At 46.0% G+C, this 144,179-nt stretch overlaps 1 protein-coding gene across 3 annotated transcripts; it reads left to right on the forward strand.

The window, feature by feature from the left end:
- The first annotated feature begins 6,976 nt into the window (after nucleotides 1–6,976).
- On the forward strand, nucleotides 6,977–112,997 carry YEATS2 (YEATS domain containing 2). Of its 3 annotated transcripts, none has more exons than XM_040427885.1 (28): nucleotides 6,978–7,164; nucleotides 7,410–7,525; nucleotides 12,870–12,967; nucleotides 20,785–20,877; nucleotides 27,064–27,291; nucleotides 32,334–32,449; nucleotides 33,357–33,518; nucleotides 35,570–35,681; nucleotides 37,425–37,469; nucleotides 44,999–45,152; nucleotides 50,007–50,228; nucleotides 50,319–50,416; nucleotides 59,191–59,298; nucleotides 67,299–67,451; nucleotides 70,874–71,132; nucleotides 76,596–76,757; nucleotides 77,343–77,452; nucleotides 78,710–78,859; nucleotides 81,411–81,584; nucleotides 90,778–90,970; nucleotides 92,805–92,901; nucleotides 97,324–97,397; nucleotides 98,597–98,679; nucleotides 101,416–101,617; nucleotides 108,703–108,926; nucleotides 111,609–111,683; nucleotides 111,779–111,852; nucleotides 112,711–112,997. In XM_040427885.1, exons 2-28 carry the CDS (start codon nucleotides 7,426–7,428, stop codon nucleotides 112,832–112,834), a joined length of 3,690 nt encoding a protein of 1,229 aa, XP_040283819.1. In that variant the 5' UTR covers nucleotides 6,978–7,164; nucleotides 7,410–7,425; the 3' UTR covers nucleotides 112,835–112,997. The 3 variants fall into 3 exon arrangements, with proteins under 3 accessions (XP_040283822.1, XP_040283819.1, XP_040283821.1); XM_040427887.1 differs by having other exon boundaries at nucleotides 59,194–59,298; XM_040427888.1 differs by lacking the exon at nucleotides 81,411–81,584 and having other exon boundaries at nucleotides 6,977–7,164.
- Nucleotides 112,998–144,179: the final 31,182 nt, after the last annotated feature.

Genomic DNA, 144,179 nt, shown 5'->3' on the forward strand with positions numbered 1-144,179 from the left:
GCATTTAGGGGTATGGTCCTGGTCAAGACAATCTCCTGAACTCCAAACTGAATGTCAGAATGGGAAAGAAAGGTGATTTGAGCAATTTTGAGCGTGGCATGGTTGTTGGTGCCAGACGGGCCGGTCTGAGTATTTCACAATCTGCTCAGTTACTGGGATTTTCATGCACAATCATTTCTAGGGTTTACAAAGAATGGTGTGAAAAGGGAAAAACATCCAGTATGCGGCAGTCCTGTGGGCAAAAATGCCTTGTGGATGCTAGAGGTCAGAGGAGAATGGGCCGACTGATTCAAGCTGATAGAAGAGCAACGTTGACTGAAATAACCACTCGTTACAACCGAGGTATGCAGCAAAGCATTTGTGAAGCCACAACACGCACAACCTTGAGGCGGATGGGCTACAACAGCAGAAGACCCCACCGGGTACCACTCATCTCCACTACAAATAGGAAAAAGAGGCTACAATTTGCACGAGCTCACCAAAATTGGACTGTTGAAGACTGGAAAAATGTTGCCTGGTCTGATGAGTCTCGATTTCTGTTGAGACATTCAAATGGTAGAGTCCGAATTTGGCGTAAACAGAATGAGAACATGTATCCATCCTCTGATGGCTACTTCCAGCAGGATAATGCACCATGTCACAAAGCTCGAATCATTTCAAATTGGTTTCTTGAACATGACAATGAGTTCACTGTACTAAAATGGCCCCCACAGTCACCAGATCTCAACCCAAAAGAGCATCTTTGGGATGTGGTGGAACGGGAGCTTCGTGCCCTGGATGTGCATCCCTCAAATCTCCATCAACTGCAAGATGCTATCCTATCAATATGGGCCAACATTTCGGAAGAATGCTATCAGCACCTTGTTGAATCAATGCCACGTAGAATTAAAGCAGTTATGAAGGCAAAGGGGGTCCAACACCGTATTAGTATGGTGTTCCTAATAATTCTTTAGGTGAGTGTATATTTGGTGTAAATGTCATGCATGGTTGCTAGGAGATGATAGTGAAGAGCAACGTCGGACCACATTAAAAAACGCAACGGCCCGTTGAAGATGAGCGTTTATCCCGCTGCGAGTCTACTATGGAGCTTCCGGGCTGACCTTTCATCACTGCCGGGGTCACATTCCTTTTTTATACATTTATTATGCTCTGTTAACTCTTCTAGCTTATTCTTCGAGAACTTTGCAATGGACATTTATTGACATAATTGCGCTCTCCACCCGGTGAGTGGAATTATGTAAACAAAGGTTGTTTGTCAGCTTTTTTCAAAGAAGAAGTATGATGACGATGTTGTCTAGCTCATCAAGTGGTTGTTTTTTTTATGTATCCCCTCACTTCACATTGTAGTAAGCACTCTGTTTTAAGAATGCAATTCTTGACCCCTATAACCACGTTATAAGGTGAAAATAATAAAATAGAGCCAACATAGAAACCAAACCCCAACTCCATCAGTGAAGAAGTCTTTATTTTTGTGTCTGGCGCAAACATATAGTTTCTTAACAACGCAACTCAACGCACCTAAATAGTTTCTTAACAACGCAGTCCAAACGCACCTAAATTTCGTGGCCACTCACACGACTTACCACCACTGCACCCGGCAATCATCTGGCCCCAATCCACCAAACCAGTGTGAATCCTGCCAATCTTTAAATGACTAGTTCAAAAATATTTCAAATAATGAAAATCTACTTTTGCCTTTTGTGAGATACCACAGGGGTGCTCCACGTGCGTCCTTCCAGTTGTTGCAAACATGCAGCTCCCACCATGCACTTGTGTAGGCTGATAGATGTAGCTTGTCTGGGAATGATGTGAGTAGGACTTTAGCAACAGCTTGATGGGCGCAGGTTGAGCTGACTAGATCTACATGGACTTGAAATCAGCACTTGGTTAGCTCCACGATGTGTCAAGGCCCAGCAGGCTTTGTTTTTTCCCATTGGATATTTGCACAGTGTCCGAAGCAACAGTCCCAAAATGGTTGGTTCATGCTAGGTGTCACTCTCATTTACTCCCCCCCTCCCTTGTCACTCTCATTTACTCCCCCACCCCTCCCTTGTCACTCTCATTTACTCCCCCCCTCCCTTGTCACTCTCATTTACTCCCCCCCTTCCCTTGTCACTCTCATTTACTCCCCCCTCTTGTCACTCTCATTTACTCCCCCCTCTTGTCACTCTCATTTACTCCCCCCCTCCCTTGTCACTCTCATTCACTTCCCCCCCTTGTCACTCTCATTTACTCCCCCCTCCCTTGTCACTCTCATTTACTCCCCCCCTCCCTTGTCACTCTCATTTCCTCCCCTCCCTCCCTTGTCACTCTCATTTACTCCCCCCTTGTCACTCTCATTTACTCCCCCCCTCCCTTGTCACTCTCATTTACTCCCCCCCTCCTTGTCACTCTCATTTACCCCCACCTCTAATATAGCGTGGCCGAGCTCTATTCGGTCCGCGGTACAGGAGCATTTGTTTCCTGTACCCTGCCGGACTGGCAGGAAGTGCACACTAAGTGAGCACTTCCTGTCAGTCCGGCCGGGTACAGGAAACAAAAGCTCCTGTACCGCGGACCGAACAGAGCTCGGCCACGCTATATTAGAGGCGCTTCCCTCCTGTGACTGTGAGTCCCTCTCTTCAGGTTGCGCGGGGGAAGGCCCGCCGCCGTACTTAAAAAAAAAAACCTTGCGGCAACGCTTTTTTTTTTAAAGCGCCCCCTGCTAAATTGTGCCCTAGGCGGCTGCCTAGGTCGCCTTACAGGTGGCGCCGGCCCTGCATATTATGGACTAAGAAAGGTAACTTCCAAAAACATTAGCACATGTGTAAGACCAGGCATTTTTGCTAATATGGTCCTCATGCCAGAAGCAGTGCACATTACTGTTTGAACTATAAAAGTACTATCAGTGGCGTAGCTAGAAATGACTGGGCCCTATAGCAAATTTTTGAATGGGGCCCTGCTCCTCTAGTAATTTTTTCGCAACCCCTTCATTTCATGCTGCCCCCATTCCTGTGGCTAGTAAAGATCGCTCTCTCAGACCAGGCCCGGCAGCTGTTCCTTCCATTTTCTACACTGTCTATACTGTCACTGTATATCATTTCATTGTGTAATACTGTTGAGGGGGCCCTGACAAAATCTTTTAGTCCTCCTCCTCCTGGATGGGCCCCTTCTTGGTCAGGGCCCCAAAGCAGCCGCTTCCCCTGCTTCCCCTATAGTTACGCCCCTGAGTACTATACTGCTTACCTCAACGTGACGATGAGCCTTTCCTCAGGAGTAATGCTGCTCCTCATATTGGTGTCCATAAAGGTAAGGACAGTACGTAGAGACGACAGCAAGCGATCAAATGTAGACACTGACATCCGACAGAACGCAAAGAACTTCTCTGGATGCTGGCGAAGATCTTGGTAGAGGGTATGAAAGTGTCCTTTCCGGTAGCGTTGGGAAACAATGGGATGCACCCAAAATCGCTGCCTTCTAATCGGTTCCTCGTCCACCAAAGGGGAGAGCTGTCCCCATCGACGAGAAATAAGCCAGTGCAGTACGACCTCTTCCTCAGAGTCATCCGCCATGGTGAACCCAAGACGCAAACTGAGAAGCAAAGATCAGCAAAGCCAACAACACTCTGTAGCCTGTGAAGACTACAGAAAATGGCCGCCAAGCACTCAGATGAATAGCATTATATACCTGTATCCTGGGTGGGGATATGAAAATGATTTTTTTTTCCTTCCTTTTAAAAATGCGAATCGCGGTTAGCGATCCGCAAAAAGAACACGGAAGACACACAGAAACACAACGGAAACAAAAACGGCAACGGACAACGGAACAACTGATCACCAATTTGCGGAACAGAAACAAACAACGGTCGTGTGCATGAGGCCTTAGAAGCACATTTAAATTTTTTTCAGAAAATTTCCAAAACCCACTTTTTTTTAGGACCTTTTCAGTTTGTGGGGCTGACACAGTAGAAACCACCCATAAATGACCACATTTTAGAAATTACACCCCTAAAGTTATTCTAAACTGATTTTACAAACTTTATTAACCCTTTAGGTGTTCCACAAGAATTAAAGCAAAATGGAGGGGAAATTTTAAAATTTCATTTTTTGGGGCAGATTATTCATTTAATTCCAATTTTCCTGTAACACAGCAAGGGTTAATAGCCAAATAAACCTCAATATTTATTACCCTGATTCTGCAGGACGGCGATACAAATGTCTGTAATGCGGCAGGGCAGGGAGAGGTGTGTCCCCTCCCTGTTCCTCTGATAGGCTGCCAGCACTAGGCCGGCAGCCTATTAGACGCCGGTGCAGGCGGCACAATGACGTCATCGCGCCGCCTGGGCCAGCGAGGGACACAGGCTGGAAGAGGCCTGCATCGCATCCTGGAGGAGGTAAGTCTAATTTTTTTTTTTTATATATATGTAAAAATGACAATACTGGCACATAAGGGGGGCTGCTGGCACAGACATAAGGAGGGCTGCTGGCACATAAGGGGGGCTACTGGCACATAAGGGGGGGCTACTGGCACCTGATAGGGGGTGCACTCTGGCTACTGGCACATGATGGAGGGGGGCTCTTATTACTGGCACATGATTGGGGTAATCTATGGGGGCTCTTATTACTGGCACATGATTGGGGCACATCTTACTGGCACATGATTAGGGGGCATCTATGGGGGCACATCTTACTGGCACATGATTGGGGGGCATCTATTGGGGCACTTATTACTGGCACATTATTGGGTGGCACTATAGGGGCATCTACAGAGGCTAAAAAGAAGGGGTATTTTATATAGGGGGCTCTGTATAGGGGAATTTTATACTGGGACACATTATGGTGGGTACTATGGGGAAGGGGGGAGAGGAGCACTATGGGGTCATCTACGGGGGCACCGAGAAGGGGTATTTTATATTGGCACATTATGGGACCATTAGCTCAACTGGGGGCATTACAAAGGGGTATGTTTTGCACATTATAAGGAGAATAATTTCTACTGGGGGAGCATTATGGTGGGCTTTATTACTCCCCCATGGTATGACCCCCTAGTAGCAGCACCAGCCTCTCCCTGCTCTGCTATCCCTCTGCCCATTCGCCAAATCCTTATTATAAAATCTTTCTCATTAGGATAAAGCACATCAGCTCCGCCGAGCCCCCCAGCCAAAGTGGTGAAGTGGTGTCCGAGATCCCCAAGGGCCAAGTAATTGTAAGTTTTCATGTGGAGTATGTTTATGTTATACACATATAGCCTACACTGTGCCCCATAATATACAGTATACCTCTACACTGTGTAGGGGTTATACTGTTTATTGTACAGCATGGCACAGAGGTTATATTGTCCGGCATGGTGTAACCTCCATACATTTTATGTACAGCATACAGTAATCCGCCTTGCCATCTATGCTTTGAATCTGGTTTTATATGTTACTTGGTTTTTGTACATTTACTTGCGTGTGCTAGTTGAGACCTGCTGTGATTGGGTTTTAGTTAGTTATTAAATGCTAACATGACAGTTTTTTGGTTTTGCACATTATTGATGATTGTATTTCATGACTAGTCTTCTAAGGGTATTGCCTTCCTTTATACTGCAGTCCTCCTGTACCACTCTGCCTGCGACTTTTAACAGTTTAAGCAGTAATTTATGATTTTCTTTTGCTCTCAATAAATCTTGTGTTAAAGGGAACCTGTCACCAGGATTTTGTGTATAGCGATGAGGACATGGATTGCTAGATGACCGCTAGCACATCCGCAATACCCAGTCCCTATAGCTCTGTGTGCTTTTATTGTGTAAAAAAAACGATTTGCATACATTTAATACCTCAGATGCCATAGTCAAATGTGACCACAGCATCTGTGAGGTCAAAAACCGGGAGCGTGCACTCCTGGCCATGCACCTGTGGTAGGGCTCCATAGGAAGGCAGTAAAATTCTGATGCATTGGAGTCTAATGATTGCTTGCTATAGTTCCCTATGGGAGCTATTAAAATGTAAATATAAAAAAATCTAATATTTAAATCACCCCCCCTTTACCCAAAATGTAAATAAAAATACATAAATATAAAAAATAAACATCACCACGTACGAAAACATCCTTTGTATTAAAATATAAAAATATTTATCCCGTACAGCAAAATGAAAAAAAGTAAAAATAGCCGATTCGCCATTTTTTGGTCGCTTCACCTCCCACAAAAAATGTAATAAAAAGTGATAAAAAAGCCAGAGACACCACAAAAGGCAATCAATAAAAAGTACAAATTTCCCCACAAAAAATGAGCCCTCACAGAGCTCTGTACACATAAAAGTAAAACTGTTATGGGGTCAAAATATAACGATACAAAAAAAAATTTGTTTTTTCCAAAGTAATTTTTTTTTTCAGTATTAAAACGCAAAAAAAATATATATATATATGTGGTATCATTGTAATCCTATTGACCTGGAGAATGGAAGTAACAGTTTCACGGCATAGGAAACACTGTAAAAAACAAAACCCATAAAACTGTAGAGGAATTGTGTTTTTTTTTATATAATTCCTCGGCATTTGGATTTTTTTTTTACAGCTTCCCACTACATTGTATGCAACCGTAAATGGTGCCATTAGAAAGTACAACTTGCCCAACAACATATGGCTAGGTGAATGGAAAAATAAAAAAAAGTATGGCTTTGGGAAGGCTGGGAGTAAAAAGTGAAAATGAAAAAAATAATGGAAAATTGCCGGGTTATTGAAGGATTAACAAATATCCCCACTTTGTGTAATGTGGTTAGCAGATGATTATCCCAGATGCAGCACTGTGAGGTTTCCCCTTTTTTATAGTGGGTTGTCAAGAAAGTGCCGCCCCCAAATGGCAAACGTATATTCTATATCTACAACCGCATATCAGCACTGTAAAACTTCACATGTCCACTGCTGCCTGCCCAGCAACATCCGCCAGTAACAAATATGGCTGCCGGATGACGTAGGAATCCTGCGTCCGCTCGCTTCAATGTACCGCACACCCACGTGGTACGCTCCATCAGGGACCTACCTTACCATGATCGAATAGATCGGCAATCCTCTCCAGGGCTGCACACCGAGCGTCCAAGAGACCGCTGTAAACACAAAGCTGCGGCCGATCCCCCGGCAGGCTTACCACAGCTGCAGTCACGTGATACACCCCTTCACGCCCGTGCACGTTCCCGTTATATGCTGGGTGAGCGGCGCTGGGGCTGCAGGTTAACCCTTGCAGGGCCACCCACAGTGAAGCCCCATAGGCAGTAGTGTAGTATGGTGCCAGCCATTTAACTGCATGTGGTCAGTAGTTCTAATACACTCTAATTCTAGTTCTAGTTTTTACAGTGGGAATACGTGAGGACACACAGAGCTCATTTCCTGTGTTCTATCTCTCTGCTGTGTATGTTATGTTAATGTTCTAATGTGTTTTATTGTACCTTTTAGTAAATTAACGAGCAATATGTCCGGGGTAAAAAGAACTATGGAAGATAAGGATCCTGACTATGACGACATATCAATGGTGCGGCAGAATAAGCGGCACAAGGCGATTGAGACCTCCGGTACGTGGCACCGTTCATTATTGTAGTGAGAAATCCATTTGTGTTACATTCAGGCGTTCCTGTCAAAGTGGAAATCCAGCCGAACCGATCCTCGTAGGTGAGTGGTGGGACCTGCACATATATACAGATAACGTCACACTCCATTGACTTCCATCAAGGTTTCTGTGGTTGGTGATGCATGCTCCGTCTTTGCAGCCACACCCCAGTGACACTAGTCCATCACGGAAATCCTGAAAGGACCACCGAATGGCGTACCAGATGCAGATTTGAACATGGCCTTTCCTGAAAATGTGGCGCTATGTTCTAAGTAAAGGGCCATTTATAACAATAACGCCTCATTTCCGTGTCCGAAAAATCTGTCCATGTTTCATCCGTGAAAGATCCATGTTTTGTCCGTGTGTCCATTTTTTGCCCTCCGTGTGTCGTCTGTATTCAACGGACACTGCTCAGCTGAAAATTACATTTCCAGACCATCTAAAAGTGGTCAGTGAAAAACGGAAGTGTGAACGAGGCCTTAGAGTACATTCACACAACCCTATGTATTTTGAGGTCAGCAAAATACGGATGACGTCTATGTTTTTATTTGCATACCCATTGACTTCAGTGAGTCCACGGTCCGCATTTTGTGAACATATCCTGCGGACATAAGGGTGTGGAAAGCACATGTTTTTTTTTCTGTGAGCTTTCCGCATCCATATGTCCATTCCACAAAAGGATAGAATATGTCCTATACTTGGCTGCCAAATGCGGACCATAGACCTATCGAAGTCAATGGGTCTGCAAAGAAAAAACCATAAGCAATACGGATGTTTTCCATATTTTGTGGATCTGCATTTTGCAGACGTAAAATACATACGGGCGTGTGCTTTAGGATTAAGATCTTATGCACGCGACTGTATCTGTTATGTAGTCGGTAGTGTTGAGCAAACTTGTGTTTTAAGTTCGGCGTCTAAAGTTCGGGTTATCGAAGAATCGCGTTATGGATTCCGCTACCACGGACCATAACGGAATTTAGAATCCATAACGCGATTCTTTGATAACCCGAACTTTAGACGCCGAACTTAAAACACAAGTTCGCTCAACACTAGTAGTCGGCACTAGGGCTGAAACGATTACTCGATTGAATCGAGTAATTAGACACAAAAAAATCCTCGATGCAAATTTTTTGCATCGAGGAGTCGTTTGTGTCATGGGACCACGGAGCGGGAGTGAAGCACTTGCTATTACTCACCGCTCCGTGGTCACCCACACCGCGGTGCACTGTATCCTGACACATAGTGTGCATGTAAGTGCGCACTATGACCCGACGCTGTGTGACATCAGGAGAATATGGAGGAGCTGTGGAGCGGCGCCCCTACAGGAAAGGTAAGTACTGGTGCTGGGGACATGGCTAGGAGGGGGAGATGGTGGCACTGGGGGTCAGCTGGTTGCAAGCTGGTGGCACTGTGGGGGGCAAGCTGGTGGCACTGTGGGAAGCCTGATGGCACTAGGGAGGCAGATGATGGCAGTGGGGATGGCTGATGGCACTGGGGGGGAAGCTGATGGCTCTGGGGGGAGCCTGATGGCACTGGGGGGGGGGCAGCTGGTGGCACTGGGGAGGAAGCTGATGGCACTGGGGAGAAAAAGCTGATGGCACTGGGGGGGGGGGCAGCTGGTGGCACTGGGGGGGGGGGGGGGCAAGCTGGTGGCACTGGGGGAGCAGCTGGTGGGAGCCTGATGGCACTGGGTGGGTGCCTGATGGCACTGGGGGGGGCAGCTGGTGGCACTGGGGGGTGGTTGATGGCACTGGGGGATGGCTGGTGGCACTGAGGGGCAGCTGGTGGACCTGGGGGGCAAGCTGGTGGCACTGGGGAGGAAGCTGATGGCTCTGGGGGGAGCCTGATGGCACTGGGGGGGGGGGGGGGGGGGGGAGCTGATGGCACGGGGGGGGGGAGCTGGTGGCACTGGGGAGGAAGCTGATGGCACTGGGGAGAAAAAGCTGATGGCACTGGGGGGAAAGCTGATGGCACTGGGGGGGGGGGGCAGCTGGTGGCACTGGGGGGGCAAGCTGGTTGCACTGGGGGAGCAGCTGGTGGGAGCCTGGCACTGGGTGGGTGCCTGATGGCACTGGGGGGGCAGCTGGTGGCACTGGGGGGTGGTTGATGGCACTAGGGGGACGGCTGGTGGCACTAGGGGGATGGCTGGTGGCACTGGGGGGCAGCTGGTGGCACTGGGGGGCAAGCTGGTGGCACTGGGGAGGAAGCTGATGGCACTGGGGGACAGATGATGGCACTGGGGAGGAAGTTGATGGCACTGGGGAGGAAGTTGATGGCACTGGGGGGGGGGCTGATGAGTTTTTATAAAGAAACACTTTCTTTTAATTAGTTTTTTGTTATTAGAGTACTAGATTAATAGTTGGATTAATCGATAGAATACTCCTTTACAAAAATAGTCGATAGCTGCAGCCCTAGTCCGCACATTGCGGATCTGCCAAATACGGACGCGGTCTGTGTTGCATCCCCATTTTTTGCAAACCCATTGACTTTGTGGTCCGCATTTTGCTGCCAGGTATAGGACATGCTCTATCTTTAGCGGAACAGACATATGAATGCGGAAAGCACAAGGGTTATCCGAGAAAAGATAGACCATGTCCACAAACTGCAAAGACGAAAACAATGGGTCCGCAAATAAAATGTGGATGGCACACGGACTGCAAAACGCATATGGTCATGTGCATGAGGCCTAATGGTGTGATCAGAAGGTTGGGTCAGATTTCCAGCCACGAGGGCTGAGTACTCCATAGTGATGATCAGAAATCCAACTGCAGCAATGTGATGATCTTACCGATCTCTCTACGGGGGGCCGTACACCTTAGATAGCTGTCAGCCAAACTTGCAACCACCCTATACACATACGCCTGGCTTTTACCAAGTGTGCATGTGTTCTCAAAGGTGCTGCCAGCTATTTATGTCCGTGTTCAGCTCTGAACCTGGAAAACCCCTTTAAGTTTGCTGTCCCCTAAAATTCCTAAGTCCTCTTTTCAGTGTTTATTCTGTTTTATTCTGGTTAGAACAAGTTATTCCCAAACTCTTGTATAGGGGATAACTGTCAGATCAGTGGTGTCCAACTGCTGGGACCCCCACAATCATGAAAACAGGGGTTTGATGTCCCCCGGTTTGAATGGAGCTATAGTCAAGCATGCACACCACTGCTCCATTCAATGTCGGCGGGACTGCTGGAGATAGCGGAGTTGTCTCCGTCAGTCCCATAGAAATGAATAGAGGGTCAGTGTGCATGCTTGAGCATTGCTCCATTCAGATGGGGGCATGGGAGCCCCATTCTCTGATAGGTGGGGGTCCCAGGTGTCCAACCCTACTGATCTAACCATTATATCAAAAATAAAGATGGGCACTCTAATATCCGGAACCAACAGGTAGTGTAATCAAACTGTTTATTCAGGATAAAATCAATGGCATAAAAAGCAATTTGTAGAAATCCAGAAAAAGGCTAACACAGCCAAAAAGGCTGACACAGCCGAAACGTTGCACCCGGAATAAATTCCACCTTTTGCACCTTCTTTGGACGTGCTGTCTCCATTTTTTTATTTTTCTGGATTTCTACAAATTGCTTTACTAGGGGCTTTTTACCACCCCTCCTGGAGACGAGCACCCGACACATCACCACTTAGGAGTGCTGTCCACCCACATTTTTGCTATGGCATAAAAAGCATCAGTTTCATAAAACAAAACGATAAATCCAATGTCTAAAATCGGCCTAAATATACTATAAAATAAATAGCAATATCTAATATAAATTATATATAATAGCCGCTGAATGGTTGCGGAGTAGGTAGAGCTGGTGTTGGACTATCTGTCCAAGTCCAACCTATCTACAGATATAGGCGAGCTCCTGATGTAATAGTTGAATAAAACAAGATAGCAATCAATAAACACCTATTAGTAATAGTTATAATCTCCAAATGTTAAAGTGTTTCACATACACTAATCATGTGAAAATATAATAATCCCAGTGAAATATAATCCAGAAAAAATCCAAGGATAAAAAGAAAAAAAGAGAAAAGGGATTGTGATCAATCAGTATCTGTGCAAAAAATCCATTAAAGGTATATTGTGTTCTTGTGCTTAAAATCAATAGTGATCAGTCAATAGTTAAAATTGATGTACTGCCCGTTATTCAACGGGAGCTCTATAGTGACAATTCCGCAACTGTAGCCAGTTCCTCCATTATCCTCTCTCCAGCAGATAGGGAATAACTTATTCTAGAAGGAATACATATTAGATTAACCTCAACCAAACCTGCCGAGTTCATTGCGCCCAGCAGACCAGCTAATGTATATGGGGGTGTCCTGACTGTCCCCTTGTAGAGAGCTTTAAGTGGGCCACAGCACTAAACCAACTCTGCGGCCCCCTTCATTCTCAGGTCAATGAGGGGTCACACCCCCGTCATTCAGAAAGTGATGACCTATCCTAGCTGTGGGTGAAGTGAATAACATTGATTATCTCATGACCATGGCGCCTGTCAAGTGGTGGGGTGTATCAGGCAGTGACTGCACTGTCTGGAGGATGGAAATATGAGCAAGTGTAAGGATCTGAGCAACTTTGACAGGGCTGACATTGTGATGGCTCTACGACTGGGTCAGAGTGTCTCCAAAACTGTTCCCAGTATGTAGTTGAAGCACATAGAGCAGGGGTGCACAGCCCGCGGGCCACATACAGCCCCAACAGCCATGTTTGCGCCCCCCGTTCGTCCGCAGCGCCGCACGATGGATCATTACAGCTCCGGTCCCCATCCGCCCGCAGCGCCACACAGTGGATCATTACAGCTCTGGTCCCCATCCGCCCACAGCTCCGCAGGATAGATCATTACAGCCCCGTCCGCCCGCAGCACCGCACGATGGATCATTACAGCTCCTGCTAGACTCAAATCTGTGGCAGGCTTCAATACTATGGGGCTGAGCTGCAGTACTATGTACGGCGCTGTGCTTTGTGAGCTGCTGGGAGTCCACGGTCGGCGGTGGTGTCCTGAGGATAGGTCATCATTATCATTTCCTGGATAACCCTTTTATTGGCGCCTATGATAGGGATCAGAGCACACAGTGCATTGCAGTTTGCGGTGTAGCCTATGCTGATTCCATATCGTGCCATTGGTAATACCCCTCTAATTAATGTAACAGTGTATACTGTGACTAACGAGAAGAATTCAGTTGTATTACATGTAGGAATTGATTGAAGATTTGTCACATTTTTAGTTCAGTGTCTTTAGGTAAAAAGATAATGAGGGGTCCAGATAATAAATTAGGTTTCTGTACAATTCTGTAAGAAGACTTCTTATTTCTGTGTTCCAGCTCGTGATGCTGCCATCTCCAAGATAGAGTCCATTGTGAAAGAGCAGTTTGCTATTGAGCTGAAGAACAAGGAGCATGAGATTGAAATCATCGATCAGGTGGGTTGTGGCCTCGTCATAGGCGGACACTTATTACAGCATCAGTGCATTGGAGGGGTTTCTTTATTTGCATCAACATCCTTTAACCACCTCAGCCCCCAGTGCTTAAACACCCTGAAAGACCAGGCCACTTTTTACACTTCTGACCTACACTACTTTCACCGTTTATTGCTCGGTCATGCAACTTACCACCCAAATGAATTTTACCTCCTTTTCTTCTCACTAATAGAGCTTTCATTTGGTGGTATTTCATTGCTGCTGACATTTTTACTTTTTTTGTTATTAATCGAAATTTAACGATTTTTTTGCAAAAAAATGAAATTTTTCACTTTCAGTTGTAAAATTTTGCAAAAAAAACGAGATCCATATAGAAATTTTGCTCTAAATTTATAGTTCTACATGTCTTTGATAAAAAAAAAATGTTTGGGTAAAAAAAAAATGGTTTGGGTAAAAGTTATAGCGTTTACAAACTATGGTACAAAAATGTGAATTTCCGCTTTTTGAAGCAGCTCTGACTTTCTGAGCACCTGTCATGTTTCCTGAGGTTCTACAATGCCCAGACAGTAGAAAACCCCCACAAATGACCCCATTTCGGAAAGTACACACCCTAAGGTATTCGCTGATGGGCATAGTGAGTTCATAGAACTTTTTATTTTTTGTCACAAGTTAGCGGAAAATTATGATTTTTTTTTTTTTTTTCTTACAAAGTCTCATATTCCACTAACTTGTGACAAAAAATAAAAACTTCCATGAACTCACTATGCCCATCACGAAATACCTTGGGGTCTCTTCTTTCCAAAATGGGGTCACTTGTGGGGTAGTTATACTGCCCTGGCATTCTAGGGGCCCAAATGTGTGGTAAGGAGTTTGAAATCAAATTCTGTAAAAAATGACCTGTGAAATCCGAAAGGTGCTCTTTGGAATATGGGCCCCTTTGCCCACCTAGGCTGCAAAAAAAGTGTCACACATCTGGTATCTCCGTACTCAGGAGAAGGTGGGGAATGTGTTTTGGGGTGTCATTTTACATATACCCATGCTGGGTGAGAGAAATATCTTGGCAAAAGACAACTTTTCCCATTTTTTTATACAAAGTTGGCATTTGACCAAGATATTTATCTCACCCAGCATGGGTATATGTAAAAAGACACCCCAAAACACATTCCTCAACTTCTCCTGAATACAGAGATACCAGATGTGTGACACTTTTTTGCAGCCTAGATGGGCAAAGGGGCCCATATTCCAAAGAGCACCTTTCGGATTTCACTCGTCATTTTTTACAGAATTTGATTTCAAACTCCTTACCACACATTTGGGCCCCTAGAATGCCAGGGCAGTATACCTACCCCACAAGTGACCCCATTTTGGAAAGAAGACACCCCAAGGTATTCCGTGAGGGGCATGGCGAGTTCCTAGAATTTTTTATTTTTTGTCGCAAGTTAGTGGAAAATGATGATTTTTTTTTTTTTTTTTTTCATACAAAGTCTCATTTTCCACTAACTTGTGACAAAAAATAAAAACTTCCATGAACTCACTATGTCCATCAGCGAATACCTTGGGGTCTCTTCTTTCCAAAATGGGGTCACTTGTGGGGTAGTTATACTGCCCTGGCATTCTAGGGGCCCAAATGTGTGGTAAGGAGTTTGAAATCAAATTCTGTAAAAAATGACGAGTGAAATCCGAAAGGTGCTCTTTGGAATATGGGCCCCTTTGCCCACCTAGGCTGCAAAAAAGTGTCACACATCTGGTATCTCCGTATTCAGTAGAAGTTGGGGAATGTGTTTTGGGGTGTCATTTTACATATACCCATGCTGGGTGAGATAAATATCTTGGTCAAATGCCAACTTTGTATAAAAAAATGGGAAAAGTTGTCTTTTGCCAAGATATTTCTCTCACCCAGCATGGGTATATGTAAAATGACACCCCAAAACACATTCCCCAACTTCTCCTGAGTACGGAGATACCAGATGTGTGACACTTTTTTGCAGCCTAGGTGGGCAAAGGGGCCCATATTCCAAAGAGCACCTTTCGGATTTCACTCCTCATTTTTTACAGAATTTGATTTCAAACTCCTTACCACACATTTGGGCCCCTAGAATGCCAGGGCAGTATAACTACCCCACAAGTGACCCCATTTTGGAAAGAAGAGACCCCAAGGTATTCGCTGATGGGCATAGTGAGTTCATGGAAGTTTTTATTTTTTGTCACAAGTTAGTGGAATATGAGACTTTGTATGAAAAAAAAATCATCATTTTCCACTAACTTGTGACAAAAAATAAAAAATTCTAGGAACTCTCCATGCCCCTCACGGAATACCTTGGGGTGTCTTCTTTCCAAAATGGGGTCACTTGTGGGGTAGTTATACTGCCCTGGCATTTTCCAGGGGCCCTAATGTGTGGTAAGTAGGTAAATGACCAGTGAAATCCGAAAGGTGCTCTTTGGAATGTGGGCCCCTTTGCCCACCTAGGCTGCAAAAAAGTGTCACACATGTGGTATCGCCGTATTCAGGAGAAGTTGGGGAATGTGTTTTGGGGTGTCTTTTTACATATACCCATGCTGGGTGAGGGAAATATCTTGGCAAAAGACAACTTTTCCCATTTTTTTATACAAAGTTGGCATTTGACCAAGATATTTATCTCACCCAGCATGGGTAAATGTAAAATGACACCCCAAAACATATTCCCCAACTTCTGCTGAATACGGAGATACCAGATGTGTGACACTTTTTTGCAGCCTAGGTGGGCAAAGGGGCCCAAATTCCTTTTAGGAGGGCATTTTTAGACATTTGGATACCAGACTTCTTCTCACGCTTTGGGGCCCCTAGAATGCCAGGGCAGTATAAATACCCCACATGTGACCCCATTTTGGAAAGAAGACACCCCAAGGTATTCAATGAGGGGCATGGCGAGTTCATAGAAATTTTTTTTTTTTTGGCACAAGTTAGCGGAAATTGATATTTTTTATTTTTTTCTCACAAAGTCTCCCGTTCCGCTAACTTGGGACAAAAATTTCAATCTTTCATGGACTCAATATGCCCCTCACGGAATACCTGGGGGTGTCTTCTTTCCGAAATGGGGTCACATGTGGGGTATTTATACTGCCCTGGCATTCTAGGGGCCCTAAAGCGTGAGAAGAAGTCTGGAATATAAATGTCTAAAAAATTTTACGCATTTGGATTCCGTGAGGGGTATGGTGAGTTCATGTGAGATTTTATTTTTTGTCACAAGTTAGTGGAATATGAGACTTTGTAAGAAAAAAAAAAAATAATTCCGCTAACTTGGGCCAAAAAAATGTCTGAATGGAGCCTTACAGGGGGGTGATCAATGACAGGGGGGTGATCAATGACAGGGGGGTGATCAATGACAGGGGGGTGATCAATGACAGGGGGGGTGATCAATGACAGGGGGGGTGATCAATGACAGGGGGGGTGATCAATGACAGGGGGGGTGATCAATGACAGGGGGGTGATCAATGACAGGGGGGTGATCAATGACAGGGGGGTGATCAGGGAGTCTATATGGGGTGATCACCACAGTCATTGATCACGCCCCTGTAAGGCTTCATTCAGACGTCCGTATGCGTTTTGCGGATCCGATCCATCTATCAGTGGATCCGTAAAATCATGCGGACGTCTGAATGGAGCTTTACAGGGGGGTGATCAATGACAGGGGGGTAATCAATGACAGGGGGGTGATCAGGGAGTCTATATGGGGTGATCACCACAGTCATTGATCATGCCCCTGTAAGGCTTCATTCAGACGTCCGGATGCGTTTTGCGGATCCGATCCATCTATCAGTGGATCCGTAAAATCATGCGGACGTCTGAATGGAGCTTTACAGGGGGGTGATCAATGACAGGGGGGTAATCAATGACAGGGGGGTGATCAGGGAGTCTATATGGGGTGATCACCACAGTCATTGATCATGCCCCTGTAAGGCTTCATTCAGACGTCCGGATGCGTTTTGCGGATCCGATCCATCTATCAGTGGATCCGTAAAATCATGCGGACGTCTGAATGGAGCTTTACAGGGGGGTGATCAATGACAGGGGGGTAATCAATGACAGGGGGGTGATCAGGGAGTCTATATGGGGTGATCACCACAGTCATTGATCATGCCCCTGTAAGGCTTCATTCAGACGTCCGGATGCGTTTTGCGGATCCGATCCATCTATCAGTGGATCCGTAAAAATCATGCGGACGTCTGAATGGAGCTTTACAGGGGGGTGATCAATGACAGGGGGGTAATCAATGACAGGGGGGTGATCAGGGAGTCTATATGGGGTGATCACCACAGTCATTGATCATGCCCCTGTAAGGCTTCATTCAGACGTCCGGATGCGTTTTGCGGATCCGATCCATCTATCAGTGGATCCGTAAAAATCATGCGGACGTCTGAATGGAGCTTTACAGGGGGGTGATCAATGACAGGGGGGTAATCAATGACAGGGGGGTGATCAGGGAGTCTATATGGGGTGATCACCACAGTCATTGATCATGCCCCTGTAAGGCTTCATTCAGACGTCCGGATGCGTTTTGCGGATCCGATCCATCTATCAGTGCATCCGTAAAAATCATGCGGACATCTGAATGGAGCTTTACAGGGGGTGATCAGGGAGTCTATATGGGGTGATCACCACAGTCATTGATCATGCCCCTGTAAGGCTTCATTCAGACGTCCGGATGCGTTTTGCGGATCCGATCCATCTATCAGTGGATCCGTAAAAATCATGCGGACGTCTGAATGGAGCTTTACAGGGGGTTGATCAATGACAGGGGGGTGATCAATGACAGGGGGGTGATCAGGGAGTCTATATGGGGTGATCACCACAGTCATTGATCACGCCCCTGTAAGGCTTCATTCAGACGTCCGGATGCGTTTTGCGGATCCGATCCATCTATCAGTGCATCCGTAAAAATCATGCGGACGTCTGAATGGAGCTTTACAGGGGGTTGATCAATGACAGGGGGGTAATCAATGACAGGGGGGGTAATCAATGAAAGGGGGGTGATCAGGGAGTCTATATGGGGTGATCAGGGGTGATCAGGGGCTAATAAGGGGTTAATAAGTGACGGGGGGGGGGGGGTGTAGTGTAGTGTAGTGGTGCTTGGTGCTACTTTACGGAGCTACCTGTGTCCTCTGGTGGTCGATCCAAACAAATGGGACCACCAGAGGACCAGGTAGCAGGTATATTAGACGCTGTTATCAAAACAGCGTCTAATATACCTGTTAGGGGTTAAAAAAAACACATCTCCAGCCTGCCAGCGAACGATCGCCGCTGGCAGGCTGGAGATCAACTCTCTTACCTTCCGTTCCTGTGAGCGCGCGCGCCTGTGTGCGCGCGTTCACAGGAAATCCCGGCTCACGCGAGATGACGCGTATATGCGTGACTGTGCGCAGCGCTGCCACCTCCGGAACGCGGTCCGGAGGTGGTTAAAATAATCATTTATGAAGATACCTGTAATTCTGTAATGTGTTTCTTATACCTTTTATTGCTCCTATCTTCTGTTCTGGGCTGTGGTCACATGACCCTGTGCATGCAGCTCTTTCTTATTTATCTGTGATGTTAAGTCCATGGTAGTGTCAGTGATAGGGGCGTGTCTATGTAACGAGCTGGTGGGAGGAGCTATAAACTAGCTGGGTGTTGTTAGGGGCAGTGATAGGGGAGTGTCTATGTAACGAGCTGGTGGGAGGAGCTATAAACTAGCTGGGTGTTAGGGGCAGTGATAGGGGAGTGTCTATGTAAATAGATGGGTGGGAGGAGCTATAAACTAGCTGGGTGTTAGGGGCAGTGATAGGGGAGTGTCTATGTAAATAGATGGTTGGGAGGAGCTATAAACTAGCTGGGTGTTGTTAGGGGCAGTGATAGGGGAGTATAAGAAAAAAGAGAGGCTGAGCACTCTCCACCTGGACCAGACAGATACAGACACAATGGGTAGTGGTGACAATATTTATTACACCTAATACAGATTCAACAATTAAAATATGAGATACTAAAACAATGACGACTAACAGATAATAGAACCATAAATAGCACTCTGATTGGAAACAATTTAGAATAAGAAGGGCATATTAAATATATAAACATGCAGTAAAATTACATCAGGTGATATAAAAAAGGGAAGTGCTATGACAGATTCCAATGGTATATGCAACTTTAAATGGATAAAAATCGATTGATATTCGATATTCTGAAAAATCGATGGATATTCGCCAATGCAGTGTTCAGTGTTTATTCGAATAGAAATCTGGACAAAGTTCGATAAATTCTATTCGATTATTTCAATATATTCAACAAATATTCACATGAATGAGATGCAGTGATTGCACTTCTCAATAACTTTCGATTGCCGTCTGACTAGAGCACACGGTGGCGTCCCACGTGGCTAACAATGTCAGATCCGGCGGTACCTGGTAATGGTGGGTCAGCTGGAGCGGTTCAAGCAGTTTTGCAGTCCCCAATATAGATATTCTCCAGTGGTCTTCCCAACTTCTTCAGATATAGCGGATGTGTAGGTAAAAGTTTCGCATTCAGTAGGACTCGGTTGGTTTTGAGTCAAAGTATTCACTGTATACCAGAAAGTCGAAAGTTCAACATGGTAAAGAGCCAATTCCAGGATGTGGTCAAAATATTTGAAGAAGTTGGGAAGACCACTGGAGAATATCTATATTGGGGACTGCAAAACTGCTTGAACCGCTCCAGCTGACCCACCATTACCAGGTACCGCCGGATCTGACATTGTTAGCCACGTGGGACGCCACCGTGTGCTCTAGTCAGACAGCAATCGAAAGTTATTGATTAGTGCAATCACTGCATCTCATTCATGTGAATATTTGTTGAATATATTGAAATAATCGAATAGAATTTATCGAACTTTGTCCAGATTTCTATTCGAATAAACACTGAACACTGCATTGGCGAATATCCATCAATTTTTCAGAATATCGAATATCAATTGATTTTTATCCATTTAAAGTTGCATATACCATTGGAATCTGTCATAGCACTTCCCTTTTTTATATCACCTGATGTAATTTTAGTGCATGTTTATATATTTAATATGCCCTTCTTATTCTAAATTGTTTCCAATCAGAGTGCTATTTATGGTTCTATTATCTGTTAGTCGTCATTGTTTTAGTATCTCATATTTTAATTGTTGAATCTGTATTAGGTGTAATAAATATTGTCACCCCTTCCCATTGTGTCTGTATCTGTCTGGTCCAGGTGGAGAGTGCTCAGCCTCTCTATTTTCTTATACTTTCAATTTTCCTATGACTGGGTGAGTCATAAGGCTTGGGAGCACCCTTCCACAGCTATAAACGGAGTGAGCCACCATATCTTTTATTTATCTTTTATTTACAGTGATAGGGGAGTATCTGTAAATAGATGGGTGGGAGGAGCTATAAACTAGCTGGGTGTTGTTAAGGGAAGTAATAGGGGAGTGTCTATGTAACTAGTTGGTGGGAGGAGCTATAAACTAGCTGGGGGTTGTTAAGGGCAGTGATAGGGGAGTGTCTATGTAACTAGTTGGTGGGAGGAGCTATAAACGAGCTGGGGGTTGTTGGGCCGGTGATAGGGGAGTGTCTATTTAACTAGTTGGTGGGAGGAGCTATAAACTACCTGGGCGTTGTTGGGCCGGTGATAGGGGAGTGTCTATGTTACTAGTTGGGTGGGAGGAGCTAGTTGTGGCCAATGAAAGGTGCACAGATGTTGAGAGAGGGATCCCTTCAGTGATATCCATATGTCCTAATTTATTGGCTTTTTAGTGAATGACGTGATGATATTTAATCGTTATTCTTTCCTACTTTCTCTTAATCAGCGCTTGACTGAAGCGAGATGTATGATGGATAAACTTCGTGCATACATTGTGGCCAATTACTACGCCTCTGCTGGGGTCAGCAAAGCACAAGAGGTACAACAACTGTCTTCATGTTCTCACATATTTATCTGTCATATGTTGTTGTTAGCTACATTTTCAGGGTGACAGCCACTGTGTGTGAATACAGCCTGAGTTGGTGATTCTACAATGTAGCAGGCAGTCATTTCCCAGTCCACAAAATCTCCACTCTTAAACCACTATTTACTCATTGTAGGCTACTTTCACACTAGCGTTTCAATTTTCAGGTATTGAGATCTGTCATAGGGTCCTAAAACCGGAAAAAAACGCTTCCGTTTTGTCCTCATTCATTTTCAATGGGTACAAAACGTAACTGAACAGAACGGAATGCTCCAATATACATTCCATTCCGTTTGGTTGCGTTCCCTTACCGGAGAGCAAACCGCAGCATGCTGCGGTTTTCTTTCCGTCCTGGGATGCGGAGCCATTGGGGACGGATCCATTTTCTCTGACACAATAGAAAACGGATCCGTCCCCCATTGACTTTCAATGGAGTTCTTGACGATCCGTCTTGGCTATGTTAAAGATAATACAACCGGATCCGTTTATAACGGATGCAGATGGTTGTATTTTCAGTAATCGAACCCTGCCAGATCAGGCAAAAACTCTAGTGTGAAAGTAGCCTTAATATACACTACTAAAGTGGACGCTGCACACCTTGCAGGAGCGCATGGCATTATACTGATTTCTAATGCTGTTTGTCTCTGCATGACCTTACTGCTACACAATTATACTGACATAAAGCTGTCACAATGATTCTGTAGACGTAAGGTCAAGCAGAGGCACATAGCATTATAAATCAGTATAATGCCATGCGCTCCTGCAAGACGAGCAGCGTCCAGAATGGAGAATAACACTCACACAAACACACAGCATGATTTCCAGACTGCACACGCTCGTGTGAATCAGCCCTAAAGAAACCAAAGACATAGGTATACAATGAGCAGATTGTAGTGGTTCAGCGCAAACAGTTAAGGACCAGTATGTTACAGTTGCAAGAAAAAGTATGTGAACCCTTTGGAATGATATGGATTTCTGCACAAATTGGTCATGAAATGTGATCTGATCTTCATCTAAGTCACAACAATAGACAATCACAGTCTGCTTAAACTAATAACACACAAAGAATTAAATATTACCATGTTTTTATTGAACACACCATGTAAACATTCACAGTGCGGGTAGGAAAAGTATGTGAACCCTTGGATTTAATAACTGGTTGAACCTCCTTTGGCAGCAATAACTTCAACCAAACGTTTCCTGTAGTTGCAGATCAGACGTGCACAACGGTCAGGAGTAATTCTTGACCATTCCTCTTTACAGAACTGTTTCAGTTCAGCAATATTCTTGGGATGTCTGGTGTGAATCGCTTTCTTGAGGTCATGCCACAGCATCTCAATCGGGTTGAGGTCAGGACTCTGACTAGGCCACTCCAGAAGGCGTATTTTCTTCTGTTTAAGCCATTCTGTTGTTGATTTACTTCTATGCTTTGGGTCGTTGTCCTGTTGCAACACTCATCTTCTGTTGAGCTTCAGCTGGTGGACAGATGGCCTTGTTCTCCTGCAAAATGTCTTGATAAACTTGGGAATTAATTTTTCCTTCGATGATAGCAATCCGTCCAGGCCCTGACGCAGCAAAGCAGCCCCAAACCGTGATGCCCCCACCACCATACTTCACAGTTGGGATGAGGTTTTGATGTTGTTGTGCTGTGCCTTTTTTTTCTCCACACATAGTGTTGTGTGTTTATTCCAAACAACTCAACTTTGGTTTCATCTGTCCACAGAATATTTTGCCACTACTGCTGTGGAACATCCAGGTTCTCTTGTGCAAACTGAAAACGTGGAGCAATGTTTTTTTTGGACAGCAGTGGCTTCCTCTGTGGTATCCTCCCATGAAATCCATTCTTGTTTAGTGTTTTACGTATTGTAGATTCGCTAACAGGGATGTTAGCATATGCCAGAGACTTTTGTAAGTCTTTAGCTGACACTCTAGGATTCTTCTTCACCTCATTGAGCAGTCTGTGCTGTGCTCTTCCAGTCATCTTTACAGGACGGTCACTCCTAGGGAGAGTAGCAGCAGTGCTGAACTTTCTCCATTTATAGACAATTTGTCTTACCGTGGACTGATGAACAGCAAGGCTTTTGGAGATACTTTTATAACCCTTTCCAGCTTTATGCAAGTCAACAATTCTTAATCGTAGCTCTTCTGAGAGCTCTTTTGTGTGAGGCATCATTCACATCAGGCAATGCTTCTTGTGAAAAGCAAACCCAGAACTGGTGTGTGTTTTTTATAGGGCAGGGCAGCTGTAACCAACACCTCCAATCTCATCTTATTGATTGGACTCCAGTTGGCTGACACCTCACTCCAATTAGCTCTTGGAGATGTCATTAGTCTAGGGGTTCACATACTTTTTCCACCTGCACTGTGAATGTTTACATGGTGTGTTCAATAAAAAGATGCTAACATTTAATTCTTTGTGTGTTATTAGTTTAAGCAGACTGAGATTGTCTATTGTTGTGACTTAGATGAAGATCAGATCACATTTTATGACCAATTTGTGCAGAAATCCATATCATTCCAAAGGGTTCACATATTTTTTCTTGCAACTGTATAACGGAAATATAAGTTACAGGTATTACAGCCTGAAAGGATCCATAAAGATCCTTCATACCAAACCACCTAACGCATCCAACTTATCACACAAACATATCCGTTGGCACACACACATTTGGATTCATCCAGTCCTCGCTTTTCACAGCAGAAGGAAGAAGGTCAGTCTTTGAGAACCGTTCAGTGCCCCAAGTAGATCAAACATATTAGGACCTAGCGCTTTGTATAGCAGTTACTTGTATCTCCAGCCAATGGGACTCTACTTTCTTAAATTTATATGAGCATTTTCTATTCCTATACAAAGAAACATACTCGTTTCCAGGGGTTATAACCACCCTGCAATCCAGCAGCAGTGCCCATGCTTGCACATAGTAGGAAATGGAACCGGCCTATGGGCAGTCCTGGCCACAAGAGAGACAAGTGCTTTTCCTGTAGTGTGCAAGCACGGCCACTGCTGCTGGGATGCCGGGTGGTCGTAACCCCTGGATTAAAGCAGTGTATAATGTGATGGAAAAATGGATCCAGCCAGCAAAGGAGGCAATATGGACAATCGCAATACATTAGGAAGTGCATTGTTTTAACTTTCTCTACATGATAAATGCCACTTGCTGAAGTGAGACAACCCCTTTAAGATCTCGCCACAGCATTTCAATTGGTTTGAGGTCAGGAGTTTAAATGAGCCATTGCAACACCTTGATTCTTTTCTTTTTTTAGCAATTTTGTAGATTGGCTGGTGTGCTTGGGATTGTTGTCCTGTTGCGTGAATCAGTTTGGGCCAAGTTTTAGCTTTTAGATAAATGTCCTCATATTTGCTTCTTGAATACTTTTGTATATGGAAGAGTTAATGGTTGACTCAATAACGGCAAGGTGCCCAGGTCCTGTGGCTGCAAAACAAGCCCAAATCATAACACGCTTGACAGATGGTATGAGGTGTTTGGTCTTCACCACTTTGGTCTCGTCTGTCCAAAGAACATTGTTCCAGAAGTCTTGTGGTTTGTTCAGAAGCAGCTTTGCCAGCTTAAGCCATGCGGCCATGTTGTTTGTAGAAAAAGGGGCTTTCTCCTGGAAACACTTCTAAACAGGCCATACGTGTTCAGGCTTTTTCTAATTGTACTGCCATGAGATTGAACATTTAACATGCTACCAAAGTCTGTAGAGTCTCAGTCTTGTGGCTCTTGAGTTTTTTGCAATTTCTCTGACCTTGAGGTGAATTTTCTGGGATGTCCACTTCTGGGAAGGTTGCCAATTGCTTCTCTAAGATCATTTTCAATGTCTTTCCTTCTTGGCATTGTGTTAACTCATGCTTGAATTCTCCAGACCAGCAAACTGCCCAAACGTCTGCTTTGCTTAAGGTTCTCACTCCTGCTTATGATCAGTTAATCAATGGCTTTTGATTAGCAGCACATGGCTGCTACTTCCCCTATATTTCCTTGGGAGCGGTAAGGGCGTACTTATTTTTTCACACACGGCTTCTGCATTTTGGCCTAGTTTTTGGTAAGCAAAGACACTGTAATTTATATAGTAACATAGTACATAAGGCCGAAAAAAGACATTTGTCCATCCAGTTCGGCCTGTAATCTTGCAAGTTGATCCAGAGGAGGGCAAAAAAAAAACTCTGTGAGGTAGAAGCCAATTTTCCCCACTTTAGGGGAATAAAAAATTCCTTCCCGACCCCAATCAGGCAATCAGAATAACTCCCTGGATCAACGACCCCTCTCTAGTAGCTATAGCCTGTAATATTATTACACTCCAGAAATACATCCAGGCCCCTCTTGAATTCCTTTATTGTACTCACCATCACCACCTCCTCAGGCAGAGAGTTCCATAGTCTCACTGCTCTTACCATAAAGAATCCTTTTCTATGTTTGTGTACAAACCTTCTTTCCTCCAGACGCAGAGGATGTCCCCTCGTCACAGTCACAGTCCCGGGGATAAATAGCTGATGGGATAGATCTCTGTACTGACTCCTGATATATTTATACATATTAATTTGATCTCCCCTCAGTCGTCTTTTTTCTAAAGTGAATAACCCTAATTTTGATAATCTTTCAGGGTTCTGTAGTTGCCCCATTCCAGTTATTACTTTAGTTGCCCTCCTCTGGACCCTCTCCAGCTCTGCTATGTCTGCCTTGTTCACAGGAGCCCAGAACTGTACACAGTACTCCATGTGTGGTCTGACTAGCGATTTGTAAAGTGGCAGGGCTATGTTCTTATCACGGGCATCTAGGTGTATATAGGTGTATGATAGGGCAATAGGTGTATGATAAATGGGACACGCAAAAGGTGCAGTGATTGCAAGTGGGGCAGGTGAGGGTTAGACCAAAGGGGAGTTGTCAGCACTTTCAGGTAGATACTGAGCAACCGTCCACACTTGAGCCAAAAGAATGGGATTTATACCATGTAGTAGATTGTGAGGCATTTTGCGATTCACTGGTCGTAGTCACAGCACATTTGCGACACCATTCATTTCTACGTGATCACTACTACTCTGTGATGCCCCTGCGATCCTGGCTGTGACCAGTATAGCCGTACTCTACATCTAGGTATTTGACCTTGCCAATAAAAAGACCATCAAAAATTCTCAAGTAGTCAAAACGCCGTTTCTGGGATAAGGAAAGGTGAAACATGAAATACTCGCACATACTGAATTGTAGGTAGATAAATCATTTTGAATATGTTAATCTGTCCTATGAGCACCAGCAAGTGCTTCCAAAAGGTTAAGTTGCCTCTAAGGTACTTTCACACTAGGGTTTTTCTTTTCTGGCATTGAGTTCCGTCACGGGGGCTCTATACCGGAAAAGAACTGATCAGGCATATCCCCATGCATTCTGAATGGGGAGTAATCTGTTCAGGATGTCTTCAGTTCAGTCATTTTGACTGATCAGGCAAAAGATAAAACCGTAGTATGCTACGGTTTTATCTCCGGCCAAAAAAACTGAAGACTTGCCTGAATGCTGAAGATACAAGACGGATCCGTCTGTCCGCATGACAAGCGGAGAGACGGATCCGTTCTTGCAATGCATCCGGATGCGTCTCACAAATGCTTTCGGTCACATACAGATCGGCGGATCCAGCAGGCAGTTCCGATGACGGAACTGCTTGCCGGATCCCACTGCTGCAAGTGTGAAAATAGCCTTACTGCTTGTCAAGAAGTTTTAGGGCAACGTAGTGAAAACGGGGGCTAAAATTTAATCTGCTGAGGAGTTCCCATAAATATTGCCACTCGACATACTGAAAGACTTTAGAAGAGCCTAGATACACTGCAAGAGCAGCCCGGGGGTCGTCCTGCAAACCCGGATTTAGATACAGACTTTATGTATTGTGTCTTGCTTAACCTAGAATCTGTGATGCGGTGTCTGGCAGAGTTGGAAACTCATTTGGAAGCCAGTTTCCAGGGACAGCCAGCAGTCTAGGGTCAGTCTATGTCTGAGAATGAAGAAAATTTTTTTTTTTATTATTTTTATTATTGCTGTTTGATATTTATTTATTTACTCTTCTTCCTTTTTGTTCCACTGATTTATGTAGAGTTTACTTTTGAACAGTGAAAATATAATGACAATTTCATTACGAATTTGCCTCTTGTTTACCCAGACGACATCTTCTTGTGATCCTACCATTTTGAACCATCCATCGATAAAGAAGTTTATGGAATCCCCCTCTCGGGCTGCTTCTCCCGCAAACCACCGCTCCGATACACCCTCTGCCAATAATTCGGAAACTGACTCGGTCTGCACCCATAGTGAGTTGGATAAAGACAACCAAGTTCTTAGCAAAGCAATGCATAAAGGGACTTCTCCAACGGACGTCAACCTTGTGAAGGTATACTTTCTGAAGTACTATAATCAGTATGGCTAAAGGGGTTTTCCAGGTTTTCTAAATCAATGGCATATCAATATTACATCAGTTGGAAATACGACTCTTGGCTCCCCCACTGGTCAGCAGTTTTAAAGCTCCATGGCGTCCCCTTGGTTGTCAGTGACAGCTTTGTACTTTTAGTAGTAGCTGTGCTTAGCTGAGCTTTTCTGTCTACAGAATGTAAAAGATTTGTACGTTCACATGTTGTGGATACATCATGTATTTCCATGCAGTTTTGTCCTTTACCAGTGGATGAGATTTTAAGATTTCTCATAAATATGCTGCATAAAAAATCCACAGAATAAAACGACCTGTGGTGCAAAATCAGATTTCTACTGTATTATACATCCTGTGTGGGCAATACCCTAAGAAGATGCGGGGCTTGCTGGAGCAGTGTGCCCCCACTTAAACTGCTGACCGGTGGAGGTGTTGAAAGTCTGACCCCCACCGTTCTGATATTGATGGCCTATCCTAGGGAAAGAAGAACCAGAAAGCCCTTTATACTCTTTTCCATGCCTACAAAAAAGGGATTTGGTGCATTCACAACATACATACAGACATACTCATATACTAAGTGCTCACTCCAATATTAAATTAGTTTTCCAGCTGGAAAAAAATTTGTTGGCAGTGGGTTTGGAGGGAGTTAAAAAATAAAGTTGTGGATATCTATAAAATCACAGAATTAGATAAATTAAACTAGCTTCACATGTGCATAAGCAGGGAACCAGACGGTTCAAGGTTAGGTGTGCTTACTATATTTAAAGGGGTTCTGCACTTTAAACAAAGTGCAGAACCCCTTTAATACCATCGAGTGCCCAAAATGCTCCTCCTCACAGGTTTTGTACATTGGACAGATTAAGGCTAACTCACAAGAGGGTGCTATGGTACATCAGGTCAGAGGGGTCCCTAACACAGACTGAGCCAGCTGCCAGGAGTGAATACGTACTCTAATCAGAAGCAGTGGAGGGGGATTTATAAAGGACAAGCATATTAGAGAAACCTTCGTAGGACCTGCACAATACACCATTCAGCACCGTAGTAAAATCTCTATCCAGTCTATGAACATGCAGCGGCTGAGAGGCATAAAATAGCAACAAAGACTTGTTGCTGTCAAGGATCTCTGATTTTAAAAGGTTAAGTTTTATTAGTGAATTTAACCCTTTCAGGACCCTTACAAAAAAAGGGTGTCAGTCAGCACATCCCAATGCGCAGGTGCACGCTGCCATGGCTAGAGACACGAAGAAAAAAACACAGTGCAACAGCACTCTGCAAACACAAAGTACAATAATGCCATAGTTATAGAAAATATTCTGGTGCTAATGCTACGCTTATTTTGTAAAGTTGAGATTCTTGGCAAATACATCTTGTACAAAATTATTTGGGCCTTTCAGGACCCTGCCATATTTCACCTTAAGGATCTGGCCGTTTTTTTGGAAATCTGAAATGTGTCACTTTATGTGGTAATAACTTTGGAACGCTTTTACTTATCCAAGCCATTCTGAGACTGTTTTCTCGTGACACATTGTACTTCATTATTTTACTTATTATTATTTTTTTTATCTATTTACCCAAAAATTTGAAAAATTCACAACTTTCCAAATTTCAATTTCTCTGATTTTAAAACAGATAGTGATACCTCATATAATAATTATCACTTTACATTTCCCATATGTCTACTTTATGTTTGAATCATTTTGTGAATGTCATTTTATTTTTTGGGGACTTTAGAAGGCTTCGAAGTTTAGAAGCAAATCTTGAAATTTTCTGAAAATTTCCCAAACCCACTTTTTAAGGACCAGTTCAGGTCTGAAGTCACTTTCTGGGGCATACATAATAGAAACCACCCATAAATGGCCTCATGTTAGAAACTACACCCCTCAAGGTATTCAAAACTGAATTTACAAACTTTCACATTTGTGATCGTTAACTGCTGTACGGGCACACGGCAGGGCGCAGAAGGAAAGGAACGCCATGTGGTTTTTGGAGGGCAGATTTCACTGGGATAATTTTAAGTTGCCATGTCACCCCTAGAGTAGAAAATCCCAAAAAACTGACCCCATTTTGGAAACTACAAGATAAGGTGGCAGTTTTGTTGATACTATTCTAGGGTATGTATGATTTTTGTTTTCTCTATATTAGGGGTGGGCGATATAGGCGATATACAATATAAATTTGTGCCACAATATGGATTTTGCGCATATCGCCGGAACGCAATATGATCGCGCTCTCGGCGTGCACCATGGTTTCCTGAGCCGGCACAGTGGAGAAGGAGGGAGTCCCTCCCTCCCCACTGTGCGCGGCTGCCGCTGGCCACTAAGAATAGAGTAGGAGGAGGAGGGGAGGGACTGTGGCCACTGCGCCACCAATGAATGTGCCGGCCATATCCCGGCCCCTATGACTGCACGCTGTGATCCGCGCGATTAACCCCTCAGTTGAGGGGTTAATCGCGCGGATCACAGCGTCCTGCCAGAGGTCGGGTGCCGGGAATGTTTGTCTGCATTGGTGGCAGTGGGCAGTTCCGATTGGAGTCCCAGCAGTGTAATGCTGGGGCTCCGATCGGTTACCATGGCAGCCAGGAGTCACGCTACTGAAGTCCTGGCTGCAATGGTATGTTAGTGAGCAGCATTATACTCACGTGCGCCGTGGCCGCCGGTCGCTCCTTCTTCTGTCTGTGCTTATAGCATTAGCAATGCAGACCTATGAGAAGGAGCGCCCGGTGGCCACGGCGCACGTGAGTATAATGCTGCTCACTAACATACCATCGCAGCCAGGACTTCAGTAGCATCCTGGCTGCCATGGTAACCGATCGGAGGCCCAGCATTACACTGCTGGGACTCCGATCAGAACTGCCCACTGCCACCAATGATGGGGGGGGGGGGAGGGGGACCCTGTGGCCACTGCCACCAATGATTAATACTGGGGAGGGAGGGCGGGGGGGTGGGTTTATTACCAGAGGGGGCTGATAAGAGGGAGAGGCTGGGGGGCTGATCAGAGGCGGGGGGGGGGGCACATGAGAGGCTGGGGGGCTGATCAGAGGCGGGGGGGCACATGAGAGGCTGGGGGGCACATGGGGGGCTGATCAGGGGCTGGGGGGCTGATCAGAGGCTGCGGGGCACATGATAGGCTGGGGGGAACACGATAGGCTGGGGGGCACACGATAGGCTGGGGGGCACATGAGAGGCTGGCTGCCATGGTCAGCTCCCTACTGTTGTGTGCACAAAGCACAGGGCAGAAGGGAGAGTGTAAAGTCCTATTCACCCTAATAGAGCTCTATTAGGGTGAATATGACAAGGGTTCTAGCCCTTAAGGAGGCTAATAGTTATTAAATAAAAAGTAAAAAAAAAAAAAGTTTAAACACCCTCCCCCCCCCCCAAATATAGAAAACAATATATCGCGATATATATCGCATATCGCACATGCTTAAAATTATATCGCAATATAGATTTTAGGCCATATCGCCCACCCCTACTCTATATTACACTTTTTGTGAGGCAAGGTAACAAAAAAATAGCTGTTTTCGCACCATATTTATTTTTTGTTTTTACAGTGTTTATCTCACTGGTTAGATTATGTGCTATTTTTTATAGAGCAGGTTGTCACGGATGCGACAAGGTAACAAAAAAATTGCTGTTTTTACTTTTTATTTTTGTCGCACTTTGGGACTAAAACTTCTGGGGTCTGATCCTCTCTGCAATGCATTACAAAACATCCAGTATTGTAATGCATTGCTTGTCAGGTTTTATGCTGACAGCCTGCCTGTGAGACCCAGCCTAAGGGGCTGGATCTCACATGCTTCCGTAGAAGGCAGGTCCCGAATCTCCCGATGCCTATGGAAGGCTTCAGGCTGCCTTCTCTGCCATCGGGTCTCGGTCACTGCAGCCCGGGGAACCGATAGAGATGCGGAGGGCACCCGTACCACCCGTACGTGGCCACGGCATACAAGGGGTTAATACACCGGCATCTGTGTTTTCACCGATGCCAGCGCATGCAGCAGGGATGGAGGTCCTTTACGGGTTAATGATCCTGTAAAAATAAACACAACAACAGCACTCAGTAGACATAGAATATATAAACTAATGCTATATTCACTATATAAAGTAATTATGAGGTACTTAGCAAATGTATTTGGATAAAAATCATTTGTGCCCATCCACCACGGCAAGGTAACCTTATTCTGGATGGGAACCTAATATGTATCGTACCTCTCCTATGCCAACGGGTCTCAAATTAATTAAAGGAGAGCAGGATCCACAAATATACTGAATCTGCCCTATAGGATACCTCTCTGTGCCTGCAGGCATCAAGTGAATTCAGGGAGAGCAGACGCTATATACACTGCACAGCCTGTGAAAAGGGCAGTTACTCAGGAGTACACGACCAAAGTGGAGACCACGACACCTCCGAATGCATATTGCAAAAACGAACTGCAAACTTAGGGCTGTTTCACATGAGCATGTGCAGTCCAGAAATCACGTTCCGTGTTTGTGCATGATCCTCCGTTCTGGACACTGCTCGTCTTGCAGGAGCGCATGGCATTATAATGATTTATGATGCTATATGCCTCTGCATGACCATATTGCTACAGAATCATAGTGACAGTGTTATTTCAGTATGATCCTGCAGAAGGACGTTCATGCAGAGGCACACAGCATTATAATGATTTATAATCCTGTGTGCTCCTGCAAGACGAGCAGTGTCCAGAACAGAGGATCACACTCGCACGTGGAACATGATGGAACATGATGGACATGGAACATGATTTCCAGACTGCACACACTCATCTGAAAGAGTCAGCACATCCTGTAAACTGAAGTAAATGCACAAGTCTACGTTGCCAAGGCTCAGACTACAAAAGTAGAAGCAAACACAATGCAGTACGGTAGCACTCTGCAAACATAGAAAATATGGACTAATGCTATATTCACCATAAAAATGAAATCTGATCCTGCCTTGCAGCACAGTTTATTCACATTGCAATGTAGTGAAGTAATTTCTTATTTCTGTAGGATGCTGCCTCAACAGAAAATATTAATATTAACGACAAATCCACTGGGTTTGCGGGATCTGAAGATACATCTCGACGTTTTGTGAAGAAAACTATCGTAGTGGGAAATGTCTCAAAGTATGTTTTCATTACTGAAAATTAAATATTGGTCCTGTTCATGTATGCCGACTGGTTCATTCTGCAGGGTCCATGTCTTTAAATGTCACTTAAAGGGGCTGTTGGGGCATATGGACAATTTTATTTTGATTGCATGGTACTCATTTTTGTCTAAAAATAATTTTGTCAATTGGTCTTTATTAAAAATATTGAGCTGTTCTGTCACAAAGGCTTAACTGTTTTTCTATCTGTGTCACTAATACTTTCACTTTGTGCCAGTCATCTAACACTTATTTAAGCCACATTCTTATCAGTGAGATAAGAACTGAACTATAATGAGTGTTTAGAGGTCAGAGCCGTCAGCTCCTGGTGTGACGGAAAAGACATAAAATCCAAAGCTTGCTACTAGAGCATCTCAGCTCTGTATAGAAAAAGGACTCCATATTTTTAATAAAGACCAAATGTAAAAATATATTTTAAGCTCAGAATGATTACAGTGCAATAATAAAACAATTGCCCCCAGATGTGTACTTATCCTTTAAGGCTACATCCACATCTGCATTACGGAATTCTGGTAGTCTGTTCCGGCAGAATAGCAGACTACCAGAATTAAGTATCCAGCATAGCTGTGGCGCACAGGATCCGGAAGGGCCCCAGCAGTGCCAGGCAATGCCTGATGCATTAATTCTGGTAGCCTACAGCTCTGCCGGAACGGACTACCAGACTACCGTAATGCTGATGTGACCGAGCCTAACTGTTTCGAAAATGCTCAATCGGGTTAAGCTTTATAACTGATCTAGAAGTGGTGATTAAGTGATGCTGATATTAATCAACTTTGTAAAATGAAAATTATACCCAGAAATCAACTAATTGTGTGAATGCATTTGTATTATTCCAATGCTATCTTAACTCCTTCTTTTATTTTAAGGTATATTCCTCCAGACAAGCGAGAAGAAAATGATCAGTCAACTCACAAGTGGATGATTTATGTGAGGGGGTCTAGAAAGGAACCAAGCATTGATCATTTTGTGAAAAAGGTCTGGTTCTTTCTGCACCCGAGCTACAAGCCTAATGACCTTGTTGAGGTCAGGTGAGTTTTAGAACAGACATTTATTGGAATTTCCATAGATATAATGAACTAATTAAGAAGTAAGGGCAACTTATATAATATGCATGTTATTCGGGAGTATAGTATTGATGACCTATCTTCAAGATAAGTCATCAAAATCTGATTTATAGGGTTATGACCACTGAAGGGCCTGTTTCTATGCCAGTTTAATATTACCGTTCATCAGTCACATGGCCTAGTTGCAAGCTCAGTTCCATTCAAGTGAATGGACCTGGGCTGCAATACCAAGCACAGCCACTATAAAGTGTACAGCACTGTTCTTGATTTGCTATGAGTAGTCCACAGCACTCACCGGAGTGCTACGACCTCTTCAAACTGCTGATCGGTGGGGGTGCCCTCAGTCGAACAGCACTAATCAGGCAGGGGCGTAGCTATAGGGGTAGCGACTGCTTTGGGGCCCAAACTCAGAAGGGGCCCACCTAGGAGGACGACTAAAATATTTTGTCAGGGCCCCACAACTGTATTATACAATGACATTATATATAGTGACACTGTAGGAAACGAACGGCGCGGCTGCTGGGCCTCGTCTGAGAGCGCAATCTTAATTATCCTCAGGGGTGGGGGTTGCACGGGTCTTGGGAAGAAGTTGCTGGAAGTGGGTGGCCCATTCAAACATTTCCTGTGGGGCCCGGTCATTTCAAGTTACGCCACTGCATTCAGGTATTGATGAGCTATACTGAGGATAGGTCATCAAGATTGTATTCCCAGAAAACCCATTTAACAAATAAAAATGACACTTCATGACTTTTTTTATTATATAGATTTTTCTGATTGTTAGGCCTCATGCACACGACTGTGCCGTTTTTTACGGTCCGCAAATTGCGGATCCGCAAAAAACGGATGCCGCCTGTGTGTCTTCTGCAATTTGTGGAAAGGAACAGGCGGGCTATTGTAGAAATGCCTATTCTTGTCCCCAAAATGGCAAAGAATAGGACATGTTATATTATTTTTGCGGGGCTACGGAACAGAGCAACGGATGCGGACAGCACGCGGAGTACTGTCCGCGTCTTTTGCAGCCCCATTGAAGTGAATGGGTCCGCACCCGAGCCACAAAAACTGTGGCTCGGCTGCGGATCAGAACAACTGTCGTGTGCATGAGGCCTTAAAGGGTTTTTCCAGGACTTATAAACACTGATAGCCAATCCGACCCTCAGGACGCCCTCCAATCAGCAGAATGAACTGGACATTTACACTGGCAAAGCACCATGCATGCAAATGTCGGTGTCCCTGGTGCTGCAGCTCAGTCGCATTCAAGTAACTGAGCTGCATAGGGGTCCGGCAGTGAATATTTCCTACTCCTTATTGAAATAAACATGCACACTTAGCCAAGCATATTTATGGTGGATTCTCCATTGAGAACTTCACAGATTGGCTTTTCATGCATTGTGCCTTTGCACAATCCATAAAGCATATTTCAGAATCTTCTTCTAGAGAGTCTTAATTTAAACTGGATTTGGGGTAAGATTTTCAAAAAGTACTTGTGAATGGGATTTTCAGTTGTCCACCTACTTTTGGTTATGTGTTGTATATTGGGAAGTTGTTGTACAGGTGAAACTCGAAAAATTAGAATATCGTGCAAAAGTCCATTTATTTCAGTAATGCAAATTAAAAGGAATTGCATTAATGCAGCTTAAAATTTGAATATTGTGAAAAGGTTCAATATTCTAGGCTCAAAGTGTCACACTGTAGTCAGCTAATTAATTCATATCCCCTGAGCAAAGGGTACCTCAAAATTGTGACTTTGGGGTTTCATAAGCTGTAAGCCATAATCATCCAAATTATAACAAATAAAGGCTTGAAATATCTCGCTTTGCATGTAATGAGTCTATCTCATATGTTAGTTTCCCCTTTTAAGTTGCATTACTGAAATAAATGAACTTTGCACGATATTCAAATTTTTCGAGTTTCACCTGTATAAGAAGAGCAGTTAGGTTCCCTTGTTACTCCCTTTTATGCTCGTATTATGCAGTTGTGTTGATTTATGATTGTTTGTGAAACCTTTTTGTCTTTAGGGAGCCTCCTTTCCACTTAACACGCAGAGGTTGGGGTGAGTTTCCTGTAAGAGTCCAGATACACTTTAAAGACAGCCAAAATAAGAGGATCGATATCATTCATAACCTGAAGGTATTTTGGGTTTTAATTTTTTTTCTACATTTTTGGTTTTGGAGTCTTTGGTCACATCAGCTTATAAGATGCGGGCAGAGCCTGTGTGCAGTGTGAACAGCGTCTTAGTACATTAATCATTAAAATACAGCTAGATTACTCCTTTAGTTGTGTTATCCAGTTTCAGTATCTTTGCCAGTTATAAAATTACTTTCTCGGAGGAAGAGGGGGGGGGGGGGAGTAATACTGACTATAAAACACATCTTTTTTTTTGAGTTGTGGATAGGATCGATTTGAGAATAAAATAAAACATTAGCTGCCCTAGATTAATCCAAACCATGTGAATTTGACATAAAGCGCACCTGAGTTAAAAAAAAAAAAAAGTTTGCATAATGGCTGTGCTTTGTACTATCATTATTGTGAAGGAAAGGTTCTTTTGGGGGGCTTCCCTAATGTCTTTTGAGCCTAATTATTTCTTACTTCAGCTGCACAGCTAGATGCATTTCTCTCAGAAGCAGGGGATGTCTCCCTTCTGCGGAATCTGCCTGCATTGTACTTCTGTGACGTCCTTTCCCTTACTTCCCATTCCCACTGTGTTTTCATTTCTCTTGAGCTCACAGACCAGATAAGGATGGGGAGATCACACTTACAGAAAAGCAGGAAACTCATGTGACTTCAGAAGCTGTGTAGAAGCAGTTTATTTTTATTTTTATCAGGCCAAGGAGCTCAGCTACCTCTGACACGCCTGCACTTCCTCTCAGTCCTATTCTGAGTCTCTATTACTAGGGATGGATCTTTACTTTACAGCTTTTTTTTAGGTGGATGCAGGCAGAATTTGTAAATAAAGTGATTTAGAAATTAGCTATTTACATCATTCTCTTTTAAAGGGCTTCTACCACCAGAAATACTGTTCTGTAGCTGACTGACACTAGCGATGCGCTAATGTCAGCACTACATAACAGTATGTTTCTAACATGAGTCCCTGCAGCCGTTTTTGTAAAAAAAAAAGCACTTTTATTATATGCTAATGAGCCTCTAGGTGCTATGTGGGTGTAAAATCAGCACCTAGAGGCTCCGTCCACTCACCCATTATCCCGCCCAGGTCCCCTGTTCTGCCCGCCCAGCTCCTCTTGATTGATGGCACGATCCACTGCATCGTTGACGAAATCCCGCGCCGTTCACTTCTGTCTTCGGCGCAGGCGCATTAAGTGAAGGCCGCTTTCCTGATGCCGGCTTCCTCACTGCGCCTGCGCCGACCACGTCACAGTGAGGAAGCCGGCATCAGGAGAGCGGCCTTCACTCACTGCGCCTGCGCTGAAGACAGAAGTGAACGGCGCAGGCGCGGGATTTCGTCAACGGTGCGGTGGATCGTGCCATCAATCAAGAGGAGCGGGGCGGGCAGAACAGGGGACCTGGGCGGGATAATGGGTGAGTGGACGGAGCCTCTAGGTGCTGATTTTACGCCCACATAGCACCTAGAGGCTCATTAGCATATAATAAAAGTGCTTTTTTTTTTAAAAAACGGCTGCAGGGACTAATGTTAGAAACATACTGTTATGTAGTGCTGACATTAGCGCATCGCTATATCAGTCAGCTACATAACAGTATTTCTGGTGGTAGAAACCCTTTAAATGAAATGAAATTGTGTGAAAGTGCAGTGACTCTAAGATGTTTAACAGTTAAGTTATATTAAATCATAGAGGATCTTGTTATTGCATTTATCATTTTACACCATGTTGTTGTTTTTTTTTTGTTTTTTTTTAGCTGGACAGAACATACACTGGTTTGCAGACACTGGGCGCTGAAACGGTATGGTTTGTTTTAAGTCTTTCCAAATTTCTCTAACTTTCAAAGACTCTGGTTTGGTTTGTTTTCTTCGTTGTGTAAGTTTGTTCAGATGTGGCTGTTGGGTCCTTTGGAATTGGTTGTGCAAGCAGAATTCTTATATTTTGGACTTATTGACATAGTTCTACATTAAAGGGTTTCTACCACTTAGTTTTCACATAATTAGCTTTCAGACACTAGCGATCCGCTAGTGTCTGCTCTACCAAACAATCCTAATATAATAGCTTTTGGTGCAGCCGTTTCGCTAAAAAAAGAACTTATATTGATATGCTAATGAGCCTCTAGGTGCTATGGGGGCGTCATTAGCACCTAGAGGCTCTGTCTACCTTCACAAAATGCCGCCGCCCAGCGTGTCCCTCCAGCCCGCCCATCTCCTCCGGAATGCGATCCTCCCTGTGAGCCAGCGGACGAATTCTCGCGCATGCGCCATGCGCGTCTGTATTCGGCGCATGCGCAGTGAATGTCTGTCCGCTTTCTGCACAGACATCTCCACTGCGCCTGTTCCTCGGAGCACTATGACGTCATCGGCGCAGGCGCAGTGGAGATGTCTGAGCAGGGAAGCTGTCAGACATTCACTGCGCATGCGCCAAATACAGACGCGCACGGCGCATGCGCGAGAATTCGTCCGCTGGCTCACAGGGAGGATCGCATTCCGGAGGAGATGGGCGGGCTGGAGGGACGCGCTGGGCGGCGGCATTTTGTGAAGGTAGACCGAGCCTCTAGATGCTAATGACGCCCCCATAGCACCTAGAGGCTCATTAGCATATCAATATAAGTTCTTTTTTTAGTGAAACGGCTGCACCAAAACCTATTATATTAGGATTGTTTGGTAGAGCAGACACTAGCGGATCGCTAGTGTCTGAAAGCTAATTATGTGAAAACAAAGTAGTAGAAACCCTTTAATAGGCCAAGGGGGACATTTACTAAGACCGGCAATTTAGACGCCGGTCTTAGTCCATGTCTGCTGGCACTTGATGCTCCTAAGTTATGTAGAGGCGCTGGTGTAGAAAATGATAAATGAAATGCTGTTGGGATGTGATATATGATGATGAGATAGGCATGTGATATATGACTTGGGATATGAAGAATGGTGTATGCAGGGTGAGTGTATGGTGATTTACGCCGGAATCACTACCAGATCCGTGGACTTTGGACTCGATTGGTCACAAGACTCTGGGATTGGGAGGGAGGGTGGGGGAGGGGGGGGGGAGAGTAGGGGGGAGGGGGGGAGGTAGGGTTACTTTCTCGCCCAGTTTCCTTGGGGGACACAGAAGACCTTGGGTATAGCTCATCTCCATAGGAGGCGTGACACTAAGTGAAAGCTGTTAAGCCCCTCCTCCACAGCTATACCCTCAGCCTGGAGAGAGAGACTGACAGTTTTTGCTTAGTGTCCAAGGAGGCAAGACACTCCCTGCTCTGCAGGGCTGTATTCTCCTTGTTTAAATTTTAGATTTTTACTTTTTTATTTTATTTTTGTTCCAGATCATCAGGGACAACAGAGACGCACTAGACCTCTCTGTTCTCCCGGGGTTGAGCTGCGCCAGTGCCGGTCACCCGCACTGCTGCCTCCCCCACAGAAGGCAAGGTGGACCAGGGCAGCCTAGCTCCCCTGCATCCCGCCAGCCCAAGGGTCGCCCGCACGCCAAGTCCCTCTTCCAGCGTCCTGCCACTACGGTGCCAGTAGCTGAAGGGGCGACCCTGCTGGAATGGACCGAGGGTGAAGACGGCTGTGGTAAGAGAGAGGCTTCTCCAGCCCTACGTCCCCGTCCCCCCCGGTCTCCTGCGTGCCTGACCCCCATACTGGGCCTCTAGTCCCCTGCTGGATCTATGCTGGCACCTGCAGAGCGGCAATCTCCTTCTGCCTTACCCCCCCCCCTGCCTGGCTCCCATAGACATGCAGCCAGTGGCTGTCTCCACAGCCAGCTACAGAAGCGGCAACATAGTTTATTTCTACCACAGGCACCCGGTCTCTGGGTCCCCCCCCATCTCCTACCGGAGTGTTGCTCAGGGCCTGAGGCTCCTGACGGCTGTGGAGTGAGGCCTCGCCTCCGGCCGACATTGGTACTCTGGTGCGGCCGGGCGCCGCAAAAATCTTAGCCCAGGCTCCGCGGCCTGCTAGGCCGCCATTCCGGGTCCCTGACTCTTCCGGCCGGCGGGGTGGGCTCCCGCGGCCGGCAAGCCGCCATTCCGAGCCCCTGACTCTTCCGGCCGGCGGGGTGGGCTCCCGTGGCCGGCAAGCCGCCATTCCGGGCCCCTGACTCTTCCGGCCGGCGGGGTGGGCTCCCGCGGCCGGCAAGCCGCCATTCCGGGCCCCTGACTCTTCCGGCCGGCGGGGTGGGCTCCCGCAGCCGGCTTTGGGCTTGACTTCTATGCCCAGCAGGCCCCGGCCGACCGTCGGTGCCGGTCGGTGGGGCTCCGCAAATTTTGGCCCAGGCTTCGCGGCCTGCTGGGCCGCAATTCCGACCGGCCCGCGGGGTGGGCACCCGCGGCCGGTTTGATGCGCCACTCCGCCTCAGGTTCCGGCGGTACATACCGGGTGCCGCAAATTTAGACCCCGGCCTCACGGCCTGCTAGGCCGCAAAATTCCGGCCTCTGGTGGAGGGGGCGGGAACTTCTCCAGGCGCGAATTTTTCCCGCCGGGAGGTTCCTCCGCCCCCAGGGGATCGCAGCGCCGCCCTCCAGGCCGGATCCATGTTAACCCTTTTGGGTACAGGCCGGCTCCCAATGGGCCAGTATGGCTGGCCCCCCCTTTTTCCTGACTATCTGTGCCCCTATATGGTGGCCCCCTTTAGCCTCAGAGAGGCTGTGTTTTTAATAAAAAAATATATATATATATATATATATATATATATATATAATAACAGATTTCTATTGGACTGCGCAGGACGCTGCAGCCTCATCAGTAGTGCTGCATGTCTGCATGCCCTCTTTCCACAGGCGGCATAGTGTTGCGCTCCCAACCTGCGTCGGTGCTAGGGCATTTCCCCTTTTAGGCGGTTTTCCTGCCCTCTTCCAGGATACGGCGCTGGCCAAGTGCATGCGGCCCTTCCGTAGGCAGCATTCATCATCTCTCCAGTTATGGTGCCTGCCATGTGCATCCCCCCCCTCCTAGGCGGGATACTGCACTCTCCCTGGCTGCCGGCTGGCCATGTGCATGACCCCCTTTTAGGCGGAATGCTGCACCTTCACCGGATACGGTGCTGGCCATGTGCACAACCCCCTTCCATAGGCGGAATGCTGCACTCTCTATGGATTTGCTGCCGGCCATGTGCACGACCCCCTTCTCTAGGCGGAACGCTGCACTCTCACTGGATTCACTGCCGGCCATGTGCGTGACCCCCTTCCATGGGCGGAACGCAGCGCTCTCACTGGATTCGCTGTCGGCCATGTGCGTGACCCCCTTCTTAGGCGGAACGCTACACTCTCACTGGATCTGTTGCCGATCGTGTGCATGACCCCCCTTTTTAGGCGGAATACTGCACTCTCACCGGATTCGGTACTGGCTATGTGCACGACCCCCTTCCATAGGCGGAACGCTGCACTCTCTCTGATGTGCTATGATGAACTTATGTACTATGTTACTATGCTGCACTCTCACTGGTTCCGCTGCCGGCCATAGGCATGATTCAGGCAGCATACATACATCCCTCTGTCTGTGGTTGTTTTCTCGCAGGTACGTTGCTGGCCATGTGTATGTACCCCATACATGGCGGGGTGCTTGCACTCTCGCAGGATCCGCTGTCGGCCATATGCATGACCCCTCTTCCGTGGGCGGTGTACGCACTCTCGCTGGATTCGCTGCCTGCCATGGGCATGCCTTCCTTCCTCAGGTGACATACACACATTCTCACTGACTGTGTTGTCTCTCACCAGTACGTTGCTGGCCATGTGTATGACTCCCATACATGGCGGGTGCACGCACTCTCCCTGGATGAGATGCTGGCCATGTGCATTACCCCCCCTTTTTTCTGGGCGGCATGCTACACTCTCACCGGATACCTTGCTGGCCATGAGCATGGCCCTCTAACATGGGTGGAACGCTTGCACTCCCATTGGATACGGTGCTGGCCTTGTGCGTGACCACCCCTTGTTCCATGGGCAGAATTTGGCACGCTCATGAGATTCACGGCTGTCCTTGTATGGCTGTGCTGGACTTGTACATGTCCCCCTTCATTGGCAGAGTAGTAGCACTCTCGCTAAATCAGTGTTGGGTGTATTATTGCACACTCACTTAATGCTAGGATAACCCTGTGCATGTTCCCCTTTCACTAGGTGGACCTCCTGCGTTTCTGCTGGATTATAGGGTATGTCCTGCTTCTCTGAAGTAGGTACGGCCTTAGGCATCACTCCCTTTTGGGACCGGCCTTTGCACTCTTGCCGACTGCAGTTTGCCAGATACAATTTCCCCCCTTTCGGGGCGGACTGCTTGCGTTCCATCGCATGCTATACTAGGCTTGTGCATAACTCCCTTTCAGGTTGCACTTTGCAATTCCGTACATGCTGTGGCACTCTGTGGCGAGCCCCCTTTTTCGCTGAATTAACCTTTTTGCAGTGAGCGGACGTTCTTGTGCGTTGTTTGGGCCGTTTATGCCTTCTCCTCCTGTAGGTGGGTTGGCCTTCTCACTGCTTACGGGCTGCTCGTACGTATGCCTCACCTGCTTCCTGCGGCATACTTTTGTTTTCTTGGGATACGATGCTTGCCGCAAGCCTTGCACTCGTCTCTAAGGAGTTCATTCTGTCCACCTGACCCGGACGGGCTCTACTTGCTCTCTGCTGCACGGAGCTGGGTGGTACTCATTCATTTAGTTGGCCCTTCATCCCAGGGAGTGTTCGTGGTTCCTAGATGCGTGCCCATTCGTCCTTCCGCGGTATTGCTTCCCTGCGTTAGTGGTCACATGGTCGGGAGTGCTGTTGTCTGGAGCGCCCCTCGAATTCTTCGTTGGCTCTGGCAGGACTGCGGTTCCCTTGCCTGCTGCAATTTCCTCCTCTTCGGATGTAGTGTGGTATGAGTCCTTCCTCTTGGCGCCTCTACGCTTCAGTCTGATCTGCTACCAGGTGCGGGCCGCTTTTCTCGGGAAGGTCACCCAAATTCTCTTGGGTGCTCGATTACCCAGGTCCGGAGGACCTCCACCTTGGGTTCTTCAGGGTATTCGCCTTCTGCGAGGCGGTGAACCGGGCATCTCACAGTGTAGCAGGGTTCTGCTTTTGAGCTGTCCTATGGCTCCCCTGTTGCCCACTCCTCCGTTCGGTTGGAGGGTGTTATGCCGGCCTCTGTCTCGACTACCTTATCTCGCCGGCTCTGTTTGGCTCCCGCTCGGTACAGATCACTCCGATGTGGCTTCTGTCCCGCCAGACTTCAGAGGCTGTTCCTTCACTGTCCTCCCCTCTGGGGAGAGCATGGTTGTTCATGTGGATGGTTCCGGTGTTCCTCTTGGCCTCGTACTGTCTCCCTTGTTCACACTGGCTGTATTAGCTGTGCCTATTTACCGAGTCTACCGCGTTCTGTCCTCCCGCTGAGTGCAGATTGCGTGGTCCATTCTAAGTCAATGGTCCTGCTGTAGACTTACCTTCTCGGTAACTTGGGGGGACTACCTTTCGGTCCAGATTGTCCTTTGATCTCCCACACCGGGACTGTAGAACATGGCTACATCAGCATGGACTTTAGCCTGTCTTGTCCTGGCATCTGGCGGATGCTGGGCGGGCCCTTTGGTTCCTTTCAGTCTGTCCTTCTGCTCCCCCGCTAGGGTGGATACGGGACAACGTTGCTCGGGGGCCGACGGGACCAGTTTTGTCGACTTCTGCCCGTGTTACTGGTCTGCGCCTGATCACATTGGGTTTTTTCGCCCGCTTGCCAGGCGACTCCAGCGGGTTTGCTACTGTCCGCTCCTGGCTGTATTTCGTCCAGGATCTGTCGTAAGACTTATGGTTCTTTTGTCTGGGGTTCTGTGGGAAGCTGTGCATTCCCCACTCTGACCTTTTCTCTCCCCATGGTTCTGTCTTTTTTCCAGTCCGGCCTGGACCTGGGACTGGGATTCCTTTACTTGAGGTGTCAAGTGTCAGCGCTGTTCTTCCTCTTCCAGCGTTCCCCGGCCCTCTGGGCCTGTCAAGACCTTCTTACTCGAAATGGCTCTTTGGTTCCTCTGTACTGTCCTTCGGTATCGCCCTGGGAACTTCATACTGAGCTCTCGGTGCTCCAATCTTGTCCTTGGAGCCGTTACAGAAGTTCTCTCTACCCCGTCTGTCCTGTACGGTTGTGTTTCCGTATCAGTCGTGTCTCTGACGGGTGCCTGAATGGCCCCTTTTTGTTCTGAGCCTTATGTCTTTTCCCAGGACAGGGCTGTTCTACATCCCGTTCCTTCCTTCTGAAGGTGGTGTTTGCCTTTCGCTTCAACACTTCACCGATTTGGACGTTGTTTGGGCCTTGCCGGTTTTACTTGGAGATCTCCGACTCTTGTCGACGTTCGGTCTCTTGGGTTTCCTGGAGGTCCGCGCTTAGAGTTGACGGACTCAAGGGTGGTTTTCCTCCGCCTTATCAGATTGGCTATTGCTGAGGTTACCGCACCGAGGGCAGGATTCTGCCTTTGCTGTCACCGTTCATTTCACCAGAGCGATCGGTGCCTCCTGGGCCGGAGGCATTGGGCTTCGGCCATGCATTTGAGCAGGGCGGCCACAGGTCTTCCGTGCACGCTTTACAGAGTTCTACAGGGTGCATACTCTGGCTTCGGCGTATGCTGCCTTGGTCCGCCTGGGTCTGCAGGCGGCGGTTCCTTGATGCCTTCGGGTGCTTCGCCTTGGAGCTGTGGTCCCTCCCCTTTTGGACTGCTTTTGAACGTCCCAAGGTCTTCTGTGTCCCCCAAGGAAACTGGGCGAGAAAACGAGATTTTTGTATAACTTACCAGTAAAATCTCTTTCTCGCTCTTTCCTTGGGGGACACAGCACCCACCCATTCATTTTTTCTCTACACGGTTTCCGAGTTTGTGTTACCCGTTGGGTAGTTGGCTTGTTGGTTCCTTGTTGGACTTTGCCTTTTCTCACTGCTTGGACACGCAACTGGCGGTCTCTCTCTCCAGGCTGAGGGTATAGCTGTGGAGGAGGGGCTTAACAGCTTTCACTTAGTGTCACGCCTCCTATGGAGATGAGCTATACCCAAGGTCTTCTGTGTCCCCAAAGGAAAGAGCGAGAAAGAGATTTTACTGGTAAGTTATACAAAAATCTCGTTTTTGTTCTTAATATGCCTGTGAAAATCAAATAAAAATATCTGATTTAAAAAAAAAAGAAAATGATAAATGAGATGAGCCGGCCGGCCCACGCCATGCCCACTTTTTACGCCACCTCAGAAAAATTACGTGAGTGGGGAGAAGTCGCAGATTCGGCCGCATATCCTCTTTGCGACCGAATTTGCTACAAAACTTCTCCAAAAAGTGGCATACTTTGCATCATACATGACCCCCGAGTCCTTAGAGGTATTCATTCTCTTACTGGTTTGTCTGCAGGTTGTTGAAGTTGAACTTCTTAGACACTCCTTCGGAGAAGATTACCTCTATTCGCAGTCTTCTAATGAATCTAGTCAGTCTGAAGGATCTGCGCCTGGACCTACCGCCATCAAATCTTCACCGCAGAAAGCGAGTCATGAGTTAACAGAAAAAGGTGCATTTATAGTAGATAAGCAGCTTGTTATTAGACCTCCAACACTGATTGTGATAAATCTGCCTTATCTTTATACTGTCTGTACGTTTAGACTGTCTGCAGACTTCAGACGTGTTGACCGGGATGCCCCATTGAAGTGTCACACCTTCACAATCTATTTCTTAGTGGAAATGTAATGCTTAACCATCAGTCTTTTAGCAGAACATTGTTTTCAATAGATCATAGTTTTTACAGTAGATGGAGTTTTGTTTGGTAATGCCAAATCCCTGCAGAAACATAAGGTCTTCTGCACGAGTCGATAAGATGTCAAATAAGCAAATGTTCATTTGTCAGCTGATCAGATCCTTTATGGGATCATACATCTTCCCGTGTAAATCGGGGATGGGCTGCTGATATCATGTATCATCTTGTATTTGATGAAGTTATGGCCGTCGGTTGCTCCAGATTGCTTCAGATAACACTTCAGGATGAGCTGTCATACACTATGTGCACACATGAGTTAACTTTACCTGATCATTATTTGACATTACCTGATCATTATCAGACACATTTTTTAGCAGTTCTCTGCTTTCCATAATGTATTTCTAATTCTCTGTTGTATCTGGGCTGGTGGGTGGAGACTAGCAGCTTCTCATAGACTACACATGGAGACAGCAGATTCTGTTTCCTAACTGTCTTTCACTATTAAGCACCATATAGGACATTATGGAGAAGATCCGGGCAGTATACAGTGGATATAAAAAGTCTACACACCCCTGTTAGGCTACTTTCACACTAGCGTTCGGAGCGGATCCGTCTGATGTTTCATCAGACGGATCCGCTCCTATAATGCAGACGTTTGCATCCGTTCAGAACGGATCCGTCTGCATTATAACTTAGAAAATTTTCTAAGTCTGAAAGTAGCCTGAGCGGATCCGTTCAGACTTTACATTGAAAGTCAATGGGGAACGGATCCGCTTGAAGATTGAGCCATATGGTGTCATCTTCAAGCGGATCCGTCCCCATTGACTTCCATTATAAGTCTGGACGGATCCGCTCGCCTCCGCACGGCCAGGCGGACACCCGAACGCTGCAAGCAGCGTTCAGGTGTCCGCTCACGGAGCGGAGGCTGAGCGCTGGCAGGCGGATGCATTCTCAGCGGATCCGCCTCCACTGAGAATGCCTTAGAGCTGAACGGCTGCGTTCAGGGCCGCTCGTGAGCCCCTTGAAACGGAGCTCACGAGCGGACACCCGAACGCAGGTGTGAAAGTAGCCTTAAAATGTCAGGTTTCTGTGCTGTAATAAAATGAGACAAAGATAAATCATTTCAGAACTTTTTCCACCTTTAATGTGACCTATAAACTGTACAACTCAATTGAAAAACAAACTGAAATCTTTTAGGTGGAGGGAAGAAAACAAAACAAAAAACCTAAAATAATGTGGTTGCATAAGTGTGCACACCCTCTTATAACTGGGGATATAGCTGTGTTCAGAATTAAAGAGATTCTGTCAGCAGGTTTTGGGCTATAGAGATACGGACATGCACGGCTAGATCGCCGCTAGCATGTCCGCAATATATGTGTCCTATAGGGCTGTGTGGTTTTAATTTCTTTAAAAAAGCATTTTATAGATATGTAAATGAGTGTTGAATGTGTCCAAGGGGCTGCTCTAACCTTCCTTGTGCCCAGCCGTGCCCAGCCACGCCCGCCTGTGAAGGAGCCCAGCACCGCGATATGTCTCCTCCTTTCATCAACGATAGATAGCCGTAATCTCGCGATGCGGTATAGTGTTCCTTCCCTGTGCTGGCATCAGCTTCAGGGAAAGAACTGCGCATGCGCGAGCTCGCGCATCGCGAGATTAAGGCTATCGTTGATGAAAAGAGGAGACATAGGCGGTGCTGGGCTCCTTCACAGGCGGGTGTGGCTGGGCACAAGGAAGGTTAGTGCAGCCCCTTGAACACATTCAACACTCATTTACATATCTATAAAATGCTTTTTTAAAGAAATTAAAACCACACAGCCCTATAGGACACATATATTGCGGACATGCTAGCGGCGATCTAGCCGTGCATGTCCGCAGCTCTATAGCCCAAAACCTGGTGACAGAATCCCTTTAAGCAATCACATTCAAAATCATGTTAAATAGGAGTCAGCATACACCTGCCATTATTTAAAGTGCCTCTGATTAACCCCAAATAAAGTTTAGCTGCTCTAGTTGGTCTTTCCTGAAATTTTCTTAGTTGCATCCAACAGCAAAAGCCATGGTCCACAGAGAGCTTCCAAAGCATCAGTGGTATCTCATTGTTAAAAGGTATCAGTCAGGAGAAAGGTACATAAGAATTTCCAAGGCATTAGATATACCATGGAACACAGTGAAGACAGTCATCATCAAGTGGAGAAAATATGGCACAACAGTGACATTACCAAGAATTAGTGTTGGACGATATCAAAAATATTCCCACAATAACGATATTAAGAAATTTATCGCGATAGCGCTATATATCGCGATAAATGCCCATGTAGAAGAAAAAAACACTTGGGGCCACAAGGAGACATTATACTATATGGGGGCAGCCACAAGGAGACATTATACTGTATGGGGGCGGCCACAAGGAGACATTATACTGTATGGGGGCAGCCACAAGGAGACGTTACACTGTATGGGGGAAGCAACAAGGAGACGTTACACTGTATGGGGGCAGCCACAAGGAGACATTATACTGTATGGGGACAGCAAGGCAGCCACAAGGAGACGTTAATTGTTGTACTTTTATAAGTAATTTTTCACCATTTCGGGTATCTGTAACTAGTCGATTGACTTCTAGTAACAACAAAAACATCACAGGGTTAATTCTGTACCAGAACAAGTGGTTTTATAGTAATCTTGTGTATCATCTCCTACTAGAAGGTGTATTGCAGGCTTCAAGCAGAAGTGTTGGTGGCGCTCCTGTCCTGTCCTGCGCTGCGCATCCTCGTCTGTCATCTGATTCAGACGTCAGTGGGCGGAGACTGCATTATGGGAGCCTGCATGGAGGAGCCGGGGTAGCTGCTACGGGCAGCAATTGGTATGGAATCATGCTGGGGCGGGCGGCCGCGGACGCAGATTTTGAAGCGGTCAGCGCACATGACCGCTTCTATGACGTCACAAAATACAGCGGTAATTAGGAAACAGCGATATCGCCATATCGCTGTTTCCTAATACCGCGGTATACCGCCAACACCGGTATATTGCCCAACCCTACAAAGAACTGGACGTCCCTCCAAAATTGATGAAAAGACGAGAAGAAAACTGGTCTAGGAGGCTACCAAGAGGCCTACAGCAACATTAAAGGAGCTGCAGGAATATCTGGCAAGCACTGGCTGTGTGGTACATGTGACAACAATCTCCCGTATTCTTCATATGTCTGGGCTATGTGGTAGAGTGGCAAGACGAAAGCCTTTTCTTACGAAGAAAAACATCCAAGCCAGGCTGCATTTTGCAAAAACACATCTGAAGTCTCCAAAAAGCATGTGGGGAAAGGTGTTATGGCCTGATGAAACCACGGTTGAATTGTTTGGCCATAATTCCAAAAGATATGTTTGGCACAAAAACAACACTGCACATCACAAAAAGAACACCATACCCACAGTGAAGCATGGTGGTGGCAGCATCATGCCAAGGGGCTGTTTTTCTTCAGCTGGAACTGGGGCCTTAGTTAAGCTAGAGGGAATTATGAACAGTTCCAAATACCAGTCAATATTGGTACAAAACCTTCAGGCTTCTGCTAGAAAGTTGAACATGAAGAGGAACTTGATCTTTCAGCATGACAACGGCCCAAAGCATACATCCGAATCAGCAAAGGAATGGCTTCACCAGAAGAAGATTAAAGTTTTGGAATGGCCCAGCCAGAGTCCAGACCTGAATCCGATTGAAAATCTGTGGGGTGATCTGAAGAGGGCTGTGCACAGGAGATGCCCTCGCAATCTGACAGATGTGGAGTGTTTTTGCCAAGAAGAGTGGGCAAATCTTGCCAAGTCAAAATGTGCCATGCTGATAGACTTATACCCAAAAAGACTGAGTGCTGTAATAAAATCAAAAGGTGCTTCAACAAAGTATTAGTTTAAGGGTGTGCACACTTATGCAACCATATTATTTTATTTTTAGATTTTTTCATCTCTCTACCTAAAAGATTTCAGTTTGTTTTTCAATTGAGTGCTACGTTTATAGGTCACATTAAAGGTGGAAAAAGTTCTGAAATTATTTATCTTTGTCTCATTTTTTTACATCACAGAAACCTGACATTTTAACAGGGGTGTGTAGACTTTTTATATCCACTGTAGATGTGATTAAAGCACAGGGTTGGGGTGAGATTAATGCTTTTTATTAGCTGATGAACCATGTCTGTGTTGTGTGTGTCTTTGTTTCTTTCTGCACTTCCTTACTCCAACCCTCCCCTCTCCAGAGACTTCTATGGGATGATGTATTCTGACCCTTTAGTGAACAGGCAGTCCCTCTTGGAGACCACATTTTTTCAGAGAGAAAGTTAGTTTAGGAAAGGGAGGAGAAAACAGCACTTACTTTAGAACAAGGCATTTTCTCTGATACGATATATTACAAAGTTCCTGTGCCATTGATTTATGCCGAATTGTCTGAAAGTACAGGGGCCATTTAAGTATTTAGTTATGCAAGAGATTTCTAGCTCTGTATCACAATAGGTGTGATCACTATAAAGTCATATAAAAGAAATAATTAGCACAGAATCTTGATCTTGTTTAGATTTAAGAAAAATTTAAATGATGTTTTTAAAGATTGACTTTAAGCTGAAGTACATAAGTAGTGTAGATTTTGATGATCATACATATGTATTGACTAATACTGATTTTTTTTTTTAATAAGGATATGGAGCACCAGATCCCACATTTTACACTCAACCCTCATCACTTGAGCGTACACCAACAAAAATGACTCAGAGATTCACTATTGGAGCACATGGCAGCACTGCTTTTCAACCTATTACTGCCAGCTGTAAAATTGTTCCTCAGGGTCAAGCAACAAGCTTGGCTGAATCGCCTGGGAAATCTTTCCAGCCAATTACAATGAGCTGCAAAATTGTATCTGGTAAGGCATTGGTTACTGCTAAAATGAATTATTTTAACGTTATGAGTCTGTTTAATAGATCTTTAAAATGTTTTTTCTTTAAATATCCAGGTAGTCCTACAAGCAACTACTCAAACGTATCTCAAGCCGGGACACGCTCACCTTTGCCCAAGATTCAAGGCAGCAGTTTCATAACTCAAAATATAAAGGTAAAGATACATTTTTAGTTATTTAAAAGGGTTGTCCGAGATTTGAATACTGATGACCTATACTTAGGATAGGTCATCAATATCTGATTGGTTGGGGTTCGACACCCAGGACCCCCGCAGATCAGCTGTTTGAGAAGGCATCGGTGAGCACCACGGCCTTCTCTCAGCTTACCAAGCACAGTGCCGTACATTTGATAGCCACCATTTATTTCTATGGGGCTGACCTGCGCCTAGGCCATGTGACCGATGAACATGTCGTCACTGGTCTAGGAAAAGCTGCAAGAAGGCCACGGTGCTCACAGTAGCGTTGGTGTCTTCTCAAACAGCTGATCGGCAGGGGTCCAGAGTATCGGACCCCCACCAATTAGACACTGATGACCTATACTAGGTCTTCAGTATTAAAATCTCGGAAAACCACTTTAACCACCTCCCGACCGCCTAACGCACGGATGCGTCCGGAAGGTGGTTGATTCATTCCTCCTGGACGCATCCGTGCGTCATCTCGCGAGACGCGAGATTTCGGGTATTGCCGGCCCGCGCATGCGCATCGCGGGCCGGCAAAAGTTAAAGAACAATTTCGTCACCAGCCTGCCAGCAACGATCATTGGCTGGCAGGCTGGCGATTTTCAAAAAATCCAATCACAAGCCATATAACAGATCATATTAGTAAATATGATCTGTTATATGGCTTGTCTGCTCCTGTGCTGGTCCTTTTCGTCGGTTGGATCCAGCACAGGAGCAGACTGAACTGTGAGTACACCAAACACTACACCTTAGCCCCAGATCACCCCCCTGCACCCCAATTAACCCTTTGATCACCCCTTTGATCGCCCCTGTCAATCACTAGTGAAAGGAAAAAAAGTGATCAGTGTAAACTGTCACTTTTTTTTTTCCACTAGTATTGGCTGTTAGGTTTTAGGGATAGTTTAGGCCCCTTGGTTAGGTAGTTAGCGTCAGTTAGCGCCCAGCCCACTGCACCGCAGTCACTTTTATTCGCTGATTAGCGTATCGCTAATCAGCATTTGTACTTTTATAGTATCTGTAAGTGATCAAAACTGATCACTGTCAGATCTATACTTGTATTAGTGTCACCTTAGCTCGCCCTCCACCCAAAACGCAGTGTTTGCCCGATCAGGCCTGATCGGTCGCCCACACGTGCGTTCACCCACGCCCGCCCCGCCGCAGTGACAAAAAATTTTTTGTTTTTTGATCACTGCACATTCACTGTACACGCACTGCGGCGATAAAAAAATCAGTTTTGATATTTTTTATCAACCGCAGCGGCCTCCGGTACTTCGCTAGCCTCCCCTTTGTAAGACAGGTTTGCTTTTTTTCTTGGGTAGTCTCAGGGAATACCCCTAAATTTAGTAGTCCAAAATGTCAAACAGGGGGTATTCTTCTGAAGAGGCCTACAGGATTCTGACCCAGTCGGATGAGGAGTGGGAACCCTCATCTGACGAATCTAGCGGGTCAGAATATGAACCTGTGGAAAGCAGTGGCTCTCTGACCCAAAGTTCGGACGAGGAGGCTGAGGTCCCTGATAGCACCAGGCGTACCCGGCCCCGTGTCGCTAGACCACAGGTTACGCAGGATCCGCTTCAAGAGCAGCAGAGTGGGGCTGTCGCTGCCGGATCACGTGGTGAGGCATACACCAGCAGCGCAGCCCTTCCTGGACCTAGTACCAGCACTGCCGTACAACATGGTGAAGTAGCGAGCACCAGAAGGGCAGTTGAAGCTGGTACGGTGGCACGTGCAGTAGTTACCCCGTCGCAGCCACCGCACAGACAGGCCCGTAGAGCCCCTAGAGTCCCTGAGGTGCTGGCAAACCCTGATTGGCAGTCACCAACTTCAGCCGCACCTGTAGTTCCCCCTTTCACCGCCCAGTCTGGAGTTCGGGTTGAGACGGCTCAAATCGGTTCGGCCCTGGGATTTTTTGAGCTGTTCTTGACTGCGGAGCTCTTGGACTTAGTCGTGGCAGAGACAAACCGGTATGCCACACAATTTATAACCGCAAACCCGGGAAGCTTTTATGCCCAGCCTTTCCGGTGGAAACCAGTCCAAGTTTCCGAAATTAAAATTTTTCTGGGCCTTCTCCTCAACATGGGTCTAACTAAAAAGCATGAATTGCGGTCATATTGGTCCACGAACCCAATTCATCACATGCCCATGTTCTCTGCTGCTATGTCCAGGACACGATTTGAGACCATCCTCCGTTTTCTGCATTTTAGCGACAACACCACCTCCCGTCCCAGAGGCCACCCAGCTTTTGACCGGCTCCACAAAATTCGGCCCCTCATAGACCATTTCAACCAGAAATTTGCAGATTTGTATACCCCCGAGCAAAACATCTGCATAGACGAGTCCCTAATACATTTTACCGGGCGCCTTGGCTTCAAACAATACATCCCAAGCAAGCGTGCCCGGTATGGGGTCAAATTGTATAAGCTCTGTGAAAGGGCCACAGGCTATACCCACAAATTTCGTGTCTATGAGGGAAAAGATCAGACCCTGGAGCCGGTCGGTTGCCCTGACTACCTGGGGAGCAGTGGGAAGACAGTCTGGGACTTGGTGTCACCCTTATTCGGCAAGGGGTACCATCTTTATGTGGACAATTTCTACACAAGTGTGGCCCTCTTTAGGCATTTGTTTCTAGAACGGATTTGCGCCTGTGGCACCGTGCGACCTAGTCGCCGGGGCTTCCCCCAACGGCTTGTTACCACCCGTCTTGCAAGGGGGGAGAGGGCTGCCTTGTGTAATGAAGAACTGCTCGCGGTGAAATGGAGAGACAAGCGTGACGTTTACATGCTCTCCTCCATTCACGCAGACACGACAATCCAAATTGAGCGAGCAACCCGTGTCATTGAAAAGCCCCTCTCAGTCCACGACTATAATTTGCTCATGGGAGGGGTGGACTTCAATGACCAGATGTTGTCTCCGTATTTAGTTTCCCGCAGAACCAGACGCTGGTATAAGAAGGTGTCTGTATATTTGATTCAATTGGCGCTGTATAATAGTTTTGTTCTCTACAGTAAGGCTGGGAGAACACGATCCTTCCTCAAATTCCAGGAAGAGATCATCGAGAACCTCCTGTATCCAGAAGGTTCCGTGGCCCCATCCACCAGTGTAGTTAGCCGTCTACACGAGCGACATTTCCCCAATGTCGTTGCTGGTACCTCAATCCAACCGTCACCCCGAAAAAGATGTCGTGTCTGTAGCAGGAGTGGAATAAGGCGTGACACCCGCTATTTCTGTCCTGACTGCCCTGACCACCCTGCCCTATGCTTAGGAGAGTGTTTCCGGAAGTACCACACACAGGTACACCTAGCATAGGGATCACATCTCACCAGGACAGGCACACAGGGCTATTAGGGCCCATTCACTCACAGCTGCTGCAAACGTCTCCTTTCACATGGGACAAAGTGCATAACGTACTTCGCCACATCTTTGGGCGATTTGCGCTTTGCACATTGACCCATGGGGAAGGAGAGGTTTGTTCTATAAAGGTAAAAAAAAAACAAAAAAAAAAAAAACACCAGTAAGCAAAAAGGTTAATGTTCAGTTCAAAAAGTTAAAGTTTCTATGTTCTCTTCCAAAGTTAATAAAATTATTGTGTTGCGGCCTGGTTTTTTCTCTTTTTTTTTTTTTTTTTTACCTTCCAGGTGGACCAACCGATCGACTAGCTGCAGCACTGATGTGCATTCGGACAGAAGCATTGCGCTGCTGTCAGATTACACGCAAGTCGGTGTATGCGGCGCTGCAAGACGAGATTTCTCCTCTGCAGTAAAAGATACGTTTGCCGAGGCATATGAGCTGAGGAGGTGGCGGTGTTCATATACTTTGGCAAACACTTTGTATATATAAAAAAAAAAATCCCGGCAATGATTTATTCATCCACATCGATTGATGTGAATGGAGAAATCGGGTTTGCCAGGGCATACGAGCTAAGTGGGCATGGATGTTGGGCGGAGCTCCTATGTCCTGGCAGACGCCTTTCCCCTCCTTTTTCTTTTTTTGGCAGAGATTTTTTCATCCACATTGATCGATGCGAATGAAGAAATCTGTGCTGTTCATTTTTTTCTTTCAGCCCAGCGGCTGAACGGAAAAAAAAAATCTCATTACCTGTATGCTCAATATAAGGAGAATAGCAGAAACTCCTAATGCTGGGCATACATGTAATGATTGCGGAGACCCTCAAATGCCAGGGCAGTACAAACACCCCACAAATAACACCATTTTGGAAAGAAGACACCCCAAGGTATTCGCTGAGGGGCATATTGAGTCCATGAAAGATTGAAATTTTTGTCCCAAGTTAGCGGAAAGGGAGACTTTGTGAGAACAAAATCCAAAAAATCAATTTCCGCTAACTTGTGCCAAAATTTTTTTTTTTCAATGAACTCGCCATGCCCCTCATTGAATACCTTGGGGTGTCTTCTTTCCAAAATGGGGTCACATGTGGGGTATTTATACTGCCCTGGCATTTTAGGGGCCCCAAAGCGTGAGAAGAAGTCTGGTATCCAAATGTCTAAAAATGCCCTCCTAAAAGGAATTTGGGCCCCTTTGCCCACCTAGGCTGCAAAAAAGTGTCACACATATGGTATCTCCGTATTCAGCAGAAGTTGGGGAATATGTTTTGGGGTGTCATTTTACATATACACATGCTGGGTGAGATAAATATCTTGGTCAAATGCCAACTTTGTATAAAAAAAATGGGAAAAGTTGTCTTTTGCCAAGATATTTCTCTCACCCAGCATGGGTATATGTAAAATGACACCCCAAAACACATTCCCCACCTTCTCCTGAGTACGGAGATACCAGATGTGTGACACTTTTTTGCAGCCTAGGTGGGCAAAGGGGCCCACATTCCAAAGAGCACCTTTCAGATTTCACAGGTCATTTACCTACTTACCAGACATTAGGGCCCCTGGAAAATGCCAGGGCAGTATAACTACCCCACAAGTGACCCCATTTTGGAAAGAAGACACCCCAAGGTATTCCGTGAGGGGCATGGCAAGTTCCTAGAATTTTTTATTTTTTGTCACAAGTTAGTGGAAAATGATGATTTTTTTTTTTTTTTTTTTTTTCATACAAAGTCTCCTATTCCACTAACTTGTGACAAAAAAAAAAAAATTCCATGAACTCACTATGCCCATCAGCGAATACCTTGGGGTCTCTTCTTTCCAAAATGGGGTCACTTGTGGGGTAGTTATACTGCCCTGGCATTCTAGGGGCCCAAATGTGTGGTAAGGAGTTTGAAATCAAATTCTGTAAAAAATGACGAGTGAAATCCGAAAGGTGCTCTTTGGAATATGGGCCCCTTTGCCCACCTAGGCTGCAAAAAAGTGTCACACATCTGGTATCTCCGTACTCAGGAGAAGGTGGGGAATGTGTTTTGGGGTGTCATTTTATATATACCCATGCTGGGTGAGAGAAATATCTTGGCAAAAGACAACTTTTCCCATTTTTTTATACAAAGTTGTCATTTGACCAAGATATTTATCTCACCCAGCATGGGTATATGTAAAATGACACCCCAAAACACATTCCTCAACTTCTCCTGAGTACGGGGATACCAGATGTGTGACACTTTTTTGCAGCCTAGGTGGGCAAAGGGGCCCATATTCCAAAGAGCACCTTTCGGATTTCACAGGTCATTTTTCACTGAATTTGATTTCAAACTCCTTACCACACATTTGGGCCCCTAGAATGCCAGGGCAGTATAACTACCCCACAAGTGACCCCATTTTGGAAAGAAGAGACCCCAAGGTATTCGCTGATGGGCATAGTGAGTTCATGGAAGTTTTTATTTTTTGTCACAAGTTAGTGGAATATGAGACTTTGTATGAAAAAAAAAAAAAAAAAAAAAATCATCATTTTCCACTAACTTGTGACAAAAAATAAAAAATTCTAGGAACTCGCCATGCCCCTCACGGAATACCTTGGGGTGTCTTCTTTCCAAAATGGGGTCACTTGTGGGGTAGTTATACTGCCCTGGCATTCTAGGGGCCCAAATGTGTGGTAAGGAGTTTGAAATCAAATTCAGTAAAAAATGACGAGTGAAATCCGAAAGGTGCTCTTTGGAATATGGGCCCCTTTGCCCACCTAGGCTGCAAAAAAGTGTCACACATCTGGTATCTCCGTACTCAGGAGAAGGTGGGGAATGTGTTTTGGGGTGTCATTTTATATATACCCATGCTGGGTGAGAGAAATATCTTGGCAAAAGACAACTTTTCCCATTTTTTTATACAAAGTTGTCATTTGACCAAGATATTTATCTCACCCAGCATGGGTATATGTAAAATGACACCCCAAAACACATTCCTCAACTTCTCCTGAGTACGGGGATACCAGATGTGTGACACTTTTTTGCAGCCTAGGTGGGCAAAGGGGCCCATATTCCAAAGAGCACCTTTCGGATTTCACAGGTCATTTTTCACTGAATTTGATTTCAAACTCCTTACCACACATTTGGGCCCCTAGAATGCCAGGGCAGTATAACTACCCCACAAGTGACCCCATTTTGGAAAGAAGAGACCCCAAGGTATTCGCTGATGGGCATAGTGAGTTCATGGAAGTTTTTATTTTTTGTCACAAGTTAGTGGAATATGAGACTTTGTATGAAAAAAAAAAAAAAAAAAAAAAATCATCATTTTCCACTAACTTGTGACAAAAAATAAAAAATTCTAGGAACTCGCCATGCCCCTCACGGAATACCTTGGGGTGTCTTCTTTCCAAAATGGGGTCACTTGTGGGGTAGTTATACTGCCCTGGCATTCTAGGGGCCCAAATGTGTGGTAAGGAGTTTGAAATCAAATTCAGTAAAAAATGACGAGTGAAATCCGAAAGGTGCTCTTTGGAATATGGGCCCCTTTGCCCACCTAGGCTGCAAAAAAGTGTCACACATCTGGTATCTCCGTACTCAGGAGAAGGTGGGGAATGTGTTTTGGGGTGTCATTTTATATATACCCATGCTGGGTGAGAGAAATATCTTGGCAAAAGACAACTTTTCCCATTTTTTTATACAAAGTTGTCATTTGACCAAGATATTTATCTCACCCAGCATGGGTATATGTAAAATGACACCCCAAAACACATTCCTCAACTTCTCCTGAGTACGGGGATACCAGATGTGTGACACTTTTTTGCAGCCTAGGTGGGCAAAGGGGCCCATATTCCAAAGAGCACCTTTCGGATTTCACAGGTCATTTTTCACTGAATTTGATTTCAAACTCCTTACCACACATTTGGGCCCCTAGAATGCCAGGGCAGTATAACTACCCCACAAGTGACCCCATTTTGGAAAGAAGAGACCCCAAGGTATTCGCTGATGGGCATAGTGAGTTCATAGAACTTTTTATTTTTTGTCACAAGTTAGTGGAATATGAGACTTTGTAAGAAAAAAAAAAAAAAAAAAAAAATCATCATTTTCCGCTAACTTGTGACAAAAAATAAAAAGTTCTATGAACTCACTATGCCCATCAGCGAATACCTTAGGGTGTGTACTTTCCGAAATGGGGTCATTTGTGGGGTGTTTGTACTGTCTGGCCATTGTAGAACCTCAGGAAACATGACAGGTGCTCAGAAAGTCAGAGCTGCTTCAAAAAGCGGAAATTCACATTTTTGTACCATAGTTTGTAAACGCTATAACTTTTACCCAAACCATTTTTTTTCTACCCAAACATTTTTTTTTTATCAAAGACATGTAGAACTATAAATTTAGAGCAAAATTTCTATATGGATGTCGTTTTTTTTGCAAAATTTTACAACTGAAAGTGAAAAATGTCATTTTTTTGCAAAAAAATCGTTAAATTTCGATTAATAACAAAAAAAGTAAAAATGTCAGCAGCAATGAAATACCACCAAATGAAAGCTCTATTAGTGAGAAGAAAAGGAGGTAAAATTCATTTGGGTGGTAAGTTGCATGACCGAGCAATAAACGGTGAAAGTAGTGTAGGTCAGAAGTGTAAAAAGTGGCCTGGTCTTTCAGGGTGTTTAAGCACTGGGGGCTGAGGTGGTTAAGTATTTACCTGAGATTTTATTTCCATTGAGACTTGGGAATACCCCTCCATGTGACAAAAAGTGTAGCCAATTTGGGGGACTTGTGTCATCCATGTATTATTCAGACTTTGGACTTGGGACTTCTATACCAAACATACGGTGATCAGTTGATCAATGCTGAAGCTCCAATATAAGCTAGTACCGGTACCTGTTTTGCCGTGAATTCTCAGATGTGGGAATAAGATAGGCTTAAAAAGGCTTAAGCGAATAAAAAATGGTTTACTAAGCATTCATGTGTGTTTATCCAATCGATGCCATCAGTGGAGCTGAGCTCTTTGTTACATGCATCTAGCTCAGTGACTGGCCCCTACTAAAAGGTCTCTAGTGTGCAGTACGCATGTATAGTGACCTCAGCCTTTAGGAATGTGGCATAGTACCAGTTACCAGTCCTGGTAACTGTAGAACAATTGGGCTTGTATCTGCTCACTAGCTCACTACATTAAACAATTTATATCCCTAATCCACTACATTAAAGGGTAATAAAGGGAAAGGAACTTTAAATTATATCCCCACATTAAAAAGTAACCTTGCAACACAGTAGTCTATGGGGAGACTACCCATTTCTTTAACATCTTCCTTTCAGAACATGATATTGCAATAGCTAGTTAATTGTTGTTTTAGTCCATCAGCATAAACCTTAAAGAGGTTGTTGAGAGTTATTTTTTTTTCCCTGTATTTCCCATGAATAAACCACACCAACGTTTACTTTTTTTTCTTAGCAGGAGGAGTCCCTTTTTGCAGCAATGCCTCCACTTTGTCCTATTGGAAGTCATTCTAAGGCTCAGAGCCCAAAACCGGTGGCAGGAGGCTTTGGTGCTTTCACAAAGGTAAAAATTTTTATTCTCCTTAATCTATAAGAAATTACTGTACAATAATTTCTCGCCCATATTCATTGGGGGACACAGGAACCGTGGGTATAGCTATGTCCTCTAGGAGGCGTTGACACTAGATAAAGCTGTTAGCTCCTCCCCTGGCAGCTATACCCCCTCCAGCCTGGAGAGAGAGCTTCAGTTTTTTCTAGTGTCAATAGGAGGCAATACCTCCCTGCTCCGCAGGGTAGCTCCTGAAGATCTTTTATTTTAGTCTTTTTATTTTTATTTTTCTTCTTTTTCAGGCGGGAAACAGTGGTCGCCTAGCCTCCCTGTTCTCCTGGGGGAGCACGCCAGCGTTGGTCCGCCACGCTGCCTCCTCCCCCACAAGAAGACAAGGGGACCAGGGCAGCCTCGCTCCCCTGCATCCCGCCAGCAGAAGGGTAACCCGTCCAACTCCCTCTTCCAGCATCCTGCCACTACGGTGCCAGTAGCTGAAGGGGTGGCCCTGTTGGAGAAGAGGAAGGGTGAAGATGACGGCTGGACAGATAAGTGATGCCTGCTCCCGGCCGTCACCCCCCACCCCCCACTCGGCTGCACAGTTCCTCTCCTCTCTCCCATCCTCCTCCCCCATCCCTCTCTAGAAGAGGCACCCTTTGGTCTCCTGCGTGACTTGACCGGCGGGGGTGATTATCATTATGATCATTACTCACGCGCTCTTCAGTGCTTCGGGAGCACATCGGGTTTGGAGGGGGCGGGCCTATCTCGGCACTCGGAGCGGGAAGGAAGCGTCACAGGTTTAGAGGGAGGCGGCGGCTTCTATCATCCCTCCGCCAGAACGGGCGGCTGCCTGTTCCAGGCACTGCGGGGGTTACTGTCTTCCGGCATTGCGAGGGTTACTGGGAGGCGTGCGCGCGCACCACCGCGGCACTGAGCGGGAGATGCAGGACCTGAGGGGGCGGGACCTTCTCTTCCCGCCACAGTGCTCAGGCAGGTCTTCTGTGGGACATGCTCTCTGGACGGCGTCTGCTTCTGGCTCTGATAGGATCTGTTGTCTCCTCTCCAGCCTCAGGCGTGTCTTCCTGGGTACCATCATGTCTGATCCCTCTGGTGCTCTTCCTCGGCTGCCAATAGCTGTCCATTATGCCTCCTCTATGTGTCATGCAAAATTCCCTTGCGGGCGAACGGATTCTGTCTGCACTGCTTGTCAGACGCCCGGCAGGGGCCCTCCCTTCAGCCCGTACTGCTGCCTCCCCCTCTGGCATCTGAGTTACCCGATTTGGGCCAGAACTCTCTCTCAGGCGGTGAAAAACCTTTCTAAAGTCTCCCAATCCACCCTATCTATAGTGGGTCGCTTGGTTGAGAATCCGCCACCAGCGCAGGCTGCACCCTCCAGAGCTTCTTGCTCGGGTGACCCCCCCTAGGTCACTTCCCTCCGGTGATTCCGTCAGCGCACGGCATTCACAAAAGCGTCCCAGAGTAGACCACGTTTCTTCCTCTGACGCATCTCCCTCTCCACCCCGTGTACGGTCTCACTCAGGTTTTTCTTCTCCTGGGGACGTGCTGTCCGAAGGAGAGGTTGAGAATTCTGATTTGGACATGGGTACGGAGCAGCCTTCCAAGTTGGCCTCCATTGTGGATAGCCTCATTGCTGCCATCCGCGACACCTTCTGGGTGCAGGATGATCCCCCCCCCCCCACTGACCAACAGGCGGTATCCTTCTTCTGTCCAAAACAGGCCTCGAAGGTGTTTCCTCACCATAATGATTTTTCGGCGGTAGTTTCCAAGGCTTGGGATCATCTGGACATGCATTTTTCCACCCCAAAAAAGCTGGATGTCCTGTATCCTTTCCCAGCGGATTGTGTGTCCATGTGGGCATCCCCTCCTAAGGTGGACCCACCAGTAGCACGGCTCGCCGAAAATACGGCTATTCCTATAGCCGATGTATCCTCCCTCCAGTCAGCTGAAGATTGTCGGATGGAATCCTTGACGAAGTCCCTCTTTGCAGCTACAGGGTCAGCCCTTAGGCCCGTGTTCGCCTCTGCGTAGGTGGCAAAGGCGATCTCTGAGTGGGGCAGCCAGCTGGACCAGGACTTGGTGTCCGAGGTCTCTGCTCAGGATCTCCGATCCTTGGCACAGCTGATCACCCAGGCAGGGAAGTTCCTCTGCGAGGCGTCTTTGGACGCTGGCGCCCTCATTGCGCGCTCTTTGGCGCTTGCAGTCACCTTACGCCGCGAGTTTTGGCTGAAGGTGTGGGCAGCGGACGCGACTTCCAATCGTTCTTTAGTCGGACTTCCCTTCGCCAGTCTCTTTGGTTCTCGGCTGGACGCAAAAAGATCCCAAGATCGACGCAAAAAGCCGTCCTTTCGGGCACAGCCCTCCTGCCGTCCCAGGCCTCAAGCCGCTCGACCTTCTGCGGCTAAGCAGTCCTCAGCCTGAAGGTGCGCCCCCGCCCAACAGGGTGGGGGGCCGCCTCCTCCTCCTCTTCCAGGACGTCTGGCGGCCCCACGTCTCCGGCGCTTGGACACTCGAGGTTGTATCCTCGGGATACGTGATCGAGTTCCTGTCTCTTCCCCCACACAGGTTTTTTCAATCCCGTCTTCCACGGGACCCCGAGCGGGCGGCCGCCTTCTCCCAGGCCATTCAGTCCCTCCTGGACCGGGGAGTCATCTCTCCTGTTCCCCCAGCAGAGAGGTTCAAGGGGTTCTATTCAAATCTTTTTGTGGTCCCCAAAAAGGAGGGCTCGGTGCGCCCAATCCTGGACCTCAAACTGCTGAACAGGTTCCTCCGTCTCCAGCTGTTTCTGATGGAATCCCTTCGTTCCGTAATTGCTTCTCTAGAGCAGGGGGAATTCCTTTCGGCCGTAGATATCCAGGACGCATACCTTCACGTCCTCATCGCGCGGAGTCACCAGCGCTTCCTGAGGTTTGCGATAGGAGACTATCATTACCAGTTTGTCGCCCTCCCGTTCGGACTGGCAACTGAGCCTCGGGTCGTCACACAAATTCTGGCCCCTCTTCTTGCCCTGCTCCATTCCAGAGGCATCTTCCTCATGCCTTATCTGGACAACATCCTCATCAAGGCTCCCTCTTTCGCTCAGGTGTCGAGCAGCGTACGGATCACACTGGAAGCCCTTGCACGTTTCGGGTGGCTGGTCAATCTGCAGAAGTCATCTCTGACTCCCTCCAGACAACTGGTCTTTCTGGGTATGCTTCTGGACATGGAAGCGACACAAGTTCGCCTTCCTCCGGACAAGCGACTGGCCTTGCACCGTTCGGTGAGGGTTCTTCTCGATTGCAGGCTTCCGTCCATTCGCCTCTGCATGAGGATGTTAGGGAAGATGGTCACCTGTTTCGAGGCGATTCCCTTTGCCCAGTTCCACTCTCGCACTTTCCAGAGAGCGATCCTGTCCTCCTGTGACAAATCGTCCGAGAGCCTGGACTATCCCATCCGTCTCTCTCCCCAGGTGAGGTCGTCCCTTTGTTGGTGGCTGCCGGTTCCAGTTCTGGGAAGATCCTTCTTTCCGATATCCTGGACGATTGTTACCACTGACGCCAGTCTGCTGGGTTGGGGAGGAGTTTTCCCTCCCAGGACAGTCCAAGGCACATGGTCTCAGTCGGAGTCCACGCTCCCGATCAATGTCCTGGAGCTCAGGGCGATTCTTCTATCCCTCCGACACTGGACCTACCTCCTGAAGGGTCGCCCCGTCAGAGTCCAGTCGGACAATGCCACGGCGGTGGCGTACATCAACCACCAGGGGCGGTACACACAGCCTTGCTGTGATGCAGGAATCTGCCAAGATCTTGCGGTGGGCGGAGGCCCATGTACCAGCAATTTCAGCAATCTACATCCCGGGTGTGGAGAACTGGACTGCGGACTTCTTCAGCAGGACGACAATAGATCTGGGCGAGTGGTCCCTCCACCCGGAGGTATTCGAGGCGACCCGACGTGGACTTGATGGCCTCAAGGCTCAATCGGAGCAAGGGATCCTGAAGCTTGCGGCGTGGACGCCCTGATCTCCCCTTGGCGGGGGTTCTCCCACCTTTACGTGTTTCCCCCCTTCCCCCTCCTACCCAGGGTTCTACGGAAAATCAGGATGGAGGGCATTCCGACGATCCTCGTCGCCCCGGATTGGCCCCGTCGCGCGTGGTACGCCGACCTTCTAGGAGACGTCCCTTGGTCACTACCTCTCAGAGACGACCTTCTTTCGCAGGGATCGGTCTTCCATCAGCATTTAAGGCCTCTTCGTTTGACGGCGTGGCCATTGAACCGCCATTCTAACGTGCAGAGGGTTTTCAGCGGCGCACTATGATTCATGGCCAGGAAGCCTGCATCGTCCAGGATCTATTACAGGACCTGGAGGTCCTTCCTGGGTTTCTGTGAGAGCCAAAATATTCCACCACTTTGTTTTTCTCTCCCCACGGTCCTGTCCTTTCTTCAATCAGGGTTGGTCCTTGGTCTGGCCCTTAGTTCTTTGGAGGGTCAGGTGTCGGCGCTTTCTATCTTTTCCAGCGCCCTCTGGCCCCCCTGGGGCCTGTAAGTACTTTTCTTCAGGGAGTGACACATACAGTTCCTCCGTACCGTCCTCCTTTACCGCCTTGGGATCTGAATTTAGTCCTCTCAGCGCTCCAGGCTTCCCCCTTTGAGCCCTTGCGGAAGATTTCTCTCCGACTCCTGTCCTGGAAGGTAGTTTTATTTGTCGCTATTACTTCCATCAGACGGGTGTCCAAGTTGGCGGCGCTCTCTTGCAGAGAACCCTTCCTGGTTATTCATAGATACAAAGTGGTTCTCCGTCCCGTCCCTTCTTTTCTTCCGAAGGTGGTCACTGACTTCCATATTAACAAGGAAATTGTCCTTCCCTCACTGTGTCCATCTCCTTCACACCCTAAGGAAAAGGAGTTACTCCATTTAGACATTGTCAGAGCTCTGAAGATCTATTTAGCAGCCCGGGGGCTGCTAAATAGATCTTCAGAGCTCTGACAACGATCCTTTCCGCCGTACGGACTACCTTTTTGTCGTTCCGGAGGGTCTTCGCAAGGGATTGGCGGCCTCCAAGGTGGCAATTGCACGTTGGATTCGGTCTGCAATTGCTGAAGCATACCGTGCCCGGGGCAAGGTTCCACCCTTAGGTGTCACGGTTCACTCCACCAGAGCGGTGGGCGCATCTTGGGCTCGGAGGTATCGCGCTTCAGCTGCACAGTTGTGTAAGGTGGCTACTTGGTCCTCCTTACACACTTTCACAAAATTTTACCAGGTGCATACTTATGCATCGGCGGACGCTGCCTTGGGCCGCATGGTCTTGTACGCGGCAGTTTCTTTGATGCATGCAGGGATGCTTGCTTCCATGGGTCTGTGTTTTTTTCTCTCCTTGTGGGCTGCTTTTGGACGTCCCACAGTTCCAATCTCTTTGTGGTCCCCAAAAAGGAGGGGACGTTCCGTCCCGTTCTGGACCTCAAGGCACTAAACTGCTTCCTTTGGATCCGCCGCTTCCGGATGGAGTCCCTGAGATCGGTTGTTGCGTCCATGGAACCGGGGGAGTACCTGTCCTCGATAGACATCAAGGACTCTTATCTTCATGTTCCCATCTACTTCAGTCATCAAAAATGTCTCACAGTCCGCAGTGGGTCCCTTTCACTACCAGTTTGTGGCCCTCCCGTTCGGCCTGGCCACAGCTCCCAGAGTCTTTACGAAGTCATGTCTTTATCCATCTCAGCGGCTAACATTTCTGGGCATGTTACTCGACACTTTTCAGGCCAGGGTACTCTTTCCCCTAGAGAAGCTATCCACTCTCCGTCTTTAGAGTCTCCCCTTGTTGCGGCCCTGTCCTCTTCCTATTCGTCAATACATACGGGCTATGGGTCACATGGTCTCTGCCTTCGAAGCAGTTCCCTATGCTCAGTTCCATACCAGCACTCTTTAGCGAGCCATTCTAACCAATTGGGATCGTTCCCCAGCCTCCCTGGATTGGCCCATACATCTCTCTTCCCCGACCCGCTGGGCTCTCAGGTGGTAGTTGGTGTCCCCGATGCTGAAGTCGGGTCGCTTCTTTTTTTCCTCTGTTGAACGGTGCTGACAACAGACGCAAGCCTCAGGGGTTGGGGGGGAGTGTTGGGAAATCTATCCGTTCAAGGCGTGTGGTCACGCGAAGAGCGCTCCTTCCCAATCAACATTCTGGAATTGAGAGTGATTCGTCTCTCTCTGCTGCATTGGACCGACCATCTCTGGGGACGTCGATTGGCCACGAGTGTGGCAAGCATCTCTAGTCACCCTTCTCGCTGACGAACCTTGGCGTCTTCCTCTTTGGGAGGACCTTTTGTTGCAGGGACCGATCTTCCACCTGCATTTAGGGTCGCTACATTTAACGGCATGGTTGTTGAAGCCGCCGTACTAAGGGCTCAGGGTTTCTCAGATGCTGTTGTCCAGACCATGATTCGGACCAGAAAGCAGTAGTCTTCCCAAATCTACCACCGGACCTGGAAGTCCTACTTTAGTTGGTGCGTGCGTCACCAGCTGTCTCCCATTCGTTTCTCGTTGCTGCGACTCTTGTCTTTCCTGCAGTCGGGCATGGACTTGGGGCTGGCTCTCAGCTCCCTCAAAGGGCACGTTTTGTCTTTCCATTCTTTTTCAGTGGAACTTGGCTTTGTTTTCTGCGGTTCGTACCTTCCTGCAGGGGGTTGCACACGCTGCGCCCCCTTTCCGTCCTCCATTGAATCCTTGGGATTTTAATCTAGTGCTCAGCGCTCTCCAGTCTTCACCGTTTGAGCCTTTGCAGCAGGTGTCGCTTCGTTTCCTGTCGTACAAGGTGGCCTTTTTGGTGGCAGTCACTTCCATCCATAGGGTGTCTGAACTCGCGCTCTTTCATGTCGGTCGCCTTTCCTGATCCTCCATCAGGACAAAGTAGTCCTTCGTCCTGTTCAGTCCTTCCTTCCGTTGTGGTTGTGCCGTCATTCCATCTCAATGAAGAGATCATTCCCCCTTAATTTTGTCCTGACCCGTGATTTGGTACGAGCCGTTCACATCTACCTGTCCCAGACGTCATCTTTCCGGCGGACGGATTCCCTGTTCATCATTCCAGAGGGGCCTAGATGAGGGCTGGCTGCGTCTAAAACTTCCATTTCCCAATGGATTCGTTTGGCCATTGTGAAAGCGTACCGGGTCAGTGACCGGGCCCCATCCTTCCGGGTTACTGGTCATTCTGCTCGGGCAGTGGGAGCCTCTTGGGCAGTGCATCATGGGGCTTCGGCCCTTCAGGTATGCAAGGCGTGTACCTCGACGTCTTTGCATATTTTATCCAGATTTTACAGAGTACATACTTTTGCATCTTCTGACGCTTCTCTGGGACGTAGAGTTTTGCAGACAGCTGTTCTCTGATTGGCCGGGGGGGGGGGGGGGGGGGTTGTTTGTTTATGCCCACCCTTGGGACTGCTCTGTAATGTCAAGTCTGTGTCCCTCAATGATACGGATGAGAACTAGATTTTTGTACTTACCGTAAAATCTGTTTCTCTTCCGTTCATTGGGGGACACAGCTCCCATCCGTTCTCTCATTTGCAGGCCTTTTCTAGACTGCGTGGTTCTGGGTTTGTACATAGTTTTTGTTTCCTGTTTTTGTAATGCTTCTCCTACTGCTTTTGCACTAACTGGTTTAGCTTAGTCCCTGTAGGAAGGGTTTAGCTGAAGGAAGGAACTCACACCTTTGTGCTTAGTGTCCACCTCCTAGCGGCAACACCTATACCATGGTCAAGCCTGTGTCCCCCAATGAACGGAAGAGAAACAGATTTTACGGTGAGTACAAAAATCTAGTTTTCTCTGCTCGCTGTCAGAGTCTGGTTCAGTAAAAGTTTATGGGCACATCATGATTCTGTCCTCTGCAGCCAGGAGAGAGTTCCATATGCGAGCGCTTCTCTCATCTCGGTCTAGGGATCAGACCCCCACCAATTAAAACTTTTTATGTCAGATGACGTGCTAAACTTGGGAATCAACTGCATATGATAATGAACTACATGTGGTGCTTTTTTTAGGTGATCATTAAACAAGAGCCAATTGAAACTTCTCAACAGCAAGAAACTCCTTCAACTTCTCAGCCGTCTCTACCGCAAATTGTTACTGTGAAGGGAAACCAAATGATTGCTGTTTCACCCCAGAAAACCATAAATACTGTAGATGGATCTAAGGTAGGCTCTTCTGCTTTCTTTTCTTTATGTTTATAACTTTGGCAAAGTGTATATTTGTAGCTGAAGTAGCTTTCCCACCAAAGACCTTTCCATAGATGTCTGTTAAAGGGAACCTGTCACCAGTTTTATGGTGTCCTAACTAAGGGCAACATAAATAAGTGACTGATTCTCTTAGCAAAATGCTTGGTCACTTTCTTTAATTGACCCAGTCAATCTGCCAACATCTTGTATTGAAAAGCTCCAGCTGATAATGATGAGTCCTGAATATTCATGAGCTCCTGACTCTCCCCGCCCACCTGCTGCTGAATGACAGTTTTTTTTCTCCATATGAATCAGCAGCAGGTGGGCAGGGGAGTGGCTATAGCTCTGAATTAAATATACGCTGGACTCAATGACATCACGCTGGACTCAAATTAGCATACGGCATGTGGCATCTTTGTGTGTATATTATGAGGTAACCATCTGTCACACCAGTAAGTGAATACATCCAAGGTACTTTTTAGTAGTTAATGATTGTATATATTGTATATATTAACTGGCTGCGGCGCTGCCAGGTGCATTTTCCCCTTCTAGGCGGTTTCTTGCCCTCTCCCGGGATACGGCGCTGGCCAAGTGCATGCGGCCCTTTCTGTAGGCAGAATTCGTCACCCTCTCCAGTTATGGTGCCTGCCATGTGCATGACCCCCCCTCCTAGGCGGGATACTGCACTCTCCCTGGCTGCGGGCTGGCCTTGTGCATGACCCCCTTCTTAGGCGGAATACTGCACTCTCACCGGATACGGGGCTGGCCATGCGCACGACCCCCTTCCATAAGCGGAACGCTGCACTCTCACTGGATTCGCTGCCGGCCTTGTGCATGACCCCCTTCCATAGGCGGAACGCTGCACTCTCACTGGATTCGTTGCCGCCCATGTGCATGACCCCCTTCCATTGGAGGAATACTGCACTCTCACTGGATACGGTGCTGGCCATGTGCACGACCCCCCTTCCATAGGCGGAACGTTGCACTCTCACTGGATTCACTGCCGGCCATAGGCATGACCCCCTTCCTTAGGCGGTATGCTGCACTCTCATTGGATTCGCTGCCGGCCATGGGAATGCCTCCTTTCCTCAGGCGACATACACACACTCTCACTGACTGTGTTTGTTCTCTCTAGCATACGGCATGTGGCATCTTTGTGTGTATATTATGAGGTAACCATCTGTCACACCAGTAAGTGAATACATCTAAGGTACTTTTTAGTAGTTAATGATTGTATATAATTAGTAGGGGTGCACCGAAATGAAAATTCTGGTCCGAACCCGAAACCGAAAATTCAGGATGCCCTTGACCGAAAACCGAAACCGAAACTGCCTTTTTGCCCAAATACTTTTAAAATACTTTTTTTTAAATGATTTTATTAATAATTCTTTTTCATGAATGAAATTCATCTGTGGGTGGCGCTGTTATGGAGAGGGGGATCTGTGGGTGGCGCTGTTATGGAGAGGGGGATCTGTGGGTGGCGCTGTTATGGAGAGGGGGATCTGTGGGTGGCGCTGTTATGGAGAGGGGGATCTGTGGGTGGCGCTGTTATGGAGAGGAAGATCTGTGGGTGGCGCTGTTATGGAGAGGGGGATCTGTGGGTGGCGCTGTTATGGAGAGGGGGATCTGTGGGTGGCGCTGTTATGGAGAGGGGGATCTGTGCACTGTTATGGAAAGGGGATATGTGCACTGTTATGGGCATAACAGTGCACAGATCCCTTTCCCCATAACAGTGCACAGATCCCTTTCCCCATAACAGTGCACAGATCCCCCCTCCCCATAGCAGTGCCATAGACCGATCCCCCTACCCATAACAGCCCCGGCCCTGCTGCTCACAGCATCACTCACTGCATCTTTATTTTACCTTACAATCGTGACGCTCCAGTAACAACTCTGCAGGCAGAGCGGAGGGCGGCGTAACGTCACTTACTCACGTGACGCACCTGCTCCGCCCACTTTATGAATGAAGGAGGCGGAGCAGGCGCGTCACGTGAGTAAGTGACGTTACGCCGGCCTCCGCTCTGCCTGCAGAGTTGTTAGTTACTGGAGCCTCACGATTGTAAGGTAAAATAAAGATGCAGTGACAAAGTAAACCGCCCGCCCGGCGCCCGCCCGCAGATGGTGGGTGACAAATCCCACACCCCATATTTTCGGCCGATATGTAACAATATCGGCCGAAGTGGATTAGGTGCATTTTCGGCCGATATTTTCGGCTGCCGGAATTTCGGTGCACCCCTAATAATTAGTTAGATTATAATCAAATATCCACATGACAGGTTCCCTTTAAGTCAGGATCCTGGCACTGGGATCCCCATCAATCAAGAGAATGGGGATATTGGACCGTATATGTAAATCCCATAGAGTAAGAGAGCAGTGAACAATCATGGTCACCTCTCAGTCCCTAACAAGAAAAACACAAAGCCTCAAACTAATAACACTAAGTACAAGTTCATATACAGAACATAACCTATAAATATGTTCCCGAAGGGAACAAAAACACGAAGCTCAGCAACATAAATCAGAATAATATCAGTTTATTTAAACTATTTAAACTATTTAAAAAAATAAAAATACATAATTAAAAGTATGCAGGGGATAACGTCAGAAATTGGTGACAATGACCATAATGCTGTACTAAATCACTGGCCATTGGCCTTACTACCCCTGAGCAGAATGTAACATATTATTACATATATTATACATATTATAATATGTCCGAAAAAGATTTCAGGGTAGCAACATATATTCACATAAATAGCCTGTACTGAGTTATATAGTAATTCAAGAGGGGGGTGTCCACCATAATCCTCAAATAACAAAATAAGGCTAAAAAATAATAAGTCACATCAGAACTCCCACCCACAGGACCCACCTGTAGACATGATCAGGGAAATGGCCAGATTATTGCCGCATTACGGACAAGGATAGGACTGTTCTATTAGGGGCCAGCTGTTCTGTTCCCGCAAAATATGGAATGCACACAGCTCTCATCCGTATTTTTTGCGGATCCATTTTTTTGCAGACTGCAAAATACATACGGTCGTGTGCATGCGGCCTCACCTATTAGGTTGGGGTCTCAGAGGTGGGACTCTGACCCATCAGACATTTATGACATATCCCAAGGGTATGACATAAGTCTTTGGTGGGAAAACTTCTGTAATATTTATAATTTGAAAGAACTTTGGTATTGATGTAATCGCCACATCTACTACTCCGGATGTGATGTGCCAGCTTAATTCCCTCTATTTTATGTGACATAAAAACACTTGTGCAACAAGAATATTGATCTAGTAGGTCTCCATCATGTGGATTAATATCGCATGATAAACATCAGGTTTAGATTATGCCACTGATTTCCCTCAGGTATGCCGCTGGACATTTGACTTTCTCTCCTTTTCCAGGTTGTTGGCATTCCTGTTGGGTCGTCTGCCCAGGCCTCAATTAAACCTTCTGTAACGATCAGTGGTGGCCAGATACTTGTTGCCAAATCCAGCTCTTCAGCTGCCAAAGCTGTGGGAACAAAGCAGATTGTTGCTCAAGGGGTAGCAAAAGCTGTTGTAACCAGTGGAAGTGCCAATGTGTTATCCCAAGCCACACAAAACATATCTAAAACACCAGTCGCATCTGCTGTAACAACAAAAACTGGATCCCAAGGATCAGGTACAGACATAACAGGTTTTGGATAACATGTCTACTTTGTCCTATTCAGACAGTTCCCTACAAATGAAAACCTTAAAGGGGTTATCCAAGTTCTCAAGGAGCCCCCCCATGTGCTGGGCCCCTCACAGGTAATATACCCCGCTCCCGGCGACACTCCTGGTTCCCGCACTGCCGCTGCTGCTTCTCCCTGTACACGGATGTAAGTATATTACCTGTGAGGGGCCCTGCACATGGGGGGGCTCTTTGAGAACTTGGATAACCCCTTTAAATGCACATTGCATGCCTGGTATTGCAGCCAAGTCCATTCAAGTGAGCAGGTCCTTGTATTGTAATTCTAGTATGTTATTTTTCTGTCCCTTTTTCCCTTATGTATTGTTTAGCCGATGTTTAGTCTACATTAATGGAACAATCCTTTACCCAGTTTTAGCCTCCTACTGGCAGGACCAATGCTCAAACGTCCCCACATTAGCAATGTGAAAAAAGAATTTCAGCGAGTACTTCGTTTTCTTCCACCTTAAAAATATATATATATATGTAAAAATTGCTAAGATTCAGGTTTGCTGATGCAAATTTCACCATGATCTGCGAGGTGTCTCCATAGAGCCTTGTCATGATCCGAATCACCCTCGGCTACATATTACATGATCCACCTGAAGGATCATGACAGCTTTGTGCATGTGTTTCAGTATCCTTTTTGAGTACAGTCATGAAATCGCTATTATTAACCTATTGTGGTACAGGGGTGACGAAAAGGTATTAGTTGCAAGGAAACCTGACATTTCATTCATTTATTTACCATTTAAATGGTCTCTCTGATAACACCGGGGGACTAATATTCAGGACTAATATTTTAACTGATTACCAAATTTTTCATTTCTCGCCCATCTTCCTTGGGGGACACAGAAGACCATGGGTATAGCTCATCTCCATAGGAGGCGTGACACTAAGTGAAAACTGTTAAGCCCCTCCTCCAGCAGCTATACCCTCAGCCTGGAGAGAGAGACTGCCAGTTTTTGCTTAGTGTCCAAGGAGGCAAGACACTCCCTGCCCTGCAGGGTTGTTTTCTCCTATGTTTAATTTTTGATTTTTACTTTTTTCTTTTTCTTCCAGACATCAGGGAAAACAGAGACGCAATAGACCTCTCTGTTTCTCCCGGGGTTGAGCTGCGCCAGTGCCGGTCACCCGCACTGCTGCCTCCCCCACAGAAGGCAAGGAGGACCAGGTCAGCCTAGCTCCCCTGCATCCCGCCAGCGCAAGGGTCGCCCGCACGCCAAGTCCCTCTTCCAGCTTCCTGCCACTACGGTGCCAGTAGCTGAAGGGGCGACCCTGCTGGAACGGACCGAGGGTGAAGACGGCTGATGGTGAGAGAGTGGCTTCTACAGCCCTACGTCCCCCCCCCCTACCCCCGGTCTCCTGCGTGCCTGACCCCCATACTGTGCCTCTGGACCATTCCCCTGCTGGACCTAGGCTGGCCCCTGGGGTGCCGCAGGCCGGCAATCTGCTCCCTGCTCCCCCTCTCCTGGCCCCCATAGGACATGCAGCTGGCTGTCTCCCCACCACTAGCTGCAGAATGCTGCAACATAGGTTCAGCCGCATTTCCCTTCTACTGCCGATTCCTCCTCTATCCGCACGGGCACCCGGTCTCAGGGTCCCCCCATCTCCTTACCGGTGCGTTGCTCAGGGCCTGGGGCCCGCTCCTGACTGCAGTGGCGTAAGGCCTCGCCTCCGGCCCGCGGGGTGGGCACCCGCGGCCGGCATGGACATTCCGGTTGGCCGGGGCGCAGCAAAATTTGTCTCAGGCTTCGCGGCCTGCTGGGCCGCAATTCCGGCACTCCATCCGGGCCCCTGACTCTTCCGGCCTGCGGGGTGTTACTGGTCTGCGCCTGATCACATTGGGTTTTCTCCCGCTTGCCCAGGCGACTCCAGCGGGCACGCTAGTGTTCGCTCCTGGCCGTGCTTCGTCCAGGATCTGTTGTCAGACTTAGGGTTTTTACCTGGGGTTCTGTGGGAAGCTGGGAATTCCCCCACTCTGTCTTTCTCTCCCCATGGTTCTGTCTTTCTCCAGTCCGGCCTGGACCTGGGACTGGGACTCTGTTACTTGAAGGTCAAGTGTCGGCGCTGTCCTTCTTCTTCCAGCGTTCCCTGGCCCTCTGGGCCTGTCAAGACCTTCTTCCACGGAGTGGCTCTTTGGTTCCTCTGTACCGTCCTCCGGTACCGCCCTGGGAACTACATACTGAGCTCTCGGCGCTCCAATCTTTCCCTTGGAGCCGTTACAGAAGTTCTCTCTACTCCTTCTGTCCTGTACGGTTGTGTTTCTGTAGCCATCGTGTCTCTGACGGGTGTCTGAAAGGCGGCCCTTCTTGTTCCGAGCCTTCTGTCCTTCCCCAGGACAGGGCTGTTCTCCATCCCGTCTCTTCCTTCCTTCTGAAGGTGGTGTCTGCCTTTCATCTCAACAAGGCTATCGTCCTCCCCTTCCCACCCCCGGGAACGGACACTTCACCCATTTGGACGTTGTTTGGGCCTTGCAGTTTTTACTTGGAGATCTCCGACTCTTGACGACGTTCGGTCTCTTGTGTTTCCAGGAGGTCCGCGCAAAGGTTTGACGGCCTCCAGGGTGGATTTCCTCCGCTTTATCAGAATGGCTATTGCTGAGGTTACCGCACCAAGGGCAGGGTTCTGCCTTTGGTGTCACCGTTCATTTCACCAGAGTGGTCGGTGCCTCCTGGGTCGGAGGCATTGGGCTTCGGCCATGCATTTGTGCAAGGCGGCCACTGGTCTTCCTTGCACGCCTTACCGAGTTCTACAGGGTGCATACTCGGGCTTCGGCGGCTGCTGCCTTGGTGGTTCCTTGATGCCTTCGGGTGCTTCGCTTTGGTGCTGTGGTCCCTCCCCTCTTGGACTGCTCTCGAACGTCCCAAGGTCTTCTGTGTCCCCCAAGGAAAATGGGTGAGAAAACAAGATTTTTGTATAACTTACCAGTAAAATCTCTTTTTCGCTCTTCCTTGGGGGACACAGCACCCACCCATTCATTGTTTTTCTCTACACGGTTTCCGAGTTTGTTTTACCCGTTGGGTAGTTGGCTTGTTGGTTCCACTTGTTGGACTTTGCCTTTTCTCACTACTTGGACACGCAACTGGCAGTCTCTTTCTCCAGGCTGAGGGTATAGCTGATGGAGGAGGGGCTTAACAGTTTTCACTTAGTGTCACGCCTCCTAGGGAGCTGAGCTATACCCAAGGTCTTCTGTGTCCCCCAAGCAAGAGCGAGAAAGAGATTTTACTGGTAAGTTATACAAAAATCTTGTTTTTATAACACAAACCTAGGTTTTAGAGGAGGAAAATCCCAAAAATATTTTTCATCAGATGTCAGATCAGACCTCCAATCTTCATCAGACCTCAGTTCAGACCCCCAATCTTCATCAGACCCCCATATTTTAGCAGACCTCAGATCGTACCCCCAGTCCTTATCAGACTTCAGATCAGACATAAAATACATAAATGAACTCTTCCTGCACTCACTGCTCTGGTCTTCTGCCGGCCCCGCACTGCACTATGACCTGACGTTGCACAGTGTCCGGTCATAGTCCTCGCCTACGTGCACTACATTCTGACGCTTTACAGTCAGAACACGTGCAGTGCCGGGCTTGAAAGATAACCAGGTAGTGGTGAGTACAGTCAGCGCAAGCATCGCAACAGTCACTGCTCCCCGCGCCTCCTACATACTGATATACTCCATAATGAAAGCGCCCATTAGTATTCACTATAAAAGATGCACTGCCATTTTCCCCATTTGTAGGGGAAAAATACGGTAATATTCTGGGTCAGCAGTGGGGATAAGTAGTACAGACAGTTGCCTGGTCCAGAAAAATTCAACTCCTTAAACTGCAAGACGTGCCATTTGTATTTTAACCCCGTAGTGACTACAAATACGCCTTTTTACGGCGGTCACTAGGAGGCCTTAGGCTGGGATGCCGCCTTTTCACTCCAGCCTTGTCTAAGAGCTTTATGGGTCTCCCGTGCATGCAGTGCAGAATGGGGGCTCGGCTCTCGCATAAGAGCTGCTTTAACAGCCCGGACAGGCAGGAGTGCCGAATCGGACTGTTTAACCCCTTAAATGTCGCGGGCAATTGCACCCGCCGCATGTATGCAGTGACAGAGTGGACTCCCTCTGTCTTCCATCGATAACCCGCAAATTAGATCGCGGGATGCCGATGTGTGTATAAATCAAGCCTTCACACAGCTCCATAGAAAGAAAAATAAAAAGATTATGGGTCTTGGGATGAGGCAATGCAAAAAGATTTTCCTCTTTAAAAAAAAGAAAATAATAATAAAATGAAAAGGGGACACAAAAGTAGTAAAACCTAAATATATATATATATTTGGTATCGCTGTAATCGTACTGACCCAGAGAATAAATGTATCATGTTAAAAAAAAATAATAATTATTCTGTAAAAACTCAGTTGCAGTATTGCTGTTTTTTCCCCATCTCACTCCCAGAAAGAGTTAAAGGGAACCTGTCACCTGCAAAACGCATATTAAAACCGACCACAGTACCTTACAGTATCCCCCAGTGTGTTGCTAATCATATTTTTTCTTTGCTCTTTGCGTTTCTTCATACTTGTTAAAAACGTTGTTTTAATGTCGGTTGGCGCTGTCTCCGAGTCAGGCTTGAAGTCAAGGGGGCAGCGGCCTCCTTGCTTCAAGTAAAGCTAAGCCCGCCCCTTACCCCTCCTCTACAATTAGATGGACATGCTGCCGGGATCGCGCTCTTCTAGCGCATGCGCGGTACGCTGCCTGTTACAGCGTGACGGCCGGGCGCGCGCGCGCAATCAAACTGTCCGGAGCATCCGCAGTCAGCAAAATGTAGGCGGGTGAGTGAGGATCGCGCTGTAACAGGCAGCGTACCGCGCATGCGCTAGAAGAGCGCGATCCCGGCAGCATGTCCATCTAATTGTAGAGGAGGGGTAAGGGGCGGGCTTAGCTTTACTTGAAGCAAGGAGGCCGCTGCCCCCTTGACTTCAAGCCTGACTCGGAGACAGCGCCAACCGACATTAAAACAACGTTTTTAACAAGTATGAAGAAACGCAAAGAGCAAAGAAAAATTTGATTAGCAACACACTGGGGGATACTGTAAGGTACTGTGGTCGGTTTAATATGCGTTTTGCAGGTGACAGGTTCCCTTTAATAAAAGTTAATCTGAAAAATATGTGTGCCCCGAAATGGCACTATTAAAAACTACAAATTGTCCCACAAAAAACAAGCACTCATACAGCTACCTAGACGGAAAAATAAAAAATTATAGCTCTTGAAAGGAGACGATGGAAAAAAAAAAACACTTGGTCAGTAAGGCCCAAAACCTTCTGGTCATTATGGGTTAAAAGACAGTACAATCGCTTTGGCAGTTCTGCGGATAAAATTGATTGCATGGTTTTACACTAAGTATTTCCTTTCTTTCTTTTTATTCAGTTATGGCAACCTTACAGTTGCCATCAACAAATTTGGGTAATTTGGCAAATCTCCCACCGGGAACCAAACTGTACCTAACCACCAACAGCAAGAATACATCTGGTAAAGGAAAACTTCTGCTTATACCCCAAGGGGCAATTCTGAGAGCTGCTAACACTGCCAGTAAGTGACTTTGTTCCCTATACCTGTATTTACAAAGATTAGTTTTTGTATAATTCTGTAATAATCTGCAATTCTTCTACACTGACACGCAGACATCTTGTTTCCTGCATTCAGCAATCCCCGCCCATATTAATACCCATAGACCTTTGAAAATTGCCGAAGGCTCTGTTCACATATGGTCATGGCTTCCATTCCTAATGGGGTCTGTCAAAACATTCTGACTGCAAAAATAACTCTGGCTCCTCCCAGCCCACCATCAGTTAGATGGTAACACTAGGGGAAGCCATGTCTTGGCGCACATTTCCCCTGGGCCTGGTACAAGGGAAAGGTAGCATTACATGGTGACACTAGTTTCTGGAACATAGAGGGCAATACCTCACAGGACACTTCTATCTATAAGGTTTATGTGCCTTAATAGCGGGTCTGGAAAGAGGTTTTGATCCCGAACCCCCTTCCCCTATTTAAGCAATTTTTCAGGGAACAGTTTCTTGCATGCTGAGGTTCTGTTTTGTAGAACTTGCCACAGTGTAACCACTGCCCTACAATACAAGGCTCCCGCCTTCAATTTCATTACTTGTTTTCCAGATCTCCAGTCGGGCGCATCTTCAAGTGGCGGCTCAAGCACAGGAAATACTGCTTCTGGATTACCCCAGCACCTCACATACACATCCTATATTCTAAAACAGACTCCTCAGGTAGGTGTAGGACTCGGATTTGATGTAAATGTAAAGAAATCTGCAGCACTCGCCAGTATGAAAAAATCCAATAGTGGTTTTATTCCAAAAACATCAGGATAATGCAACGTTTCGACCTTCCTTGGTCTTTTTCAAGCAATCCGAGTTAAATCACAGCACTGCTCTTTCACAGTATTTGCCTGCCCAAAGACACCCCTAGCCTCTCAATGTACAGGGAACGTCATGGCCTCTTTCATTTGAATTGGGCTGTGCTGAAGTTCCCTGCACAGTGGGTGGTCGGCTGAGCTGATGTGTAGGTTGTGGAGCTTGCCATAATCAATTCTTGTTCGGCTGACAGATATTACCCCTGACCATACACATGCATGCTCCTCTTTTGCTGAATGTGCGTGATCTCAGTAGGGAGAAGGGAATAATAACACCACTGGTGGCAGATTATCTCTCTTCAGAATAAAGGATTGGCTGTAATCCTGTAATCCAGCATGCCTAAAGTTAGAACACCCCCCTACTTAGACAGAAATGAACAGATTTGGCCATTATTCATCTAATGCAGGGATCAGCAACCTCTGGCACTCCAGCTGTTCTGAAACTACAACTCCCAGAATCCTCTTTTCACTTCTGTGGGAGTTACAAGAACAGCCGAGTAAGTTTGCATGCTGGGAGTTTCTTAGAAGCTTGCTGATTCCTGATCTAATATATATGGCCACCAAAGGGCTGTGGATTGAGAATTGTTGGATATATTAAAGACCATGGAAACCTTCTACTCTTAAGCCTCATACACACGACCATATTAACTTTGTGGGCTGCATATCCGCGAAATATGGATGCAGTCCATGTGCTGTCTGCAATTATTTTTGTAGACCCATTGACTTCAATGAGTCCATGATCCACATTTTGCAGACATGCTCTTTTCTTTGGAACGGACATATGGATGCGGAGAACACACGCAACTTTGTGTGCTTTCCGCATCCGTACATCCATTCTGCAAAAAGATAGAACATGTCCTTTACTTGGCCCCAATATGCAGACCACAGACCCATTGACGGAATTAGATCCATAAAATATGTGGATGCAACATGGATAGTATCCATATTTTGTGGACCACAAAATACTTATGATTGTGTGCGGGAGGCCTTAGTGTTTTGTAGGATCCACTTTAGTCCGACTCAAAGTGGAAATGTAATAAATATATTCCTGCACCATTAATGCTAGGACATTGTGTTGAGGATTACCATACTTAGGCTGATGTCTGTTTGGCAGGGAACATTTTTAGTTGGTCAGCCATCTGCACAGATATCAGGAAAGCAGGCCACCTCCAGCGTGACAGCTCCGGGAAGTGTGGGAGCTTCAGTGCAGGGACAGCAAACTTTGAAATTAAGCTCTGGACAGAAAGGCGCCATTATTACACAGGTAAGCCGCAGCTCATTGTGCTTCTAGCTTGCCATTTTTGTGTAGGCGAGAGAAGCTAATGTATTCCTTAAAGGGTCACTAACTTCATAAAGACATACCAAAAGTTTAGGTTGGTAGCGCTGAGAGTCCTACTGATCCCTAGAACGAGGGGGGAGAAGCACGCGCTGTCTCTCCTTGCTGCTGAGGATGAAATCGAGATGGGCCATTAGCCCGTCTCCCGCAGCAAGGAGAGAGAGCTTGATATGCGTGCGCTTCTCTCCTTTTGCTCTAAGGATCATGGGGGTCTCAGCGCTCAGACCTCCACTGATTTAAACTATTGGTATGTCTCTACGATATACCTAAAGTTTTCTGAAACGTTAGTAACACTTTAAAGTGACACTTAAGTTAAAAAAAATATTAAATCACATTAACTCGGGATTGAACAAAACACTTGACTTTTGAGTTGCATATTTGTCAATTCCCATCTCCTGTCCTGCCATCCAAGATGGCTGCACCACTTGTCAGACTGCTTTCTGCTTCCCACAGTGCTGGCCGGTCCAAGAGCAAGGCTAGATAAGCAGGAAGTTTATTGGACTACCAAATAACCAGTGTGCATATGTTCATTCCCAAGGTAATGTAATTTTTTATTTTGTTTTTTGAACCACAATGCATTTGGAAATTCTTCAGACCCTTTCACTTTTCACATTTTGTTATGTTGCGGTCTTGTGCTAAAATAAACTCTGGTTTTCCCCCATTAATCTGCACTCACTACCCCACAATGCGAAAGTAAAAACAGAATGTTAAGATGTTTGCAAATTTATTATAAAGGAAAAACTAAAATTTTGCCTGGGCATAAGTATTCAGATCCTTTCCTATGACACTTGAAATTTAGCTCAGCCGAACCCCCCTCCAATTTCTCTTGATCATCTTTTGAGATGTTTCTACACCTTGATTGGAGTCCACCTGTGGTAAAGTCAGTTGATTGGACATGATTTGGAAAGACATAACCCTGTCTATATAACATCTCACAGTGGCCAGAAAGAAGCCTCTCCTCAGTAAGAGACACATGAAAGCCGCCTGGAGTTAAAATAAATAAATAAATCACTTATTGGACTCTCAGACTGTGAGAAACAAGATTCCCTGGTCTGATGAAACCAAGATTCGACTGTTTGGCCTCAATTCTAAACGTCAGGTCTGGCGGAAACCAGGCACTGGTTGTCACCTGCCCAACACCATCCCTACATTGAAGCATGGTGGTGGCAGCATCATGCTGTGAGGCTGTTTTTCAGTGGCTGGGACAGGGAGACTGGTCATATTTGAGGTAAAGCTGAATGTACAGAGATATTCTTAATGAAAACCTGATCCAGAGTGTTCTGGACCTTAGGCCAGGCCAAAGGTTCACCTTTCAACAAGACAGTGACCCTAAGCACACAGGAGTGGCTTAGGGACAACTCTGTGAATGTAGTTGAGTAGTCCAGCCAGAACCCAATTGGACATTTCTGGACAAACCTGAAAATGGCTGTCTACTGACGGTCCCCATCCAACCTGACAGAGCTCGAGAGGATCTGCAGAGAAGAATGGCAGAAAATCCCCAGATCCAGATGTACAAGCCTTGTGGCCTCATACCCAAGAAGACTGGAGGCTGTCACTGCCAAAGGGGCTTCAACTAAGTCCTGAATAAAGGGTCTGAATACTTATGGCAATGCAAGATCTTAGTTTTTCCTTTTCAAAGATTTCTAAAATCCTGTTTTTACTTTCTCATTATGGGGTACTGAGTGCAGAATGATTGGGGGGGGGGGGGACGACTAATTTTTTAGTTATTTTTGTTTATTTTAGTACAAGTCCGCAACATAAAACAAATTTAAAAAGTAGGGTCTTAAGACTTTTCAATTGCCCTGTAAATAGATTCAAAATTCTGTTTACTAAGGGGCAGATTTGTCAAAACTGTCTTAGTTCCCCCCCCCCCCAGCAACCAATCAGATTCCGCTTTAAATTTTTTAAAGAAGCTTTTAAAAGTGAAAGGTAGGATCTCATTGGTTGCTATGAGCAACTAAGTCAGTTTTCCTCTACAGCAGTTTTGATAAATCTCCCCCCCTTTTATTTTCATTATAATGATCAGATCTCCTTTTGTGTTACATTGTTCCAAATACTTTTAAAAGTAAAAGGGGTTGTTTGAGATAATTTAAAAATCTCAGACAAGCCCTATAATTGCTTAACATAAAAAATCATGGTATATTTACCCCTTTCTCCAGTGCCTTACTCTGCAGGACTGGTCTGGTCCTCCTGCCGCTGCTCCTTCACAAGCAGCAGTGGTGACGGTATATGGCATGTGACTGCTGCAGCCAATCACTGTCCTCAGGGGTGTAACGCTGAGGGCAGTGATTGGCTGCAAAGGTCACGTGCCGCACACTTGCGTCACTGTGCACATCACAGTGTTGGTAAATGTGTTTTAGTTGATTGTTTGACGTGAATCTGTTTGTGGCTGGAACTGGAATAGGAAATAAAGAGAACCGTGATATTTTACGTGTTACAGCCTTTTTGTTGCAGTCTCACTTTTTTAATCACGTTTCAGGCAAACAGTAGTACACCTGGATTGGTAAAAATATCTGAAAATGTACTAAAGTCTTTGCCAGTGACATCTCAGACACAGAAGCCTGGTACTACACTACTAAGGGTTGCAGGTGGTGTTATAACTGCAAGTACCACATCATTACCATCCGTGTCTGCAAATGGACCTGCGCAACAGGTACAGCTTAGTGACAGTCTGCAAATAGGCACCCTGTACTCTGTGTGTATGCATAGATATATAATGTCACTGTGTATGCAGGTCTCCAGAAAATGATGCGACATTTATTACAGTTATTAAACACAGAATAACTGGATTCATATCTATCCTCCCCTCTGAAATCATCACTGGAACCTCAGGGAGGCCTTCTGGATCCCTGGGAGAGTTTGCAAACCTCCAAGGCACCATACGAGGGGCTATTTTCTCCTTGAACTTTAAATGTGTATGGCGCTGGTATGCTGCATAATCACTCAGCCCCAGATGCATTAAGGAGGTGGGCAGCAGCACGAAAAAGGGTTGTGGTCGTAGAAAGGACCTGAAAAGAGATGTAGTTATGTGCTGCAAGTCAGGACCTCCAAGAAGACAGCTTATGGTGAAAGTTGGCGAGTATGCTGGAAAAGCCAGTGGGTTTTGGAACTCATATAAGCGGTCAGTTGGCGTTGACTTGTGTGACGTCAGTGTATTAGCATGTATGTATAATTGTATCTAGAGCAACTGTGCAAGGAAGCCGCTTCTGAGGAATGCCCGAGACATAGCCAGTGTTGAAGAAAAGGAACGAAGAAAAATATCATATCTCGCCTATAATTTCACAAAATGCACATGGGAAAGGGTTGTGTGATCCATTGAAAGCAAACAGGAGCTTCTAAGTCATAAGAAAATACCTCTGAACACTATTTAGTTGAATTTTTTTTATTTAGGATTGTAAAAGGTTTGTGCTGAATTTTTTTTCTCTCTAGGTCATCAATATCAGAATGGCGGGGGTCCTCCACCCCTGCCTTTCAGCTGTATAAGGGAAGGCGCACGCAGTGTGGGCGTGCCGTCTCTCTTCCTGCTCGCCATAAACATAGCAGTAGCAAGCAGGTAGAGAGACGGGAGATGGCACGTGCGCACTGCGCTTTCCTTCGCTTCATACAGCTGATGGGCGGGGGTGCCGGGTGTAGGACCTCCGCCGATCTGATATTGAGGACCTATCCTGAGGTTTGGTCATCAATATTAAAAGCCCAGAAACCCCTTTAAAGGATAGTCCATCACTAGCTGACCGGCAGGGGTCCACACCTCGCCGATCGGCTGTTCTGTGCAGCGTCTGTGCCAGAACTACACAGCACTGTGGACTACACTTGTCACTGCAGTGATGAGCGTAGTCCACTACAATGTTGACGGTACCATGTATTGTTGGTGACAAAGCTACACAGAAGAGCTGATCAGCAAGTGTGCAGTGAGTCAAACCCCTGCCTATCCGCTAGTGATGGCCTGTCCACTTAATGAAGGCTGGACAACCCCTTTAAATGGATTGTATCACCTAGATTATTTTACCGATTAGAAACAGATTCTGAAACATTTTCTTTCTTTCTAACCGGTTTTGTAGATTTATTATGGATTACAGGGTCAGCCATCTTGCCTTCTGCTTTGCGTTGTTCACAGCAGTACCGAGATTTGCTTTACAGCAGCCGAATGGATGGACTATAGGCAGTCAGGCTGGAGATGACTTATTGATTTCTATGGGGGAGAGTGAACGTGCTCTGTGCAGGGAGGAGTGGATGAGCTGTGGCCATTACCTATTGTGAATAATGGATTCTGTTTTAGCTATATACAGGTGTTATCTTTCCTTGTGATAATGCGATGACTGACTATTAGGGTTATTGGCCAGATGTGACACATGCAGGATTATAGTTTTTTTTTTCCTCGCACATTCCATTGGGGGACACAGACCATGGGTATAGCCTAGGCCATTACTAGGAGGAGACACTATGCAAATAAAAAAGAGAACTCCTGCTCCCCAGGCTATACCCCCATGCTCCACCGGGAGGACCCCAGTCTTGCTTAGTGTCGGATAAGGAGGTGACATTTTAGACTCTCTACTCCCGTTTATTTTTTTCAGCAGAGGACGCAGGGTCGCAATTTTGCTTCCCTGGTCTCTGCTCCCCCAAGAAGTTAAGTGGAACCAGGCTCGACCTGCAGCTCCGGCGGCCTACCAGATCCGGGGTCACCTATCCTGCTCTCTTACCAGATCACTGCCACTCCTTGTGCCAGCTGACTGAAGAGGTGACCCCCGCTGGTGTGGAGCAGAGGGCAAAGACTGCAGGACGCAGATAGGTATACGGCACTCCTGCAGAGCCCCCCGCCCTCCCTCTGTCTCCTGGTGCGACAATTAGGGCCGCTTAGTGGGTGAGTGAAGGGGGGAAGGATTCCTGTCTGGGGCAATCGCTCTTACAGAAGTGGCAGCTTCCTCAGCTCTCCCACAGCCGCGACTCTTATTTTTCATACTTCCTGCGCCTCTTGCCTTGCCTCTGGACAGGATCCCCCCCCCCCCCCCTCCTCCTCCTCCTCTCACTCAGCCCAGTCCTCCTTCCGCCCCGTCGGAGCCCGCGGAACCCGCTTAGGCCTCTGCCATTTCTAGGGTGGCCGCTGATTTAGCCCAAGTCTCTCGGGCCGCCATGGCCTTCATGGAATGCATGGCGTCCACGGATCCTGTGGCTAACACCAATCCACTTCCCAGTGGTTCCCACAGAGGACGCTCGGCCGCTAAGAGGCAGCGTACACAGCAGCATCCTTCCTCGGATGATTCTGCTTCCCCTCCTTGCCTGGAGGCCCGTTCAGACACTTCCCCTTCTCGCAGGGACCATAGATCGGAAGGGGAAAGATCCAGTTCTGACGAGGACACAGAGCTGGAACCCTCGCCCAAACTGTCCACTATGGTGGCAGACTTGGTGGCGGCGGTCTGGGTTACTTTTGATATCCAGGGGGAATTTCCTTCCGCTGGTAGCCAGGAATTCCCTCTTTTCCACTCTAGGAAACCACAAACGGTTGTATTCCCCATCTATGGCGAATTCAACAAGGTCCTCTCTAAGGCCTGGGACCGCCCTAATCACCGGTTTTCTGCCACGAAACACATGGATACTCTTTATCCATTTCCAGCAGAAAATGTGCAGCAGTGGTCTCCTCCTCCTAAGGTCGGCCCGCCGGTGGCCAGATTGGCTGAGAAAACGGCCATACCTGTCTTGGACGGTTCATCTCTACGGAACTCGGTTGACAGGCGTTTGGATTCTCTGTCCAAAGCCATCTTCACTCTGGCAGGCACAGGCCTGCGGCCCGCTTTCGCCTCGGCCTGGGTATCCAGAGCGCTTTCAATATGGTTGCAGCGCCACCATCAGGACCTAGCGGAGCAGGATGCCTCTGCGGACACCTTGAACTTTGTCCTCCAGATGTCTCAGGCGACGAAGTTTCTCTGTGAAGCTTCCTTTGATGTTAGCATTCTTTTTGCGCGGGATTCGGCCCTTTCGGTCACTCAGCGCAGAGAAGTCTGGTTGAAGGTTTGGGACGCTGACGCTTCCTCCAAGCGTTCCCTCACTAACCTCCCCTTTGCGGGTTCCAGGCTTTTTGGTGCTAAGCTGGACGAGATCATCTCGGACGCGACGGGGGGCAAGAGTACCAACCTGCCACAATCTAGATCCAAGCGCACCTTTGGAGCTCGGTCCTCCGGTTCTAGGAACCAGTCCTTTCGTCGCTTCTCCTCTTCAAGATCTGCGGCGGCCCCCTCCCGGGTGGCTCTCAAGACTCCCGCAAGAAGCCTGCCTTTAAGCCCCAGCCTTCCTGGTGCCCGCGGCCACAATCAGCCCACCCCGCGGCTCCGAAGCAGTCCTCCGCCATCCGGTTACAAAATAGAATTCACTTCCAGGCCTCCGGAGCGTTTCTTCCCTTCTCGGGTTCCGGGGGATCCGGTCCAGGCCTCGGCCCTTTTGCAGGCGGTCTCTTCCCTTTTGGACAAGGTAATGATTGTTCCAGTCCCCCTGGAGGATCAAGGCGCAGGTTTCTACTCCAACCTATTCGTTGTGCCAAAGAAAGAGGGATCGGTGCGTCCGGTTCTAGACCTGAAGCTGTTGAACAGGTCTCTGCTGGTCCGGAGGTTCCGGATGGAATCCCTCCGCTCCGTTATTGCTTCTCTTCTTCCAGGGGAGTTCCTCGCGTCTGTGGACATCCAAGACGCCTATCTGCATGTCCCTATAGCAGAATTTCACCACAGGTTTCTGCGCTTCGCTGTCGGCGGGCAGCATTACCAGTTTGTCGCCCTTCCCTTTGGGCTGGCTACGGCCCCTCGGGTATTCACGAAGATCTTGGCGCCGCTCTTGGCGCTTCTCCGTACCAGGGGCATATCTCTGTTGTCCTACCTGGACGACATACTGATAAAGGCTCCCTCCCTTCCCCAGGCCAAGGACGGCGTCCGAATCACTGTTCAGACTCTGGAACAGTTCGGTTGGCTGATTAATGTCCAGAAGTCCTCTCTTCACCCCTCTCAGAGGGTGACCTTCCTAGGGATGGTTCTGGACACCATGGCAGCTCGGATATTCCTTCCGGATTCCAAGTCCTCTCGGATTCAGGAGTCGGTATCTCGCCTACTGCGCTCCCGATGTCTCTCCATCCGGGAGTGCATGAAGGTTCTGGGGCTTATGGTGGCCTCCTTCGAGGCCGTCCCCTTTGCCCAGTTTCACACTCGGCCTCTGAAGCGGGCGATCCTGTCCTTTTGGGACAGGACATCGCCCGGTCTGGACTCTCGGGTCCGTCTGACTCCTCGGGTTCGTGTGGAACTCCATTGGTGGCTGTCCCCTCAAAACCTGACTTCAGGGAGGTCCTTCCTTCCGATCTCCTGGACAGTCGTCACCACCGACGCCAGCCTCCTGGGTTGGGGTGGTGTTCTCCAGGCCCGGACGGTTCAGGGGGTTTGGTCGGCGGCGGAAGCCCGCCTTCCGATCAATGTGCTGGAGCTCAGAGCAATTTTCCTCTCCCTTTCTCATTGGACTCCTCTCCTAGCAGGTCACCCGGTAAGGGTCCAGTCGGACAATGCCACAGCCGTGGCTTACGTCAACCACCAAGGTGGGACCCGCAGCCGGACGGTGAGGCAGGAGGCGGAAAGGATCCTCCAGTGGGCGGAGACTCATGTTCCAGTACTGTCGGCAGTGTACATCCCAGGGATCGACAATTGGAAGGCGGACTTTCTCAGCAGCAACACAGTGAATCAGGGAGAGTGGTCTTTAAATCCGGAGGTTTTCGAGGACGTCTGTCGCCGGTGGGGCCGCCCGGACGTCGACCTGATGGCATCCAGGCTCAACAACAAGGTTCCCACGTTCCTGGCCCGTGCTCGGGATCCGGAGGCGTACGGGGTGGACGCGCTGGTGTCTCCGTGGCAAGGCTTCCCCCTCCTTTATGTCTTTCCACCACTGCCTCTACTACCAAAGGTCCTTCGCAAGATCTCATCGAAAGGGATCCCGACCATTCTCATCGCCCCCAATTTGCCTCGCCGCGCCTGGTTCTCGGACGTCACTCGGATGCCGGCAGACGTTCCATGGCCTCTTCCTCTCAGGGAGGACCTACTGTCTCAAGGACCGCTCTTCCACCAGAATTTACGGTAACTTCGTTTAACGGCTTGGCTGTTGATACCGCCATCCTGAAGAAGAGGGGCTTCTCGGACTCTGTTGTGAAGACCATGATCAAGGCCAGAAAACCAGTTTCCTCCCGGATATACTATCGTACCTGGAAGGCCTTTTTTGCCTTTTGTGAGAAGCTAGGCGTTTTTCCCCTTCGTTTCTCTGTTCCGGCGGTCCTCTCCTTTCTCCAGTCGGGCCTTGAGATGGGAATGTCCCTGAGCTCCCTGAAAGGCCAGGTCTCGGCTCTAGCCATTTTCTTCCAGCGAATCCTGGCTCTGCTCGGTCCAGTGAGGACTTTCCTACAAGGGGTGGCGCATTCGGTCCCTCCGTATGTTCCTCCCCTGCCCCCCTGGGATCTCAATTTGGTTCTGTCTTCCCTCCAGGCGGCGGTTTCTTTGAGTCTTCTCACCTGGAAGGTGGTCTTCTTGGTGGCCATCACCTCGATCAGGAGGGTATCGGAGCTGGCCACTCTTTCCTCTAGGGAGCCCTTTTTGGTCTTCCACCAGGATAAGGCGGTGCTTCGCCCGGTCCCTTCATTTTTGCCCAAGGTGGTCTCCGCCTTTCACCTTAATGAGGATATAGTCCTGCCCTCTTTTTGTCCATCCCCGGCGAACCGCAAGGAGCGCACTCTCCATTCCCTGGACGTTGTTCGTGCTCTGCGAGTGTACCTGTCAGTTACTGCCCCTTTCCACCGTACGGATGCCCTTTTTGTGATTCCTGAAGGGCCTCGTAAGGGTCTGGCGGCTTCCAAGGTCTCGGTAGCTCGGTGGATTCGATCGGCTATTGCCACGGCCTATCGTGCCCGTGGCAGGGTTCCCCCAGCTGGGGTTACCGCGCACTCCACCAGGGCGGTGGGGGCCTCCTGGGCTAGGTGTAATCGCGCCTCAGCATCTCAAATTTGTAAGGCGGCCAACCGGGTTGTCCATACATACCTTTACAAAGTTTTACCAACTGCACTCTTTGGCATCGGCTGATGCTGTCCTTGGGCGCAAGGTATTGCAGGCGGTAGTTCCTGTTTGACCGCTGGGCGTTCCTCCTGGAGGTGCTGATCTTTTTCCCACCCCATAGACTGCTCTGGGACGTCCCAAGGTCTGTGTCCCCCAATGGAATGTGCGAGAAAAGGAGATTTTTTGTGAAACTCACCTGTAAAATCTTTTTCTCGTCTTTTCCATTGGGGGACACGGCTCCCTCCCATTCTTGCCTGTTGCAGGAGGGGTTGGTTTAGTTCTTCGGGACCTTAGGGTTATCGGTCCGATGGCGGTATTCCTTTGTTCTGTTCTCTTTAGTTTTTTTGTCTCCTTCTCCTACTGCTTATGCACGCGCTGGGGTCCTCCCGGTGGAGCATGGGGGTATAGCCTGGGGAGGAGGAGCTCTCTTTATTTGCCTCCTCCTAGTAATGACTTGTCCTAGGCTATACCCATGGTCTGTGTCCCCCAATGGAAAAGACGAGAAAAAGATTTTACAGGTGAGTTTCACAAAAAATCTCCTTTAAAAGACAGATGACTTGGAAAATGAGATATAAACATGACCAAAATGTTTAAAAAGGATGTTTAACATAAATACCTGATTTATGATATGAACAATAGATCACTTTCTATTCCCATTAAGTGCGCCTCAGAAAATACTGACATGAAGGACAGGAATAATTATGCATCCAGTTATTTTGTGTTTAATCATTATGAAGACTGTAGATCACTTTATAGGGGATTGTTTTACCTTTTCTATCCGTCAGCAGGTTTGTCGATACAGAACTGCTGACAGACTTAGGAAGAGTCCGGAGACAGGGTGTGATAGATACCTTTGTCTTTGGTTTTATTGGTTGTAGTGCTGAAAATATCAACTTACAATTCTCCCGGCTACGCTCCAGCAAATGCACCAGGGGCCACTGTCTTCAGGCTCAGTGTATGATCAACAGTGGCGGATTATAATAGGGACGTTTGGGGCGGCACCCCCATGCCAGAAATCTCTGTGGGGCCAACACTGTCCATATGTACACAATGCATTCAGTGGCGCCATCCTAAGCTGCACGGCCGCACAGCTTCTTTTGTAAGCCCGCCCGCTCTCCGCTGTGTCCTGGCTGGAAGATGAGAAGGTGAGAGGAGCATTGTGGCAAGAATGTAGTACGATAGATGTTATCTGCAGTCCTATGTAACACCCCAGATAACATAAGTTAAAGAGTTTTTTTCCAGGATTTACAGGATAGGTCCTCAATATAAGTTTGACGGGGTCCGACTCCCAGCACCCCTGCCGACCAGCTGTTTGAGGAGCCTTCTCACTTCTTACCAAGTACAGCACTGTCCATTTAATAGCGGCTGTGCTTGGTATTGCAGCTCAGCCCTATTGAGCTGTGCCTAGGCCTGTGACTGATGAATGTGATATCACATGGCCTAGGAAGAGGCTCTTCATACAGAAGAAAATAACTGTTGGATGGCACACAAAAGGGAGGATGTCAGGGGAAAATGGAGGAAGGGGGTCCAAATTTAGGTTGACAGCCTTGGGCCTGTGATGCACTTAATCCGCCCCTGATGGTCAGCTTCACAGTCCCTCATCTCTGCTGTGACAGCTGTTGTACCCAATCAGGAGACCGCTACAACTATCACTCACAGCAGAGCAGAGGGGCTGATCATCCACTGAGCCTGAAGTACTGAAGACTATGGCCCCCGGTGCACTTGCCGGAGCAGCACCAGCAGGATTTTTTTTTTTTTTTTTTATTACTATGTCCACTAAAACTAAGGTCAAAGGTATCTACCACCTCCTGTCCCCGACCCCTGTCTGTCAGTAGTTTTGTATAAACAGATTCCCTTTTAAAGAGCTTCTATTGCTTTTGATCAAAAATCAGATTCCATTTACTGTCATTTCAAAATGATTTCACAATGAAACGGAAAAGCCCATGGTAAATAAAAATGTCCCTTTAACCTAAAGCATTTTAGGGGAGATTTACTAGTCATTACTAGTGTGAACTTGTGGTTTGCAAGTTCGGTGTACAGGTTCGGGTTATCTTAGAATTCCGTAATGGATTTCGTTTACCACGGACCATAATGGAATTCTATGACGGCATGCACCACAGAAGCCTATAAGAGGCATTCCGTATTGCATTTCGTCATAATAGAAGTCTATGCTGGCCATTACGGAGTTCTTAGATAACCCGAACCCGAATCGCAAGTTCGCTCAACACTAGTCATTACCTCTTGGGTTACAGTCCATACCATGAGCAAAAAATCTTCACGAGGCAGCTGACAGATCCTGTCCACCACATGGTAGTTTGTAGAACTGAAGAGTTTTAAAGAGGACCTGTCAGCTCTGCTAACATTTCCGTATTAGTAAAAAAAATTTAGAGCTCTGCATTTCTATTTCTCTGTTATTCCTCCTGAAAATGCATGAATAGATTGCCAACTGTGTAATACCATTCATCTGGCCAAGAGGGAGAAGATGGAGCTACTTCCCTGTACAACCAAGGCTGACTACATCATCTTTTTGGCAAGGAGAATTCCCAGTTTCTAATTTTTGCACACATTACCAGGAAGAATAACAGAGGAATCACACAACGCAGAGTCGTAGAGTTTTGTCTACATTGTAGCCTTGAAAGTTGTATATTTTAAGGCATCTGTGTGTGCTAGACATGAGTTCTACACAACAGATGTCCTAAAGGTGCAAATATATTGTCCGTGGAGTGTTCTTTGATCCTTCAGGTTTCCAATAACTATGTCATTACCTAGCCACCTTGTTTTCTCCAGGTTACCGATGGTTCAAGCCCCTCTGTGCCACCTGCCGCGTCATCCAGTAAAATTCCTGTACAGCAACCCACGGCGGCACAGACCAGCAGCCTGGTGAAGCTAGTGGGGAGCAGTAAATCTGGTGCATTGCCAGTCCCAGTACTCCCATCGAGAGGCACACTTAGCCCAATCCCCAGCACTGCTCTACCAACAGGTATTCTGATCTCGTATGCACGTACAGCATCTTAGTATACATGCCTTAGAGCTATATATATCTAATATATAAAGCTGAGTGTATGTCCGCTAAAGGAATCCGCAACATCGAATTTACAATCACGAAAAACCGGAAAGGTTTTAGACCGGGTCTCAGCTCTCTAGGACATATCATTCCTGAGATATTCCCAAAAAATGCAAATATGGCACATCACATGACCTACATTAGCCAATAGAAGCCTGCAGGTCTTTCTCTTCATACAACAACTGCCATACACATGGTCACATGTCCCTTATCAGCCAATAGAAGCTTGCAGGCCCTTAGTCTCCACATACACACAGTTTTACACCAGGTTTCTATAACAACCCAGCCATTTTTATTCACTGCTGTGGAGGTCACAGTTCAGGGGCAGATAGGGTGGCCATTCAGGCCACCCTCAAAAGACGGACTTAAAGAACCCGCCCCCAGGTCCCGCTAAGCCACGCCCCTCCCACTCCTACTCCGCAGCCGACGAGGATTGAAAAAGGGAAGGTAAAAATCAACTTCTGTCAGCTGCAGGGGTGGGAGGGATGGTGACTTTCTCCCTGCAGCTCACACACAGTGCTGCTGTCTGAGAGTGAGCTGTTCAAAAGGACATCCCTGTGTCCGTCCAGGTCCTGTGCCGGACGGAGGACAGGGAGTCTGAAAGCTGGACTGTCCGGCCTAAAACCGGACCTCTGGCTACCCTAGGGGCAGGCTGCTGTGGAGGTCACAGTTAAGGGGACAGTCCACTATGGAGATCAGTGTTAAGGGGCAGATTGCTGTAGAGGCCATGGTTAATAGGGCGGGGTGTTGTGGAAATCACTGTTAAGGAGATGGGGTACTATGAAGGTCACTAATAAAGCGGTGGCTGCTGTGGAGGTCACTGTTAGGGGGGTGGGATGCTGTGGAGGTCACTGTTAAAAGGGCGGGCACTGTGGAGGTCTCTGTTAAGGCGGCAGGGAACGGTGGAGGTCACAGTTAAGGGGACGGTCTGCTATGGAGGTCAGTGTTAAGGGGCGTGGTGCTGTAGAGCTCACTGTTAAGGGGGTGGGGTGTTGTGGAAGTCACATTTTAAGGGAGTGGAGCTCTGTGGAGGTAATTGTTAAAGGGGCGGGTTATTGTGGAAATCAATGTAAATGAGACGGGATACTGTGGAGGTCGCTAATAAAGGCGCGGCTTCTGTGGAGGACACTGTTAAATGGGACGGCGCTGTGGATGTTACTGTTAAGGGGGCAGGCTGCTGTGGAGGTCACTGTTAATGGAGGAGGGGACTGTGGAAGCTACTATTAAAGGAGCAGTGGGGTACTGTGAGGTCACTGTTAAGGGAGCAGGGTACAGTGGAGGTCACTGTTAAGGGAGCGGGGTATTGTGGCAGTCACTGTTAAAGGGGCAGTCGCTGTGGAGGTCTCTGTTAAGGGGGCCGGGAATGGTGGAGATCAGTTAAGGGAACTGTAACCTATGGTCAGTGTTAAGGGGCGGGTGCTGTAGAGGTCACTGTTAAGGGGGCAGGCCGCTGTGGAGGTCACTGTTAAAGGGGCGGGGTACTGTAGATGTGACTGTTATAGTGGATACTGTCGATATATTTGAATGACACACACAAACATTAAATGAAATAGATTAAATATACCCGAGTGAAGCCGGGTCCTTCAGCTATTATATATCTAATATAGATATATAGAAATAGATATATAGATAGATCTAATCAAAGGACTCTATTCAGACAGATGACATTACATTACGGCATAATATTGATGTGACGATGCATTTGTGAATTTTATATGGTTGTTTAAAAACATTTTCTTGTTTTTTTTAGTTAAATCAGATCCAGACTCCAGTAACACATTGTATCACACTGGTTCTCCAGCAGTGAAATTAGAGGAGAACATGGAATCGGAACCCAGCTCCGTAAAGTAATTATGTTGCTTCACCTTCTCTTGTTTACCCGTTTCCCTCCTTGCCAATTAGAATGCCAGTGACATTTTGGTGATTGCAGTTCATATGATGTGAAAATGATGCAAGATTTGTGAGTATCTGTGTTGTCTTCAGTCCCCTGCCAAAAGTTAAATGGAGAAGATGTATGGTGTATAAAGAGCAATGGCTCAATTCTCATGTATTTAGAAAGGGTTTATAGGGAAAAAATTTGGGCAAACCGTGAAATACTACTACTGCCGTGGTGTCGGCCTCTCTGGCTTTGCTGCTTTACATGCTGATGCGTAACTATGACAGCCTGTCAAGGCCTCTTGCTGTGACATGCTTTCTGTAGTAATGTCAGTGCATCTGCCACAGTCCCATGACCTGTCGTTTCTATGGATTTATGTTGGCATAGTCTAGCCGTCCACAATCTCTCACCAAGAGATTCTCTACCCAAAATTAGCCTCTGAGAGCCTTTTTTTAGGGCAGAGGGGGAAGCACTTTTACACTCTTGCGCGATGTGCTCTCCATTCATTTCTATGGGAGTTCTGAAAATAGCTGAGCGAGCACACTGTGTTTTCAGAAGTCCCATGGAAGTGAATAGAGAGCACACTGCCCATGCGTGGCTACCTCTCCATTCACTGCTATGGGACTGCCAGAAATTGCTGAGCCAACTGAATGGAGGGTGGCTGTGCTTGAGCAGTGCCCTCTCCTTCACATTGGGGGGCCCATTCTAGAGATAGAGGTGGGACCCGCACCTATTTGACATTGATGGGATATCCTAATGATATGCCATCAATATCGGAGATGAGACGACCCCTTTAAAGAAGACCTGTATAAATTACAGGTTTTACTGAATATTTTCCCACAAAATATATCTGAATCTGCTTGGCTTGTCCTGCTCTATAACATGGTGTTGTCAGATTTAATTGTATTTTTTTGTGACTGATCCTTTTTTAACCCGTTCCTGTGGCTGGACTATAAGAACACTGTGTAATCCACATAGACTCCAATGCTAATGCATTGGAGTCTATGAGAAAAACAATCTAATGATTGCTTGCTATAGTTCCCTAGGGGAACTATAAAAAATTGTAAAAAAGAAAAACTAGTTTTTAAAAACTAAAAAATTCTAATCACCCCCTTTTCCCCAAATTAAAATAAAAGTACCTTAAAAAAAAAAAAAATGAACATCATAGGTATTGCTGGTTTGCGAAAACGCCCGTACTATTAAAGAGGACCTTTCATGGATCCAGACATTCTAAACGTATCAGGATACGTAGGGCATAGTGCAGAGCTCTAACTGCGCTTACTATTTTTTACGGGCGCCGCTCTGTTTGCCTGCTGTGGCACCCGTTGTATTCTCCCGCCTGGTATGCTAATTTTAGCATCGGAACAATGAGGAGGAGACTGAGTCTTTCTCCGTTGGCGTCTCCTTCTTCCTGGCTGTAGCGCTGTCCAATCGCAGCGGAGAGCGTCACAGTCAGGGAGAAGGTGAGTTTTTTCTTCTCCCTGACTGTGACGCTCTCCACTGCAATTGGACAGCGCTACAGCCAGGGAGAAGGAGACGCCCACGGAGAAAGACTCAGTCTCCTCCTCATTGTTCCAATGCTAAAATTAGCATACCAGGCGGGAGAATACAACGGGGGCCACGGCGGGCGAATGGAGCGGCACCCAGAGAAAATAGTAAGTGCAGTTAGATCCCTGCCCTACGTATCCTGATACTTAGTTTATAATGTTTGGACCCATAAAAGGTCCTCTTTAAAATGTAAAAATATTTATCCCATACGTCAAACGGCGAAACAGAAAAAAAAAGTCAAAATGGCCAATTCACCATTTTTTTGGTGGTTTCAGTTCCCACAATTTTTTTTATAAAAAGTGATCAAAAAGTCATACACATCCCAAAATGAATGGTATCAATGAAAAGTACAGATCGCCCTGCAAAAAAATTAGCCCCCACACAGCTCCGTAGACATCAAAAAGTTATGGGAATAAAAATATGGTGATGCAAAGAAAAAATTGGTTTCTTCCAAAGTTTTTATTTTTTTCCCAGTATTAAAACACAAGAAAAACTATACATGTGGGGTATTATTGTAATCATACTGACCCAGAGAAAAAATGGGAAATTTCCTGGTCATTAAAGGGTTAAGCTTCTAGGCTCTGTTCAGCTCATGTTCATGGCCAGGTTTAATATATACGCCAGGGCTGGTCTGTGAATCAGATGTGTGACTGATGCCACTGTATGGCTTCCGTCACCCAAGGGTACCATAGTAAAAGAATGTATAACTGCCAGAGATTGTCCAAACGAACACTCTTTTGTCTCCCCCTTTTGACTCTACAGTCAGGTCCATAAATATTGGGACATCAACACAATTTAAACATTTTTGGCTCTATACACCACCACAATGGATTTTAAATGAAACGAAGATGATGTGCTTTAACTGCAGACTGTCAGCTTTAATTTGAGGGTATTTACATCCAAATCAGGTGAACGGTGTAGAAATTACAACAGTTTGCATATGTGCCTCCCACTTGTTAAGGAACCAAAAGTAATGGGACAATTGGCTTCTCAGCTGTTCAATGGCCAGGTGTGTGTTATTCCCTCATTATCCCAATTACAATGAGCAGATAAAAAGGTCCAGAGTTCATTTCAAGTGTGCTATTTGTATTTGGAATCTGTTGCTGTCAACTCTCAAGATGAGATCCAAAGAGCTGTCACTATCAGTGAAGCAAGCCATCATTAGGCTGAAAAAACAAAACAAACCCATCAGAGAGATAGCAAAAACATTAGGCGTGGCCAAAACAACAGTTTGGAACATTCTTAAAAAGAAGGAACGCATCGGTGAGCTCAGCAACACCAAAAGACCTGGAAGACCACAGAAAACAACTGTGGTGGATGACCAAAGAATTATTTCCCTGGTGAAGAAAACACCCTTCACAACAGTTGGCTAGGTCAAGAACACTCTCCAGGAGGTAGGTGTATGTGTGTCAAAGTCAACAATCAAGAGAAGACTTCACCAGAGCGAATACAGAGGGTTCACCACAAGATGTAAACCATTGGTGAGCCTCAAAAATAGGAAGGCCAGATTAGAGTTTGTCAAACGACACCTAAAAAAGCCTTCACAGTTCTGGAACAACATCCTATGGACAGATGAGACCAAGATCAACTTGTAGCAGAGTGATGGGAAGAGAAGAGTATGGAGAAGGAAAGGAACTGCTCATGATCCTAAGCATGCCACCTCATCAGTGAAGCATCGTGGTGGTAGTGTCATGGCGTGGGCATGTATGGCTGCCAATGGAACTGGTTCTCTTGTATTTATTGATGATGTGAGTGCTGACAAAAGCAGCAGGATGAATTCTGAAGGGTTTCGGGCAATATTATCTGCTCATATTCAGCCAAATGCTTCAGAACTCATTAGACTGCGCTTCACAGTGCAGATAGACGATGACCCAAAGCATACTGCAAAAGCAACCAAAGAGTTTTTTAAGAGAAAGAAGTGGAATGTTATGCAATGGCCAAGTCAGTCACCTGACCTAAATCCGATTCAGCATGCATTTCACTTGCTAAAGACAAAACTGAAGGGAAAATGCCCCAAGAACAAGCAGAAACTGAAGACAGTTGCAGTAGAGGCCTGGCAGAGCATCACCAGGGATGAAACCCAGCGTCTGGTGATGTCTATGCGTTCCAGACTTCAGGCCTTAATTGACTGCAAAGGATTTGCAACCAAGTATTAAAAAGTGAAAGTTTGATTTATGATTATTATTCTGTCCCATTACTTTTGGTTCCTTAACAAGTGGGAGACACATATGCAAACTGTTGTAATTCCTACACCGTTCACTTGATTTGGATGTAAATACCCTCAAATTAAAGATGACAGTCTGCAGTTAAAGCACATCTTGTTTGTTTCATTTTATATCCATTGTGGTGGTGTATAGAGCCAAAAAAAATTGAATTGTGTCAATGTCCCAATATTTATGGACCTGACTGTATATGTCGGGAGCTGTCCCAGGGTACACACTACTGGTACATCACAAATGTTAAATGAACATATAGGTCTTTTTACTGGATGGTGCAAGATTGTGTCCGTTTTGTATTCATAAGGATTGACACTTCTTCATATGATCAGTCTTAACAGTAAAACCACTGGCAAAATAGCAGGTCTTGTTGGGTGTTGTTAATATACAGTGTTTAGTATCTACCAAAAGTGGTCCAAGGAAGGACAACCAATGAACTGGAGACAGGGTAGCGGACCCCGAAGGCTCATTGATGCGTATTGGGAGTGAAGGCTTGTCCGTCCTGTCTCACAGAAGAGCAGCTGTAGCACAGATTGCTACAGAAGTGGACAAGAATGGTGCAGTTTTAGGAAGTTAGCGGCCATGTTTTCTGATCCTGTACAACAATGCTTTCTTATAAAAAATTACAGGACAGAGCATCTTCAGAACTTCAAGCAGCTGCTGACTGCGACTGTAAAGAAGGTTCCACTTATAGGGGAAAGAGGTAGGAAATGCACTTTTTTTCTGTTATGTGTTCTTGCTGTTCCATGTCAAGTTGACGTTTCCTCACTATTAAGGGTCCATTCACACATCCGCAAAATGGGTCCGCATCCGTTCTGCAATTTTGCCGAACAGGTGCGGACCCATTCATTTTCAATGGGGCCGGAATGTGCTATCCGCATTTGCGAATCCGCACTTCCGTTCCGCAAAGAAATAGAACATGTCCTGCGGACAAGAAAAGGCATTTTCTATGAGAGTGCCGGCGATGTGCGGTCCGCAAAATGCGTGAATAACCAGGTCCTATGTGTGCAATTCCTATTAGAGGCAGGTCAGTCTGGAATTTCCAGTCATTTCAGTGCCTGCCATGATAACATTTATTGTCGCTTGTGCAGTATATTCATCGGACAGGACATGGAAAGGAATCAATGAATTTAGCACAGATAAGGTTTATCAAAACTATTGAAAAATGGAAGATTTGCCCATAACAACCAATCAGGTTGCCGCTGACTTCCCAATGTGCCCTGAAAAGAGACCTGTAATAATTGGTTTGTATGGGAAACTCTTCCACTTTATCTTTTGATAAATCTTCCCAATGTGCCTGATTCAGATAGCTGTATTATAGGGGTTATCCCTATAAGACAGGGTGACCTCTATCCAAAGGATAAGGGGATAATTGTCTGATCGGCGGGGTCCAAGATGATCATGAGAAGGGGGACCCTTGCTCCCCTGTTTGAATGGAGTGACAGTCACGCGTGAGCACTACCACTCCATTCAACTCTATGGGACTGCCGGATATAGCTGAGTGCTTGTACTCCCATGCGTGTCTGCCGCTCCGTTGGAAGGGGGAGCACGAGCCCAGCGGTCGGACCCCTGCCAACCACTTGTCCTCTTTCCTGTGGAAAGGGAATACGTTTTCTTAATGGGACAACTCCTTTAAAAGTCTCAACATATGGGCGATTTTTAAATGCGCAGTAAGGTCCTTGTGACAACATACTACATGGACTTGGCAACTCTGGAGATCATCTCCAATTGTCTCCTGGTCCATGTTTAATGAGACACTGACCAAAGTAGTGCATCGCTAGTTTGTATGGGTCCACAATGGCAGCAAATTGTGTTAAAAATATAAAATAATCGATGAAGAGGCGTCTGTATCATTCCTTCTCCTTAAGCCAAGTACACTAGTAGACTGGTTTCTTTCCACAGATGAAGATGGCAGCAATCCATTCTGTGCAAGCTCTCTGGAGCAATATTATAGTTGGCACATTGGAAAAAGGAGAGCATCGGAGGTATTTGTCTCTCTTTTTTTTATTATTTTAACTCCTTGTGACGGTGGACACTTGCACATAACCATATGTCTGCTCCGAACAACTTGTATGGAGATGTAATATGTCATAGAGGTGTAAGGGGCCCCGCTGCACCTCTGTCTGTGAGTTCTTATAGAGACTTTATGTTGGATTACATATCTATTACCTCTAGAGCAGATTACCTCCATTCTATTGGGCCATATGGAGGTGCCAGGCTGTGGCACGTGGACTACTGGCTCTGTGTATATAGCATGTTCTGTAGGAACCTTAGGGCATCTGACTACTGTTTTTTTCTGTCCATTTCTTTTACTAAAACTACAGAATGATCGGAAATGCTTCATTGTATGTGAATACGTAGAAAGCAAATAGCAGTCTGTTCCCCATCCAATTTTTTTTATGGCTTATTTTGTATGTTTTTATTTTGCAAAAATTAAAAAAATTCAGATTTGTATTTGCTTATTATACATTTTTCTCCAAATTATCCACTGCCGATTTAAAGGTTATGAACACCTTTGGGGGCATTTTTAGATTGTGCTAATTTTGGACTAAAATGCATTTTTTTCCAGTTGGTTAGCATTAAAAATGTTTTAACCGTTTGTCCTTTACAGTCTTCAGGTTTCACTGCATCTGCAGACTATTCCTTCTGATTCTTACTTAAATCCGTCAGAGAGCCAATCTGTTGCCCTTAGGCCCCTTTCACACGGGCGAGTTTTCCGCGCGGGTGCAATGCGTGAGGTGAACGCATTGCACCCGCACTGAATCCTGACCCATTAATTTCTATGGGGCTGTGCACATGAGCGGTGATTTTCACGCATCACTTATGCGTTGCGTGAAAATCGCAGCATGCTCTATATTGTGCGTTTTTCACGCAACGCAGGCCCCATAGAAGTGAATGGGGCTGCGTGAAAATCGCAAGCATCCGCAAGCAAGTGCGGATGCGGTGCGATTTTCACGCACGGTTGCTAGGAGACGATCAGGATGGAGACCCGATCATTATTATTTTCCCATTATAACATGGTTATAAGGGAAAATAATAGCATTCTTAATACAGAATGCATAGTACAATAGCGTTGGAGGGGTTAAAAAAATAAAATAAAAAATATTTAACTCACCTTAATCCACTTGCTCGCGCAGCCCGGCTTCTCTTCTGTCTTCTTCTTTGCTGTGTGCAGGAAAAGGACCTGTGTTGATGTCACTCCGGTCATCACATGATCTTTTACCATGGTAATGGATCATGTGATGGACCATGTGATGACCGGAGTGACGTCAACACAGGTCCTTTTCCTGTACACAGCAAAGAAGAAGACAGAAGAGAAGCCGGGCTGCGCGAGCAAGTGGATTAAGGTATTAAGGTGAGTTAATTTTTTTTTTTTTTAACCCCTCCAGCGCTATTGTACTATGCATTCTGTATTAAGAATGCTATTATTTTCGCTTATAACCATGTTATAAGGGAAAATAATACAATCTACCCAGCACCTAACCCAAACCTGAACTTCTGTGAAGAAGTTCGGGTTTGGGTACCAAACATGCCCATTTTTCTTACGCGAGTGCAAAACGCATTACAATGTTTTGCACTCGCGCTGAAAAATCGTGCATTTTCCCGCAATGCACCTGCACCTTTTCCCGCAACACCCGTGTGAAAGAGGCCTTAGTCTACTGTCCTCGAAGCTCAAACACTCAAAATGATTTCAACTTGCTCGTAATTTAGCTCCAGTGAGTGTTTGTGAGCTGCCAGGAGACCATAGATGAGCTCTACAGATGAAACCATCAGAGTAGTTCTCTGATGGATTTCAGTGAAAGCAGACATAACAGTTTGCAGAATCTATGAATACCAGAAGGCTGTAGAAGGCAAACAGCTGAAAAGTTTAATAAAGACCAATTGGAATAATGATTTAGCCTCAAAGGTGTCCATTGCCTTTTAAGGGGTTGCACTAAGTTTTTATTTTTATTTTTTAAATCTGCCTACACCCAACAGTGGGACCTGTTGAGAAATCCATACTCGCATGGCCCCAACACCCACTGGACTTTCTTTCTCATCTGTCAACTTCCTCATGGACCAGGTCACGTGCGCCACTGCAGCCAATGGCTGGCCTTAGTGATGATGTGTCCCCAAGCATTATGTGACATGGTCTTGGGGATATGTTACCGCTGAGGCCAGTTATTTACCTGCAGCAGCTCACGGACACACAAACAGATTAAGGGCTTAGGGTCCATTCACACGACTGCAAAATGGGTCCGCATCCGTTCCGCAATTTTGCGGAACAGGTGCGGACCAATTCATTTTCAATGGGGCCGGAATGTGCTGTCCGTATTTGTGGATCCGCACTTCCATTCCGCAAAAAAATTTAACATGTCCTATTCTTGTCAGCAATTGCGGACAAGAAAAGGCATTTTCTATGAGAGTGCCGGCGATGTGCAGTCCACAAAATGCCGAATGCACATTGCCGGTGTGCGTGTTTTGCGGATCCGCAAAACACATACAGACGCGTGAATGGACCCTAAGGGAGAGCTGAGTGCAAGGAGCCTGTACAGTGGCATCTACAGTGCCATACTGCGGAGGCACTTCTTGTGCCGTCATATGGTATCTGTATAAAGCACCTTATTCCCCCCAAAAAGCAATGCTAAATACGTCATCCAGTGAAATGTAGGAAAAAGACGTTGAGTGAATTTAGATTCTACTTTGTATAATGTATATATTTATTACCTCATTTTATTTAGTGGCAACGAGCTGTTTCCATGAAGAAGATGCTACAAGAAATCATAGAGACGCAAGCAAAATTTAGTAATTTTACTCCTTTAAAAACCAAGGAAATTGTAGATTGGTGTCGGATGCATGGTTACACGCCCCCAGATCCTGAGAATGCCAGTGATGAGCGGGAATCTTTTGAAGATGTGCTGACTCGTATAGATAATGAGGCAGGCAAGTGAGGCTTTTGTTTCGGGAAGCTGGGGTGTATGACTAAGGGTCCATTCACACGTCGGTTGTTTCTTTCCTGATCTGTTCCGTTTTTTGCGGAACAGATCTGGACCAGATCTGTACCCATTAATTTTCAATGGGTCCTGAAAAAAAATCAGACATTGAGCTGTCCGATTTTTTTCAGGACCCATTGAAAATGAATGGGTACAGATCTGGTCCAGATCTGTTCCGCAAAAAACGGAACAGATCAGGAAAGAAACAACGGACGTGTGAATGGACCCTAATTGTGATACTAGGGAGGAGTCCTTACAAAACAAAAGACCCTAGGCATACGGTATGTAAATGCACTTTAACCTGTTTATTTCCAGTTAGTCTTTTGTGACTAATTAGTTGTAACATACGTCTATTTCACTATTGATAAAACGTAACTTTTAATGCTGCCTTTATAAAATATCTCTTATGACTAAACCCAAATTAAAACTATCAGTGACACACACTTCATTTTGTCAGTCCTGTTTAAATATACAACATTGTTGTTTGCCCAATGTTACAATTACAGCAGTGGACTTGATAGACTGGTAACTGTGCGCTTGTTCCAGTCCTTCCCTTTGTCTAACTCTGTCCCTCGCTAATATCTCTGGGCATTATTATCTTTGATTCTAATGAAGTGTCATCCCCTGAGCTAAAATCTCCATCAAACACTGCCCCCCCCCCCCCCCGACATGTTTCGCCAGTTACTCTGGCGTCTTCCGGGGAACGGGCAGTGAGTGTTTGGGGGGAAGGGAGGGGGACGGATACTTTATAGCCTCCTATAGTGATATCATTAATTGAAAATCCTATGCTGTCGGCCGTTACAGCCATCCTTAAACGTATGTTAGTATCTCAGCCATCGATTGGAGTATAACCCAACTCTCCTCCTTACAAGTGACGCTCTCTTACCTCCCGCCCTGCAGCGCTTACTCAGCGCATGTCATTGAACTTAGCCTCCGCTTGTCTCTCTCTTGCTATTGCGCATGCCCAAGGAATTCCGCTTACTCATATCTCTCTTCATTCATGCGCATGCCTCGGGACTTAGACCATAAGCACCCAATTTGTGCTCATTGCGCATGAACAGGGACTTAATCTAATATTAAAGATACACACATCTTTATATCTGGGCTTATCACGCTGTACCATTTTTTATCTAGTATTATATTATTTGGTACCTGAGTAATATGTTAAGCACACCACAATTATTGGATTTTATTAGCAGAATATAAAAATTCATGATTTAAAAAATAATCAATAATCATGATTTTAGGAATAATTACTAGTGATGATTTGTGATGATCAAGAATCATGATTTCAAGATAATCAACAGTGATGAATTGTGAGAATCTACATGAATAATCGTGATTAGGAATTATAATCAACATTGATGAATTATTCCTGATCACTTCACTACATGGATTATATAGTTATTACTATGCTTTTTTCAATTAAGCGTTCATAATCAAAGGTTAGTAGACATAATTGTAATTTTTACAGTTTATTATACACTTATTACTTATATTTATAATTTTCCAATAAATCATGTTGGCCCGTTCAGATTCAATTTTTTTTAATATTTTTATTTTCATACTATTCCTTAGGACAGGGTAAGAACTAGATTACTTTGAAGTCATCGTCTGTTCTAAGAATATGCCAGTGCCTCTTTAGTATTTCTCTCACTTTTTTAGAAGTTGGATTCTCTCAATAGATTTTGCTCTTTTGTATGCTCTATGTAGAGCTTATTTCGGATAACCATATGCCAGGAATCTGTTATACAAGAGTTCACTCTCTCGCTCAAAGGCTTCATCTGTAGAGCAATTTCTTCTTGCTCGCAAGTATTGGCCCACAGGAATTCCCTTTCTGAGGGCTAATTGGTGGTAACTTTGCCAGTGTAAAAGACTATTGGTAGATGTAGCCTTCCAGAAATCCAGAAAATGTAAGCTAGTATGGTGTATCTCAGCAGTGAAACTGAGACCTACTGTATTATCGTTAAGGACAAATTGATCAAATTCATCCCACAAAATCAAAATGTCATCTATATATCAACCCCAAAACGTGACATGCTTAGTAAAATTGGTGTTATCTTCTGTAAAAACGATTCTTTCTTCCCACCACCCTAAAAAAAGATTTGCAAAATTTGGTGCACAATTCGTGCCCATTGCGGTACCAGTGGTCTGTAAATAATATTTTCCATCAAAAGTTAATAATTATGCGCTAACAGAAATTGTAACAGTGTGAACAAAATTATTGTGTTGCTGAAATTTTATATCCTTTGTGCTAAGGTAATAATTAATTGCTTCTAGTCCTAATTGATGCTGTATACTTTATATAGTGCCTCAACGTCCAAACTTGCAATCAAAGTGGTTCTGCTGACTTGTGTGCCCTGCAGCCTGACAAGAACATCCTTTGTGTCCTTAAGATATGACGTGAGGCCGGGCACAAATGGGGATATGACTTGGTTAACGTAATTACTGATGCCTTCGCATAAATTTTGATTGCCCGACACGATAGGCCTACCTGGAATCGGATGTTGTTTTTTGTGTATCTTTGGAATAGAATAAAAAGTTGCTATAGTGGGTTTTGCTTTAAATCATTTATTTATTATAATTTATAATTTTTATTTAATCCAAAACCCACTATAGTAACTTTACCACCCATTAGCCCTCAGGAAGGGAATTCCTGAGTGCCAATACTTGCGAGCAAGAAGAAATTGCTCTACAGATTAAGCCTTTGAGCGAGAGACCGAAAAAAGCTCTACATAGAGCATACAAAAGAGCAAAATCTATTGAGAGAATCCAACTTCTGCAGAATCAACAACAACAGAACGAAAACAAAATCATACGATGCATTGGTACTTATCATGTACAATATGAAAAAGTGAGACAAATACTAAAGTGGCATTGGCATATTCTTAGAACAGATGATGACCTCAAAGAAGTAATCTCCCAATATCCAACTATTACATATAGAAGAGGGATGAACTTAAAAGAAAATCTAGTACATAGTCACTTTCGATGGAATAAGAAAGAGACAAAAACAACATGGCTGTCTACTGTAGGCTCTTACCCATGTGGACATTGCAATTTTTGTAGTAAAATGATATCTACTAAAGAATTTACGAATCCTTTCGATAATAAAAAAAATACCAAAGACAATATATAAATTGCAAATCCACTGGAGTAATCTATGCCATCAGATCTAGCTGTCCAAAGATCTACATCGGAAAAACAATACAAGAATTGAGGAGATGTATTTCAAAACATTTTAGCACTGTGAATACTGAAGCTGATACCGCCCTATCGAGACATGTACTTCATGTACATAAGGGGGATATTAGCAGCCTTAGGTTCTGGGGTGTCAGTAAAATCACCCTGGGTCTTAGACAAGGTAATATCAACCAGAGATTAAGGGGGAAAAGACCAAATGGATCTATAGACTTAAATGTCTAGCCCCAAATGGTCTAAATGAGGAATTTACCTTTGCTTCTTTTCTTTAAACACTACGGTAATTCAAAAGGTGAAAGCCTATCCAGCAAAAACCAATAACAGAACAATGTTTTTTTCCAGACCAATAAGGATAAATTGACTTGAAAGAGTGATGGATATATAACCCACCCAGTCCCAACATTATATATATATATATATACAGTACAGACCAAAAGTTTGGACACACTTTCTCACTCAAAGAGTTTTCTTTATTTTCATGACAATGAAAATTGTAGATTCACACTGAAGGCATCAAAACTATGAATTAACACATGTGGAATTATATACATAAAAAACAAGTGTGAAACACCTGAAAATATGTCATATTCTAGGTTCTTCAAAGTAGCCACCTTTTGCTTTGATTACTGCTTTGCACACTCTTGGCATTCTCTTGATGAGCTTCAAGAGGTAGTCCCCTGAAATGGTTTTCACTTCACAGGTGTGCCCTGTCAGGTTTAATAAGTGGGATTTCTTGCCTTATAAATGGGGTTGGGACCATCAGTTGCGTTGAGGAGAAGTCAGGTGGATACACAGCTGATAGTCCTACTGAACAGACTGTTAGAATTTGTATTATGGCAAGAAAAAAGCAGCTAAGTAAAGAAAAACGAGTGGCCATCATTACTTTAAGAAATGAAGGTCAGTCAGTCAGCCAAAAAATTGGGAAAACTTTGAAAGTAAGGGATATTTGACCATGAAGGAGAGTGATGGGGTGCTGCGCCAGATGACCTGGCCTCCACAGTCACCGGACCTGAACCCAATCGAGATGGTTTGGGGTGAGCTGGACCGCAGAGTGAAGGCAAAAGGGCCAACAAGTGCTAAGCATCTCTGGGAACTCCTTCAAGACTGTTGGAAGACCATTTCAGGGGACTACCTCTTGAAGCTCATCAAGAGAATGCCAAGAGTGTGCAAAGCAGTAATCAAAGCAAAAGGTGGCTACTTTGAAGAACCTAGAATATGACATATTTTCAGTTGTTTCACACTTGTTTGTTATGTATATAATTCCACATGTGTTAATTCATAGGGCCAGGCAGTGTTTGAGGGAGATTTTAGCTCAGGGGATGACACTTCATTAGAATCAAAGATAATAATGCCCAGAGATATTAGAGAGGGACAGAGTTAGACAAAGGGAAGGACTGGAACAAGCGCACAGTTACCAGTCTATCAAGTCCACCTCCTTATAGCAGTCATTCTTTTGATCATTTAGTGAGCTATCACCCATTCCCTCTCCCAGGTATCATAGAAGTGCCTCCTCTCCTCTGTATATGATCCATAATCCTTAAAGGGCATCTGTCAGCAGTTTTGTACCCATGACACTGGCTGACCGGTTACATGTGCTCTTGGCAGCTGAAGGCATCTGTGTTGGTCCCATGTTCATATGTGTCCGCATTGCTGAGAAAAATTATGTTTTAATATATGCAAATCAGTCTCTAGGAGCAACGGGGGCGTTGTCGTTACACCTAGAGGCCCAGATCTCTCTGCAACTGCCTCACTCCCTGCACTTTGTCAGGGCCATTGATTATGTTTACACTGCCTGGCCCTGTCAATCAAAGTGGAGAAGTTGCGGCAGTTGCAGAGAGAGCACAGGCTCTAGGCGTAATGGCAACGCTCCCTTTGCTCCAAAAGGCTCATTCACATATATTAAAGGGGTTGTCCAATTTATTTTTATTAATGACCTATCTTCAGGATAGGTCATCAATATCAGATCGGCGGGGGTCTGACACTCGGCACCCTGCCAATCAGCTGGTTGAAGAGAAGGCGCACTCTGTGCCAGCGCTGCCTTCTCTTCATTGTTTACCTGCTCGCCATCGCTGCTGCAGTGGTGAGCAGGTGTAATTACACCTAGGCCGTCCCATTTAACTCCTATTGGAACGAGCCATCTCTTAAATTACAGTTGCGACGACAAGCAGGTAAACAATGAAGAGAAGGCAGCGGCGCCTTCTCGTCAACCGGCAGAGGTCATGAATAAAAATTACTTGGACAACCCCTTTAAAGCTTCATTTTTCTCAGCAATGCGGGCACATATGAACATGGGACCAACAAAGATGCCTTTAGCTGCCAAGTGCACATGCAACAGGTCAACCAGTTTCTTAGGTGCAAATCTGCTGATGATGCCCTTTAAGGAAACTCTGCACAAAACACTGCATTATGCCATGTGCAGGGCATGAGAAGATAGTGTATGACACAGGTATTATTCCTTGACTCCCTGTATCATGCACCACCCACTCTCATCCTCCATTAGGCACGGAGTAGCAGTTTTGTACAGAGTGTTCCTATAATGACAATGACAAACATTTTTAATGCGCTTTTCTCACAGGGACACAAAGCGCAGGGATAAATGTGTCTGGGGCGACTCCCTGGTATTTTAGTGGTTGCCATATAGGTGCTCAGCCCCAACACGCAACATATTGCATTTAGGCCTCTTTCTCACGGGGGTGTGCGCCCCGTGGTCATGCTGCGGGCCGCAATGCACGAGCACAGTCCGTGTGGCAGCCGCAGCGGTTCGCAAAAAGATAGGACATGTTCTATCTTTTTGCGGAACGGAAGTACGGGACGAAACCCTACGGAAGCACTCCGTAGTGCATCCGTAGGGTTCCGTTCCGTGCTTCCCTTCCGCACCATTCTGCATCTCCGGATTTGCGGACCCATTGAAGTGAATGGGTCCGCATCCGTGATGCGGAATGCCCACGGAACGGCACCCGTGTATTGCGGATCCGCAAATGCGGTCTGCAATACGGCAACGGGGCGAACACTCCCGTGGGAAAGAGGCCTTATATATTGCATTTCAAGTGTAAATTACTGACAAGCCATTAATTTGTATCCGCACTGTGTATTGGTTTATTTCTCTTGTTACCTTGCACCATGCATTGTGTAGACCTACTCTTCACTAGAAAACTCATATAAAATGTCACCCCATGTGTTCCTTTATATCCACAGCCTGTTCCTGTCTGATACTAAAGCTGGATTTAGACGGGCCGACTGAGCAGCCAATTGTCTGGAAGGAAGCGTTCCTTCCCGACAGTCGGCTGCTCGTTCAGTGAAGGAGACCGCACATTTACATGCAGCAATCTCCTTTACAGTATGAGGACGAGGGATCGCTATTGATTTTCCTAGTCTTCATACAGAATCATGGCTTCTGAGCAGCAGACAGACAGCACGATCTGCTGCCTAGAAGCCATGATTGGTGGTACCTGCATGAAGGACAGGCTCGGCGGCACATTGACTTGGCAAGATTGTCAGGAAGGCCGTTCGCAGGAACGGTCGTTCCCAATAATCTGCCCGATTCTTAGGATTGTAAATACACCTTTTGAGTACAATTATCCCTGTGCTTTGAGTCCCTGTGAGAAAAGCGCATTACAATTGTTTGTCATTGTCATTCAAGCCCTGACCTGTCTGTTATAGACCAGAAAGAATAACTTCTACTTTATGTAACTTTCCTTGGTTCTGTAATCTGATACAGTTGCAGTGACGCCTATGGCAAGGTGCCTATGCAGAATACAGTTAGACTTTTTTTTATTTATTTAACTTAGTTTCTGTATAATTCCAGGTATTTATTCCCTGTCTGTATTTTTGCAGCTTTACCCTCCTCCTATTCCTCCCCCGGCGCTCTCTGTCAAAAAATTGAGGAACTAGAGAAGATTCTTAAAAAGGATAGAGAAGTGGAAGAACACGTTGATATCCTCAGTATTAAAGTTGAGAGCAAACCTCAGATTAAAAAAGAAAATGAAGAAGGAGATGATGTCAAATTTTACTTGACCCCGAGCTTGCCGAGCGAGTTTATCAGAGACACCGCGCAAGAGGTAATTACATCTATTTTAAGAAGAACTGATCCATTTTAATTAGAATTATCAAAGGGGAATTCCTGTTAGTAAAGATATGCAATCACCTTATGACCAGAGGGGATCTGACCTCTGGGACGCCCCCACTAATCCTGAGAATAAAAAGGATGCTACAGCTTAGTGGTGTGTCTCCTTCCCCGCTTTTCACTTCTGCACAGAGGAGCCCAGGCCACCTACAGTGGAAAAACTTTGGAGACAATACAGCACTAAACCAGTGCTGCATCCTCTTCATTCACAGGTTCGGTAGGTGGTCCCAGAGGTCGAATCACTGATCATAAAGTGATGGCATATTCTAGCTCACTAAAACAACCCTGTATATGCGTTGTTAAAGGGAGTCTGTCAGTGACTGTGGTAAACTGCTCATAGCACTAAGTAGTGGCTGGGGAGAGCAGGATATACATACCTTTTCTTGTCAGGAGTCGGGAGAATACTAGGTTTTATTCTGCCAATTCTGCTCTTGCAAGTGCCCAGGAGGCGGAGCTTTGCAGTGAAGTGCTGTCTGCGTTGAGCTCCTTCACAACCCCTCCCCTCTGCTTTGAATGACAGGTGTAATTGTCTCCTGGTTGGATGCTACATCTGTCACTCAGAGCAGAGGGGAGGGGCTGTGAAGGAGCTCAATGCAGAGAGCACTACACTGTGAAGACCTCAATCTGGTAACTTGTAACAACAGAATTTGGCAGAAGAAAAATGTAAATTCTCACTACTATTGGTATGAAAAGCTTCACAAAAAGTATATTTGTCCTGTTCCAACCTGTTCCTATCTAGTGCTGTCAACTGTTCAGCATTGCCAAAAGTAATGACAGAGACACACTTTAAAATCGGAAAAATCTCCCAAAAATGTCCCTTTTTTATTGTAGATTTTGAATTTATGTCTGAAGTAAATAAAGTTATCGCACAACTAAGATGACTGAGATGCGTTTTGACTCCTTGGTGACATAACTAATCTTAGCCTTAACATTTCCCTCCTTTGTGTTCCAGCAGTCTTAACTTTTTTTCTGCAATTTAGCTGCATGAGAACTTGAATTTTGCGGGAAGAGTTGCAGGTTTTTTTAGGAACCATTTTGGGGTATGAAATAACTTTTATTTTGCTTTTAGAGGCAAAGGTAAAAAAAACTGCAATTTTAACATTTTGTGGGATATATTTTTGCAACGTTCAATGTGTGGTATAAATAACATACTAACTTTATTCTGTGGGTCAATACAATTATGATGAAAAACTTTTTATATACCATATATATATATACTGTATATATATTAATGTTTTTTTTTTCTTTCCTCCGGCAGGCTGTTAGCTCCCCCATTGCACTTCTTTCCTCCTCCAGGCTGAAGCGGGGGCTGCTTTAACTTTTGTTTTGGATGGCAGCTAGGGATATGGTTGTCTGGTTTTGTTTTAAAGCTGACAATCTAAGCTTTAGAAACAAGACAAATATGACAGCATTGTCTTTACTACATCGGGAGATATAGCTGTTAGAAATCAGGTTGGGAGTGAAAGCAGCTGAAAGTGAAAGCAGGTTTAAGCTGCTTTCCCTCCTGACCCGATTCTGGTTTTGTTTCAAAGCTTGGAATGGCAGCTTTCAAACAAAACCAGGCCCATATCACCAGCTGCTACCAACCTTCTGATATGAGGGAATAAAATAGCCCCTCTCCACCTCTCACTCTGCTCCTCTCTGGCTGAACTGTTAAGTCCTCTTCTCCAATTCCAAGCAGAGCTTGGGCAAAACTTAAATATCTGGTCACAATTTCTCCCAGTGATAACAGCTGCTTGCAGTGGATTTTAAAAGCAGGACCCATGCCAATCAGCTGATCGAAAAAATAGTGGCTGTCATGATAAGACAACCCCTTAAATAAGTAAATGGTTTTATGTCACCATCTTTCCTAGCCTTCTGGATAACAGCTGTTCTGCTCCTGTATTCCTGGTTGGCAGTCTACTAAGGAAACTGTAGCAGATAGCGAAGGTGCCACAGGAATCCTCATACAGATTGAGCCATGTATGTGGCGGCCATTAGCACTTACTGTGCAGCTCCATTGTCTTACACCTGAGACTGATGACCAAACAGGAGAGCGTGAATAAAGCTTGTTTCTCCGGCAGCACTTCACACTATTTATATGTATATTATATCCCTGTTATTATGTATTCTGTACTGAATGGCAGTAGTAGGAAGTGAGGGTGTTTTATGTGCATAACTTGCATAAAAATGAATCTAGGTCCACTTTTGCTTCTGCGATAATAGCAATATAGGGGCACATTTATTAAAACCGGTGTTTTAGACGCCGATCTTAATAACCCTTATACCTGACGGTGGATCTGCCAGGTTTATGAAGAGGCGCCGGCCTCTACATAACTTTGCCATATCCCCCGCCACTCCTAAATGTAAGACAGCTTCCTAGCGGTCTTAAATGTAGACCATTTTCTACACCTAAAATAGGGGTAGAAAATGGTAAATGAGACTTTTGCGCCGCAATCTGCTAATTTGGGGGGGTAATTTCTGTTTGATAAATGACCCCCATAGTGTGCTTTCATTACATGACTCGCTGGGAGGCATGAAGTATTGTGATTGCTGAATATATAGTCTATCAGTGTTATCACTTCATTATATAAATCCATGTTCAGCTGAAAATGTTTCATTTTTTATTTTATTTTAGATTGGCGTTTCATTACAGCCAGTGGAAATCCACAAAAATGTCTACGCCTCTCCAGTAGAAGAAATGATTTTAAAGGTACATTTTATTTCTTAGCCACATTTTACTGCCAGTTTTGTTATCCTTTGTTTCTTTAATTCTTCATTTTTTTTTTTGATACTCCATTTCCTTAGGCCACAGGGCAGTTTGTTAGTGACTTACTACGAGATGCTTTAGCGGTGGGATATCAGATGACCTCTAGCAAACGGTATGTTGGTAAATTTCTATGTACTGTGTATTCAAAGGGACACTTCCGTCGGAAAGGAGCATTTTTTTTTAAAACTCAGTGTTCATAAAAAGCAGTTTTTTAAAGAATTTTTTAACTATTTAACTTTTTTATTTCGGTAGTGCTATTGAAAATTAAATACTAAATACTGTCCCTCTGAAGCCGAGTTTGGTTTCAAGTTTTAAAGTGGTTTTCCACTTTAAAAATTAACTACCGAAGTTATTTAACGAATTAACGCGCAACTTCGTAAATAACTTACTCAGGCTCATCGGAGCCCATACATTCTAATACTGTGCAGAGACGAATCTCCGTACAGTATTATTCAGAAATTTTGGAACAAAGCAACTTCGGATGAAGCATCCAAAGCTTGCTTCGCTCAACACTAATTAGGATATGTGAACATTATAGAGGTGGGTCCACTGTTCACCACCTCCCTCTGAGAACCAAAGAGGTCAGTGATTACGGACTCCATCCATCCATTCATTTCTGCTCTGTCACTATGGCCTTGTGTCCCGTCTCCCTTCAGGTTTAATGACCTGAACTGAGTCTTAATATTACTGGACAAATGTACCTGTGAAACTAGCCATTTAGTTGTATGGCAGCATGTAATAATACATTTCACCTGTAGGGGACATGTATATCTGTCATGGCTGGAAGTATCCAGGCCTGCGGCAATTGCTGCCATGGCCTCTTTCTGGATAAACGTTGTCTTTTATGTATTGGGAAATATTACTGTTAATTGAAAGTGTTACCAAAGCGCTAAAAAATTATAGATTTTTTTTTTTTCCTTGCAGTTTCCTTAAGATTGATTGTGCTTTTTTCTTTCTTCCTTGTGAACAGAGCACCAAGAGAAATCAGTGTTGCCAACATTCATCAAGCAATTTGTAATATTCCTCTATTTGACTTCCTCACAAACAAGCACCTGGGGGCCTCACACGTGGATGATGCATTGCCATTAAAATAGAATAACTCCCACTAACGAGCAGTATTTTTATAGGGTAGAGGTATATGTTATTTTTTGGTTTAGTGCTTTTGTGTCACACAGGATGAAGGTGTACAACTCCCATCTATGTATATATTTGAGTGTGTCTATTCAGCAGGAAATAAACTCACTTCTCTGGTAACTCTCATGACTACTGTCAGTACTGATTGGGCTTTCCTCTAAGGGTCAGTTCACACTGAGTTTTTTGGCACTGATTTTGGAGTGTTTCCGCCTCAAGATCGGCTACCAAAAACGTCACAAAACAGTCCCATTCATTTCCATGGGAAGCACCACATGGAAAAAGAAGCAGCATGCCCTATCTTTGGGAGAATCTGTACTGAATCACCAATTGAAATGACTGGGAAGCATAAAAAAAAAAGTGTCCATGCAATATTTGTGTATTTTCTGCATGGCTCTGGCGCGGGTCCGTGCCAAAGAACACAAGCTGAAATTTTGTATAGATGTGAACACCCATTGGTTAAATAAACGTAATTTTTTTTTTTTTAAACTACATGAAAAAAAAACACGCCGGCCATGTGAATATACACTTCTTGTGTGGGTGTTTTCAAGCTAATCCATGGTTGTATTATTTGATACAGAAATAGAACTCTATTTCATTGTAGAAAACTCTTTGGTCATGAAAGAATTGGTGCGAAGAATTATTTATGGCATTATGATAACATTGTTTTTTTTAACATGTTTTTAATTTGTTTTCAGATATACAACAACAAACACTATTAGTACAGTATCAGAAGTAAATACATTTATTACGGTATACTGAAATACACCTATATTTGGCATATTACAGGCTGAAGCTTCTCCCCGCTCATGCCAGGTCTAAAATTGTGGGCGCGGTGTCGGCGTGGAAGGGTACCTGCCGGCCCTTCTCCTTCATCATTTCCTACGCCTGTTTTAGACGTAGAAAATGGTGTAAATGCAAAACAGCTCGGAAGCTGTCTTAAATTTAGAACTGGAGCTGGATGCGCCAAAGTTTTTTGTGTTGACTGTTTAAGGGTTACCTAAAAATCCAGAGTCAATTATTGTTCTGCCATTAATTATCTCATTGGGTCACTGTACTCCCCCACCACAGGAAGACGATGGGAGATCTCAAAAGGCACAAAGGGGAAGACTGGTTTAGTTGCCCCTAGCAACCAATCAGATTCCACCTTTCATTTTCCAAAGGAGCTTTGAAAACAGAAAGGTGGAATCTGATTGGTTGCTATGGACAACTCAGCCAGTTTTCCGTTACACCAGTTTTGATAAATCTCCCCCAAACCATATAAAGAGGTTCTTTAATCTAAGTAAATCTTAGAGCAGACGTAGCTGATTTCTATTGAATTTAGCAGAATTACAGTAGTTCTACACAAATGAAAAGCTGGATCTCCTTTTCCTAGAGCTCCAGTTAGAGTGGGGACCCTACGAAACAGGGCTGTGGAGTCGGTAAGTCAAAGTTCAGACTCCTGTATAATGGCCAATAATTTATTAATAGCACATTTACTAATTATATTTAGTAAGATTGTGACATCAGGCTTTTTCTCACCATCATGTAAGTAATCAGGCTACTTAGGTAGAACTCACAGCAGATTTATTAGAATACAGTTTCTGAAATGTTCTAAATCTCTGTAAGTAAATATGCCATACAATATGGATTTAATAACTGGAAAACATTGTTATACCCAATAATTATAAGAAATCTGAGAATTTGTCTTCGGAAAAAATTAGAATAGCTATATATATGTGTGGACATGCAGAGAATCATGTGCAAGTATAAATGGGAGTAGGAAAATGCTAAATTCAGTGCTACCATAAAAGTGTTGTCTGGGAATAAGTAACTTTTCACTGGTGCCCGCAGCCTTTCTCCGCTATGGAAAGATTCATACTTACCTGCTACCCGCGTCCGGTCCTGTGCAATGGCTCCCGTGTGTCTATCTTCCGGTCCACGGCTTGTTTACTTCCTCTCCGCCATGATCATCTGCTGCAGCCAGTGACTGGATTCAGCAGTGACGTGTCCATAAGAGGCACATCAGCACTGAAGCCAGTCATTGGCTGGAGAGGAGCATTTCAGACTACTGGTTGCCCCTGTGTGCCATGAACCTCATAATACTCACCTTAGCTGCTGCATAACCTCGTAATACACACCTCAGCTGATTTTCAGGTCATAATACACACCTCAACCACTGAAGGTCTTAATACATACCCCAGCTACTGCAGAACCTCATAATGCACACCTTAGCTGCCCACAGAATCCTCTACAAACACTGAAAATTTTGGATTCCTGACCCTTTTGGGGCGGCTGGACGAGACTTCTATGGCTGGGGGGGGGGGGGGGGGGGGGGGAGTTGTCACTTTATGGAAAACTATACCCTGGAAAGATTCATCCTAAGCCGGCTAAGAAACCCTGACTTTGATGCGCTGTTGTTCTTCGAGGAAAAGTCCCACAGAATAGTCCTCTTGAAGCCATGCCCCTCCTCTACAACCCCTAAAAGTTTGGAGGTTCCTAGCCACAAAGGAGGCCGCTGGATAGAACTTCCATTGGGGGGTCATTTTATTGAAATCTGTACACAGAGAAGGGGGATGCAAAGCCGGGTATCAAAGGCCGAATTTGACCCACTGCCATTCCTGGAGGGAAGATGCCTCAGAATAGCTTGAGGACTCCCCTTAAAGCCCTAGACCCCCTCTACATGCCCTGAAAGTTTGGGCTTCCTAACAGTGGCTTCTCTAGCTTTCAATTTTTTTTTATTTTTTTTGTTGGGGGGGGGGGGCACACTTGGGGCTAGGATAAAAGTAGGGGGGGGGGGCAGCTATAACAACCATACATTTACACAAGTATGTGCAACAGAGAAGAAAAGTCCTGCTGTCTGTGGTTTAAATTAAAAAAAAAACAATCACTCAGATTTCAACATGTCCTAGTTGCCTGTGGATGACACCTTTATAGGGATGGGGGTCTGTGGATGACACTGCTTTGTGGGGTATCTGTGGATGACACTGTTATGGAGGGGTATCTGTGGATGACACATAACGTATATAGCATCCTATGCTATATGTGTCATCCACAGAACCACCCCATGACAGTGTCATTCCCATTTCCCCCTCCATAACAGTGTCATCCACAGATTCCCCTCCCTATAACAGTGTCATCCTCAGATTCCCCTCCCTATAACAGTGTCATCCTCAGATCCCCCTCCCTATAACAGTGTCATCCACAGATCCCCCTCCCCGCCACTCACAGGAGTGTACATTTGACATTGCTAAACTGTAATCCATATCCTGCAGTAACTTTAACTTTAAATCAGGATCTCTACTAGTATCTTAACCTTACACCACTCGGCTAGCTTCACTAACAGGGCCAGGCTACAGCCTACAGGCACTGCCTGTTAGTTGTTACTGACCGAGCGCTGATTTCTGAAGGTCAGAGGATACGGATTACAGCTTAGAAGAAATGTACACTCCTGTTAGCGGTCCAGACCAGTGGTGGATCAGAGCCTGGTCTTGGGAGGGGCACTTCCAGATTATTTTCTGTCTGCCGCCACAAAACAATTGTGCTTATAGAACAGACTACACAGTGTAGAGGTATACTGTATATTGTGGGGCAGAGTGTAGCGGTATACTGTATATTGTGTGGCACAGTGTATGCTATATGTGTATAACAAACATATTCCACATGAAAACTTACAATTACTTGGCTTGGCTCTTGGGGATCTCGGAAACCACTTCAACACTTTGGCTGGGTGGCTTGGTTGAGCTGATGTTGCGTTTTATCCTAATGAGAAAGATTTCATAATAAGGATTTTGAGAAGGGGCAGAGGAATAGCAGAGCAGAGTGAGGCTGGTGATGCTACTAGGGGGTCGTACCATGGGGGAGTAATAAAGCACACGATTATGCCCCCCCCCCCCCCAGTAGAAATAATTCTCCTTATAATGTGACAGTGCAAAAAATACCCCCAGTTTAGCTAATGTCCCCATAGTGCCCCCATAATGTGCCAGTAAAAAATACCCCTATATAGTGCCCCCAGTAAATGCCCCTATAGTGCTCCTCTTCCCCCTTCCTCCTAGTGCCCCCCATAATGTACCAGTATAAAATGCCCCATATATCATGCCCCAGTAGATGCCCTCAGTGTCCCCCATAATTTGCAAGTATAAAATACCCCTTCTTAGTGCCCCCCGTAGATGACTCCATAGTACTCCTCTCCCCCCCCTTCCCCATACACTGCGTGCAGAATTATTAGGCAAATGAGTATTTTGACCACATCATCCTCTTTATGCATGTTGTCTTACTCCAAGCTGTATAGGCTCGAAAGCCTACTACCAATTAAGCATATTAGGTGATGTGCATCTCTGTAATGAGAAGGGGTGTGGTATAATGACATCAACACCCTATATCAGGTGTGCATAATTATTAGGCAACCTCCTTTCCTTTGGCAAAATGGGTCAAAAGAAGGACTTGACAGGCTCAGAAAAGTCAAAAATAGTGAGATATCTTGCAGAGGGATGCAGCACTCTTAAAATTGCAAAGCTTCTGAAGCGTGATCATCGAACAATCAAGCGTTTCATTCAAAATAGTCAACAGGGTCGCAAGAAGCGTGTGGAAAAACCAAGGCGCAAAATAACTGCCCATGAACTGAGAAAAGTCAAACGTGCAGCTCCCAAGATGCCACTTGCCACCAGTTTGCCCATATTTCAGAGCTGCAACATCACTGGAGTGCCCAAAAGCACAAGGTGTGCAATACTCAGAGACATGGCCAAGGTAAGAAAGGCTGAAAGACGACCACCACTGAACAAGACACACAAGCTGAAACGTCAAGACTGGGCCAAGAAATATCTCAAGACTGATTTTTCTAAGGTTTTATGGACTGATGAAATGAGAGTGAGTCTTGATGGGCCCGTGGCTGGATTGGTAAAGGGCAGAGAGCTCCAGTCCGACTCAGACGCCAGCAAGGTGGAGGTGGAGTACTGGTTTGGGCTGGTATCATCAAAGATGAGCTTGTGGGGCCTTTTCGGGTTGAGGATGGAGTCAAGCTCAACTCCCAGTCCTACTGCCAGTTTCTGGAAGACACCTTCTTCAAGCAGTGGTACAGGAAGAAGTCTGCATCCTTCAAGAAAAACATGATTTTCATGCAGGACAATGCTCCATCACACGCGTCCAAGTACTCCACAGCGTGGCTGGCAAGAAAGGGTATAAAAGAAGAAAATCTAATGACATGGCCTCCTTGTTCACCTGATCTGAACCCCATTGAGAACCTGTGGTCCATCATCAAATGTGAGATTTACAAGGAGGGAAAACAGTACACCTCTCTGAACAGTGTCTGGGAGGCTGTGGTTGCTGCTGCACGCAATGTTGATGGTGAACAGATCAAAACACTGACAGAATCCATGGATGGCAGGCTTTTGAGTGTCCGTGCAAAGAAAGGTGGCTATATTGGTCACTGATTTGTTTTTGTTTTGTTTTTGAATGTCAGAAATGTATATTTGTGAATGTTGAGATGTTATATTGGTTTCACTGGTAAAAATAAATAATTGAAATGGGTATATATTTGTTTTTTGTTAAGTTGCCTAATAATTATGCACAGTAATAGTCACCTGCACACACAGATATCCCCCTAAAATAGCTAAAACAAACTAAAAACTACTTCCAAAAATATTCAGCTTTGATATTAATGAGTTTTTTGGGTTCATTGAGAACATGGTTGTTGTTCAATAATAAAATTAATCCTCAAAAATACAACTTGCCTAATAATTCTGCACTCCCTGTAGTACCCACCGTAATGTGTCCCAGTATAAAATGCTACTGTACAGAGCCACCCAATACCCCTTCTTTGTGGCCTCAGTAGATGCCCCTATAGTGCCCACCAATAATGTGCCAGTAACAAGTGCCCCCAATAATGTGCCAGTAATAAGTGCCCCCAATCATGTGCCAGTAATAAGTCTTGCCATCACATGCCAGTAACAAGGGCCCCCATCACGTGCCAGTAATAAGAGCCCCCAATGTGCCAGTAATAAGAGCCCCCCATGTGCAATTAAGAGCCCCCCATGTGCCAGTAAGAGCCCCCCATAATGTGCCAGCCCAGTAACAAGAGCTTAGAGCCCCCCCAATGTGCCTGTAAAACTATTGTACATATAAACAATAAAAAAAAAGTATACTTACCTCCATGTCAGCGATGCGATGCAGGCCTCTTCTGGCCTGTGTCCCACTCTGTATGGCTCAGGCGGCGCAATGAAGTCATTGCGCCGCCTGCACCTGCCTCTAATAGGCTGCTGACCTAGTGCCTGCAGCCTATCAGAGGAAGGGGAAGGGACATGCCTCTCCCTCCCTTGCCCTGCTGCACTAGCACAGGCATCTGTATTGCTGTCCTGAGGACGGCGATACAGATGACTATGGAGATGACCGCAATGAAAGCGCTCATCTCCCTGTGCCCTGCGGCCACTCAGTTGGTGGGGCACATGGGGGGACACAGCGTGATGTAGGGTCGGCCGTGGCCCCCTCTGGCTTCCCCTTGGCGATGGCACTGCTTCCTAACCTTAAAGGGGGCCACTGTAGGCGACTTTCATGGAGGACGGGCACTTTGTGAAAATGTATCCAGAGCTGTGCAAGTTTGGGCTTCCTAGCCCTAAAGGCACCGATGGAAGTGACTTTCATGGAAGAGGGGCGTTTTCTGAAAATTTACCCAGGCATGGTGGATACAAAGCCGGATATTAAAGGTGACATTCATGGAAGAGGGGCACTTTGTGAAAATGTATCCAGGGATGTGGATCCAATGCTGGACACAAAAGTGTAGCCCTTGACCCCCTCTACAAGCCCTGCAAGTTTGGGCTTCCTAGCCCTAAAGGGACCGATGGAGGTGACTTTCATGGAAGAGGGGCATTTTCTGAAAATGTACCCAGGCATGGTGGATCCAAAGCAGGATACCAATGGCAGAGTTCACTCTTAGAGTTGTCGCCTACCACATGCTCGGCCTCCGGCCACACGCCACCCGGTGGCCTTCTCCGGGATATACCCAATGGCAGAGTTCACTCTTAGAGCTGTCAACTAGCCCATGCTCGGCTGATTTTCCCTATCGTGCCTCAGGATGTGCCAAGCACGGCAGCGCTTCTGAATGTTAATTTTAACCTTCTTACTAATTTTATTTTTTTTATTTTTTTCTTTATTTCCTACTAACCTCTATACTATTCCACCAATGGCAGAGTTCAATCTTAGAATTTCCGCCTACCACATGCTCGGCGTCCAGCCACACGCCACCCAGTGGCCTTCTCCGGGATATACCCAATGGCAGAGTTCACTCTTAGAGCTGTCAACTAGCCCATGCTCGGCTGATTTTCCCTATCGTGCCTCAGGATGTGCCAAGCACGGCAGCGCCTCAGAAGGCCCCTAATCTCCAGGCCTGGGACTACACAGTCCCTAATTACAAGCTGCGCCCAACTCCGCTCCCAAAGCCCGACGGACGGACACCACCTCCGAGCAAGTACGCCCTTGAGGATAAAAAGGTTTTCCCTTTAATATTTTCTGAATGTTAATTTTAACCTTCTTACTAATTTTATTTTTTTTATTTTTTTCTTTATTTCCTACTAACCTCTATACTATTCCACCAATGGCAGAGTTCAATCTTAGAATTTCCGCCTACCACATGCTCGGCGTCCAGCCACACGCCACCCAGTGGCCTTCTCTGGGATCTACCCAATGGCAGAGTTCACTCTTAGAGCTGTCAACTACCCCATGCTCGGCTGATTTTCCCTATCGTGCCTCAGGAGGTGCCAAGCACGGCAGCGCCTCAGAAGGCCCCTAATTTCCAGGCCTGGGACTACACAGTCCCTAATTACAAGTTACGTCCAACTCCGCTCCCAACGCCCGACGCACGGATATCGCTGCCGAGCAAGTATGACCTTGAAGATAAAAAGGTTTTTCCCCTTTCTTTTTTTCTCCTTTTTTATATTAACTTTCTTAATATTTTTGTTAATCTTTTTTTTCTTCTTTATTTCTTAATACCCTCTATATTATTTCACCAATGGCAGAATTCACTCTTAGAGTTGTCGCCTACCATATTCTCGGCGTCCTGCCACCCACCACCAGGTGGTCTTCTCAGTCATATACCCAGCGTCCCATCGATTTCACGCTCGATAGATTATTTTTTTCATTAGTATAACTGCGTATACGACAATCGAATTGGCAAAGACCCGACTCGGTCGGCAGACTAGACAAAAAAAAAAAAAAATAATAATAAAAAAATAATAAGATCAACTCACCGTCACAAAAATTTCTAGCTGTATAACGAATATTATATTACCTATACCCTAGATAGAGAGAGAGAGAGAGAGAGAGAGATATAAGTCCAATGTCGCTCCCAATGTAGGCTTTTTCTTTTTTTCTTTTCTTTTTTTTTACACCTTATTCCTATTTTCTTCTCTTTTCTTTTTCTTCTAATTCTTCAATTCAATTCTTTATGTCCAAATACCATTTATTCCATTCCTGTGGCTTCATCACTTGACAAATGGCAGAGTTCACTTCTTGAGTTGTCGCCTAGCACATGCTCGTCGTTCATCCACATGCCACCACCCTACCACCAAGACAGCGCCTCAGTAGGCCCCCAAATTACAGCCCAAGGGACTCCAAAGTCCATAATTACAAACTCAATAGACTTCACACGCTACCGTGCATCTCCAAGTGTATTTCTTTCCGTTGAAGGGTATATTACAATAAGTGTTAAAATACAAGTGCTCAAAGCATAATCCTATATTTTTTTTTCACACGCTACTGTGAATCTTCAAGTGTAATTCTGTCCGTAAAAGGATACCTTTCATCCAGGGCCTAAATACTAGGCCTACAATTGATATTCCCCTAAATCTGTGGTTACTGCTGTGCCTGTATTAGTGTAATACGGTACATAAATAGATAGCCAGATAGTGTTAGGTGCCTGTAAAAAAAGGCCTGAATTTTAATTCAATACATTGGGCCAAATAATTTTTTTCTTATTGTGGTGAACGGTAACAATGAGGAAAACCTCTAGTAAGGGACACAGACGCGGACATGGTCGTGGTGGTGTTAGTGGACCCTCTGGTGCTGGGAGAGGATGTGGCCGTTCTGCCACAGCCACACGTCCTAGTGTACCAACTACCTCAGGTCCCAGTAGCCACCAGAATTTACAGCGATATATGTGGGGCCCAATGCTGTTCTAAGGATGGTAAGGCCTTAGCAGGTACAGGCATTAGTCAATTGGGTGGCCGACAGTGGATCCAGCACGTTCACATTATCTCCCACCCAGTCTTCTGCAGAAAGCGCACAGGTGGCGTCTGAAAACCAAGCCCATCAGTCTGTCACATCACCCCCATGCATATCAGGGAAAATGTCTGAGCCTCAAGTTATGCAGCAGTCTCTTATGCTGTTTGAAGACTCTGCTGGCAGGGTTTCCCAAGGGCATCCACCTAGCCCTTCCCCAGTGGTGGAAGACATAGAATGCACTAACACACAACCACTTATGTTTCCTGATGATGAGGACATGGGAATACCACCTCAGCACATCTATGATGATGGCGAAACACAGGTGCCAACTGCTGCGTCTTTCTGCAGTGTGCAGACTGACCAGGAGGTCAGAGAGGAAGACTGGGTGGAAGACGATGCAGGGGACGATGAGGTCCTAGACCCCACATGGAATGAAGGTCGTGCCACTGACTTTCAGAGTTCAGAGGAAGAGGCAGTGGTGAGACCGAGCCAACAGCGTAGCAAAAGAGGGAGCAGGGGGCAAAAACAGAACACCCGCCGCCAAGAGAGTTCCCCTGCTACTGGCCACCGCCACCTGGGACCGAGCACCCCAAAGGCAGCTTCAAGGAGTTCCCTGGCATGGCAGTTCTTCAAACAATGTGCTGACGACAAGACCCGAGTGGTTTGCATGCTGTGCCATCAGAGCCTGAAGCGAGGCATTAACGTTCTGAACCTTAGCACAACTTGCATGACCAGGCATCTGCATGCAAAGCATGAACTGCAGTGGAGTAAACACCTTAAAAACAAGGAACTCACTCAGGCTCCCCCTGCTACCTCTTCTGCTGCTGCCTCGGCCTCTTCCTCCGCCTCTGGAGAAACGTTGGCACCTGCCGCCCAGCAAACAGAGGATGTACCACCAACACCACCACCTCCGTCACCAAGCATCTCCACCATGTCACACGGCAGCGTTCAGCTCTCCATCTCACAAACATTTGAGAGAAAGCGTAAATTCCCACCTAGCCACCCTCGATCCCTGGCCCTGAATGCCAGCATTTCTAAACTACTGGCTTATGAAATGCTGTCATTCAGGCTGGTGGACACAGACAGCTTCAAACAGCTCATGTCGCTTGCTGTCCCACAGTATGTTGTTCCCAGCCGTCACTACTTCTCCAAGAGAGCCGTGCCTTCCCTGCACAACCAAGTATCCGATAAAATCAAGTGTGCACTGCGCAACGCCATCTGTGGCAAGGTCCACCTAACCGCAGATACGTGGACCAGTAAGCACGGCCAAGGACGCTATATCTCCCTAACTGCACACTGGGTAAATGTAGTGGCGGCTGGGCCCCAGGCGGAAAGCTCTTTGGCGCACGTCCTTCCGCCGCCAAGGATCGCAGGGCAACATTCTTTACCTCCTGTAGCTTCCTACTCGGCTTCCTCCTCCTCTTCTTCCACCTGCTCATCCAGTCAGCCACACACCTTCACCACCAACTTCAGCACAGCCTGGGGTAAAGGTCAGCAGGCCATTCTGAAACTCAAATGTTTGGGGGACAAGCCCCACACCGCACAGGAGTTGTGGCGGGGTATTGAACAAAGGACCGACGAGTGGTTGCTGCCGGTGAGCCTCAAGCCCGGCCTGGTGGTGTACAATAATGGCCGAAATCTCGTCGCAGCTCTGGGACTAGCAAGTTTGACGCACATCCCTTGCCTGGGGCATGTGCTGAATTTGGTGGTGCAGAAGTTTATTCACAACTACCCCGACATGTCAGAGCTGCTGCATAAAGTGTGGGCCGTCTGTGCGCGCTTCCAGTGTTCCCATCCTGCTGCTGCTCGCCTGTCTGCGCTACAGCGTAACTTCAGCCTTCCCGCTCACCGCCTCATATGCGACGTGCCCACCAGGTGGAACTCCACCTTGCACATGCTGGACAGACTGTGCGAGCAGCAGCAGGCCATAGTGGAGTTTCAGCTGCAGCATGCACGGGTCAGTCGTACTGCGGAACAGCACCACTTCACCACCAATGACTGGGCCTCCATGCGAGACCTGTGTGCCCTGTTGCGCTGTTTCGAGTACTTCACCAACATGGCCAGTGGCGATGACGCCGTTATCAGCGTTACAATACCACTTCTATGTCTCCTTGAGAAAACACTTAGGGCGATGATGGAAGAGGAGGTGGCCCAGGAGGAGGAGGAAGAGGGGTCATTTTTAGCACTTTCAGGCCAGTCTCTTCGAAGTGACTCAGAGGGAGTTTTTTTGCAACAGCAGAGGCCAGGTACAAATGTGGCCAGCCAGGGCCCACTAGAGGAGGATGAGGATGAAGCATGTTCACAGCGGGGTGGCATCCAACGCAGCTCGGGCCCATCACTGGTGCGTGGCTGGGGGGAAACGCAGGGCGATGACGATACGCCTCCCACAGAGGACAGCTTGTCCTTACCTCTGGGCAGCCTGGCACACATGAGCGACTACATGCTGCAGTGCCTGCGCAACGACAGCAGAGTTGCCCACATTTTAACGTGTGCCGACTACTGGGTTGCCACCCTGCTGGATCCCCGGTAAAAAGACAATGTGCCCACCTTACTTTCTGCACTGGAGCGTGATAGGAAGATGCGCGAGTACAAGCGCACATTGGTAGACGCGCTACTGAGAGCATTCCCAAATGTCACAGGGGAACAAGTGGAAGCCCAAGGCGTAGGCAGAGGAGGAGCAAGAGGTCGCCGACGCAGCTGTGTCACGGCCAGCTCCTCTGAGGGCAGAGTTAGCATGGCAGAGATGTGGAAAAGTTTTGTCACCACGCCACAGCTAACTGCACCACCACCTGATACGGAACGTGTTAGCAGGAGGCAACATTTCACTAACATGGTGGAACAGTACGTGTGCACACCCCTCCACGTACTGACTGATAGTTAGGCCCCATTCAACTTCTGGGTCTCCAAATTGTCCACGTGGCCAGAGCTAGCCTTTTATGCCTTGGAGGTGCTGGCCTGCCCGGCGGCCAGCGTTTTGTCTGAACGTGTATTCAGCACGGCAGGGGGCGTCATTACAGACAAACGCAGCCGCCTGTCTACAGCCAATGTGGACAAGCTGACGTTCATAAAAATGAACCAAGCATGGATCCCACAGGACCTGTCCAGCCCTTGTGCAGATTAGACATTTATAACTACCTCCCCTTAACCATATATTATTGTACTCCAGGGCACTTCCTCATTCAATCCTTTTTTTATTTTCATTTTACCATTATATTGCGGGGCAACCCAAAGTTGAATGAACCTCTCCTCTGTCTGGGTGCCGGGGCTTAAAAATATCTGACAGTGGCCTGTTCCAGTGTTGGGTGACATGAAGCCTGATTCTCTGCTATGACATGAAGCCTGAATCTCTGCTATGGGACCTCTCTCCTCTGTCTGGGTCCTGGGGCTTAAAAATATCTGACAGTGGCCTGTTCCAGTGTTGGGTGACATGAAGCATGATTCTCTGCTATGACATGAAGCCTGATTCTCTGCAATGGGACCTCCTCTGTCTGGGTGCCGGGGCCTAAAAATATCTGACAATGGCCTGTTCCAGTGTTGGGTGACATGAAGCCTGATTCTCTGCTATGACTTGAAGCCTGATTCTCTGCTATGCCATGAAGCCTGATTCTCTGCTATGCCATGAAGCCTGATTCTCTGCTATGGGACCTCTCTCCTCTGTCTGGGTGCCGGGGCCTAAATATCTGACAATGGCCTGTTCCAGTGGTGGGTGATGTGAAGCCTGATTCTCTGCTATGACATGAAGCCTGAATCTCTGCTATGGGACCTCTCTCCTCTGTCTGGGTGCCGGGGCCTAAAAATATCTGACAGTGGCCTGTTCCAGTGTTGGGTGACATGAAGCATGATTCTCTGCTATGACATGAAGCCTGATTCTCTGCAATGGGACCTCCTCTGTCTGGGTGCCGGGGCCTAAAAATATCTGACAATGGCCTGTTCCAGTGTTGGGTGACATGAAGCCTGATTCTCTGCTATGACTTGAAGCCTGATTCTCTGCTATGCCATGAAGCCTGATTCTCTGCTATGGGACCTCTCTCCTCTGTCTGGGTGCTGGGGCCTAAATATCTGACAATGTCCTGTTCCAGTGGTGGGTGATGTGAAGCCTGATTCTCTGCTATGACTTGAAGCCTGATTCTCTGCTATGACATGAAGCCTGATTCTCTGCTATGGGACCTCTCTCCTCTGTCTGGGATCCTGCGGCCTAAAAATATCTAACAGTGGCCTGTTCCAGTGGTGGGTGACGTGAAGCCTGATTCTCTGCTATGCCATGAAGCCTGATTCTCTGCTATGGGACCTCTCTCCTCTGTCTGGGTGCCGGGGCCTAAATATCTGACAATGTCCTGTTCCAGTAGTGGGTGACGTGAAGCCTGATTCTCTGCTATGACATGAAGCCTGATTCTCTGCTATGACTTGAAGCCTGATTCTCTGCTATGACATGAAGCCTGATTCTCTGCTATGGGACCTCTCTCCTCTGTCTGGGTGCCGGGGCCTAAAAATATCTGACAGTGGCCTGTTCCAGTGGTGGGTGACGTGAAGCCTGATTCTCAGCTATGACATGAAGCCTGATTCTCTGCTATGACATGAAGCCTGATTCTCTGCTATGACTTGAAGCCTGATTCTCTGCTATGACATGAAGCCTGATTCTCTGCTCTGGGACCTCTCTCCTCTGTCTGGGTGCCGGGGCCTAAATATCTGACAATGTCCTGTTCCAGTGGTGTGTGACGTGAAGCCTGATTCTCTGCTATGAGACCTCTCTTCAATTGATATTGGTTAATTTTAATTTATTTTATTTTTATTTTAATTCATTTCCCTATCCACATTTGTTTGCAGGGGATTTACCTACATTTTGCTGCCTTTTGCAGCCCTCTAGCCCTATCCTGGGCTATTTTACAGCCTTTTTAGTGCCGAAAAGTTTGGGTCCCCATTGACTTCAATGGGGTTCGGGTTCGGGTCGAGTTCGGATCCCGAACCCGAACATTTCCGGGAAGTTCGGCCGAACTTCTCCAACCCGAACATCCAGGTGTTCGCTCAACTCTAGTCAGCATCCTTACACAGGACAAGTATGGATTTGCAGATGATTGCCACAATATCCTTACAGATATGGCTGAAATGTGTACTAATGGTAAATTTGTCACATGTAGAGGCACATCTATCTTTAGATGATCTTCTTGTTGTGTACACGGGTTCTTCAAGCAGCAGCCCTTTCTTTGGCACCACTTAAATGCTTGACATTATACCCGCGGTTGCTCAATCTGATCATGATGTGTTCACATTTCTTTTCAAATGCAGACTCTTCACAGGAAACTCTTCTTGCCCTTACAAATTCAAACATGTGTGGGTTTTTGTGGGTCTACAAAAGCCTCTAATATGAACACGTCACTAGACAGGCCCTTATCAATTGGGCATTTAAAAGATGACTAGCAATCGGAAGTTGGTGAGTATGTCTACAGAATTGGGATGTAATATGTATAATAATGCCCTCAGGCCTTATTAAAGGCATAAATGAATAATAGGATAATGAATGCTACACCTGGCCATTCGAGAGGCTGATGAAAAAGATCCTGGTTCTCTTTGGAATGATTGGGTGCAGTCGGAGAAAGCCTGCATGTCAGTCCACTTGGTATATCTGATGTGCCTGTAGAGCAAAAGCACCTGGGTGAGAACAACTGGCTGATGTAAATGTGGCATGGGGATGGGGAAAGGTGGATTTTGCAGAATGACAGATTTTTCTGTCATTACTGGTGAACTTCCCGGGGTGGAGATAAAACCCCAGGAAGGAAGATTGAGCTTCTGGGAGGAATATGAAGCCCGCTGTGGGGTAACTAAGCCCACCACCGAGGGCCAGGCAGAAAGTTGGGTATCTCGGCCAATGGTCTTCAAATTAATTGACATGATAAGCTTACAAAATGTTTGCAAGACCCATTTAAACACAGTTTTAAACCTCTGGCATGGGATATATGGCCCCTGCTGGGATGGATCGGCAGTCTACCGCCTGCTTTTTCCTTCTGCAAACTCTAGGAGCCAAGATCCAGGCATTGGTAAAACCTCAGTTTGGAACCCGAGGCTGCAAAACTCTTCCCTAGACACAGCGTCTGCTGATGCTCCATAAGGGTGCAATTTCAGATTTCCTCCTCCGATGGCAAATTAGAACCTTACCTCTTTGAGCTTGCTTTAAAAATCAACATGTGCCCTGCTATGAGGAGACGGTTCCCAAGCACCGCCCCCCTCCATTGTCCAATCCCCACCCATTCAGGGTCACTGGGGGGAAAAACACCACTGGTTGCCGGAGACAAGGAACTCTGGTGTGGGCTCAGCGACTGCTAGGGTACCATTACATTTCCAGGGGAAGATTACAGGGTTTGTGCAGAAGGAATATATTAATGACCTATCCTCAGGACAGGTCCTCAATATCTGATGGGCGGGGGTCTGACAACCCAGCTGATCAGCGGTTTGAAGAGGTGACGCTCCATGCGAGAGCTGCTTCCTCTTCATTACACTCAGCGGCGACTCCTTTGCAGTGGTGGCATTCAAGTGAATAGAGCGAGTACTTGTGATTACACTTCACTTCCGAGACCACTGGCAGTGGAGCACTGTCTCCTCTTCAAACAGCTGATCGGTCGGGGTGCCTGGTGTCGGAACCCCACCGCTCAGATATTGAAGACATATTCTGTGAATAGCTCATCAATGTATAGCACCTACACAAACCCTTTAAGCCCCAGGGAGGAAGATGAAGCAGTCCTCTCGGCATGACTGACCTCTATTGAGTTTGAGCTAGCATACTTTCACACCCCCAGTACCTGAGGTCCATGCAACAAGAGAATGGGAGGTCGGTACCTGGGGCCATGGAACTGTGGTCAGGACACAATGAGCGGCCATGTCCGTTCAACTACCAAGGATGAAGATTATGCACTTAGCTGGAAAATTAAGCCACAGGCTCACAGTGTCAGGCACCTTGAGAACCACAGCCACCCTCACTGCTTCAGTCACCGCTCCTATCCTCTACTCTCTCCTCACCTAGTGCCTTTTCTATGAGCCAGGGCGCTGAACATCAACTTTATCATGACACAAGTTCCTTTTTGATAAATATGTAATCTCTGAAAACTTGTCATCTCTGCTCCATCCTCTTGCTGCACAGGTTTAAAAATGCACAACTGGATATCTGGCTTTGTCGCTATGCAATATTCAATGAACGCTCACTCCGATGCAATACCACCCAAACCAAAGATTATGAAAGAAGTGCACAAAACACTTAACTTGGGTGTAAAATAGAGAGAATTTATTTAACATCAAATGACTGTATTTTTATTCAGTGCCTCAAATTTATTCTCAGACCAATCGCTATGAATAGGGCACTGAACATGGCACAACCCCGACTCACGAAGAGTCACCCCCCTGCACTCAGGAGAGGAAAACCCCCTGTGGGGGAAACCTCTAGGGAACCATGGCTGGAGGGTTGCCCTTCCCTTGGGCTTAGAAGGTTAATGCCAAAATGGAACAAGATATTTTATCAGAAGGTGTACATTTTCAATGAGACATGATAGAAATTCATTAAAGATATGACAGAAAGGACATCAAATAGTCATACATGTTAAAGAGTTAAAGAAACAGATACAATAAATAAGAGTTATTTCTTTCCTTTCACATTTTCTCCTCTTTTGATCATTTCATTATCACTCATATATGCATTTCGCATTAATTTGTTAGCTAACTATCTGTCATATCTGTCTAAAAAAGGCCCCTCAAACTGCATGTACTGCATGATGTATTTAGGTAAGCTGTATACATCATGGGATGTTAGATATCCCTTCCTGACCACCTCATAGAAGCCATTTCATCTGAACATTCCGCTTCTTTATGGGGTTATTGACAGCACTCACTTCATTATCTACCTAAAAGGATGACGACAGCCAGCCAGAGGTGCATCCCAACACAAGGACCACCCTGGAGTAATCCCCGGTGAAATCACGCTTTTAGGGCATTGACTCTTCTTGTAAGAGTGGTGCTCAAACTGCTAGGGTGCATCTGTGGGACCCTCTTTCAGAGATGATGTCCTCCACCCAACTCTCAAAACGCTGAGGGGTCTTCAGGAGAGGTGGGCAGTCGAGCTGGGCTATCAGACGGTCAACTCTGTAGCTGTGATGTCATCCTTCCTACAAAATGGACATGTCCACGCCCTTAACTAGGAATATAACATATTAATCATTTCCAGGTAATTATTGAATGTTATATCAAAAGAGGAGAAGCAGGAAAGTGGAAAGAAACCAGACATGAGCCAAAACCCTGATAATGATTGATACAAGAAATCTGAGTTATTTCTTTCCTTTCACATTTTCTCCTCTTTTGATCATTACATTATCTCTTATATATGCATTTCTCATTGATTTGTTAGCTAACTATCTGTCCTAGCTGTCTAAAAAAAGGCCCCTTAAACTGCATGTACTGCATGAAGTATTTAGGTAAGCTGTATACATCATGGGCTGTTAGATATCTCTTCCTGACCACCTCATAGAAGCCATTTCATCTGAACATTCCGCTTCTTTATGGGGTTATTGACAGCACTCACTTCATTATCTACCTAAAAGGATGACGACAGCCAGCCAGAGGTGCATCCCAACACAAGGACCAGTCTGGAGTAATCCCCGGTGAAATCACGCTTTTAGGGCATTGACTCTTCTTGTAAGAGTGGTGCTCAAACTGCTAGGGTGCATCTGTGGGACCCTCTTTCAGAGATGATGTCCTCCACCCAACTCTCAAAACGCTGAGGGGTCTTCAGGAGAGGTGGGCAGTCGAGCTGGGCTATCAGACGGTCAACTCTGTAGCTGTGATGTCATCCTTCCTACAAAATGGACATGTCTACGCCCTTAACTAGGAATATAACATATTAATCATTTCCAGGTAATTATTGAATGTTATATCAATAGAGGAGAAGCAGGAAAGTGGAAAGAAACCAGACATGAGCCAAAACCCTGATAATGATTGATACAAGAAATCTGAGTTATTTCTTTCCTTTTACATTTTCTCCTCTTTTGATCATTACATTATTACTCATATATGCATTTATCATTGATTTGTTAGCTAACTATCTGTCCTAGCTGTCTAAAAAAGGCCCCATAAACTGCATGAAGTATTTAGGTAAGCTGTATACATCATGGGATGTTAGATATCCCTTCCTGACCACCTTATAGAAGCCATTTTTATATGAACATTCCGCTTCTTTATGGGGTTATTGACTACACTCACTTCATTATCTACCTAAAAGGATGACGACAGCCAGCCAGAAGTGCATCCCAACACAAGGACCACCCTGGAGTAATCCCCGGTGAAATCACGCTTTTAGGGCATTGACTCTTCTTATAAGAGTGGTGCTCAAACTGCTAGGGTGCATCTGTGGGACCCTCTTTCAGAGATGATGTCCTCCACCCAACTCTCAAAACGCTGAGGGGTCTTCAGGAGAGGTGGGCAGTCGAGCTGGGCTATCAGACGGTCAACTCTGTAGCTGTGATGTCATCCTTCCTACAAAATGGACATATCCACGCCCTCAACTAGGAATATAACATATTAATCATTTCCAGTCAATTAATGAATGTTATATCAATAGAGGAGAAGCAGAAAAGTGGAAAGAAGCCAGACATGAACCAAAACCCTGATAATGATTGATACAAGAAATCAGAGTTACTTATTTCCTTTAACATTTTCTCCTCTTTTGATCATTACATTATTACTCATATATGCATTTCTCATTGATTTGTTAGCTAACTATCTGTCCTAGCTGTCTAAAAAAGGCCCCTTAAACTGCATGTACTGCATAAAGTATTTAGGTAAGCTGTATACATCATGGGATGTTAGATATCCCTTCCTGACCACCTCATAGAAGCCATTTTTATATGAACATTCCGCTTCTTTATGGGGTTATTGACTACACTCACTTCATTATCTACCTAAAAGGATGACGACAGCCAGCCAGAAGTGCATCCCAACACAAGGACCACCCTGGAGTAATCCCCGGTGAAATCACGCTTTTAGGGCATTGACTCTTCTTGTAAGAGTGGTGCTCAAACTGCTAGGGTGCATCTGTGGGACCCTCTTTCAGAGATGATGTCCTCCACCCAACTCTCAAAACGCTGAGGGGTCTTCAGGAGAGGTGGGCAGTCGAGCTGGGCTATCAGACGGTCAACTCTGTAGCTGTGATGTCATCCTTCCTACAAAATGGACATATCCACGCCCTCAACTAGGAATATAACATATTAATCATTTCCAGGCAATAATTGAATGTTATATCAATAGAGGAGAAGCAGGAAAGTGGAAAGAAACCAGACATGAGCCAAAACCCTGATAATGATTGATACAAGAAATCAGAGTTATTTCTTTCCTTTCACATTTTCTCCTCTTTTGATCATTACATTATCTCTTATATATGCATTTCTCATTGATTTGTTAGCTAACTATCTGTCCTAGCTGTCTAAAAAAAGGCCCCTTAAACTGCATGTACTGCATGAAGTATTTAGGTAAGCTGTATACATCATGGGATGTTAGATATCCCTTCCTGACCACCTCATAGAAGCCATTTCATCTGAACATTCTGCTTCTTTATAAGGTTATTGACAGCACTCACTTCATTATCTACCTAAAAGGATGACGACAGCCAGCCAGAGGTGCATCCCAACACAAGGACCGCCCTGGAGTAATCCCCGGTGAAATCACGCTTTTTGGGCATTGACTCTTCTTGTAAGAGTGGTGCTCAAACTGCTAGGGTGCATCTGTGGGACCCTCTTTCAGAGATGATGTCCTCCACCCAACTCTCAAAACGCTGAGGGGTCTTCAGGAGAGGTGGGCAGTCGAGCTGGGCTATCAGACGGTCAACTCTGTAGCTGTGATGTCATCCTTCCTACAAAATGGACATGTCCACACCCTTAACTAGGGATATAACATATTAATCATTTCCAGGTAATTATTGAATGTTATATCAATAGAGGAGAAGCAGAAAAGTGGAAAGAAACCAGACATGAGCCAAAACCCTGATAATGATTGATACAAGAAATCTGAGTTATTTCTTTCCTTTTACATTTTCTCCTCTTTTGATCATTACATTATTACTCATATATGCATTTCTCATTGATTTGTTAGCTAGCTATCTGTCCTAGCTGTCTAAAAAAGGCCCTTTAAACTGCATGTACTGCATGAAGTATTTAGGTAAGCTGTATACATCATGGGATGTTAGATATCCCTTCCTGACCACCTCATAGAAGCAATTTTTATATGAACATTCCGCTTCTTTATGGGGTTATTGACTACACTCACTTCATTATCTACCTAAAAGGATGACGACAGCCAGCCAGAAGTGCATCCCAACACAAGGACCACCCTGGAGTAATCCCCGGTGAAATCACGCTTTTAGGGCATTGACTCTTCTTGTAAGAGTGGTGCTCAAACTGCTAGGGTGCATCTGTGGGACCCTCTTTCAGAGATGATGTCCTCCACCCAACTCTCAAAAAGCTGAGGGGTCTTCAGGAGAGGTGGACAGTCGAGCTGGGCTATCAGACGGTCAACTCTGTAGCTGTGATGTCATCCTTCCTACAAAATGGACATATCCACGCCCTCAACTAGGAATATAACATATTAATCATTTCCAGGCAATAATTGAATGTTATATCAATAGAGAAGCAGGAAAGTGGAAAGAAACCAGACATGAACTAAAACTCTGATAATGATTGATACAAGAAATCAGAGTTAATTCTTTCCTTTCACATTTTCTCCTCTTTTGATCATTACATTATCACTCATATATGCATTTCTCATTTGTTAGCTAACTATCTTTCCTACCTGTCCATAAATGGCCACCTAGACTTCCCGTACTGCATGAAGTATCCAGATAAGCTGCATAGATCATGGGATTTTAGACATCCATTCCTGGTTGTCTGATAGTAGCCATTTCATCTAAACATTCATATAATGATGATAGTCAGCCAGAGGTGCATCCCAACACAAGTACCACCCTGGAGTATTTCCCCAGTGAAACCACTCAGGGCATGGACTCTTGCAGGAGTGGTGCTCAAACTGCTAGGATGCATCTGTAGGACCCTCTTTCAGAGATGATGTCCTCCACTTGACTGAGGGGTCTTCAGGAGAGGTGGGCATTCGAGCTAGGCTATCAGACGGTCAACTCTGTAGCTGTGATGTCATCTTTCCTTCAAAATGGACATGTGCACACCTGCAAGGAAGAATACAACATATAAATAATTTTCAGGCAATTGTTGAGGCAATAGAGGAGAAATATAAAATTTGATGTAAACTAGAAATAAACCAAAACCCTGATAACGATTGATGCAAGAAATTATTTCAACTTTTAGAACAATGGTCTCCAACCTCTGGCTCAGCAAGTGCTGCTGTAGAAATACAAACCGGATTCCAAAAAAGTTGGGACACTAAACAAATTGTGAATAAAAACTGAATGCAATGATGTGGAGATGGCAAATGGCAATATTTTATTTGTAATAGAACGTAGATGACAGATCAAACGTTTAATCCGAGTAAATGTATCATTTTAAAGGAAAAATACGCTGATTCCAATTTTCACGGTGTCAACAAATCCCCAAAAAGTTGGGACAAGTAGCAATAAGAGGCTGGAAAAAGTAAATTTGAGCATAACGAAGAGCTGGAAGACCAATTAACACTAATTAGGTCAATTGGCAACATGATTGGGTATAAAAAGAGCTTCTCAGAGTGGCAGTGTCTCTCAGAAGCCAAGATGGGTAGAGGATCACCAATTCCCACAATGTTGCGCAGAAAGATAGTGGAGCAATATCAGAAAGGTGTTACCCAGCGAAAAATTGCCAAGACTTTGCATCTATCATCATCAACTGTGCATAACATCATCCGAAGATTCAGAGAATCTGGAACAATCTCTGTGCGTAAGGGTCAAGGCCGTAAAACCATACTGGATGCCTGTGATCTCCGAGCCCTTAAACGACACTGCACCACAAACAGGAATGCTACTGTAAAGGAAATCACAGAATGGGCTCAGGAATACTTCCAGAAACCATTGTCAGTGAACACAATCCACCGTACCATCCGCCGTTGCCAGCTGAAACTCTACAGTGCAAAGAAGAAGCCATTTCTAAGCAAGATCCACAAGCTCAGGCGTTTTCACTGGGCCAGGGATCATTTAAAATGGAGTGTGGACTTCCAGTTCCGGCGCTGGGATGCTAGCAGCGGAGTGAAAGAGCTCCGGCACCCGCTCGTCTTCAAAACAGATCCCCACCGTGTGTGCAAACGTGTGAACACTACCAAAAAAGAAGCTGAGGTCTGCTATTGACCAAGGTACCTGGTGCATGGAGCGGTACCTTTTACGGAGCGGCAGCATTAAGTCCACCATGTCCGCCAGCGCGGGAGACTCGCAAGGCAAGATGGCGGAGACTTGCGCTTCTACACCTGAACTGGAGATCAACATTTGTGACGGGGGTGAGTCGCTGGCAGTGGAGTCGATGACCCCGATGGCAAAGGGCATCGATTATAAAGCGCTGGCTATAGAAGTGGCAACTTATTTGGCTCCTGATATCAGGGATACGCTGACGAAAACGCTGTCAGCGTCCCTGCAACAGCTGTATGAAACGATTCATCAACATGATGGCAGGTTAGAGGAGTTGGAGCAGAGAGCGCATTCTATGGAGAGTGAGACTACTAGCCATGCTCGCACCCTGAGTGAACTGTCCAAATAAAACGCAATTTTAATGGACAGGGTGGAGGATCTGGAAAACAGGTCGAGACGTAGCAATCTGCGCTTGATAGGCTTACCAGAGTCGGTAAAAGCAATGGACTTGAAGTGACTTTGCGAATTGGATTTGCCGCGGGCTCTGGGCCTAGAGGGCCGTCATAAGGTGGAGAGAGCGCATAGAATTGGGCCTATTGAAAATTCATAGGTGAAAAGAGCGGGGGAGACTCATGGTGCGTCTGTAAAACCACGACAAGTAATTATGAAGTATCTTGATTACTGTGATAAAGAAGCCATCTTAAGAGCATTCCGGAATAGGAAAAGCCCCCTCAAAATACAAGGAAATAATGTGCTGCTGTTTGCAGATTATTCAGCGGCAGTTGCAAAGAAAAGAAGAGAGTTTAGCAATGTTTGTTCGCAGCTATACCAAAGGAAAATCAAATTCCAGCTAATGTACCCAGCAAAACTGCGCGTTACGCATGCGGGTGGATCTACGATTATATTTCATGAACCGCTTGCTGCAGAGGAAATGTTGGACACTCTACAGAACAGAAGACAGGAGGGGGAAGAGGAACGCAGACGGAGGTCCTCATCACCGCGTCCGGATATGAGTGAAGGAGAAAGGTGGCAGACGAATTCTCAAGACACAGGGCGGGGACGCCATGATAGAGAGAGTCGTCCAGGAATAGACAACAGACGTACTTCCAGGAGAGAAGTGCGATCGTATCCGAGGAGGTGACTGTTCCGGTGACAATATATGTTATGGTTCAGTATGATCCACCACGTGTAGTAGTGGGTTCTATTGTTCACAGGGGGTGATCTTCCCTTTGTGTTTATAATGCCCACTGATATTGATTAGTGGAGGAAGTTATCATTTGAGATGTTTATTGTTCAAGAATATGCTTGGTTGATAATATTAATGCTTACTCTGGGGGACAAATAACTTCTGGTAAATTGTGGCTTGAGTTAGGAGGCCGAGCGGGTGCCGCAACCCAGAAAAAAGGAAGTTTATTTAGTGTAAACATAGTTAGGGGCTGCTCTAACGGTTAGGGAAGGGGGGACAGGTGGGTAAGGAAGGGAAGTTTATTTAGGAGTTCTGGTAAAAGCAACTAGTAACTTTTGTCCATTTTGAGTGTATTTGGTAATCCGGCTACAAAGGTAGTAGTATTGAGGAAGATATAAGATGAAAATCATCTCCTGGAACATAAAAGGTCTGAGGTCACCCCATAAAAGATGGATGATTCTCAGACATTTAAAGAAACTCAAGCCTGACATTGTGCTTCTCCAGGAGACCCGCCTAGAGGAGAAGAACTTTGACAGGATGAAAAAGTTGTGGGTGGGGGCAGTGTTTGGTTCCTCGGCGTGTGATAGAAAGGCAGGAGTTTTAACATTAGTCAATAAACAGCTTAACTGCACGATAATAGGGCATTCTGCTGATACAAAGGGCAGGTGGGCACAGGTTCTTATTCAGGTTCAGGATACACAATACAGCATTTATAACGTGTATGGCCCCAATACCAACAATGGTGTTTTCTTCAGTGAATTGGAGTCCAGGGTGTTAGGAGATGTGAACCCTCATAAAATCATCGGAGGGGATTTTAACTCAGTGGTGAGAGGTGCAGAAGACAGAAAGCGAGAAGGTGATAGGGTTGGGATTGATGTGTCACAGGACAAGGTGATGCAACCCTTCATGGAGGGAGCGGGTCTGGTAGATCCATGGCGCCAATTACATCCGGATGACCGGGGTTTTACATTCTATTCCAACTCACAGCTCTCGTGGTCGAGGATTGATTATATACTTCTTTCCCTTTCACTTTCATATAGGGTGGAAGAGGCGGAGATTGGCGACCTGGTTCTATCAGACCATGCACTGGTATCCATAGAGTTGTTTGAGTCATTCCCAAGAGGGCTAGATTATATTTGGCGTTTTCCTTCTCATCTGAGCACAAGAGAAGAATTTGTAGAAAAACTATCCATATGGTGGGAGGAGTTCAAGTCTGATAATGAGATACATTTAGATGATCCGCAGCTATTCTGGAACGCATCAAAGGTGGTGTTGAGGGGAAAGATCATGGGATATATAGGTAATATTAAAAAGAAGGCCCAAAAATCCTTTAGTGAAGCGAGACAGAAAGTCAGGATAGCATACTCTAATTTCAGTGGTAACCCGTCAGATATTAACAGACAGAATTGGATGGCTGAGCGACGAACTTTTGAAAAATGCGTGAAGGAAAGGGAGTCACTGAGACAGTCAGAAATGGAGACAAAATTATATAAGTTTGGAAATAAATCGGGTAGGTTGCTTGCAAACCTAGCTAAGGGAATGAGGAATCCACAACATATTGCATTTCTGATGGACAAGGAGGAGAATGGGACCCATGACCCTAAGGCAGTGCTTCTCAAATAGTGGGGCGCGCCCCCCAGGGGGGCGCCAGGCTCCGTAAAGGGGGGCTCGTTCAGGGCCAGCCTTTGGGGTGTGTGAATTTCTTCTGTATAATGTCGGCAGGCAGGCCGGGCGACCGGCGCGTCCCTCAGTGATGTCATGTGCCTGCACCGCCTGCTTTATGAATGAAGCAGGCGGCGCAGACAAGTGACGTCAATGAGGGACGCACCGGCCGCCCGGCCCGCCTGCCGGCATTATACAGAAGAAATTCGGATATACGGTACTATTAGGAGTGAGGGGGGCATGTTTAATAACTTTAAACGGCGGCGGCCACACGGAATCTGGATGGCACAGTTAAGGGGTGGGGGTCTGTGGATGGCACTGTTATGGGCTGGGGGGGAGCACTGTGGATGGCACTGTTATGGGGTGGGGGGTCTGTGGATGGCACATATATAACAGCCACAGATCCCCCCCATAAGTGTCCGTCATCCACAGATCCCCCCATAAGTGTCCGTCATCCACAGATCCCCCCCATAAGTGTCCGTCATCCACAGATCCCCCCATAAGTGTCCGTCATCCACAGATCCCCCCATAAGTGTGTGTCCGATCCACATTTCTTTCTTTTTTTATTCTCTTATACGTTAATAAGGATACAGTGTTATGCAGAGGTGTACTTATAACAATTTTATAGACAAATTATACTATTTACAGTCACGCGGGGGGCGCAAAATGTTTTCTTCTTCCTAGGGGGGGCATGACAGAAAATAATTGAGAAGCACTGCCCTAAGGTAATCAGTAACATCGTAGGCTCCTACTATGAAGCCCTATATAAGGATGAAGCAACGTGTGATCTGACCGATACAGTTTTAAATAGGGTGAAGCTACCAAATTTGACAGAGGAACAACTACTTACTCTGAATGCTGATATATCACTGCAAGAATTACAAGAGGCCATTAGACACTTGGGTAATTCCAAAGCCCCAGGGCCTGATGGGTTCACAGGGGAATATTTCAAGGCTTTAGTACCCCAGGTTTCCACTGTCCTATTGGAATTATTTAACTGTGTCTTTCAGGGTCGTATGACATTAGACAATGAAAATATGTCTTATATTAAACTACTTCCCAAGCCAGGAAAAGATCCATCGTCACCGGGTTCTTACAGACCCATATCTTTAATTAATGTTGATGCAAAACTGCTGGCCAAGATTATAGCGGACCGCTTAGTGAAATTCTTGCCCCAGTTAATAGGAAAAGAACAGGTAGGGTTTGTAAAGGGTAGGTCAGCTGTGACAAATATAAGGACTGTCTTGACGGTCTTGGATCGAGTTCAACATCTTCCAGTTAGAGGGGAGTTTCCGCCATGCTCACCTTAGATGTGGAAAAGGCATTTGATAATGTCAGATGGGCATGGCTGGAAGCAGTGTTAGATAGGATGGGCTTTAAAGGGGCATTTAGGGCCTATTTATCCCAGATGTATCATAACACTAAAGCAAGGGTGTTTACTCAAGGCTTTTTATCTAAACCCTTTTAACTTCAAAAAGGTACCTGACAGGGTTGTCCGCTTTCTCCTCTCCTGTTTAATTTAGCTCTAGAACCACTTGCCAGGGAATTGTGTGACTCTAATATATTTGAGGGCATCAAAGTTGGGGGGTGTAGGGCAAAAGCGGCCTTGTTCGCCGATGACATAATATTATTCTTAGCCCGCCCGAAACAACATCTGGGTAAGATTATGGAATTACTAGGTGAGTTCGGGAAGTACTCAGGTTATGCAGTGAATAGAAGTAAATGTGAATTGCTTCCGTTGGCCCAGGGAGATGATGGGAGAAATATTGGCACAGAGAAGTATGGTATCGCTAAACCGTCGACCCAGATGACTTATTTAGGGGTCAAAATAGGGAAATCGCCACATTCCATTTACAGGTTGAACTACCCACCTTTGTTTACCAAAATTAAAAAAGATCTGGACAGGTGGATGAATTTACCTCTTTCCTTAATGGGTCGTTGCCAGCTGATTAAGATGATGGGGCAGCGAAGCTAATGTATCCCTTACAGACAATACTGATTCTCTTGTGACATGCAGATATTAGTGACCTAGAGAAAAAATTTACTCGATTCTTGTGGAGAGGGAGGAAGGCAAGAATAGCGTTAAAAAAGTTGAAAATTAAGAAGGAGCAAGGAGGTCTTAATTTCCCAGACTTGAGGGGGTATAATTTGGCGTGCCTTAGCAGACACATATTAGACTGGGCAAATAAGACTTCGTTTTACTCAAATCTAGGTGTCGAGAGTCAGCTAGCAGCTCCATGGAACCTGGAAAGTACCTGTATTCGCTTATCTTTCTGTTATGTTTTTTTTTTTCTTCCATGCTGTAACTGAAATGTCTGATGTATTCGGTATTTTGACCAATAATGGTTTTGTTTACAGCTTACTGGTACTTTTCCTTGAATAAAAGTCCATTTAAAAAAAAATAATGGAGTGTGGCAAAATGGAAGACTGTTCTGTGGTCAGACGAGTCACGATTCGAAGTTCTTTTTGGAAATCTGGGGCGCCATGTCATCCGGACCAAAGAGGACAAGGACAACCCAAGTTGTTATCAAGGCTCAGTTCAGAAGCCTGCATCTCTGATGGTATGGGGTTGCATGAGTGCGTGTGTCATGGCAGCCTGCATGTCTGGAAAGGCACCATCAATGCAGAAAAATATATTCAGGTTCTAGAACAACATATGCTCCCATCCAGACGTCATCTCTTTCAGGGAAGACCCTGCATTTTTCAACAAGATAATGCCAGACCACGATCTGCATCAATCACAACATCATGGCTGCGTAGGAGAAGGATCCGGGTACTGAAATGGCCAGTCTGCAGTCCAGATCTTTCACCTAATTAAGATGATGGGGGCGGCGAAGCTAATGTATCCCTTACAGACAATACAGATTCTCTTGCGACATGCAGATATTAGTGACCTAGAGAAAAAATTTACTCGATTCTTGTGGAGAGGGAGGAAGGCAAGAATAGCATTAAAAAAGTTGAAAATTAAGAAGGAGCAAGGAGGTCTTAATTTCCCAGACTTGAGGGGGTATAATTTGGCGTGCCTTAGCAGACACATATTAGACTGGGCAAATAAGACTTCGTTTTACTCAAATCTAGGTGTCGAGAGTCAGCTAGCAGCTCCATGGAACCTGGTATCCCTCCTCCACACCCAGGTGTCAAAACTCCCATGTGTAGCAAGAAGGTCTCTTATTCTTCGGGACACAATCATTGCTTGGAAAAATGTGAGGAAACTCTTTGGTTCATCATATCTGTTCTCGAAACACCTTCCTATACAAGGTAATCCCAACTTTCCTCCTGGTTATAGCGAAAAATCCTTCCAAGAGTGGGCGGACAAGGGAATTACAAAGTTGGGGGACCTGATACACGAGAGAGAGACCAGATGGGCATCACTGGAAGAGTTAGTAGAGAGATGGGGCCTACAGAAACCTGCACAATTCTCGTATAGGCAAGTTCATAGTTATGTGAAAAGTATTATAAGGGATATCTCCAAAGAAGGGCAGAAGAACAAGTTTGAAACCTTTCTGGGACATAAGTGTAGGATGTCTATTTCAGAAATCTATAATATTCTCAGGGCAACCTGGGAGGATCAGCTGGTGGCTAGCCTGTTCAGGAAGTGGGAAAATCAGTTGGAGATAACGGATTTGGAGCCCATCGCCCAGGCAGGTATTCAGGCATTATATCGAGCAGTACCTAAGGAACAGATGAGAGAAACGCAGTTCAAGATAATACACAGGGCAATATATGGATTTAATTTTCCACCCTCTCAGGCTAGGCCAGATAGAATAAGTGCCTGCCCAAAATGTAGCTCACCAGGAACAGACCTGTTGCATGGTTTATGGATGTGCCCCAGCGTAACTGGATTCTGGGCTCAGGTGTCCACAATTATGAAACAGCTGGGCAATACCCAGTGTAAATTATCACCCCAGTTGGTCATATTTCAGGCGGATGGGAAAGAAACATCTGATGATGAAAGGGATAGGGAGAGGAAGGGACTGTCGGTTCTGGAACACAAGATTCTGTTGGAGGCAAAACGCTGCTTATTGACGCACTGGTTGCTGGTGAATGTTCCCAGTGGTGAAATGTTGATGAACCGATTAAAACAGATATTTCTTCTAGAATGGAGAGATGCGATTACCAGGAAAGAAATATTGGGTAAAAAATTGTACAAAGTATGGAGGAGATTTATAGTACAATACATTAACAATTCGGAATATCCCACATTGATGGGGCCCTTTAGACTTACAACTTGGTATTTACAGGAAGATTTGAAGGGACAATTGGGTGCATTGAAAGTGTGAACTTATGAATGAGTAATCTTATGGATCCGATCAATATCTGTTGTAGTTTCTAGTAGCCGAGACGTTCAAGATAGACAAAGGTGAGAGGGGGGGGGGGGGGGGGAGGAAGGGGAAGGGGGGGCCTGGGGGAGGGGAGGGGGTTTCTAGGGGAGGGATAAAGAAGACAATAATAATAAATGTTTTCATTGATGTTAGCTCTATGGGGACCATTATCCTCAAAATTTTGCACGGTCAAGTGACTTTTCTCACTGTTGGATATGTCAGTTTTTTGGGGGGCGAAGGGGGGGGAGGGAGAGGGAGGGGGGGAAAGGGGGAAAAATTGGGGAAAGTACCTGTATTCGCTTATCTTTCTGTTATGTTTTTTTTTTTTTCTTACATGCTGTAACTGAAATGTCTGATGTATTCGGTATTTTGACCAGTAATGGTTTTGTTTACAGCTTACTGGTACTTTTCCTTGAATAAAAGTCCATTTAAAAAAAAATAATGGAGTGTGGCAAAATGGAAGACTGTTCTGTGGTCAGACGAGTCACGATTCGAAGTTCTTTTTGGAAATCTGGGGCGCCATGTCATCCGGACCAAAGAGGACAAGGACAACCCAAGTTGTTATCAAGGCTCAGTTCAGAAGCCTGCATCTCTGATGGTATGGGGTTGCATGAGTGCGTGTGTCATGGCAGCTTGCATGTCTGGAAAGGCACCATCAATGCAGAAAAATATATTCAGGTTCTAGAACAACATATGCTCCCATCCAGACGTCATCTCTTTCAGGGAAGACCCTGCATTTTTCAACAAGATAATGCCAGACCACATTCTGCATCAATCACAACATCATGGCTGCGTAGGAGAAGGATCCGGGTACTGAAATGGCCAGTCTGCAGTCCAGATCTTTCACCTATAGAGAACATTTGGCGCATCATAAAGAGGAAGGTGCAGCAAAGAAGGCCCAAGACGATTGAACAGTTAGAGGCCTGTATTAGACAAGAATGGGAGAGCATTCCTATTTCTAAACTTGAGAAACTGGTCTCCTCGGTCCCCAGACGTCTGTTGAGTGTTGTAAGAAGAAGGGGAGATGCCACACAGTGGTGAAAATGGCCTTGTCCCAACTTTTTGGGGATTTGTTGACACCATGAAATTCTGATTCAACATATTTTTCCCTTAAAATGGTACATTTTCTCAGTTTAAACTTTTGTTCCGTGATTTATGTTCTATTCTGAATAAAATATTAGAAGTTGGCACCTCCACATCATTGCATTCAGTTTTTATTCACGATTTGTATAGTGTCCCAACTTTTTTGGAATCCGGTTTGTACAACTCCCATCATCCCATAATAGCCAGCAACTGTCAGAACATGTTTGGAGTTGTTTTCCACTCACCAAAAATCTCGGGAAATTTATCAAGAGCAGGGGGGATGCATTTAATTTATCATGAAGTTCATGCCTGGTTAAAAATTAAGTGCATCCTCTGACAGTCTATGCACCCTGAATTAATTCTTGGCCAGCTCACAGCTGCCATAGATTTTGGTCATCATTTACAGCAGAAAACTGGCATACATTAAAGGGGTTGTCCGGGATCAAACTTATTTTTTTTAAAACATCTTACTCACCTTTAGTAGCAAAGTCTATGGTCCCAAGGTGGTTTGAGGTATCTTTTACACTGGAACATGGCTCCTACAGCCCTGAACACATTGTTTACAT

The sequence above is a fragment of the Bufo bufo genome, chromosome 4, assembly GCF_905171765.1.
Source record: "Bufo bufo chromosome 4, aBufBuf1.1, whole genome shotgun sequence".
Taxonomy (NCBI): domain Eukaryota; kingdom Metazoa; phylum Chordata; class Amphibia; order Anura; family Bufonidae; genus Bufo; species Bufo bufo.

Excerpts from the sequence above, each read along its gene's own strand:
- YEATS2 (XM_040427885.1), top strand. The coding sequence starts at position 7,426 with ATGTCCGGGGTAAAAAGAACTATGGAAGATAAGGATCCTGACTATGAC. Across the intron at positions 98,680-101,415 it reads GAAAAAGGAGAGCATCGGAG|TGGCAACGAGCTGTTTCCAT; the intron begins GTATTTGTCTCT and ends CATTTTATTTAG. Across the intron at positions 101,618-108,702 it reads TCGTATAGATAATGAGGCAG|CTTTACCCTCCTCCTATTCC; the intron begins GCAAGTGAGGCT and ends GTATTTTTGCAG.